The 144,179-nt window shown below is 39.4% G+C and overlaps 2 protein-coding genes across 5 annotated transcripts in view; both read right to left on the bottom strand.

The window, feature by feature from the left end:
• ARHGAP15 (Rho GTPase activating protein 15) overlaps positions 1–69,604 on the bottom strand; it is a 320,905-nt gene extending 251,301 nt beyond the window's left edge. Inside the window, exons 1-7 of one of the 2 annotated variants that reach the window (XM_056495920.1) lie at positions 69,520–69,604; positions 69,299–69,359; positions 53,459–53,638; positions 23,643–23,717; positions 20,466–20,527; positions 19,033–19,120; positions 12,945–13,034 (exon numbers count right to left, since the gene is read on the bottom strand). In XM_056495920.1, coding sequence (XP_056351895.1) covers positions 12,945–13,034; positions 19,033–19,120; positions 20,466–20,527; positions 23,643–23,717; positions 53,459–53,638; positions 69,299–69,322 — 519 coding nt within the window. In that variant the 5' untranslated portion in view covers positions 69,323–69,359; positions 69,520–69,604. Of the gene's footprint in view, positions 1–12,944; positions 13,035–19,032; positions 19,121–20,465; positions 20,528–23,642; positions 23,718–53,458; positions 53,639–69,298; positions 69,409–69,519 lie in introns of those variants that run through there. The other variant, XM_056495919.1, reaches the window with a different exon arrangement.
• Positions 69,605–83,159: 13,555 nt separating this feature from the next.
• On the bottom strand, positions 83,160–141,023 carry KYNU (kynureninase). Of its 3 annotated transcripts, XM_056496232.1 has the most exons (13): positions 135,810–135,999; positions 130,493–130,613; positions 123,733–123,815; positions 118,056–118,117; positions 116,872–116,943; positions 115,323–115,397; positions 113,858–114,004; positions 107,633–107,731; positions 106,825–106,898; positions 90,017–90,069; positions 88,473–88,558; positions 84,692–84,922; positions 83,160–83,485 (listed from the first exon to the last, which is right to left on the bottom strand). In XM_056496232.1, exons 1-13 carry the CDS (start codon positions 135,976–135,978, stop codon positions 83,333–83,335), a joined length of 1,425 nt encoding a protein of 474 aa, XP_056352207.1. In that variant the 5' UTR covers positions 135,979–135,999; the 3' UTR covers positions 83,160–83,332. The 3 variants fall into 3 exon arrangements, with proteins under 3 accessions (XP_056352207.1, XP_056352208.1, XP_056352209.1); XM_056496233.1 differs by lacking the exon at positions 130,493–130,613 and having other exon boundaries at positions 135,810–135,969; XM_056496234.1 differs by lacking the exons at positions 83,160–83,485; positions 84,692–84,922; positions 88,473–88,558; positions 90,017–90,069 and adding an exon at positions 141,005–141,023 and having other exon boundaries at positions 106,821–106,898.
• Between the last annotated feature and the right edge of the window lie 3,156 nt (positions 141,024–144,179).

Genomic DNA, 144,179 nt, shown 5'->3' with positions numbered 1-144,179 from the left:
TGAAATGCCAGGAGATGGAGGGAATAATTGATCCTAAACAAAAAATAATGACAATAAATTGCGCACTCCTCGCTGCGCGTAATGTTTTCTCCTTTCCCCCATTTGTGGCGCTTTGACCCTTTGTTCGGATCCTTTACCTTGCTGCATCGAAGTTATTATGGAATATTTGAAAAAATTGGCTTGCCTTCCTTTGATCTCTACTATTGGATTACATTCTTCCTACTCCCTGCACAGTTCTTCACTCCCACATTCATTTTCCCCATTTCTTTGTTTACATTCAATTTTACCATATTTCTTCACACTTTTCTACATGGGTAAAGCCTATGTTATGTTCCAACACACATTACTCTCTCTCTTTCCTTGCTTTGCACTTTTTAGCTGATCATGTAGAATATTTGTTTCCAGTATGACAACAAAAAAATCCAAACAAAACAAAACACACACCAAAAAAAAAAAAAAAAAAGAAAAAAAAGAAAAAGGAGAAAAATGTATGCAATGGTGAAAACACGTTCCTTTTCACTCCAACTGCAGCCCTAGCTGAATTGTGCTGCCATTGTTTTCCAACAGAACTTGCATTTCCAAACTTGGGAATTCCCATCAGTCTGTCTGACAGAATTTTCCTGTTTTTTCTCAGAAGGTGTGCATTTTTCAAATGCCAGTAACATACCATTACAGAATTTCCCAGGAGTAACAGCTTGGTTTGAGGGACTCTTATTACAAAGCCTTACTTCCAAAAAAGTCATTTGAAACAGAAGAATCAAAACTGACTATTTACATTCTATAAATCAAAACAAAACTACAACCAATGCATTTCAAAATATTGCTATAATTATTTTCTACACGCTGATAAATTGCTGGACATACTTTCCTGAGTGCTGGTTGGCAATTCCTCGAGCACTAAACACAATGTTTATTTACTTTTAGATTGTGAATATAATTATTAAAAGTGTGATTCCAAATCATTAAAAAAAAATAATATACAGGGAAGGAAAAAAAAAAAAAGACAACAAATCAAACACAAGGGGGGGGGTGCATATTTGAGGTGTATTACAGTGTTTTTACACTTCTGTCTGCTACACTTCATGGAAGGGTCTATTCCCAGGGTGGAACTGGTTAAATCAATCCCATGGGATGGAGGAGCCCAGCCCATCAGGGGCAGAGCCAAGCCAGGTGACAAAGTTGGGAGTCACAGCAATGGCCACTGTGACAGTTTGGGGGTGTAGGAAAAGCTGCAAAGCTCAGGAAATATCTCTCAACAATCCTAACTCCATTCCCTGAAATATACTGAAAAGGCAAAGCTGTAAAAATGTATTCACCCCACTTTTTTCAGCATGGAAAACAATGTGTCATACCCCCCCCCCCCCAAAAAGGGATTATTTTCTGAATAAATTTTATTTTTTCTTTATGATCTTATGACAGTAAAAGTCAGAGGGTATTAAAAGCTGAAGAGTCCTAACACAGTGTTCCAAGTGTGGAGAAAGAGAGTTCTTATCTCAGACTCCTACATTCACACCCAAAATTTCCTTTTGTGGCCTCTCAAAGAGGCTTGGGCTGTGCCAGCCAGGAACCACCTCACTCAGCCCTACCAACTCATAAAGAAGGAAGGAAATAAATAGAATCATGATACTATTTACACCTGCACAGATGTGTACCAACGAACCCCAGGGTAAATCAGAAGAGTTTGGGTGAAATTAGTGTATGAACATCAGTGGAGGAAGTCTTGTGACCCTCAGTCAAAATCCAACATGCACAGTCAGCCCCACAGAGAGGTATGGATGGACTGGGAATGGACTTGGCCACCATAAATAAATGAGAAGTAAAAAACCCCAGTCAATCCACTGAATATTGATTTCAGTACTGCAGGCTGAGGCATTGAAATAAATAGATATTTGTCCTTTCAATCTCTTGCTCTGTGGCCCCTGCTTTTGTTTTCTCCTTTTAACTTTATCACACATTATCAATTTTTCTGAATTAATTCAAGGCATTTCTGGCAGCACATGATTAAAAATTATCCGTTTATAATTGTTTTTCAGTGGCAGTAATGGTTGGAACTCAAGTCTGCTTAAGAGCTGGGCATGGGTGGTAACAGGTTATTTCAACAGTTCAGGGTAAAAATGGGACCATTCACTTAACTCTGCAGTATCAGTGCAATTCATCTCAGTCCATAACAGATGACATGTTCAATAGAATATGTAAAGTATGCCTCCACCTAGTGATGACTATGTACAAATAATAGAAAATAATAATAATTATTCTATTACTTAAGAGAATCACAGTAATTGGCTCTCATTTTCCCAAATTAAAATGTGCTCTCATGCAAATATTCACGTATACAAATGCACACTTTGCCTCCAGAAAAATTAGTTTAAAGCTCAATCTGTGACAATTTACCTGCAAACTCTGACTTGAGGGAGGCTAAATATATTCTAGGTTTTAAGTATATTAAAATTTCAAATAACAATGTATTTGTAGCAATCATGACTATTATGAGGACAAAAAAAAAAAAGGGTGGTGACTGAACTGCTGTGGATTTTAAGTGTTAAAGTTATCTGATAATTTAAGTTGGATAGACTATTTCTAAACTAAATGGTAAACAAACCACATCCTCTCCTTGCAACTTTGTTTGCCAATGAAAATGTTTGCTAAACTTCTTGGATCACTGTGTTTTACAGATGCAATTGCAGATGCAGTGGCTGAAATTCCCAGGAATTTATTTACCCCAAATCAGAGCAGATGTTATGAAAGGAAAAACAAAAAATAAAAATAAGTCAATAAAAAAAAGATGAAACCAACAAAAAAACCCAATAAAACCTCCTAACAGTAAAAAACCTCAACATTCTAGAATTCATGAAATCCAGCCCTTGAACTTAATCTCAAATTTTTAACAACTCTCATAATCCACATAAAAATAGTCTCTAACTGGGATCAACTGGAGGCGCATCCTCAAAGTCAATAAAATTGAGGAGGAGGTTTGAAAAGTCAGGGTCCCTGGTGGAAAACGTTCTTGTGGGTTTTCCTTTCATCTGGGAACTACCTTAAATGGCTTCTCATGCTGTCTGGTCTGGCATTACCATTTCAAAAAGCCTCCCCATCCCATTAGTGGTCCATGAATCACAGTTTAGGAATTCCTGCTCTGCTGAAAACCAGAGGTGTAGCTTCTAAAAGAGAGGGCAGGTCACTGCCTGCAGTTCTCCCCTCGAATTTAAATTGCCTCCCATTGTCCATATAACACCTCCAAGCATCCAAAAAACATCCTGTCCACAAAGAAATCACTCCTACGCAAAAAAATGTGAATCCTAAACTTCTCCTCTGGCATCCCTCTGCACACAAATTCAGAGAGAGGACAGCCAAGGCTCCCCATGCCCAGCCAATTCCAAATATCTGCCTCAGTCATTAAAGAGAAACACAAAAAAATGGAGTCAAGTGGCTTCGCCAAGATTTTAAAAAATGTAGTGGCTGAATACAGAAATACCAGCACCAAACATGTAAACAAGTCAGATTTGATTATCTCTGAGTGAGTTCATTTAGGATTCGTTTTTTTTCTCTCTCTCTCTCTCTTTTTTTTCCCCCACCAAGAGTTTGATAAATTAAGGGATTGTTTGGGCATCTATCGAGATACTTTTTTTTTGTTCATATTAGTTAACATTAAGTTAAAAAAGAAACATGAAAAATCACAATGCTCTCAAATTAATTTAACTGTTTTCAGTTAGGAGAAGCACTAAATCTTAAAATACTAAATAATCAGGAAATTCTGCCTTCTTTTTTTTTCCTTACATTTTTCTTTCAGCTGTTGATTTCCAGACCTAAGAAAATACCATTTTCTCCAGGCCATGACTGCCAAAACACAGCACCAAGAGCCACACTCACATCAGAGGTGCTTTATCAAGTTCACCCTGCTGACTATCTCTAGCCATAATTCTAATTACATGCTTTATCTTGAACCAGCTCTCCTTGTGAAGCTATTTACATTTTCCCTATCAGCTGATCAGAAGATAATCACCACTTCAAAACATAAATTTACTACCTAAGGAATAATTTAAAGAACACAGGTCTATGGGAATATTATTTAAAAAATAAATATTAGTTGATTCAGAAACCAGTTAAATAAAATATAATTGCAGGATAGTTTGGGTAGGAAGGGAATGGTCATCTGTTCCAAACCCCTGCCCTAGGCAGGGACATCTTCCTCCAGACCAGTTAATAGTCTGAATTACTCAACCAGGCATCAATTTTGGCTGAATGATGATTTAAAAATGCCCAGTGTCACCACGGTGGGTGCAGAATGCCCTGTGGGATGAGAAAGGGAAAGCACTGGTGGCACTGGGCAGATCTAGCTGTCTCCACTGCCAACATCCCTGCCTGCATCCCTGCTCACATCCACTGCCCGCATCCCTGTCTGCATCCCTGCCCACTTTTCTGATCACATCCACTGCCCGATGCCCTGTCTGCATCTCTGCATCCCTGCCCGCATCCCTGCTCACATCCACTGCCCGCATCCCTGCCCGTATCCACTGCCCGCATCCCTGCCCGTATCCACTGTCCCCATCCCTGCCCGCATCCCTGCTCACATCCACTGCCCGCATCCACTGCCCGCATCCCTGCCCACATCCCTGCTCGCATCCACTGCCCGCATCCCTGCCCGCATCCCTGCCCGCATCCCTGCCCACATCCCTGCTCGCATCCACTGCCCGCATCCCTGCCCGCATCCCTGCCCGCATCCCTGCCCGCATCCCTGCCCACATCCCTGCTCACATCCACTGCCCGCATCCTCTGTCCGCTTCCCTGCTCGCATCCCTGCCCGCATCCACTGCCCGCATCCCTGCTCACATCCACTGTCCCTGCCGCATCCACTGCCCGCATCCACTGCCCGCATCCCTGCCCGTATCCACTGCCCGCATCCCTGCCCGTATCCACTGTCCCCATCCCTGCCCGTATCCACTGCCCGCATCCCTGCCCGTATCCACTGCCCGCATCCCTGCCCGTATCCACTGTCCCCATCCCTGCCCGTATCCACTGCCCGCATCCCTGCCCGTATCCACTGCCCGCATCTCTGCCTGCATCCCTGCCCGCATCCACTGCCCGCATCCCTGCCCGCATCCACTGCCCGCATCCACTGCCCGCATCCCTGCCCGCATCCACTGCCCGCATCCCTGCTCACATCCACTGCCCGCATCCCTGCCCTGCATCCCTGCATCTACTGCTCACATCCACTGCCCGCATCCCTGCCCGCATCCACTGTCCCCATCCCTGCCCGCCCGTGCGCTGCCCACGAGATGGCAGCAATATGTTAATGAATAATGCAGCAGAGGCTGCAGCCCATTTCGCATGCGGGAGCTGCAAAGCGCCGCTCGCTCCTTCAGCTGCAAAACAAAATAACATCGCTCGAGCCCCCCTCCTCCCCTCCCCGACTGCACAGCCCTCCGTGAATTCGGCCAAAAAAACAACGGGAAAAATAAGCTGCTCCTCTGTCACGCTGCCCGGGCTGCTTTCTCATGTGGGGCCGGCGTTTTCCAAGGCACAAGGTGCTTCCTCTGCTCTCAGATTTGTCCAGGTCCTTGTGCTCAGCCGTGCTTCTGTCCCTGACAAAATTATGTCACACGCACATTAAGCATTAACTGCTGCTATGTTTTATTTCTGCGGAACAGAAAATGCCTGTGGCTTGAAATAAATATTTTCTTTTCTGATGGACAAATAACATCTGCACTTGTGAAAGCTGCAAGCGTGGCTGTCACAGGCTAAGTGGTTCAGATAATTTCTTGAGAAGCACATGTGTATGAGCACACACAGACACTCGTACCTATCACAGGCACTCACGTATCAGCACTTGGATTTGTCAAAAGATGGACTCTTAAAAAGCACAGAGAGCTATTATAATAATCACTTTCAGCAGGCAGACTTCTACATAAACATAATGTCAGACTGGGGGAATACAGATTGTTGACTTTTTAAAATCAGCCTGGTCTCATGGAAAATTCAGGCTTGCTTTTCAACTGGATTTTGGAGTTGTCCAAAATTTAGGGAGACCCCAGGCCATGGTCTGCAGTGGGTACCACACAGAGGTGATGGGCAGTGCCACAGACAGCAGCACCACTGCACCCTGCTCAGGGCAGCTTCTGCTTCAGCCAGGCTTTCAAGTCATTCCAAGACCTCCATGGGTTGTTGAAGTTACACTTCTCAAGAGATTTTTTTCTCCTGATTTTTTTTTTTTTAGGACAATAATTGTGCAGAAAGGAAAAAAAAAAAAAAAAACCTGCCTAGGTAAGATCATATTTAGCTACAAATCAACCAAAGCTTTCTTGAGAAATTTGAATCTTATAACAAAATATTGCTTATCAGGAGTGTACCTCACTATTGCTGGAAAGTAACAGCTTTTTCACATAATAAAAAAAGTGGAAATTAGTATTTCAATATAATAATAATAATAACAGCAACAACAAAATACGAATGTTCTGATTCTGTAGCCACAAAATACACAAGGCCTTTCTGACTTAACTGAGGGGTTTGTGTTACCGCAAAGCAAATTCAGAAACCACAGCAAGTGAGAGAAACAGATTAACTACAACTTTGTTGCAGCTCTAACTTAATCCTTTTTATGAATAAAGTTGCTGTTCCTTGAAATCCTTGAAATTCCATTATGGAGGTTAAATTGATGAGAAGTTCCTTGAATTTCTATTACAAATGTTGAAGACTCAGATTCCCAAACTTTTTTAAATGCACACTCCTGTCAGTCAAATGCCCTCCTGTTGATTGCTTGTCTATTTCCAAATTGATTATAGCTTGAATATTGAAATAGCAAAACATTGAAATATTTTTGTATATCTTACAGAAAAGCTTTTTTTTTTCATTTTTGTTAAGGTTTCCAATACAAATGAAATCAAAGTTCTCACCGTTTGTATTTCCTGACCTTGTGTAAAGCTCTGCTTGTATCACAGTGGTAATGACATCTGTCCCTCTTTCTGTCACTTTTTTGGGGAGGAAACTGGCTTTATCACCTGGTATTCCTTAGAACATGAATCACATCAGGAGTTTCTGTGTCCATGATTACTGAGCAATCTGAATTCCAGTTCATTTTCCATATCTTCTCTTGGGGCTAACGTGAGGAGCATCAGATTGAAGAGCAAGATACTGGTGAGAGAAGATCAAAGCTTGACCATTTCTCACCCAACACTTCTGAAACAAGGGTAGAACTGCATAGCCCAGACTGCTCCAGTTACCAGGCTCTTGCTCATTCTCAATTAATTAAGGATCTTTTCCTTTCTCACCTGATTTTTCTGCTTGTTTTGCTCTTTACCAACCAGGGACACCTCAGCACCTCTTTGGGTCCCAAGAGCAGCTACTGTCAACACAGGTGAAGTGGTTACTGTTAAATCTGTCTTTCTCATACACAAAATAAATTAAATAACAAAAAATGAAATTACCAAGGAGCACTAAAGGTCTGTCTTCCTCATCACCTTAAAGTATTATATTAATTACTTTAGAAGCCAAAGTGATTTCTAAATTATATAAGGTTTAAAATGCATATTGTGTGCAATTTTCTACTTCCTGCAAAACTTTCTTCACAATCAAGGCTGGTTTTCCTCTTTCACTATTTACTGTCACTCTTACTTTTCTGTTTGATCACCAAAAATACATTAAATCTCATGTGGTATTCAGAAAAAAAAGAAATTAATAAAAAGACAAGTGAATGCATGAAAAAAATACATTAATGGATTTTGCTGGATTTAGGTTACAACAGAAAATAGTAGATATATTGAGAAGTCAGAAGATTACTGGCATTCATTGATTAGGTTTTACTGAATATTTTGGCATGAGCTTTGCCAGTAAGGTCATTAACAAGCCAGTTAGAAGAGAGAACTAGAACCACAGAACTAGAGGCTGTTCCACATTGTTGTGTTCAAGATCTCCCACCTACAACAATAAAAAGAGTATTTATGTAAAATCACAGAATGGTTTGGATTGGAAGGGACCTTAACTGGTCTCATTCCATGGTCAGGGCACCTTGCATCCAAGCCCCATCCAATCTGGCCTTGGACACTTCCAAGGATCCAGGGGCAGCCACAGCTTCAAAGGGAAGAATTCTTTCCCAGTATCCCATCCATCCTTGCCCTCTGGCAGTGGGAAACAATTTCCCTTTGTCCTGGAACTTCAGGTGCACAAACTGGGGATCCCACCTCCCTCAAACTGCTGACCATGCTGACCACACTTCTTTTGAAGATGAATGTAATTTCTTGCTTTTCTGGTTTTTTTGGGGTTTTGTTTTTTGTTTTTTTAAAACTAATTATAAATTTTTTATTTAAAGAATCTCTTTCTGACACCACTTAATGACTGTGTGACATGGCCAAATCTTTTAATTAGACAATAACATATTCAGATCTCTGGGATAGAAATTAAACCCCAGCCATAGCAGTGAGGTCCAGAAGTGGACAAAACACTGTTTTAACCTCACAAGAGGTCCATCAAATGCACAGCAGATTCAAAGCCAGCAAAGGGTCCTGCACAACTCATGGGAGCTGAAAGCAAGAGCCCTCTCAGGCTCAGGAAATGGGACTAACTCTGGGATAGGTTTTGGGTGGGAACACACTCCAGGGGCTGATAAGGACCACCACATGACTTCAAGGTGGCTTTTTGAGATTTCCCTCCTCTGTGCAGCATTTTTATTTAAAAACACATAATGAAACCCAAATACCAATCTCAACCCAAGCCCCTCCACATTGCACTCTCAGTGATTCCTCTAGAGAGATCGTGGAAACAAAAATGATCCCTCCCATGGCAAAAAGCATTGACTTAAACCATTCCTGGGAGGCATCCAGATACTATCCTGATCCTATAATATGTAGAACAAAATAGCTTATCATTCAGATTACATGCCTGGACAAAGCTGGAGAGCTTCAAGGACAAGGGAGTTACCCAGGATCAGGGCCATAAATGTTATTATATATGAAACAGCTGCAAGATAAATTCTTGCACATAGGTGCAGTTGTACTTTCAGCTGTCTCACTGTTGGAATACTGCAGGTCTTATACAGCTTTCTCTATTTGTAAAACACACTTACACTTCTTAGTTGTGTAGGATTGAGTAACCCCTTACAGCTGCAGTGCACCGAAACAAAAACGGTATCACACCACATCTGTGGCAACAGCCCAGCCATAGAACTCCAGAAATTCCTCATATGAAACCTTCCTAAAAGTGAACTTGGGGAATAGGGTAAAATTATGACTAAGGAAACCAAAAAATGCCTGTTAGTCAAATGAATAGTGCTATTAAGAGAACAAAGCAGCTTCATCAATTCCTAAATATGTTGCTCACGACCTTTTTTTGTACTTTTCACCTCTCTCCTATTTTTCCTTTTCTTTTTTGAATTATCTGAGAGGAATCTCCCAAAACCTCTTCAAGGAAATAGTGTACAACCACAGGACTTTGTGCTAATGAACCCCCAGAATTAAAACTCCAGAGTACATCTCAAGATGTCAAGAGTACATCTTCCATGGAGTCTGGGCTGAATTTCAAATGAAAAGGCTGCTTGACTTAGAGTAGAGGTTGAGTAAAACAGGGGAAAGAATAAGATCCAGTTGAAAAGTTTACTAGAAGCAGGAAATATGGAATATTGGAAAAAAAAATCTGCAAATTATCCTAGTTGCTGGTGTATCAACAGCTATATCATACTGACTGAAAGGCAGCCCATTAAGTTATTTTCTTTTTTGATAACTCACATCAAAAGACACCTACCCAATATCAAACTAAGCCAAAAAAAGGCAAGAGGAGAACAACAAAGTGACACAGGCACTGTTTCTGTTCCAGTTGCTGACTGACAACACTGCCATCCCTTAACATGGTTTTATTTAGTTATTACAACCATCTCTCTGTAAATGACACTTAGGATTATTTAAGATTATGTTGTAATCCTTTTAATCCTCAGTGCTTTAAATTTCAGGCTAAACACCAAAGAGCAAACTAGCACTTAGCAGAAATATTTAAAGCATGTGATTTGAACATAAATCTTCTTTTATTCAGCACTCCTCCGATGAAGACCTAGTGCATCACATCACTCAGCCAGCAAGAACAATCAGCACCGTGTCTCACTGCAGGCTGCTACCTTTCCCCACATCATGGGAAGCTGTTTCTAACCAGGTCTTTTCCTTGGTGCCAGCTACATCATCAATAAAATAAATGGAAGGAAATCAGGAGGTTATATTCTATGAGATGTGCATATTTTCAGTTACTATTAAGGAAAAGTTGAGGGGGGGGAAAAAAACCCCACATAATGTGTTCATCAAGAACAGAAATAGATTGCATGCACAAATTGGATAGTGTGAGACAGATCAGACTTATCCTGTTAAAAAGGGAGTAGCTCAATTAAAATGAGAGGAGTAACACTGCTGAAAACATCATGATCAAGACCAGAAACCCAAATCTTCCTGCCTGAATATCATTTACTTGCAGTTTCCTCTTTTTTTTTTCTCACTGCATCGATCATGTTTCCAATTAGTTTTTCTTTATGATACTCCTATGCTCCATCTCCTTGCTGCTATCCATTAACTGTCATCTGCTTAGACTTTAAATCCAAGATTTCCTTCTTTTTCTTCAACCCAAAATTTCAATAGTAATTTTCCATTTATGATCTATAATTCATGAACTCAAATTGAGCACCCTGGCTAAATCAAACTCAAAATTCTGCACCTACTCCTAATACAACACATTAGCACGAAGCAACCACTGCTCTGTTTGAATGAGAAAAGAAGGTTTTATTAGAAAGTAATGAAACAAAATGCCAACTATATTTTGATGGGCTTTGAAGATATAATTACACTTATTTCTATCATTTCAGAGTTAAGCAACTAATGTATTTAATCAAATAGCAATGCAATGCATCTATATTTAGGTTGCAAAAATAAAAAAATAGCATTAAAGAAAGCTGCCCATGTTGTTTTCATTTGAGCAAACCTATGTATAAGTAGATACACACTATCAATTTTATTCCCACCCACGAGGAATAAGTAGATCAGAAGAAGTGTTTCCTGAAATATTCAGTTTCCAGGTACAAACTGACCTCTCCCTTTCGAACTCGCCTTGGATTCCCTCCAGACTATCTCACAAATCTTCGCTCCCTCTCCAGTCCCCTTCCCACTCTATCTGCTCATGTAGCACCAGTCTCGTTCAAGTCCCTTCCTTCCCCAAAATGTCACCACTACTGGTGCCAAAGCCTTCTCCTCTTTCGCTCTTACCATCTGGCACAGTCTTCTTGTAGCTCTCTGTCTAAACAATGCTCCATCCCTTTTCAAAATGTGTCTTAACATATGTCCTTCCTCCCATGCTTTTACTTCTTAATGTCTCTCCCACTCACTTATTGGCTTGATGAATACACATTTTAATGGGTTCAAACAGTAGTGCATGAGTTTCCTTTCTCACATTATTCTGATTCAGTGGAGTTACACCTCACACGAACAGAAGTGAGAAGAAAATGCATTGCAGAGCCTTCATACCACCAGTTTGGGAAATCAATAACAGAGCTTCGTTTGTCTTTACTTTGGAAATGTATTAGCTGCAATGAATCACCGCTCCAAAACGCATTTCCAAGCAGGAATTTTGCTTACTGCAAAGTGAGAAATAAACCCTAGAAGCTCAGAAGACCTGTCAGTGTGCTCAGGGGGTTGCAGGAGTGAAGGCTAAGGTTATACTTAATCACATTCCAAGTGAAAAAGCTGAAGATTGACAGCAAAACCAAAATATTTATTCTAAAAATACCTAGGAAATGACAAAGCCCCAAGTGTTGTCTCAAGACAACCTGAAAGATGTGGGGGGTATACAAGCATAAGTCTCGCTGTCTTGGAAAAAAGGAATATTTCTAAATATTGCATGTGCTTTAGAAAGATGTCTAGAAAAATAAACCTTGAAAAAGCCTCTGTAACACCCAGTTGACCCAAAGAGATTTCTTTTTAAGAAGCCACGTACAGGCCCTTAGGGGTTTTTTTAATGTGTAGTGGGTTTTTTTTCTTCCACCCCAGACCCAGACACAGTTGGTTCCTCCAGCATGTTTCACTGGTCATGATGCCAAAGGACTCTCTGGTAAACTAACAGGATCCTGACCCTGACACGTTCCCTTCTGCCTTTCTCCCCCTTTATTGCTTGTATTGTTAAACATTTTAAATGCTAGAACTCTGGGAAACAACTCAGCTCATAGAGAATAATATTTTGATGTGGCTTGATGCAACATTTAGTGAAACAGACAAAAACAACAAATCCTTTCTACTGATATTCATGGGAGCTGGATTACGTCCAAAACCTGAAGATGTTGCAATAAACTATTTTAGCCCCTAGATCCTGGAATGTTAACCTTGCAGTAATGCTTTTCCCCTCCTTTCATCTTCTTGGGCCTTGATCCTCCCTTTCAATTCAATGGGATTTGGATGAAGGAATTAAATAATATTATTTTCCATCAATGAAGAATAGTCCTGTGAGAAATACATGTCCTTCTCTGCTGGCCCTGACAGAGGCAAGCTTTTAAAATGCTCCCCTCCCCTCACAGAAGTGAACCTGGGTCATCACCGTCTGAGGACCCTGAGCAGCAATAAAAATAAACAGAGTAACCGCACTGCGCTGGAGCCGTGCTTGTATAAGCAGTTTGAAGAAGTTGTGTTTATGGAAGTCCTCTAGGTCAAGATTCTAGGCCTGAACCCAAAGCAATTACCTACTAAGTTTTAAAAACAAATTGAATATAGAGCATTAATCAATAAATCAACAGGTTCTCAAATGTTTAGGAGACTCAGTCATCAGAAATCCTTCTCTTAGAAAAATAGTAAACCGATGCTGGATAAAGTGTTGCGCTCCTTTACTGGTAAGAAAAGTGCTGTATTAAATTAGGCTCTAGTTATTAAAACCAAGGAAATAAAACTTACCTCTTCACAGAGTTCAGACTCAAGTGAGCAGTGGAATGCTTTGCCTCTTACCTGAAAGACATTCTTTCTGCTGGATTTCTCTGAGGTCCACTCAATGCGAGCACCACACAAATCCACACACTCAGGTTTATATCCTGGTTTCTGAAGAGGAAAATAAAAAAAAAAAAAAACAACAACATGAATATGGTCTGACTTTTCACAAATGGGGACAGTTATCAGATAAAACAAGAATAGATCAAGTTAAAGTGACAGGTTGTTGAAGCACAGCTGCTGATACTACTGAAAAGAGCACATTATATACCCTGGTATGTATTGTTAAATAACCACTCTTGGGGTGTCTTAGATCTGAAATAAGGTTCTTATATTAGAACATAATTTTAAAAACAATTAAATGCTTTAAAAACCAGTCTAGTGTAACACATAGTAGATCAAAACACAAATGCAGACACAAGGACCAGCTATTTTCAGTGCTTGCTTTGCCAAACCTCTTGAAGAGTTATTGAGTTTAAAGGAAAAAAAATTGTGGGTTTTCCAAATGCAAATTTAAACTGATGCAACTGTAAAGGACAGAAATGAGACAAGAACATACATCGTATCTCTAAGACAAGCTATCTCCTTTCTCCAAACAAATTATCATTTCTTGCTCCTAAAAAAAGAAGGAAAGTCTCCGGGGGCATGTGTGACACCCAGAAAGAGCTCAGCACAAGGGCTGATACTTCTCAGTGTCAGTCCCCGCATCCTGGAGTGGCACAGCCCTGCCTCCCCTGCTCCTCCATATGGATGCAAGGAATTCAAAGAGCAGATTTGTTTGCCTGTATCATTTACGTTGCTGAGAGTTGGTGTAAAGCTCAATAATCCTCATTTGCCATCGAAGCTCCTTCTCCAGGGACTCTGCCTGTGCAGCAGTTCTGGCAAAGCCCATGTAGTTCAGAGTAGGCTTTGTAGATTGGGTTGCTGCACATCCTACTCAATAGTAAAAACACTACTGTTAACAGTAAACTCCATTTTTGGGAAGGAGATGGAGTGTATCCACATAATTTAATTCATCAGCTTGATACAACTATTTTCTCTGTTGCTCTTAAGCCATAGTCACCCTAAAAATGTCATTAATGATACAGAAAACAGACTTTATATAGAGTTAAGAGCATCCAGTCCAGCATCAGCCACAGATTGAGCTTTCCAAAAACTGCTCACTGAATTTCTCTGATGTTGTTATTAAAGGCTAAATTATGTGTGTTCTCCAGGATGCCTTTGAGATGGGAGGAAAAGAACCCATTTAGGTTAAAAGAAGCAAAAAGATCCTGGTCAAGTGATTTGCAGGCGTAGTCTCTGGAAGTTTTCAGTACTGGGATTGTAATTATCTTCTCCATTTGCCAAACCATAAAACCACGATGGTTAAGCTTCACTAAAACTGACAGTCCTGTGTGCCTTTGTTCCTTTTTTTTTTATTAGTATTATTAATTTTTTTAATAGGAGAAATATACTCTTCAAAACAGAAGGATGTTCTTGTGGTTAAACCACTGGAAGAAAAGAGCTTGGATTTCTTTTTCCCCACCTCTGCCTCAAATTTCCTGCCTGGCCTCTGACAAGAGCTTAGTCTTTCCAATTTTTTAATAACAGATCAAAACTGTAGCATCGAGACTTGATTTTGCAAAAATGTTTTGAAATTTAGCCAGCTAATATTTGTGTGGCAAAAATTAAGAAGCTGGAAAAACTGAAGCACCGATATATCAATGCAAACAAATATTCAAATTGTGCAGGAAATTCATTAGATCTAAATATTCCAATACTTTTATAAATAGGGCTATAAGGCTCAGCTCATCTCCAGGATTCCATGCAATGCCCAGATCTGCACCACACAGGCAGCTCTGCAACTCATCAGGAGCACACAACACAGGCTTCTCAAAGTGGGTAATCTTCTTTTCTTTGGGAAAAAAAAAAAAAAATTACCCACATGGATAGATTGAGTCTGAAAATACTTTAACAAAGAAGGGCAGCTTTATTCCACCAGACGAAAACGTTGAGAAATTTTGGAAACACATGGTGAGATTAAAAGAAGAGATTAACATGTAGACAAAGAAACAAAAATAGGTTTTTGATAGTGAACATTACTGAGCTACAGAATATTTTCCTCAGGAAAACTGTCATGGAATGCTGAAGGGAGAAAAAACAATGAGAAGCCTAAAGAGGTGTTGCAGGAAGATAGAAAAGTCAACTCAGTACTATCTCTAATTTCTATTATTGTATAAAAACATATACAACAGCAGAACCTGGACTGTTCTGTGCACCCAGTAAACACTCAGAAAATTTTGTGCTGTTGCAAATATTGAATTAAGCAGAAGAAAAGTGCAAGCATCTGCATCTCCCTCTCCAGAAAGGATGGGATGCAGGCTTGTGGTGTGGGAAAGATGAACAGGCCTCTGCTATGGGCAATAATTATTTGAGTCAGTCTCTTTCTCTGGGGGAAATAAACATGAATTAAGCAACCTGGTGTAGTGGAAGGTCTCCATCCCCATGGCAGGGGAGCAGAAAGAAATGATCTTTAAGGTCTCTTCCAACCAAACCATTCTGTGATTCTATGAAAACTTATCCTTTGGAGAATTTATCAGTTCTCACCACAGTGTGTCTGTGGACTCACGGTATGGCATAAAATGTGAAGCTTCTGATGAAAATTCCATGCCAAATCATTCAGATCCATTGAGCCTGAATCTGCCCATCACTTCTGCTGCACACCCAGGGAGCACCCACTGAAATCCACCAGAACTCCAGGAAATCTACAGGGAAATTCACTTTGGCCTAAACATTTCCCTGCTGCAGAGCAGGGTTATGCAACACCCAGAGACACTGGGAGAGAGCAAGTTAAGGTGACTGGGGAGCCCGAGCTCTCCACGTCCTTGCTCTGTGCTCTGCAGTCAGAGCAATTATGTTATATCAATGTTGTTGCAGGGGGTTATGCTGTAAATTGATACAAGTGTCTGCTAAGATGAAATCTTCCTAAACATGAATATGGATTTCAGCAGCATTTTCACTCACTAAATTACTTTGCAGATGGGCTAATAACCTGAGGTTAAAATAACCTCTGTTGAATAAACTATCTGAGGGAATAAACTGACTACATTTTCTTGGTCACAAAGACCAACTGATGATGGAATTAAATGCTGGTAAGGAAGGATGGAGCTATAATTCATTTAGATCAAAATGTCTATAATTTAAAATAAAGAGCTAGTAAAATAAGAATAGTTAAACAAAAAATTAAAAAAAAAAAAGAAAAAAAAAGAAGTGTATTGAAGCCAGGACCACAAAAGATCAGGGCAGCAGCAAAAGCTAATTTAGCTACATGGGATGCAAACTTGCATTTTCAGTAGTATTGGTAAACAATCTCATTTTCTGAATCTCTCCTCTGTGTGCTTTAATTGCTGTGCTCTATTACTTCCAATAACTCCAGATTTTGTCACCAACTTCACCAGAAAGCAAAGCCATGGACCCCAATCCTCTCCATGCAAAGCAACAGCAGTTTTCACTGTGAATCCTGCACCTACAGCCATACACAGGAGCAGCAAAACTTCCTTTTAGATATTGCCAGATCTTTGATTAAAACATTACTAAAGACTTAGAAAATACAATTTTAGATCACCTCTAAATGCTACTGGGCCCCATTATCATGAAAAGAGGTGTGATTAGAGGTGCTGTCATTTTCCTCTCTCCTGCTGCCTTTGTTTTGTGAAATATCATTCCTCTTTTAATGATGCTGTCTTAGTCTAAATTTTTGCTCCAAGTACAGTATTTAATAATTAATAATTAATGAATTAATATCTTTGGAATACAAAGGAACATTAATCTTTTTGTTAAGTCACATCATTTTCTTGCTAACAATAAAACTGCTTTGTTATAATTCATATTATCATGAATGAACATAGCTTCTCTTACATTATTTAATTAATGGCTGAGTTTCCCCTTTTCCAAAGTAAACTAAAACCAGAAAAATAAAATAAAATCCGTAAACAAATGGCTTCTAATGAATCTTTTTTGTATTAGTCCCTTTCCACTATCACAATTATATCTGGTTAAGTGGTTTACAAAGGAAATAAGCGCTGAATTTACTTTATCAGATGAGATAAGCACAGCAGTTTAGCGTTTTCTGATGTGCAAAATTTGGGTTTAGGAAATTGGTTTATAAGATTTGAGCACTGACAGCTCATTGTTTTCAAGCTTTAACCAGTTTGTTTATTTACTGTTACATTTAAGTTTTATGCAACAGACAGAAAATGTAACTTTAACAGATTTTTCTCACCTAGTGAACATTGAGTTCACAGCCCCAATGTTCAAATCTAGCCTGGAAAAAAACAAAAAAGAGAGCAACAATTTTTTTTCCTCTCCCCAGAATGAAGAAAATACAGGTTCAATATGTCTGTGTTCTTCCTAACACAGGAGGCAGGAGATTTTATCTCACTGATAAAATGAGCACTGGTGATGACTGAGGCTCCAGGGAAAGGGACTGACCTCTCAGAAGGTCCCGTTTCATAACACACCATCACTTTTTTAGTTAAACAGTTTGAGATCTGGGCCAAAGCCCCATTCTCCAGGCAGGTCTAGTTTAGTATCCAAATCCCTAAAGAGCTCATGGGGATTTGAACCATGTTGAGGAGCCTCAGAGCTCCTCCTGTGCTTGAATTTCCACCAGTTCATTTATCTCCTGGAATTTGGGTGAGGGCTCACAAAGAGGGGGAAGAGGTGGCAGGTAGAGGTGTAAGACACTTTATAAATTATAAGAATAGTTCTAATAAGTTCACCTGAGATATTTTTCTTTTTCCTAATAATAAAAAGCCAACTTTAAGGAAAACAGGTGATTCTGAAAAAAATAATAATTCTAGCTTTTCTCTTTTCATGGCTGCAGAAAAGTTGCATTTTCCAGCTGGACTAGCACAAACACAAGTAGAAAGTGCCAGATTTCATCCTTTATTTATTTTTTTATTGTTTCCTATCTTAGTTCTGGGGTTTCTTTTTTTATACAAATCTCACCTTCTTTCAAAAAATGTAAGGCATGAAAAGGTGCTCTTCAAGGCTGATTTTATGACAGGTGGCATTGATAAATCAAGGATTTATAGAAGAATGGTTTGCATCACCTGCCACAGGAAAAATAACTTATTGTTTGTGACTCCTGCCAAAGAGAGCACCTTTGTGGCCACCCATCAAGCCAATGAGATTTGGCAGGTTAGATCAGGCCTTGAGAACCTTTCACAACAGGGCTTTGTCAAACCCATCCCTTCTCTGCCCACAGTGTCACAGAGCCACCAAATTTCCCTTTTGCTGCCCACGCTGAGGCTGGGCAGTGCCACTACCACTGTCACATCTCCCAGGATGAAAATCAGTGGCCTTTCCTTGGGGCACAATAAAAAGGTACTGCAAATTTCACTTTGTAGTAACTACAGGCTACAGAAATTGCATTAGCTGCATTAGATGGAGTCATAGAAATATTCAGGAAGGTTAGTGGGATATGGTGGATGTCACATTTATACTGTGATAAAAAATCACTTTGCTAACTTATAATGTTTTCTGCTTTGGTAACACCCTATATTAAGGTGCCACTTATAAATAATTTATTATTATTTATTAATGTATAAGCCACTTTATAGGATGGTAGATAACAACTTAAATTCATGTATTAAAGATGCACATGCATGGTTTAATACAATTTACGCCTCACAATATCCTTTGCAACAGATTCTCATCGCATCATCTGTTCAGCATTTATTACTAATGCATTTTATAACATACTTTATAGTACGTTATTTGAGGAAGTAGCTGCATTTAGTGATCATTTTCATAAATAAGAATAAAGCATTTATAAGTGGCACCTTAATTTAAAGTGTTACCTTCACATTACTGGGTAGTCACTCACCATTTGTCTCACTTTGCAATTACTCTCGAAATGCACCTCTTAATAAAGGACATGCTGTGTCCTATTTCTTCACATACACTACATCTGATTAAGAGTTTATCAAGGCATTTTTCCTTCAGCTGCTCTCAAACCTTTGAAGTTGCCAGCTCAGTCTAAATTTGTCCTCTGTAAACATCAAACTTTTTATATTGAAATAATAGTTGCCAGGAGACTGAGGATATTAGATAGTTGATTGCCTACCAGGTTGGCCAGTGCTGCCTGCTTGGATTCTTTGTAGAATTCCATTTTCCGAGCAGTAAGAACAATCCAGGACGTGGACCAGTTTTTCCTTACAAAGAAAATTAAAATTAAAAAAAAAAAAAAAAAAAAAAAAAAAAAAAAAAAAAAAAAAGGAAAAATCTGTGAGGCATTCAAGCAGGACGTAAAAGATATTTCATTTATAGACTTGGCTTTTAATTATTAAAACATGATATATATTAATATATATTCATGTCAGAAACAAAAATGGTCTAAAATCAACATTGTCAACAAACTTCCATCAACATTGATGGAGCTGCACCATCCTACTTATACCCAAAATGGAACTTATCAAAGCTTGAAGGGCTTCTTTCTCCTCATTCACATTTTGAAGCCCCTTTGTGTTTCTTTTTTTTGCCGTGTTGTCAAATGAAAACAGTGGGATTATTCACACATGCTCAAAGTTCACATGTAGAGGACTCTGAAATAGCTGGTGCCCTTCTGGTACCTAATACTTAAAATAAAACTGAGAAGGATCTGACTATACAGAGCTCAGAAACAGGTCTATTTTGAAAGGTCCAAAATGCTTTCTCCTTTCCCTAAATTAAAAGTTTACAGGAATGCAAGGAAGATAAGAACAATATCTGAGCGAGGTTTGGGTAACCATTAAACATCAGGAGCTCATGGTACAGCCCTAGAGAACTGACAAACTGCTGGGGCTAGGGAGAAGTAAAAACACACATAGACATGTGAAAGAATGCCCCCTGATACAGAGAAACATAATATTAAATTCAGATGAAAATGCTATTATATATGTTACCTATAACAGGTTTCAAACCTCTACATAGTCATAAACCTGATCTGATAAAAAGCTATTTATTAGATCAACAGCTCAAGATTGACTTTTGAATTTAGGGGTCATAACATGTGATATTTACAGAAGCACTCCTAAATCCACTGTTCATCTGCTTCACATGGTGAATATGAATTGTCTGTTGGTAAGCACCACTTCAGGTCTTCATTATTTTTCTCTATTTTTTCTTTCCATTTAACAGAGGTATTGTAAGTGCACTAAGGTGTAAGTGGTCAAGCATGCTATGTACAGATTTAAACAAACTTTCCTGTGAGTTGGATAGGCTGGATGAATATGGATTACCAAGGAATTCAATGGTAATATATCTTGGAGTACATCTTAAATCCAGTACCAAATTTTTATCAAATGACCCCAGTGATAGAGAGAATGGGGCATCCACAGCTTCTCTGGAAGGGTCTCACCTCCCTCACAGGAAAGAATTTCTTCCTAATATCTGATCTGACCCTGCTGTCTGCCAGTTTGAAGCCATTTCCCCTTTTCCTGTCATTCCAAGCCATTGTTCAAAGTCCCTCTCCAGCTCTCTTGGAATCTCTTTAGGCTCTGTCACACTCCCATGTTATACCTTAATTTCTTGCCACCATCTGCTATTTTTGCTTTTAGAAGATATCCTTCCTTCTCCACTACCTGCAAGAAAAAAAGAAGGTCATAACCATATTATTTATTCAGCTGAGTAAACCCACTTAATACATGTGTAGGAGTCTGCATCCAGCTTCTCTAGTGTGGGGCACTTTACCACTAATTCTTGGTTTAATCACCTATTTTTTTCTGATATATTCCATTCTTTTGAATATTTGCAAACAACACTTAAAGTTAACTACTACACTCAAAATTAACCACAATAAAAACCCAATAAAGTTTTATTTTGCTTAATTTTATTCTATTTATTTAGAAGAATATTATTTTGATGCAGGCAAAATTTCTAGCTACGAGCAAAAGAGAATTTTTAATGAATTGCAAGTAAATTATTATGTTAAAATAGAATTTTATATATTGAGTTTCATTACTAGCTGTGAGGGACACACCACAATGAGGGCTCTATATGAGGCTGTAACACTTGATTGCAGGGATTTTTGGTGTATCAGAAGCAAGGCCTAGGCTTGCTGTTTTATTTTCTTTTCTATTTGTGCTCCTTCACCTCTCTGAGCACCTTCCTTTAGCCAGACCCCCTTGTAGACCCTTGGTTCTCTGATCAGCTGAAATATCCCATTGTACAGCTGGGATAGGGGATATTTTTTGTATATAAAAGTTTATATTAAAAAGCTAAAAACCAAACAAAGCAAGATGAGTGGTTTTCAGCCAAACCAAACAACCTCCCATCTCATCAGGTCTCATTAACTAAGGATGTCTCAATTGTGTCAATAATGAGAAAAAGAAACAAAATTGTGATTAAGAGTGAGTCTGGTTTTGCTTTCAAACACTACTGAGCCAGTGCCTGACTTGGATATTAGAAACTCCACGTGGTCTTTGTAGTAAATTGCATCACAAGGCAATTTCATAACAATTTCAATAGAATTTTGCTGTCTGCAAAGCCATTAAATAGCAATAAAACATGCTTTAACAGGCAATATAAGGATTTTTAAATCAAACACGTCTGTTATCTTGATTGTACAAAATAGCATTATTTTAACAGAGTAGTATGTTTGATTTTGTCTGTGGCTGATATCAACATGTGATGACATAAATACTGTGTTCATACCTATGGAAAGGCCTGCAGGTCCATGGACAGTGATTTAGGTGACATTCTCAAGCAGGTACATGAGGATCAGCTGTGCTTCCTCTGTAATTTGTACTTATCTCATGTAAATTCCTGTCATGCATATCATTACCACAGAAAGCCCAGAGAGAAAGAGTGCATGGATTATCATGTAGAGTTATGTCACTATTTATCTAGTGATGGATGGCTGAACTAGCAGAGCTAAAATAAGGTTTAATCCCCATCTCCACCTACTTTTTGGTTTTTTTCCCCCTTACTTAATATTTTTCTTCCTCTTCTAACACTTCGTTTTTGTAGCATAAAACTTCTGGTAGTTGGCCAGGCCCAGAGATGCCAAACAACATATGAGAGAAGTTATTCTTTTTAATATTTCTATCCATCTGGAAACAGAAACTGGGAGGAGCATTGGCTAATCATTGCTTCTCTGAATCAAGCTCAAAAATCTCACGTTTTCAAAGTTTAGCAACCATTTTCCCAAATTGCTATCTTAACCAATCCAGAACTAAAGGAAAATATTATTTTTTAACATCAGATCTGGATCACCTTTGTTGTCAATCTTGGGGAGTTAAGAATTGGATGTGATTCCAAATGGAAATGTTGCTGCTCAATCATATTGTCCTTATAATTGTATTCAGCTAGGATATCAAATCTACTAACAAATATTGGGTATATAAAATATCCTTACTTAAATTACATAGCTCAAATCCACCATTTGCTGTAAATTAAATGACTCAAAACTGAACAGTAAAAAACTACAAGAGCTGCAGTTAATATGAGCATTCTCAGTGCTAAGAAAACTCCTTTCACATATATTGCTTTAATTGAATTAGTACAGGTGCTGTCCTTAAATAAAATTAGCATGGCCTCCTCTAATTGTTAATGTGCAGTTTTGTCTGTAATTAATATAAAGGGCATACATGGAATTATGCAAAAACTACCACAAATTAAATATATATATATATCTAGGATGACTCCAGTATTTTTATAATTTCTGTTTAGGGTGCTGCATTCCTCTTGTCTAACATCTGCTAATATCTCCTTTTCTGTGCTACTTCTCTTCCAACAAAACACTTCTAGGACAGCTCACGATCAACTTGTAATACTTCTGCACATGGATGATATTGGGCTGAAAAGAATTCCAAATATATCCTAATGATACATTCTGTTTCTGTCTCAATAAATATCATCATCTGTTGTTAAGCTGCTGCCCTTCCTGCACCTTTTCAACATGTGGAAGGTTGAGAAAATGACCCAAAATACCCTGAAGAATTAACACAAAAATAGGGAAATGGAATTATTTTGTGGAGTTTGTGCTGATTTGTTTTTTAAATTGCTTTCAGAAGAACAGTAAAGATGAGATTATGTAGTGTTAATATTTGAATTTCTAAATATATATATATTTTTTTAAAAGGGTCTCATTTTTATGATCTAATATTGTTAGAAACTATAAGGAAACATAATTACCACTGTGTCACATACAGGTTTTATAATTTTCTTGAATAGAATTCAAACCTTCTGAACGTACCTAATCCTGAAAAATTTGTGTAAGTAACAATACTGCTGATACCAACCTTTCTTTAATGAATCTGTATTTGCATATTCATTTTATTTTAGCAGAAAAACATCTGTTTCTCATTCCCCCTAGATTCTTCTAATGTCAAGAATTTATTGTTTTTAATTTCATTATAATACTTCTTATACAAATTAATACTAATATTAAAAACACCTTAATAAGGGCAAAGAGAGGACAAAGACTTCATCACATTCCTCTATACCAAATATTAACACAGATGAAACCTCAGTCAAGCACAACAAAATTAACAGCAAAGTCAAGATGTAGAAGTGACTTTATACCTTCCAAAATTATTCTTTTTATTGATTAATCAAAGTCCCTCACATCCTTTAACATCTTGAGGTATCCAAATCCTCATGAATTCATTCTTTAGCAAAGCAAGTGCAGTATTTTTGTTATAAACTTTTAAAATGCCCACAGTGATTTATCAGTTCTGTAGAGCAATTTCTTACCGTGGGGTCCTGGGTACTGATGTTGTCTGTAAATGTCAAGTTGTGTTGGGAAAGATTTCTTCTGTGACGATTTATCTGAAAAAAAAAAAAAGAAGAAATATTTGCATTCAGAGAGGATTCAAATACATGCAGGTAAAGATGGACCAACAAATTTAATTACAGGGCACACACAGCATGACCTGGGTGGAGGTTTGAGGTTTCTTTCTGGTATTCCTCTGAGCCCTGGGTATTTAAAATGTACAGCTGATATACTCTGGTATAAAACTCTTATAAATGTGTTTCTTTGTGATGTCACATTGGCAAAGTTACCTAAAAATTAATCAGCTGTTAATAATAACCTAAATTGTGGGTTTTTTTCCTCATTATGAATCTCAAAAATGGTTTAACTGGTTAGGTGCTCTTAAACCCATTATGACAAATAGGAAAACTGTTGATTGTAACCTCAAGACCACAAAAAGTAAGTCAATGTGGAAACCAGAAAACAACTGGGCAAAAATACACAAAAATCCAGCAAGTTTAAACTGCTTTAAAGGCTATTTCTAAAGTCTCCATGACTGAAAGGTTTCAGCAATACTGGACTTTGACTTCAAAATTGCTCCCAAATACTGAGTCCTTGATTTTCTTCAATTCTCCCTTTAATTTGAGGAAGACAATGTAATCAACTGTGACTTAATTCTGAAAAATTATTGCTTTATACCAGAAACTATTAAAACGAAATAAAGTTACTGCACAAATCAAGCATTTGGCAGAGCTCAATAGCATTTTACTTCCTTAAAAATCTGCAACAAAGAACAGATCACTCAAAAGTGTGTGCAAGTGTGTGTGTATATATGTATATATATATGAAACTTTTACTGTTTAAATTCAGTATCAATAAAAAAATAATTACGAGCTGAGGTCCTGTAAAATTCAGTGATTATTTCCTCTTTTAGCTGAAGCCACAAAGCAAACATCAAAATACAGTCTCAAATAGTTTCCACTGTATTCATCGTAATGCATTCTCTTTTCCCCTATTAAGAGAGAGTTAACCAAAAGTCATAATGTATTCTGTTTATATTCAAGTGTCTGAATATAGAAAATGTTCTTAATTAATCCAGAGGGCCACGCTCAAAAAACAGTTAAACATATTATGATCCCATATTTTTTCTCCACACATTGCTTTCATGTTTATTTGTAAGCACTAAGGTTTTTAAGCCTTGAAATCTATATCCTAGATATTGCTCTACTCTCCTAGTCAGAGCTAATGAGCTTAATGAATTACCAGTTCTAAATTTAATACAAACATTTCAAAGAAAGAGATAAAACATTCTTCACAATTCAAAAGTTTCTCTGACCTATTTATGAAGAATATCACTTAACAATTTCATTAAGGGTGAGTAACAGCTGGTGACATGGCTGTGTCCTAAAGTGTTTTTCTCTCTTAATATTCTGCATCTTAAGCAATCGAGCTTTCATAAGAAATACTTTAGTTAGTGGCAGTCCCTCCTTTGGGGAGAAAAAAAATGTCAGACCACATTTTCTGTATTTTGCAATCTCGTTTTCAAGAGTGTCATGTTCCTGTTTTATTAGCATGGAGGGTAAACAAGAATGATTTGCTGATGCTATTGAGAGAACTTCTAAGATTACAGTCTTTCTATTTAGATTTTGGATGGAGCTTAATATTAATGCAGGCAGAGACATGTATATAAATTCAAAATAAATTAATTCAATTTATCTTTTTCTTTATCTTTACTGTTAGACAACTCTGAAGGTTCTACAGTGCCTGAGACATATAGCTAAACTATTCAGGTCTAGATCACAGGGATTCTTTCTTACCCAGATCCCCCCACATTCTAATTATTCCTTAACATACAACAGAGCGCATTGCTCGGCGATGACTTCTCAAACATATTCTTCACTCATCCAAATTAAATAACAAGGCACACCACCACTCCACAGCTGCTTTGACATTCAGCTGCTCTCTCTAGGAGCCCCACGTGGCTGTGGGGGCCCTGTGTGCAATTTGTGGAGCGTGGAGCACCGAGCAGAGCTCTCGGCCGCTCTTGGTTCAGCAATCAGAGCATCCGCAAAGCAAACGCTGGCGTTTGATACTTGCTGAAAATGAATTCATCCAGAGCCATAAATCCATCCACAGCAGGATGAAAAAATGAGTTAAAAGTCCTATTTTCTGTAGGCCTAGCAAATTATTGCATTAGTAGTGTAGTGTAATTAAAAGACACTGTTTGAGATTTCCAAGAAGTATGAAATAATTAAGGAAAATAAAATTCCAAGTGTGGATGATACTATGTCCTTTAAGAAACCTCTTTGTGTATGCAAATAAATGTTAGGGAAAACTGCATGAAGGCAAGGGAAAGAATAAACCTCTTACACAATTATTTAATTGATATTTTTGCTAAAAAGGTGTTTCTTTTGGTAGCCACCAATGTACAATCTCATGCAAAGAAAGTCCTGAAGCTCCAAAGTCTTAACCTAGTTACAGAAAAACAACGAAAATCCACAACTATGAAGACAAGATCCAGCTCTTCTGGAAAAACCCCCCAAATATTTGGCTCACAAGTGGAATTAATAGAAACTTCAATAAAGTTCTACTGATTTCTACCAGCCTTTTGGTTTAGAAATAGAAATTTAAAGAAAATAATCAAAACAACTTGTAAAAATACCAACCCAGTAGCATCAGAGGAAATATATTCTTTTAGACTGATTTGATAAAATTCCAGCAGGGCTGATAGAAATTTGGTCTTAAATATTTTTTGCAAAGACCATTGAATGAGTTAGTTACATTACTTTCCTTAAGAAAAATCCAGTTGAAAGTTAACATGTTCTCAGCAGAACCTGGGTGGCAGAAGTCAAGATAGCCATGTTTCAATATACTCACAAATTTCAGTGAAGTACCAAAATATTCAAAGGGATGTGTAAGCTCTGTTATTTTCATTCTTTCATTCAGCTTTTAATAGATAGAACATAAAGGAGAGGGGTTGAGATTTTTTTTCCCCCATAACAGCATTTGATTACCCCAATAAACTCAAGAAAAACCTAAATAATATCTGTCACAAGTCCTCTACCTCACCTCCCAGGGTATGATGAAAGGCAGAGGTTTACAGGAGAAGATTGTGAGATCCCTTTTTGGGAAAGGCAGCTTATCAGCAGTTTTCTGATTTGATGAACATTCTTCAGTCAGCAACAATGTCACCTGCAGCACTAAAAATCCACTCTGCGAGCGCTTGCAAGTCTGTGGGCAAGTCTGGTTTTGTTAAATTCAGCCTGGGCTGCCCCCCCCTTCCCTTAGCTAAAGGGGATCCATCTCTGACCAGAGTTATTTCAGCATCTAAGCACTAATCCGTCATCATCCTTCCCACAAAGGCAAAGCCTCCATTCTGTGTGCCTGGTACCCCGGTGTGAAGGGACAACCATCTGACAACTGCTGTTTTAGCAGGGAGGTAAAACACAGGAACCTGATGTTTCATTTAATTTCTCTCTGTGCTCCCATTTGTTCTTTGAATTCTCCCTCTTTTTCTGGGGATTCATCATGGCTAAGTCAGCACTACTCTCATCACACAGTGTGGCATTGATTAAAAAGAAACTTGGAGGATCCATTTGTTTTTTATTTCCCATTACAGGCATATTTCTAACCTAATTCATCTCGTCAAAGAGAAGCAGCACACTTCTTTTTGATTTCAACCTAACCTAACAAAACCAACCAGCATTACTCGAAATGCTGCTCCAGTGCAAAGTACAGACAATTAATTATTTCCTGAAATGTCATTCTGAATTCACTTGTATCCCTGAGTAATTAAGATAATTGTATGACCTTTCTACGTGGCTTTCAAGATTGTCAAGTAAGTGATTCACCACAGATTATTTATCCACAAACACCACCTACAAGTAGCCTGGGAAAACCATGGTTTTCTCAAACAAGCAGCACCTGGTCCAGCAGAACTCTGCTTTGGATGGGAAACCCTAAGCTGGCATCTACCTGCTGTTTTCTCCATCATTCACAGTATTGCTCTGCCAAGGAGAAGGTTCTCATGGAGGGTTTGATAGATTTCTACCAAAACCCTTTCATGCTGTTCATGGTTTGACCTTTCCTTTCAGGGCTCTAACTATTGTTTTGTTTCATCCTGCCGACACTGCAATCATGTATGTGGAGATTCCTTTATAAATAACCAGAAAAAGAGAGAAATCTCCTACTGTTGAGCCCTACTAGTGCCTGATGCTCTGCTCTGGACCCAATCCAGCAAAGCACTCTGCAGTGGGCTTAAGTGTTTTTCTGGATGAGGGCCAGAACACTCCATTCTTTACAGGATCGAACTTACTGGTGGCAGCTTGAAAGTTTTGCAGTAAAAGTACAAACGAATCACATAAACTTTTGTGGAAACCATTCCCTCAACAGAGAAGGAGGGGTGACACCTGATTTAATGATGTCTGTGGTCATTTCGTTCCCAGTCACTCCTAAACTGCAATGACAGCTCATAATCACTTAGATAAAGAAACTTAACAACAATGTATTGTAGCGTTTCTTAATGGCCACGTCCCTTGAAAGATACCTATGCAACAGCAATGGCAAGGAGAATCCTGTAACATTTCACTCACTGCCATGCTCAAAGTGACTTGATCTCAAGATCCAGTCTTGGGCAGTATGGTAAGTCCATCGTTATCTACAGAAATTATTTGGAAACAGCTGAGCTATGATACAATTCCATGTCAGCTGTGAAAGGCACTGAGAAAATCCGACAGGCCTCCCCACTCAGAGATGCCCCTTTGTCATTTTCAAGGGCATTTCATGACATGAAAATTGGGAGAACCTTCAAAGTGACAGAGGGCAGGGTTAGATTATAGGTCAGGAAGAAATCTTTCCCTCGCCCAAGGGTGGTGGCCCTGGCACATGGTGCCCAGAGAAGCTGTGGCTGCCCCATCTCTGGAAGTGTCCAAGGCAAGCTTGGACAGGGCTTGGAGCACCCTGGGCTAGTGGAAGGTGTCCCTGCCCATGGCAGGGGGTGGCACTGGATGGCATACAAAGTAGCTTCCAAGCCACACACTGTTCTATTACTCTATTCAATTATAATTCATTTCAGCAGATAAGGAATTTATGTCCATTATCAAGGAATAGAGGATGTCAACAAACAGCATGAACTCTCCCATTCCTCCCCTTCATTGCTGCAGATGCTCCCAGTGCATTCAAGCTGTGCCATCACTCAGTAGAAGACTCCTTCCAGCCCTGGGGAAAGCTCCATGTCCCAGTGGGCTCCCTGCCCACAGCCACTGGCACTCTTGCCTTGCCCTGGAGCTCTCCTGACACCATCCTCCTGAGGATTACATTAGAACCACATGGTTTATGTTTGCTTTTTCCCCTTCCTTGTCTCAAAGTGGTTTCTTCAGGAAAAAGGCAGTGAGACTAAAGGCAGTATAATATGACATTAGGTTTCTCTGCTTTTTTTGTAAGGCTTACAGGAGAGAGAAGCACAAACTGCAGTTTCATTCCTGCCCCCACCAGCCCAGATTTTCTCCTCACCCTCCATCCCCAGGCTCCTGAAAACTCATTACGGCGCAGGTGACCGAGCACTTTGCTCAGGAATAAGAACTTGCATGGATGGAGCTTTTGTGCACTGGCTATAGACCAGATAATCTCTCCATGCATCATTTAATAAGAAAACCACTTCACAGTCCTCACAGGCCTGTGTTACATATGACATACTCTCAGCAGAACCTGCAGCCTGAAATCGGCGGGGGGAAGAGAGAAAGCAGCGAGCAGGATTGTGCTGCCTTCGCCCTGCGTGCCTCCCTTTGAGCACACTGCCCTCTACACTCAGCTCACATCTCCAGGGCCTCTGAAAATAATGATAATGGTTTTGCTTCCCTTGACCTCTTGCTCCCTTATAAATCAGAATCCTATAGACCTTTCCCACAGTGCGAGGGTCCTCCTTTGTATCCGAGCCTGTGAAGGTGGGTATTTTTTATCAAGGCAATATAACCACGTGGGCGTGCTGCTCCCTGGCTTCAGGACTTGCTGTAGACGAGCACTGTGGTGCCTCTGCTGGGGGAGTACCTCCATTTATCTTCATTCATGAAAGAAGAGCAAAATAATTACTCAGATCCTAGTTTAAATTTCAGCCCAGTGTTAAGATGAGCTCATTCTCTGTGATCAGAGAATCATTAATCACAAGTTTGATTACAAAGCATAGCCTGTTTGAAACTTTATTGCCTTCTTTCCCCAAATTATTGGAGGGGTGTTCTAAATATGGGGTATAGAGTTTGGGATAATATTTTTAGTCCAAGAATTAACCTTCACTGGCCCTTTTCTCCATTAATGGCTTGCTGTTTCCCAGGAGCAGATTTTTCCCTAGAGTGGGAGCCCTTTTGTTCCTCTCTAGTCGCTCAAATGGCCTTTGAAATTTGTCCAATTGATCCTTGCTTTGAGGGAGTCCCAGCTGATGTAGTTGGCTTCGTTTTTAGCATTTTCAGGAGCAGGAGAAGTGCCAAAAGCCCATGTAGAAGAAGAGGCAGCTACAAAAGGTTCTTACCACCCATATGTGTTCAAGAAATCCTAGGGCTGCTCTAAATTTGACTGTGGGTCACCAGGATTTGTGTACCTGGGGATCCAACTATCACAAAGGAACCAACAGCTGTGCTGCCTCTAATCTGCAGGATTTCCTACTGGAAATCAAACTGGAACCCAGTCTCTAAGCTTCAATATGCTTTAATTGTATTACATACAATCCTCATTGATTCCAGGAAAGAACATTAAAAGTGGGACTTTTTACATATTTCTATTTGCCTTTTCTGTTACAGCTTGTAATGTGCAACAAAATGAAGCAATGTACATACTGTGACAGCATTCATCCAGCCATACATAAAAAGGTACATTATGAAACCTAATGTATTGATAAGTTTCCCATTCTGATCTTTATATTCATCACACAGTCATTACTTCTGGTTCACTGTGATATTTGAATATATTTGTCTAAACTATTTCAGGTGATTTGGTAAAATTACAGATGAGTAGTGCAGCAATGGTGGAGGAAATATGGAATAAATACAGCAGGAATAAAAATGCAATAACAATCAGAGCTTCACTGTTCTTTGCCTCCAACATCTACATCTGCAAAACTGCTCTTTGATGTTATGGCTATAAAAGGTAAAAATAAAAGTTAATACAGACATAGAGTAATGATATATTATCTTTTCATGTCTCCTTTGGATCTTGGAAAAATAAAGACAATAAATATGAGAACTCAGCTGTGACAGCAAACTGTGTCAGCAACTCTGACCTGAAATTGCACCCCAGAACTGTAGTCTCAGGGTAAAAGGGAAGCAAAAAAATATCATTAAAACTTACTAAGTAAATGTGCAAATAACATGTACAAGAATTGCCTTTACAAAATCACATCCAGCACATAAACTACAATCAAAATGCTCTCAAAAGCTCTCTCCTGAAAGGACTGTCTTACAGAAAAGCATAATTAACATTGATGTCACACTCCTGCAAGTCATCCGTTGCTGTTTGCCATATAAATACCCTTGTAGAAAATAATATTAATATTCCTAGACAAATGCTCAGTCCTCTCCAGTGGACCCCCCATTAGCACATTGCTTTATCCTGCCTACCTAATTCCTTCTTTCAGATTTAAACAAGCCAAAAACTCACCTTATGCTACTGCAGAAGCAATTTTTATTTTTGAAGGTTAATCCAACTCAGCAGGATTTAGGGATGGCACTTTTGCTTGGTCGTAGGCATGTTGGCTCAGGCCAGACAGCTGTTTGGACATTCTCCACTGGGAATCTTGCCCTCAACACCCACAGTTGATGCACATACATGGTCTACTGGCTGCCTACTTCCATGCCCATCTGTTCAGATGGCATGGTGCCCACTCACAAGTTCGCTGGATCCTTGCCCTTAGTGTGTAGATGCCAGGCAATGATGGGCTTAGATGGGCAGCCTGCAAAATACTGAAAGTGATCATTTTTTTCCTGTAGGAAGTCCTTCCTCTGCAATAGCACTGAAGCATGGGCACCACATGCTACCCTACACTTAATAACACCTGTGGACATAGATGTGCCAGGAATGGAAAGGGAGGGAGGGAATGTGCTTGGGGGGGAAACACATGGAATGATACAAAAAATTTGCAAGGATTCCTGTGTAAGAATAGATTCTCCATTGTCCATGGCACCCAGGTTAACTGGGATCAAAGAAAGTGGCTCAAGCATCAGAGCAGCACAGCCATGGCCACGTTGGCCTGAGCACTGCCTTGTTTACCCTGATTCCCACTTCTGATACCCAACTTCCCTAAAAAATGCCTTGGGTACTGCACACCACTCGGTAGCCAAAGTGTATAAAAATCAAAACCAAATCGTACCAAAACCAGTGTGAACTAAACCCAGACCTGTCTAAACTTCAACACACATTACATACACACCATACAATACAAAAAATTCCATGGGAAGCCATGGTATCAGTAAAGGTAGATAGGAAATCAGTCATTTTAACAAAGGTCCATTTTAAATTGTGCCATTGCCCTTTGAATCAATAACTGAGAAAACTCTACTTTGTAACAAGATATTATTTCAGATAATTTTGCAGATAAGAGAAGTTTCTCTTTTTTTTTCCAAGTCCAAAAATCAACCTTATTGCAGCTATATTAGGACAGAGCAGCAATTTAAAATTAAAATATAATTTTCTTTCCTAGTTCAATTAACAGTAAATCAACATACGGCAATAATTTTATTGCTTGAAATAAGCTACCTTAAAAAATTAATAGCTTCTTAAGTATTCAAAAAAGATATATTTTATTTACATTGTTAGTGAAATTATTTGAACTTTGTGCCTATAAATCCCAAGGTATTTCCACAGGCCATCAATTCTTTAGTTATTCTTAATATATTGTGTGGGAGTCAATAGAAAAGTCACAGAGATTCTGCTCTTTGATTAGATGAACTAAACTTTTAGAAGAAGAAGGGAAGGGGAAATCAAAGAGAGCTCAAGCAGAGATTATTTCCATTGTAGTCTTTCAGGAATCCTCCTTCCTACCAACACCATGGTGAACAAACTGTCAGTCTTACAAACATGTATGGAAAATTAAGAGAGTTGCAAATACCCATGAAACATTTTGATAAAATTATTCCAGCAAGTGCTTTTTTCACTTTTTTCCTTCCCCTTCCCCTCGCTGAGCGCACCCCAACAATTCTCCAACAATTTTGGGCGTGTGCGAGCAGGCTGGAAAGAGAGATAAATCTGCAAGGCTGGATCTGCAGCCTGGCTCGGGGCTGCCATGGAGTCAGCAGTGTGCTGTGCTTGGAGGCACATTTAAGCTGTGTCTAACTTAGTGTTTACTCTGGGGTGACTGGATTTGAGCACGCTGTCCCTACCCCAGAGAATTCTTTGCTGTGCGGAGACATCAGTCTTGTCTTTGAGCATGCTCCACCGAATCACTCATGTGTGGCTGCTTGATCTGTTTGGGTCTGGACATATTGTCAAATCCTTGTGTCCAAGTTTCATGGGAGCAGTGCCGAAAAAGTCCTGGCTCCAGAATGAAATTAGATTTATACAGAACACAAGCCAAAATAGTCGCTATGAACATCCGGTGACAAAAATCAAAGAATCGGAATAAAAAGTGGTTTGCTCTGGCTCTCGAGCTTAGTTCAACTACTTTAATCTGAAGGGAAAAGAAACCTCCAAGACCACCTCCTTTCTAGCTTTTAGGCTGTGGATTCCAGGCAAAGCAGAGGTGAAACACTGGCTTTTACAATGGAAAATCCTTTGTTTTCCTCAGCGCAGAAATTTTCACAAAGAACCTTTTTGTGTGATTGAAAGGAGTATCTTCTAACACAGGTCACGGCTGACAACCCCATAGCTAAATCTTATTAAAAACTGTTCAGAGACCAAAATTAGAGACTGTAATACAGAACCACTTGGATACCTGTCAGATTGATAATATCTAGATGACCATCTAACTTGCCACCTGCTCTCCCTTCCCTTTGCACTAATAACCTGAATAAGCTTGTGAATACTTTCCCCCCAGTCCTGTTGGCTCATATTAGTCTTTCATACCATCAAGACCTGCAATCTCTTTAAAAAGTCAGTTTTGCTTATTAGCATTGTTCAGAGGACTAAATTACAGATGCAGCACAAGAAAGAACGAAGCAAAGTTTTCAAACAGATTTTCCCAGGTGCCATTATAAACATTAACATGAAAGAAAGAGTAATCAAGATAATAACTGATCTACTTCAAGTAGCTTTTTAAGCAAATGGGCAATTTTGCAAAGGTCAATTAGCAGGACGACTCCTTCCTATTAGATTTGACACCATGATATTCAGCTAGGAAAAGAATGAAAATATTTGAAAGCCTAACTTTTCTTCCCTCTTCCTTGGAGATTTCTCAGTTTTATGTTTAATCACAACCTTGCAGCAAACCAGGTAAGACAGCAGTGATTGCGAGTGCTGCTACCCAGCTTAGGGATTCTCCACTTACAATTTGCCTTCATTTCACACAAAATTAATATCCTAGCATTTTTACCACAACCTGCTGACACAGTAAAACTGTGATGATGTAAAGGTTAGGGCTTGGTTGGGGGTTTTTCAAATACCAAAGCTAGTTCTTCAAATTTGTATCAGGCTACAGGAGCCTTGATGAGATTCTTTGTCATACACATTAAAAAAAAAAAAAAAAAAAAAAAAAAAAGTGCAAGCTGGGTCTTGGCAAAATTAGAACTACAATTGCAAAACACTATTCTTCCTATTGCTTAAGTGCTATTTCATTATTTGCCCTTCAGAGACATAGAAACATTTCAAAAAAAATCAACTCCACAAGTTGGGCCGTGTCCTGAAGAGAACACTGAGGACAGGGAATATTCCTGACCCAAGCACACTGGACCTCCTGGTATTACTCCTGTGGCATCACACAGACAGCAAACCACACAATGCTAACACAGCAGATCAAGAAAGGAAGAAATGGAATTGTCCTGTTTGAGACCTCTGAAGCGTCTAGACAGACTGAAAATTGCCCCCAATTTGATTTTCCTAATTCTGTTCTGATAGAAAAAAGTCACCTATTCTTCAAAACATTAAAAAAAAACCTCATAGCAATAAAAAGATCATCCACTGCCATTCAAAATGTGGTCAGTGTATAAAGGCAGCACTTACTCCAGAGAAGTAATTTACTTTTATTAAAAACCCCAAAATTATTCATCTATATAATTCATTAAAATATCCAAACAATCAACTAGCAACTCAAGAAAACAAATGAATCAAACATTGCTAGAATCTTTGGTGGCACACAATAACTTGTGTTTAGGACTTTAACTGCATATTTCAGTGTATTTATCCTGTTGTACATACATAAATACCACACTCTCAGCAAAGTCACAAATATACATTATGCAATGTAGGGAAAAAGGTTTTGATTTATAACTTTTGTGCTTGGTTTCTTCCTCTTTCACCCCCAGTTCAATAAAGGCTTTCAAATAGCACCTGCCACTGGATCACTTTGCTTCTCTACCCCATGACATGGATGAGGAATCAAGATGGAACCATTTATGAAAATGCTTATATAAATATTTTATCTAAACTATGCTGGCCTTAGCATATGCTGGATATGTCTGTCTGATATCTCCCTGGAAGGGACACATTTCTTGTTTGAAGCCATGAAAACATCATGAATTTACCAATTCTCTTGGTAGTTTCCCACTAGTCTTTTGCAAAATGTCCTGTAATTCTCATTTCATTTTGGGGGGGTTCCAAGTTCCTGACATTTTGCCTTGCATACCCCTTTCCCACTACATTAACTCTTTGGTGCCCAGTGTTGTCCCATAATGTAGGAAAGAGGGAAATATAATTTGCCTCTCAATTTCTGCCAATAATTTAAATATGCTGAGGTCTGTAGATCCTTCACTGTCAAGAGAATTTTCCTAATCTCTTATTTTTTGCTTTTACCTCTTCCTTGCATAACCTTCATTATTTTAGAATCACTATTCTGACTTTCTGCTAATCACTGTCACTGGCAGACAGGAGCATTTGCCATCTCCCTGCTTCACTGTCACTCACAATGGTCAGCTCAAACTTCTTGACCCCAAAACACCCGCAAAAGCTACATTTTACAGCAAAATCCCAGAACACAGTTCCTAATTCTGTCTGCAGCACTGCCTGTTTCCATATATACATACATTTGGATAAATTAAAATGCACTTTCAACCATTAAGCCATCCAGATCACTCTCCACAAGTGCCTTTACCCAGACCTATTTGCTAGTCCATCAATCTTTGCTTTATTTTCAAATGTTGTTAAAACTGTTCTATTTACTTCTGTATCATGGATAAAAAGAGTGATTAGTGTCAAGCTTAATACTAGTCCCTGGAGAACAACTCTAAAAATTCACCCAGTTGATGATGATTCCCCAGGGACTACTTTCCAAAACGTGTAAATTAATCAGTTCTTAATCCATTTAATGTGTGCTTCACTGATACAGCACATAACCAATATTTAATCAGAATGTCACATACTATTAAGTCGAATGACTTAAAAACTTCCACTGCACTTCACAACTATGGCTCCTTTCCCAATCAGACTTGCATAAAAAATAATCCATTTGGTTGCTTTTTTTAAAATTTGTTGTTTGTTCACTTATGATGATTGACATCAATGATATTTCTATTTTTTAAATTAAACCCTGGAACACTTTTCCATTAACTGACCAAATACTCTTATTAGATAATTGTAAAATTTTCCAAGTCATGCCATTTTTCCTTTCTGAATACTGGAATAACGATTGCCCCTCTTTTTAAATTTTGTAATTTCCATAACAAATAAATATTTACAGTTTAAATGAACAGTCATGGACCACCTCAGAAAAGTAAAAGTAAAGTAAAGTTCTAGTAAGACATTTATTTAGGTTTCCTAAAATTTTGCCAGATATTGCTAATTTCTTTTGAAGTTAACATTCAACATCCTTTTAGTCATTAATATGACAGAAAGTTCATCATCAGTTTCTCATAATCAAGCCATGTGATTTTAGGAAAACACAAAAAAAGCCACAAACACAAAACCCCACAAATATTCATTATTCTGTAATTTTCTGCATCACTGTTATAGACCTCATCATCTTAGCAGTGAGCCTGTAACAGCACAGAATTAAGCTCTTAGAAATAGAGATAAAACAAGTTTATTGAAATTATTCCTGTGCACAGAGTTTAGAACTTAAAGAATTTGGAAACCTTCAGGACACAGGGAATGCACCAGTTTTCTCCAGCACTGCAGGGCTTGCAGGATTCTCCTCAGGGTACAATACCTGGGGTGAAGTTGGTTGTAGGGAAAGTTTTATACACATTTTATGATTTGGCTGCTTTTCATTGTGTAAAGGACCTTAGCCTGTAACAAGTGCCATTCCAAAAACCAGTCAATTAGCCAAAACAGCCTTTCTAGTTGGTCACTGGCTAGAGTCAGTGACTGTAGATTTATAAACTGCTGAATGCACAGTACACCTTAGAGATAGTTTTGCTCTATCTGGACTCCACAGCTTCCAGGTGCTAAAATAATGAAGTTGATTTTGCAGTACCCTGCACTTATACAATCACTTGTTTATCTGTGAGGAAAGTCACCAAATCAAAAATGGGATATTTTCCCCCATTTATACAGGTGCACATGCAACCAGGAAGGCAGAGGCAGTCTGGTGTACTGTGACATGCTGATTTTTTTAAACACCTTGCAGTTTTAAGCATGTGTGTGTGTTACAGTGGAGCATAAGGGAAGATAAACCCACCTAAATTATAAATCCTTCAGTCACTTATTACACATTGCCATAGAAATGAATTTGCAAACTATTTTCCATGTGTCTCTAAAAGTATCAAAATTCATCTTAAAATGTTCTACTGTTGATATACAAGGGGCCATTTGCTTCCCAGCTCAAATATCCAAAATGCTGTTAATGGAGTCTGACCTAAATAAATCCTAGTCCAGATTTGAAGATCATCAGATCCATTACACAAAGCCATTCAGGCACAGATAGAGTGGTGGTTGCAAATGTTCAGATAAATTAGCATAAAGGCACATGTATCTCTAATAGGTTAATAAGTACAACCAGTGGGAAGTGAAAATGGTTGTTTGTGTATAGACTACTGTGAGAGTTCATCATTTATGGGGGGAAAGCACACAGAAACGTGTGACAGTGATTCTTCCTCCCCCCTAAACCTCATTATTTTAATAACTACTGAAAGATTAGGAGGTAGCCAAACAGTGTAGGTGGAATTTTCTTGAAATGGCTTGGATCTGCTTTGCAAGTGCTATTTCTGCAAGCCTAACACCCCCTGTTTTGTAGGTCACACGGATATCCACAGACTGTGCGGACACTGAAGGCGCTTGTCCTTCAGCCTTCTGCCTCACCACATGATTGAGCAGCCATATACCTTACAACCATACACCCTGTCGAGTGTTATTCTCTTACATATCACAATTTACCTCGCTTCCTCCACTCAAACATGCAACCAAGCTGAGCAACAAGCTGCTTCAGCTGCCATGTCATTTCAGTTTTTACACATCTTCTCTTTTTATGTGCGCTCTACATCTCCGTGATGTCTCATCTCCCCGTTCCACTGCCATAGGCTACAAGTCAGGAACAAAGCTCAGGCTCAATGTCAAACAGAGTGAAAATGGGAAAATATCATAGAAGAGAAAATTAATGGGCACAAACACAGCTCTGAAACTTCCATCCTTGTGGGCTTTGCAACTTTCCATCATTTCTTGGCAAAATATGAAGGAGAAGGGAGTAATAGCATTTCTACAGAAAATGCCTCTAAAAAGGTATTTAGCTAAGGAAAATACAAGTCTGAAATTTCAAAGTGGAAGAGTTGTGCTCGCCTATTAAAAAGTAAATAATCTGGTAAATGTGCAATCAGCCCCTTTAATTTGAAAAATTAATTTATTTCCACTCTCAACCATTTTCCTGCTGTCCCTCTTTCCTTACTGAGTTTCATGTTTCCAAAAATGCCTCAGCAATAAATAGTCCCAAGTGTGACACACAGGAACAGACCCTGAGGCTGGAATCATGGCTCCTCTGCATGAACTGAGGTCTTGCTCTCACTTCAAGCAGTGAAGTTTCAAGGTGAAACACACATGAAATCTCTCTTGTCAACAGGTTTGCTAGTTATGTCTTTAAAACAAAAATGCTCCCTTTCAACTTTTCTCACTGATTTTTTTTTTCTGTAATAAAAATTTTGGGTTTCAGGGAAATTATGATGCTTGCAACCCACATCATAAAAAATCAAAATTAACCACACAACCCCCAAAACCAAGTTCTTTAAAAATGGTTGTTCCTACCCACACAGACATAGCCAGCAAATTCCATTTTACGGAATCAAGATCTTGGATATCATTAGACATTTGGTGACTATGAAATCTAATTCATGGTCTAAGACTTTTTAAAAATAGAGATTGTATTCAACTGCAAAAAAAAAAAAAAAGTCCCAGGGCACAATAATGCAAGGGGAAAACAGGATGCTTCAGTTTTATTCTTAAATTGTAGAATTATCTTGCTCTAGAAAATATACTCTTAGTCAAAAACCTGTATGGTGCCCAAATGAGCTACTTTTTAAAAAATAGCACTTTTCTTTTTGTCAATGGCCAAAATCAAACACAAGCATAAATACTAGTATGTCAAATATTAACATTGGTATTTATTTGGATTCAGGTACTTGATTTATCAGCTAAATTTATTCAAGAGGTAACACCATACTTCATGTAACCCCACTCTGTATTGCGTGCAAACCTTACCTGAATACATTATGTGCAAGCTTAATAAACCTTTTCACTTTTCAATTTCAGTCCTTCATCTTTTCACTGTTTGAAACATATAATTTATTTTTGGTACTGACATGCTATAACTGAGCTTACTGCAAATTGTCTACATACTTTTTAATATCTTTCAGATAAGCAAACCAGAGTCTAAATATAAAATGTCTTTTTTTTTTTTTTTTTTTTTTTTTTTTTTTTTTTTTTTTTGAGTGGGGGGTGAATTCATTCATGATGCATTTTCAGTCTGTTTATTAAGTAATCATATCTGGGTACAAGTGTCAACACAATTTACGTTTTGAATAATGTGAAGCAGATAACCTCAAATAACAAGTAATTAGAGTCATTTTCCTATTAAGCAGTTTCCCTAATTGTTTTTGAAACCTGGAACTAAAATTGTAATAAATATTAAGCGGCCAAAACATGTCCCTGCATTAGTTTAATCCAGGTTCTTCCAATGGAGCCTGGGAAAAAAAGCAGCACAAATAAGGGCTGACTCCTCATGAGATATTGAGAGAAGTGGGAAATATTTTGTAGCTGTGGACTCTTCTGTTGTTATATTATTCTGTTTCCTTTCCCTCTCTCTTTTCACCCTCATGATTTCATATATGAACTTTTAACATATGGAATATTTGACTTAATCATTACTGTGGATTGACTAGAGCTCATCAGGGAAAAGCCATCCCCCAGTGAACACAGAGGGTGTGATCTCAGATGAACTACATTTTATACTAATACAAATTAATTTGATCCCTTACACTCTATCTTGTCAGCACACCATGCCTCTCTTTATGAAAAATAATAAATATCAACCTGTTTTTCAACACAAATAGAATAATTTGTGTGTTTGCTGCTGGTCTTCAAAAGAAAAATGTCCTTTACTTGAATATCAGTCTTTAAACAGATACCTGCCATATCTTAAGTACAATAAATGATCTAAGGGAATATAAAAAATTTCACATGTATTTCTCTGCTCACATTGCATGGTCTCATGAAAAACACCTAGGTTGCACTCTGTCTGCCACATCCAAAAATGGGGGAAAATAATTTTCTAGCTGAAAACAGGGAAAGATCCAGCAGCTGCTCCTCACCCTAAGCCAAAACAAACAAGTGAACTAAAAACTAACAGAAAATCTATACAAAAATCCCAGGAAAAAAAAAAAATTGAGAAGGAAAAGAGCAAGTGCAATAAAATGGGGCTGCCTCATTCCTGGACATGTCCAAGACCAGGCTGGATGGAGCTCTGAGCAACTTGGTCTGGTGGAAGGTGTCCCAGGAGATGGATGAGCTGTATGGTCCCTTCAACACAAACCATTCCCTGGTTTTAGGATTCTATTCTCTTCACCAACAAACTCCAGCCCAAGCCAGAGCCTCCTGTCCTGCTGTTACATTTATCAAAATTTCAGCTGCTAGAGATGCCCTTTTCACCCGAAGGTGAGGGGAGAGATGGAATTCTTACAGGCCATGAAGGAACCAAGGTACCTGAGCCTACTCAAAAAGGCTCTTGGTGCAATTCTAACAAGACTTCACCCTCCACCCCAAAAACACTTGGCTGTTGGCTTTATGTCTACAGGAAATTTTGCCAGCCCTGGAAGAGTACAAGACTTCTATTTACTCAATTTTTTTACAGAATTTCAATGAAGCAGTAAATCAAAACCAGACTCCTCAAAATAAAAATTAAAAACCCTAAGAAGGCAGCCTGAGAAATTCCAGGAAAAACTGGCAGCTGCAGAAGGACATGATCTGTCCAGAAGGAATACAAACATTTAAATAACTTGCTGGAAATTAGACTTTGTGAAAAATACCATTGATTCCTTTCAAGTCATTTTATTAAAAGGTCTATTAATGCTTGGCTTGCACTTTGTGGCCATGAGAGATGTTGGAGCAAAGAGCTATCAAAGGTGGCTATCAAAGTTGGGTTTTTTCCATTTAACTTTCCCTAACTATTAAGCTGCTCATTTTGTGGAGACAATCATTAGTGTCTTTAATGTGAAACAAAGCTTCTGGATAAGAGCTGCTAGCTGAAGATCAATATGAAAGATATCATTTCAGTTACAGCTTTAATAACTGTAACAATAGGGAGCCTGGCATTGCAGGCTTTATGCATTAATGTAATTTAGAATCTACCAGGTACAAATCTTATCAAACATTAGCAGTGGTTGCATTGGGATTTTCTAGGTAAGAAAACTGTGTGATAAATGGGAAGTATTTGAAAGGTAAACTTTCATGTAATCAGGCTCATCTGCCATAAAAAACATGAAAGAATTTACACGAAGAAAGGGAAATAAATAAACCAAAAAAAGATTCTGGGCAAAGGATGGACATTTTTAAGGAGATATGCCATGGGCTCAGAGTGCTCTGGGATGTCTCTCTTGCTTATACCAACACAAATATGACCCACAAAACTGGAGGATTGGGAATTTCAGCCAAATTCATTGCAACTAAAGATTTACTGCAATCCACCACACATTTAAAAAAAACAAACCTACCTGGATGTGCAATCAGCTAAACCGCAAAACTGATGAGGAGCTTTTCCCCTGGCTGCCACAGCCCAGGAGCACAACCCTTCCTCCAGCCAACAGCTCCATCCAACAAATTTACCCCTCCCACCCAATTTCTTCCCACCCAACTGTCTCCAAATCGCTCTGCTCCCTACTTGCTCCATGCTTTTCACAATGGGCCCAATTGCCCCAGCCTTTCCCAGGTTTTTGAGATTTGTGTGGTGGCATCAACCTTAGTCTTCTGCAGCACTTTATCTACAACCATGCTATTTCTTTTCCCAGCTCTTTAGTTTCTTGATTAAAATAAAATTATAAAAACAAAATACAAAACTCTCCCCACCTTCAAAGTGGGAAAGAAAACCAGGCCTGAAAATATTAAATCACAAATTTTGGATCTTCCCTGCAAAGTTGTACTTAAAACCTGATGCAACCAATTGGCAGTTCTTTAAACAATTTGTTTAACACGTGTCCAAATGTCTTCAGGTTTTAGTGCTTACAGGTGGCTACTTTAGATTTACACTTTAATTTTGAGAAAGATCTAAACTGGGAACACTGAATTTTCAGTTTATCATTTGCTGATAAAAAATGGAAAGCTCAAAGTTAAACTAGCCAACTACTGGAAAGAGTTGGCACCTGGCATTTTAATTTTTAAACATTGGGGGGTTTTGTGTAATGAGGTTATAAAGTAAGAGTCTGACTTCAGGACCACAATCAAGAAGAATGAGCTCTTAAGGATGACAGAATCACTGATGGGAAGCTCAGTTGGTCCAAAATCCAGGTTTGGTCCAAATAAACAACAAAAGTTTGGATGCTTGTCTGGGTTTTTTACCTGCCTTGGGGCTAGAGATGTCATGAGAACAGATTCTCTCATCACAGCTGCAGCACTTCCAGTCCTGGCCACAGATGAAGGATCCAGGAGAACAATCTTTCTTACAGAGCCCTGGGGCAGGGGAGGGAAGTAAGGGAAAATAGGATGGGGATTTCACAGTCTTTCAAATTTGATTCCAAAACTGGGGGAAGATTCAGAGATTAGAAAGGAAAGCACATTTTTTACTCTACTTGGGTTTTGGCTGTAGTCTTCAATGCCACTTTTTACTGCAACTGGCAGAGTATGTGGCAGCTCAGACAGTCAATAATCACAAAAAACAAGGTGTAACTGCTTCTAAAGTTTAGGCATATCCAGTACTGTCCTAAAATATAACATAACTTAGTTGCTTTGGTTTGTGACATGTAAGCAAAACAATTAATTTTTAAAATTTTTTTTAATGGGCTGTATATTGAGAAATGCAGCTCCTTCTTCCTCTCAAGGTGTTTGGTTCTGGGCCCTTTGAAGGGGGAGGTTTCAATCCAGCTGTGCCATGGCTGTGTCTCTATGTAGGCACACCTTTAAATACAAAATCATGGATGATAAAGACCTCTTTCCATTAAGGCTATGAATCTCACCAAACAGGAAATCAAACAGAAAATAAAATATTACCATGTTAGCTTGACAGGATCAGATCCTGGGGAAAAAAAAATAGAAAAGTTTGATTTCATAAGAAATTTGATCTGATGTAGGGCAGGAGAATGCTGCTCTCAACTATTTGTCTAAGAATAGGCACACTGCCTAACAAGGACACTCTTGTCTGTTTTAAAACCCCTTCTCAGTGCATTAAACAACATTTATTAAGCATGTGCATACACAGTGCAATAGCACATGTATTTAGGGCATGCACAAAATAATTTGATCCCCATTTAATCTCATTGGCACTGCAAATATCTCACTGCAGTAATAAAACAAACAAAAAAGAAAACCCTGGTTCTTTACCTCTCCTGTCATGTTGCATTGGGTCACTCGGTGCCACATGATGTGATATCATGTAGCTCAATGCAAGGAGACACATGTCCCTTCTCATTGGAAATTTAAAGAAATGGAGCTTACTTTTCCCCTGTGGGAAGCTATGCAGGTCAGGTGCCCAAGACTAGCTATGGGAAGTTTGATATAATCTCAGTTTCAGTACCTACATATTTCAAATCTGACGGCATTTTTGAAAGGAAATGTGTTAGATGCCACAATTCAGCTGTAAGAGAGTATTTAATAAAGATAGCGTAAAAGGAATATAATTCCACAGCTTATGTTCCCTGTCACGGTGTGCACTGACACAGATTTCCAGAGAGAATCCTTTAAACAACACTTTTTAAGCATACTTTTTGAAATATACAGTCTAGAACACAAAAACCCTCAGAGAAACCTAATGCCACTGAAAGCACAGGAGTATAGAATCAAGGGAAGAGAACTGATTAATGATGAAGCCAAAATAAGGCTTTTTTTGGAGGAAAAAATAGTGAAACAGTTAAGCACAGAGCATATAGATAAGGAAAATGTACAGGACCTGGGGCCAAGTTCTCCTCTCAGTTACACTAGCATAATTGTGGAATAATTCTGTTTTAATTAATAGAGTTAATATGATGAGAATGGAATTATCTACATAAAGAGCATGATTGAAACATAAGAGTTGAACCAGCTTTGAGGCAGCTTCTTTAATGTGTGGAAAATAAATATATTTTCCCCAGTCCCACTTTACAGGTAGAGAAACAGAAAAAAAGGACTAAAAAATCCCTTTGGCAGGCAAAAGTCCAGGCTGGGACCAGAGAAACATGACAAATTCCAGTCCAGCTCCTTCTCTACTTGGTTGCAATAAATAAATACAACTGAAGGCTATCTTGGAAGCCAAGTGAAATTTTGTATATAAAATTATCTTGCTAACATCATGGCATGTTGTTAGCTCATTCCTGAATCAAAAAGATGTGACTTTGGTGTATTGGTCTGTTTAGCACCATGATGGCAACTTCAGTGTCATTAACATGTCAGTATATTTGCATGGCACTTCTTACAGGATAAAACAGTCAAAAAATTAGAAGACTGAGGAGTAAAATCAGCAGAGATTTTATGAAATAAATTTTTCCTACTGGCCAATAAAAACCCCAAAGATGTAAGGTATGGACTCTGAAATTATGATAATAAAAAAGCACATGTATCATTGCAATTTTAATCAGATGTTAAGGTAGAGAAAATAATATTATTTGGAGGGTTCTGGTTGGTTCAGACTTATGTCTGAGTTTTCTTAGTCTGCTGCATTGCCTTACCAGGACAGCTCAAAGGCTACACTCTGCAGTTTGGGGCAAGCAAGTTTTGAGCTACAAAACTCCTGATTCAACTCCATGATGGTTCTTTGGATTTAAGCAATATAAGATGAAGGAGAGAAGCATTTGGAGTTCCTAGTGTTCTCCTAATTTCACCATTTTCACACATTTCTGATAGAAAGAATGAAGAGCGTTGTCTCTTACTCCTTTTTCCTGCTGAGTTCCTGTTGGTTCCACAGCCCCAGTCCCCAGTTATCAGTGAGAAATGACAACCTCAGTCTGTGCCTGCACTCTGCTCTTAAACAAGCCATCACATTTTATATGATGTGGGCAAAAATTGGTACTAGCATGAATTTCCACTGCTCTTCTAGAGAGGATGATAAAATCAATAATTTCTAATTAAGAAACTCCTATTTACACCTCATCTTTCCCTGTGTTCTGTGAAGAACTACCAACACTACCTTAGAAGATATTTTTTGAGTGTTTTTCTATCTACTTTTCTATCAATGTCTCAGTGTTAACAAATGAGAGTGAGAACTCTGGGCAAATATTTTAAAGGGTGAGTTCAGGGTTCCCAGTCCTGCCCCAAGCTCTCTCAAGGTCCTGCCCTGAGTAGTGACACCCCAAAGCCCCAGACCCTTGAGAAGAGCCAGCACTGCCATCTCATGCCTCCACAGCTCCTGCCAGCATCAGACACTAAAAGAGCAGCTAAGAGATTAAAAGTAAATATGGAACAAAAGAAGTCAAGCATGGGGTTTTGGTGGGAAATTAAATAATATTTTCATAACCAGGTTTTCATTTTTTGCTTCTCAAGACATACATTACAAAAGAGAGAATTGTCTTGTCTGTAAAGAAAAAAAAAAAACTCTCTAATTTTTTTACCCTTTTTCAGATGCCCTATCAGCTTAAAAAATATTTTTGTGTGTTTCTACACCACGCTTTCTATGAAACTCAAAGGGATTCATAGACTTTGAGGAATGCATTGATCTTCTCATAAACCACCCAAACTCTATTAATGATAAAGCAAATGTTTCAATTTTTTCACTAGATGTTAGGAAAACAACGGGGGGAGGTATTCACAGAGAGGAGGCAAAACTTTCCAACTGTGATTCAGTTAGGAGATATTTTAATATTGAACATCCCTTCAAAAAATTCCACTTTCAAGCGGCGGATGATGGGAACGCCAAACTTTTAGAGCCAACTGCTCCTCCAGCTAGCATCTCCCTAATTTTTAAAGGGGGAAAAAAAGAAAGGGGGAGGAAAAGGGGGGGAGTATAGCGTTTGTGAGGGGCGGTGGGTCGGTGGGATCAGCTGCTCCAGCTGCGATCCCTGGTGCTGCTCTGCCCCCTGGTGCTGCCGCGGCCGCAGAGCAGCGCCCGCTGAGCATCCCCGCTGCCGCTTCTCGCTTCTCCGCCAAGTTCAAGGTCAGTGCCTAGCTATTTTCAGCTCATCTCTTCTTGATCCATGCAGAGAAATGACAAGGTAACGTGATTTGGGGTCAGCTGTATTACAGGAACCGTTACATAAACGGAGAAAGTGGAAATCAATCCCGGCTGACAGTGTCTTCGGGATAATCAGCGCTCACTCCATGCCGCTGTCAGCTCCCCTGCATCAAACACCATGTTACTTCTGTCACATATCCTTAACAAAACCAGAGTCTCACTTTTGGCAAAGTAAATAAATATTTCACTCGGGCTCGCGTTTAATTCATTGTTTAGAGAACTTTAACACTTTGGACTCGCAAAGAGTCTCCATTTGGAGGAGAAAAGACAGCTTACCCTGTCAGGTCCATTACTGCCTGCAAAGGGCGCTGGCAAAGATACAGTCGACTCTTATGAAACACCCCATTCCTCATATTTTGTGCTTGATTTCTTTAAGCAGACGATTGTCCTCCAAATCTCCGTCACCGAGCCGACCTCGTCTTCCCAAAGTGCTTCACCTAACCCAGGGTCCCCCTGGCCCCAGCCGCATCACAGCTCTTCCCCTAACGTTCTAGGACACCTTCCCTCAATTTGTCTGATTATTATTACTTCATCTGAACCATTTCCTCCCCTGAGCAGACATCTTCCCTAACGCGGAATTATGAACATATCATTTCACAAGATGCGCCGCGTTAGCCGCGTCTCGGTGACAGCACATGGTGCTGTTGGTGCAGGGGGAGAGCAGCGATTCCATCCCACCCACCTTGTGCTCCCATGGAACTGCCAAGCCCGCCGAAGGACGATTTGCCATAATATTAGTTGTCAGTAAATTCAAAGAACGGAACTCCTGAAGCTATAAAATGGATTAGAAGCAATTTAAAAAAGAATTAACAAACTAGAGTAAGAGTATACTGTCAACAAACAAATGCTTCATCATAGCACTGTAATTTGGAATTTTAATTACCCCTCTGCTTTTGTAACAAAACAATGTCTGAACTGGCAGCCATTTGAATCTCTCACAGGTCATTGAGCATTCTAGTTAATTACTCTATGAATAGCCTGTTTTTCTCCCCTCTGGAAACACGTTTCTAATGGCAGTCAAGGTCTGACAAATGTGTCATCTACATAATTAGCTAGGAAGCAACACAAAACATTAAACATGCTTTGTGCCGACAACTATCAAAACATTTCATTTGTTGTCAATTATTCATTACTTTGTAGGTTCTGAAGGGGTTGTTATTATGAAAATAAGTCCAGATGCTAACAAGGTTAGAGTTTTTTATTCAAATTAGTAATCAGAGGACTAACTTTAAAAAATGTGTCTTGTGTACGTTTATGGCAGCGTTCAATCAGCACTAAATTATAAACGAATTTAGCTAAGTTCAAGTGAAAATAGCCATGGCAGAGCACATACACTAATTTGTGGAGTTGCAGCTCTCTTTGAAGTTTTAGGATCTAAGCTGAAGTAGCAAACTTTCAGAACCTTTGGCAAGACTAATTTGTGCTTGGTAAATAGAGTAAAGATTTTCACAGCGTGAGATAATGTAAGATTGAAAAAAAAAAAAAAGGAAAAAAAATGGAGGTTTTTGAACCTTTTTTCTACTCTTCTGTCACACAGAGTAAAAGTCAAAATCAGCAATTCTGACTCATATAATATGTTGTCTGAACTTCGGTTTGGCTTAACAAGGAAGCCAAACCAGTTACATTCACCACTCCCTTAATAGAGCTGAAATGAATTTATCCTTGCTTTCAAGAATAGGTGCTGGTTATTTCCTTTTCCTGTGATCTCATTATGATGCTGCCTGTCAAGCTACACAGCTGAAATGGTACAAACTGTGGGGAGGAGAAAGAAATGAAGAACAATAAAATTAACTTCTTCCTTTTTAGCCAGGATTATTTCAGCTGAAGTGCTATGATGTAAATTTGCAATATAGAATATCTTCTAATAGGGCATATTTAAGAAAATAGAAATGATAAAAACATTATTCACAGAAGCAAAAGGCATGTTTGGAGCCTGAAAACACACCTGCACACAAAATATTGGTCCTGTAAAAGGGCTGGGAGGCAAACCTGAGAAAAATCACTTACTGGAGATAAGATGAGCCCCAAAATAGGCTCATGCATTAATATTCTACTTTCAGCCTTTAAGTCAGAGGACTTTGTGGCATGGACAAAACACATGAGCACAGAGGGGCACATCTGGGGCCTCTGCCCTGGGGCCAGAGCAGCTCCACAGGTAGGGAGCAAGGGACACAAGCACTGAAATGGGTGAAAAACCAGAGCCAAGGGTTGAAGGAGACAGTCCGTGAGCACAACACTCAGCAGAGAGCACATCTGCATTTTCAAAGCACAAAACCAGAATACAGTAAGGGGACATATGACACACTTCATTTCTCATTCTCCTGCCCTGGAAAGGAAAATGACTAATGTTACTAAACAGATTTGTTTTCTTTCGGCGATATTCTTGTTCAAGAAGTGAAACTGGGCTGTGTTTGTGGATCCTGAAAATACTTGGAGCAAACAAGGTATAAGCTTGCATTTATTAACAATTCCCACCCTTGTCATGGGAAGCTCATATATTTTTCTTTATCTGTCCCAGTGCTATTACATGATTTGTGTACACCTTGAAGGGAGCACAGCATTTTTCTTTTATAGAGACAAACGTGGCAGCATATGCAACAGACCAGTGTGTGATGATAAAATTTGCAGAGAATAAAGCCTGGGCAGTCACTATTATATCACAGTAAAGAGAATATTTTTCAAAACTACTTCAGGAGAAGGTTTTCTGCTTTTAGAAATATTTTGTAAAGATTTGCTTTCTCCTTCAAGAAAAAAAGTAAACTGGGGGAAGAAAAAAAAAGAGCTATCCTCAAAAACTTTCCCTAAATAAACTACACCATAAAAGAAGCTCTGATGATCTCGCAGAGATTGAAATAATCCCTTTTTGAGCTAAAACTACCCATAGCAATAAAATAGAAAATACTTTAAAAGAGGGCTGGAGCCTGTCTTGTAATTAACATTAAACAGATAACATATTTACGAGGAAGTCAAAATATTTTGGAAGCCGATAATCCTGTAAGCCTTAACATGGTATAAAAACAACAAATAAATGCAAAGTGTTACTGTTACACATGCCTGCCTGATCAATGGTTTTCACATATTGATCTATAAATGGAGTTGACAGTCTGTGTTGGCTGCACATTTTCCAAGCAGCTCTATTTTTGTACAAAACCAATACGGGCAATTACCTTTGTTTGAGATGCCAAGTCTTATCAATTCAATGTGATTTAGTGTCATTTTAATTAAATATCAGGATCTACTTCAGGACAATCTATACAAACAAAGCCTCAAACTTGACTATAAGCTTGATTTGAAGTAAACATGTACAAGCCCTGCAATTTCAAAATATGGCTCAAAAACTCTGCTAAACAGAAGGTTTATATTTTTAGCAAATTTATTTCTGTCTTTTTGGCTAGCCATAACTTTGGCAAGTGTTCTATGATCACAGGAGTAAGAAACAAAAGAAGATTGCTTCCCATTTCTCTGATAATGTATTAGGGAGATAAATAAACCTACCAGTTTGTTTAACCTAATCAGAGAAAGCTCTAATACATTAACATTTTGGAATGTTTATATAGGTTCTAATTCTTAATATAGACTCCAATAAAAAAGACATTTCATTGTTTGAAGTTGTTCTGAATGAAGCAAAATGCACTTCCCTGGGGTTTAACAGATGAAAATAGCAAATATTCATTTACATTGCTAGTTCAGATGCTACCATTAAGCACAGAAAGAGCCCTCACTTGCCACAGTCTATGTCCAGCTTCATGATTTGTGCTCTTCAGACTCTACATTAATATCAATTTCAACCCTTGCACAAAGCTCAGGCATTTCCATTTAAATAAATAACATAAACCCCCAATAATCTCTGCCGTGTTTAGTTCTTGCCTCCCACATTTGCATCTGCAGCCCTACAAAATGCACACGTGCATATGGCCCTACTGATGTATGATGCACATCCTTCCCTGGCACACCACAGAAAATAATCTGTTCACCTTCAAAAGTATAGCCCCAGGTGTGTTTACAAGCACCACAGCAAATGCTTCAAAATACAGCAAATTCCTCAGAGAAAATTAGGCATTTTTCTCCTCTATAAATCACCACTCATCTTTCTACCTTTGTGCCTGCTTTTCGCCCTTTGCTGTCCAGAGTGGGCATTTCCTCTTTCCAAATAAGTTTTAGAAATCTGTGTTTCTATTGATTGTTCAAAACGTGCCAGAGGCTGATTGCCTTAATCCACTAAAGTCAGTAGGTTTTGCATAAGTTGAGTAAAAAGGTTTTGACCCATTTATTAATAGAACAGAGTATATTGCACACACCACACATGGACAGCAAAAGGGTAGTATGGAATCCTTTATTCAGCTGCTTCTAGTTTTTAAAAAAAAGAATCTCTCCAATAATAGGACAAAAATACTCAGTCAATGTAAAATAGAAAATAAACATAATCAATGGGTGCCTCATGGATTATATCCATCATCTAAACAGAGGCAGACCGTGAAAACAGAAAATTTCCAAGTAGAAAGATGAGGATAAATCCTTTTTCTCTTCAAGCACTAAATAATTAGCTTTGATTAATATTCTGGTAATATGTGTCTTTTAGCAAGGATCTGTGTGCCCTTAAATGCAAAAGTGAAGACTGTGTAGAAAAGTGCAATGAGATGAGTGTCTTGATTTTTTTAAAAAATTATTAAATTTATATACATATATATGCACATAGGTACACATATATGTATGTATCAGTTGGACCCTTCTTTGTTAAGACACTTGGGAGGATAGAAGAAACTCCCCTGCATTACTTTCCCCCAAATCCTTCACGAGTCACATGCCCAGATATGTCAGCACACGGCTGATACACACAATTGGTATTTCACTGCTCCTTTAGCTCCCTGCATTTAAAGCCCACAGTTGAAAGCATTTGGATCCTTAGGAATTTTGCTTTTACTTTGGGCGTTAGCAAACAACTTTAAGAGGCTTATTTAAGTAAATACGCCCAAACACTTTCAGCCTGTCAATATCTAGTCAGAAAATTCTGCATGGCAAAAAAGAGATGAAAAGAATTGAAACAGAAAGGAAATTAGTAGCATGGCAAGCTTTCAATCTATTATGTCGGAGCCAAGTTTGCTTGGTAAAATGACATATACTGGGTAAAATTCTGCTTTTATGTAATTAGCTACTAAACAAATGCAACACAAAGCAACTTTCCAGCTCCCAGCCAATGAACATATATAGCACCTGGTGTGGTTGTTGGGATATGGCAGTGAATATTTATGTCTAATTTAACTTTTTAGAGCCCTTGCTCTGTAACAGTCCAGCATACTATCCCCCAAACTAAAGTTATGTAACAAGGTAATATCAACAATGAGAAACTGCATGATAAAATCCTGCCCAAAAGTGAAAAATGCTAATTTTGTCTCATTTAGCAGCTGGATACAGAAATGCTCATTAGTTTTAAGAGGGTTAATCCTTTTAACTTTTGCATATTGATATGCCAATTATGCCTAATTGTACAAGAGGCATCAGTCAAGGTAATAGTGCATAAACACATGAAAGTTATTAAGTACATCCCAACATGTAATAAAGTAGGTGTTAATTGGTAGCTGAGTTCTGCAGGCTATTGAGGTGGATAATTCATTGAGAGATGGATCACTTGTAATTTCTCTACATAATTCCTTTTGCAGTCTCATGCTGTGATGTTTTCATGCTTGTCAAAAACAACTGCAGCCTAGTGCCTTTTGTTAAACACAGCCAATAAAATGTTAGGCACCATTAAATATACTTAACTTTTAAACTTTTTCAAAGGTACAGTTCTTCCTGGTGTTACATTACAGTATTCCCAGTAAATTATTATAAGCAGTGTTCCAAGTTTTGGTGGAGGAACACTGCAAGTCAGATAAAAGGGGGAAACATATGCAGTGTGTCTGAGGCAAATAATAAAATTTAAGTAAGTGGCAAATGAGTATCTTATCAGCTGCTAAGATCTAAACAGATTTTTCACTCTAGAATAACATATTTCTAAGTCTAAATTTTGAGGTTTAATTTTTAGTAAAAAGGAAAGGGAATACTGAAGATCTGGTGGCTTTCCTCCATTTAATAACTTTGTCAAAAGGCTGAATATTTCATAGGAATCCATTACACCAACAGCAAAAAAATAATGGTTGGCATGGTTGTGAGAAGTGGCTGAGATCTGGGATTCTGTCCCCAGCTAACAGAGTTTTCCCCCTCATTTGCATTCTCTGAGAACAAAATGGATCTGGAGTCCAAAAAGTGGCTAACATTGCATAAATAATTTTGTAACATCATATGGCCCCAGCTGCAAGTTGCCACCATTATGGAAGAAAATTAACCAGGGGAGACTCATACCAATCAGTTTGTTTAGTAGCTCACAAGGAGTACAGGGGCAGGGATGCAACTGGCAGTAGAGTTCATCACTAACTATTTAATTTAAATTAAAAATGCTAATGGTTAAAAAAATAACTCTTTTGACTCTGTTAACTGTTCAAATAATAGCATAAGTTCAGTGTCTGATAGCTGTAAAATTAATTCAGTCTTACATTAAAACTTATTTTTGTTAAAAAGTTGTTCTTCATTTTCAAAGTTTGAAATTTCCATTTATTTTCTTCTGTCTTTTGAGAAACTGTGATATGTGTTTGAAACTGGAAGTGCTATTCTCTACTTTCTTAAGCCTTACTGTTACAACTGAGAGTTGAAATGCTGAGTAGATGTTATGATCATGGCCACCAAAGACAAATTCTGTATTTCAAGAAGGAAAATCCCAATTCTAGGCATTCCAATGCCTAGAGATACTCTTAAAAATGTATTAGTGATTTTAAATCCCTCTTTTCTAAGGATGATATTAGAACCAGTGTCTTAGCACGCATAAAATAATTCTGTAGATTTTAGAAAACTGGAAGACTCAGAAAATATTAGGAGTGTTTTACTTACGGGCTCGGCGACTTTCACATTCTCAGAGAGAATCATAGATTTGCTTTGGCTCAGCCTGTCGTGGTGAGTGTTGGAATTTTTGATCCTCATTTGAACAGCCCCCGTGCTGTGGTGGGAAGGATTAGGCTTTTCAGAGGCTGTATCAGAAGTTGAAGACCTTTCCATAGTGGCTGGGTTGACCTGGAGAATGTAAAATAAGAGCATTAATCTAGGGACTCCTCATACAAAAACCTGTCAGTGCCAGGTCTGTGTCACTGCAGTCAGGAGAAGAAGCTGAGTTATCTTGCTGGCAAGATCTTGATCATCTTTGAGCACCAGGATAACTATCAGCTGTGTCAGCCTGTAGTTTTGTTATTGTCCTTATCACTCTCCCATCCAAACTGCCTTGGAAGAGTTAGTTTATGTAAAAGATTATCCTTATCTCAAAAGCCATTCTCCTCCATGGTGTAATCTCCCTGCAAGCCTCTGCCACATCCAGCTGGCAGCCACTCCACTTTGTCTTTGGCCCTGCTCACAGGACACATTTTAAATCTTGCAAAGGGAAAGGACATGCTGTGAAGCCAATTAACATATCTTACCTCCACAGTCCCACACGGCGAGCTGCAACTGCATCTCAGGGCCACGCTGCAGCCCTGCTAGTGTCCTAGAGCCAAACCTGGAGCTGATAAAATAGCCCTTAATTTCCACAATTCTACCAGCAGGGGATGAGATTTTTGTTTCTCAGTCCATTTTAAAAATCTGAGATTGAGAAATGCTGAGCTCTCAAGCCCCCCTGGATGGGGGGTGGACTAGAGTGATCACAGTGCTGCTGTTCAAGATCCCATTTTGGTGTTAGAACAACTCAACAAACTCCCTTCTAGCTATTCAAAGTCCCAAAACATTTTTTGTACACAAATGTTGTTTTCTATTTCCTGTAGAAAACACCAAGACAGTAATGTACAACACTTGCTTGTTTTCCTCCCCCCTTGCTCACCCTCGTACTACTACATGTAGCTCGTGGGTGCAGTAATCTGAGAGTCACAAGAAAACTGGCTCTTTATATTGCTGTGTAACCACATGAGAAAATGTGTAAGGAAGAGATACTACACAAGCTGAAATAGCTGGTTTCCCAACTATGGAGCCAGGGAAATGGAAATCCATTTAAGTGCAGTTATAGTATAAACTGTTGAAAAATCAGCGTTTTCCAAGCGGGTTGGAGAGCACAGCTATTTCTAGAAACATCCCCACAACTTCTGAAGGCTCTGAAGGATTAAATTCCCTGATTTCAAGAAAGCCCATTACTATGAAGGCATCAGAGCAGAGAACACATCGTCCTGGTGTGAAGGTGGGAGAGAGAGCTGGGGAGGAGCACAGCCTGTGCAGGTGGGAGGACACAGCTCCCACAGCTTCAGCCTCTCTTGCTACTGACAAAGCTATTCCTCACAGGTAATTGCCCTAAATGTAGAGGATGATAATGACAGGTCAAGCAGTCACAATGGCTGAGGGTGGACAAGACCTTGGTAGGTCATCTGGTCAAGCAGGACACCTAGAAGTGGCTGCCCCAGACCATGTCCATAAGGCTTTTCACAGAACCACAGATTATTTTGGGGATTGTAAGGGACCTTAAAGACCACATATTTCCAACCCCCCTGGCATGGGCTGGGACCTTCAGGGAATTTATATTCATTCATGACAGCACTCTCCACAAGAGAAAGAAGTGCTTTTATATTAGCACATTACTCACTCAGCATGAGTGCCATGATAGAAACACTGAATTTAATCATAACAAAAACAAAGTTTGTGCCCATTGGCTGTTTCCTGCATTGACTCAGTTATTCAAGGATCCTCCCAGTTGAACCTCAGGTTATAGAATTTAGGTTAAAGCTGTTTCTTGTTACTTAGGAGCATGCCTGCCTATGACTGCTACAGAGCTGGTGTACTGCACTTGAGAAAACTCTTTCCATGGATCTTTGGTGGGCAGCACTGTGTGTTCTCTCTCCCCAAGACACTTCTCACCACCCTTCAGAGCAGTCAGCACCCAAATCCATGTCACAGGGACACTTTGCCATTTTGGCAGTGAGGACTGCAGCAGCTCCAAGCAGGAAATTATTTTTTTCCTCCTCCTAAACTTGGAGAGTCAAATCATTTTGTATTTCATGTTGGTATCAAATCAAAATTGCTTCTCAACAGATTTTCAGTAGGCTCCAGGCTGGAGAGAGGATCAGACTCGAGAGACGAGAGCAGCACTGGCTCTGTCACAGATCCAATGTTTGGCTGGAGCACATCACTCAGATTTTCTTCTGAAATCTCCCACCTATAAAACTCTGACATATCCCTTCTCAGAAGCATTATGAGTTTTAATTAGGTAGTCTCTGTCTGGTGTTGTCAGTACACGACGTGCCATGAAAAAGTTTAATAATGTGACAAAGTCATGCCCTGGATCACAAGCAGGAGCACAGTCAGTAAATGGAAAGGCTGCAAAGTCTTCTGAAACTTTTGATTCTAGTCTCATTGAACCTGGTTAATTTTCCTGAAAATTTGAACTAATTTGCATACATCAGAGTATTACAAGAAGGCTTTCCAGGATACTAAAATTACAGGAACTACTATAAAAGAAAACAACAACAAAACCCAAATTGGAACATTTCCACCATCAAATTTGTCTTGGTGTAAAACATAGTGAGGTCCTGCAGAATATGAAGGAGGTCTGGCATATTATGGAAAGAAGGTACAAAAGTTGTGCCCTTAGGATTTTCAGGTAGGAATCCCTTGCTGTCCAGGCTCCATGCAGACTCCTACATGCCAGTAGATGGCACCCTGAATATGAGCTCCACAAATGCTACAGCATGACATTTGCATTTGCAAGGAGCATTTGGTAATCCTCACACTCTGTCCTGCCTCTATTGTTTGTTTGCTTTTTTTTTTTTTTTTTTGTTTTGCTTTGTTTTGTTTTGTTTTGTTTTTTGTTTTTAATAACAGAGGTGAAGACCATCAGGAAACAGATAAAATACTGTCAGAAAACATAAAAAGGATCCTATCTTCTGCATTTATGAGTTGGTGCTTCCAAATTGCTATTAGAAGCATCAGGGCCAAGTTTGGGCAGGATTTGCAGGGGAATTTGTTTCTCTTCCTTTGGAAGGCAGAGCTGCCAAGCCCCGTGCAACTGCTTGTGTGGCACTCCATGTCCATTATATAATTAGCTAATTTGCCTTTTGGCAAACAGTTAGCATCTGGATATAAATTTTAGTTTTGAAGCCTGCTATGGTTGATTTGCTAGAGAAAGGCATTAAACCAAGACAGAATTTCACCTCCTCTCCACCCTGTTGTTTAGAGTGTTCCTGGAGTAAAGGCGCAGGACAACTTTGAGACATTAACCTAAGAGAAGGGAAACAAGGGAACACACTCAAAATTCCTCTTGGGAATATCTGTTTTTGGGGCACTGTGGAACAGAAGGGGCAGGGGAAAAGAGTGAGGAATGGTCAGGGGCAAGAAAAATCCTTGACATGAGGATGGATGGGTGATGCAGGAAGAGAAAACGGATTCATAGAGTGGGGAAAAGAGATTACAGTAGGTATGAAGAAGGAGAGAGGGTAAATCACTTACTTATGGGGCAAAAAACACCACTGAGCTGAAGGAACAAAATCACCCTTTTTAGCTGTGGCAGCAAAACCAATTCAGTCCTACACAACAGTCAGTTTCAGAGATACTTCAGGAGGTCAAAAGCCTTCTTGGAAGGAAGAAGTGCTTCATCCTTTAATAAAATTTGCAGCCTCAGTGGGTCAACTCTTGCAGTGACTTTTCCCACAAATGATCCATGTGTTTGGAATGATCCAGGAGGATGGAAATCTGCTCCAGCAAGTAGCATAGCAACCTTGTAGTGAAGCAGATTGAGTTAAGCCAGAGCTCAGGCACCAACTACAGGGGGGAGCTGGCTGATAAACATTCAAGTGGCATTTGACAGTTCCTAAAGAGCCTAAAACCCCAGTTTCTAAATGTACAGCTGGCTTTCAAACACATGGTGTTGAAATAATGAGTGTTGTAGAGGTGAAAAGCAGAAAGGTTACTGCAAATCCATAGGCACAGCAAAGCCATCCCAGTTCTGAGAATCTGGCCCAGGTTTAGAGAACTGCACAGCAAATGGTGAAGATCAGATCTACTCCTTCTCCACAAAGTGTTGAGAATTGCCAAAACTATTCACCAGAAGATTTTCTGTAATGTTTCATTTAAAAATAGAGCTTTCACAGAATCATGACGTTTGATAACAGTGAAAATATGTCAATTATTTTTGTTTGATGAGGAAAGATTATCTTCTACCCTTTTGAAAAGAGAAAGGAGATGACAAAAGAAACAAAACAAAAGCAAACCCTTCTGTTGCTATTTAGAGTTTTTATCAAAAAAGCAAAAATAGGCTTTTTAGCTTTTGGAAAAAATGAAGATAGTGAATTGCTGTTATCCCTACCATTCTTAAATCTTTTGTAGTTGAACTATGGTTTCTGCCTCAGAATGACAGTCTAGAAGTATTGCCCTCCTACAGCATGTCATGGACCTGGAATGATTTCATATTGAATTTATCAGTATTTTAAGTAACCCTATAATGAGTGGATTGATTGGTATTAGCCAAGGACTTTATTTCCTGAGTTTTGGTGCAGTACTGGTAAAGTCAGTATACAGATTTTCTACAAAGCAGAGAATTAACTCTTCAAGAAACAAGAAGATAGCAGTATTTCCAAATTTTAACCTGAGTTATGCCTACATTTCCTACAGCTACATAGAGTAGAAGACAAAATGCAAATGATAATTCATCAGCATCTTGTACCAGAGAAGCTGTGTCTGCCTCATCCCTGGAAGTGTCCAAGGCCAGGTTGGATGGGGCTTGGAGCAACCTGGAATAGTGGAAGGTGTCCCTGCCCATGGCAGGGGTTGGAACAAGATGAGCTTTGAAGTCCCTTCCAACACACACATTCTAGGTTTCTGTGATTAAACAGCTGTAACATGCGCTTTTCTCAAAAAAAAAAAAAAAAAAAAAAAAAAAAAAAAAAAAAGGAAAAAAGGAAAAAAAAAAGCCTAATTAATATAATTTCTCAAATTTGTTATTCAGGATTACGACTTGAAAATAATTTTCAATATTTCTAAATAAGCTTTTAATTTCTCCCACATTTTCTCCTTATGACTTGCACTGCTGTCAAGTCAGAAGCATCATGAACGGAAATTCTCAACACAGCAGAGTGCAAACACTGCAAAATTGAAGAGCATCTTGTTGCATTGACTAATTTAAGTATTTTGCTCAAGAACACACAGTACTTGAAGAGCATCCACAAAAGCTCATACAACAATATCACACAAGGATAAAAATCAGCACCATCACACCAGACCTGTGAGCCTGCAAAACCATAAAAATGGAAGCAGAAGTTTCAGTTAACAACTGAAAAAACCAAGAGAATGCCAGACACGTGGTGAGTTGGAGCACTCCTGTTAAGGAGAACATGTCACTGTGCCTGTGAAAGTGTTTATCACCTAAATCAACATACCTATGTAAATATTGCTGCTGTTAGGTTTTGCCCTTGGCCTGTGCTACGTGGATATCTCTGCCAAGGCACAGCTCGGGGCAGCAAGTGCTTAAACACACACAGTGATGAAAAATAAAGGTGCACAACTGAAAAAAACTACATGTAAAGAAAGAGGATAAACAGTAAATTGCTCCATAGTTTGCTTGTTCTTTTTAATTATTCCTATTTGTCCTTTATTTTATTTCAGCTATCCCCACTGTGATGCTCCCAGAGCTGACACATCCCTTGTGCCCAGGGCAGGGACACAAACAGGAGAGGCTGCTGAGGGGTACAGTGTCCTGGGCTGGTGACCAGGAGTGTCCTGAAGCCAGTTTATCTGAGTGCTGGAAAACAGAGAAATCCATTGGACTGAAAATACAAAGCAGATATAACCTTCCTATGACTTTAAATTTGAAAAAAAAAAGTAAAAATCAGGTACTTAGGAAGTATTATTTATCATTAATCTCAACCATCACTCCTACCTTTAATCAAAGTAGATCAGGAGTGACACAGCATCACCACTGCCCAGTTTTCTACCCCACTTTTGTCTGTTTATATCAGATAAACAATAAACCAGAATTTAGTGCTGGGTTCAGCCTTCTGTAAAATGTTCAATATCCTAAACTCATCACCCAAAACTGCAATCTCATCTCTAAGTTGATGCACTCTAAATCCTACAAAACCATGTTCATCAGCATTAATTATGACACCCTCTTTTAATTTTTAACCTGTTGCAGCCATATTAGACTTTTGGTGCTCTCTCAGAACAGAAAACACACAGAATAAGGATCATGGAGGTTCTCTAAAGGCTGGTTTGTAATTACTCTCTTCTAGTCCAGTACTTGTGGATTTTCTGCAAATAAAAACAAAAATGGCCCTCTCCAATTTTTAAGTACAGTTACCCATCTCTGCTGTGGTCAAAGAGAAGAGCAAATAATCTTTTATGCTTTGTTTGGAGCTGTATCTCACTGGCCAGAATTTCTCTATTACCATGTTTGGCATAAACTGCCTGAGCCATTATTCACAATTTTTTATGCTCTGAGGTATATCATCCAATATCTGTGAAGGACACACCTAAAGGCAAATTTCTAAACACAGCTTGACCCAAATCATAGAATCAGAGAATAATTGAGCTTGGAAAATACCTCTAACATCATCCATTGACGGGTCTATCACTAAACCATGTCCCCAAAACATCACATCTACATGTTTTTGAACACTTTTGGGTACTGTGATTCCATTACTCTCCACTCTAGGCAGCCTGTTCCAATGCTTGATCCCTCTTTCAGTGAAGGAATTTTCCCTAAAATCCAATATAAACCTCCCCTGACACAACTGAAGCCATTTCCTCTTGTCCTATCACTTAGCAGACCTCCTAGGTAGTAACTCAATACAAGAGTAAAGCATTAAACAAGTCTTCAGGCTGAAACACCTGTTATCTGTAATATTTTAACCTGATCCTTGATATGATGACAATTCCAACCTCTTTGGTTTATTCTCCTATATTAAGAGAGGGCAATATTTTACAACAACACTTGGTTAGCAGCTACATAATTCTCACAACAGAAGTCTCACTTTCTAGCAAGTGGCAGCAAAATATCTTATCCAAATATATTCAGTGGAAATATTATTAATCTTTACAAATTTTTGCTTGATTTGTCTCTGGGATTGGATGAAGTGAAACATGAAAAGAGAAAATTTATGTGCCTCACCTGGACTGGCAATGGTTATCAATGAGGATTTAAAAGTGGCCTAAAGTCCATCTTTTGTGCTATTTTAGAATTTCATAGAAGATGAAAATCCCTAAGTCTGTTCTGTACTATACATACATAAACTCTTAAAAAGAGCAGGACAGATGACAAAGGAAAACAAGGAAAATCTGCTTGGTCTTTATAGGGACTTGCTCCCTCTGCAAAATGCTTTCCTATCTGGTTGGAAATGTTCTGAGAATTAGAAAGAGAGGAGAATGGGAGAGTTATTCCAAAGTTTTGTGAACACAACGACAAACTATTCACATCCATATTTTAGGACTCCAGATTCAGAAACCCTAATCATGTAATGCTCCATAATCTGCTATCTGAAGGTCTTCCCTGCACAAATAAAACTTGCTTGGAAATATCTCTGGGATATTATTGAAAACAACAAAAACACAAATAAAAGGGTAAAAGAAAGTGATTTCATATGGTCATGCCTCCTCTTGCATCACTAGTTTTTTAATTATGTTACATAGGAAGGTCTCAGAAATTGAAGCAATTGTTTCAAAAGTTCTTCTGCCTCAATATATGATTTGGTATAGCATAATGGAGTCTATTTTCAACATTCCCATGTCAACTCAATATCTCAGCTTCCAGTGGAACTTGAAGCTGAAAGTATCCTCTATCCTTTGTGTACAGTTTGGCCTGCACATGTTCTGGGAACAGTTGTCCATAGTAGAAATTCAGTTGAATATGTAAAAGAACATGCCTGAGGGGGAAAAAATGCTACTTCTAGGTCTTTCTGCTGGCAGCACCTTTCATTTCTTTCTGGATTGCTTCTGATCCACAACACCTGCCTCTATTTTCCTTGCTGTGCAAGCCAAACTACAATCCTTCTGATGGAGAATATTGGTTATATAGAGACAATATTAAAAGACAATCTGTATCATCCTATACACACTAAATATGACCTAATAAGTGCTAGAGAAGAATGCTTAGTTATCCCTGACCTGTCATACTCATAAGAAGAAGAAAATTTCCTTCTGCCTCCTTCCTTTTTACTAAAGGTTTACTTGCTGCAGATAAGTACAGAGTAGAGCCATGGCTTTCCAAATACCTCAAGACTGACTGGTCTAAACTCACTTGACACCTGCACCTGATGCTTGCTTCATGGTAACTTTTTAGTTTGAAGCTGTCTGATTTGGAATTTAAAAAAAAAATCCAATGTTTTCTCTAGGAAGATCACATAAGAATCACAAATTTTCCCCGGTGCTTGAAAGAAATCTGTTCCTATAGCCTAAATGTTCAGAAAAGTGTTGTTACTTTTAATGTTGCCAGATCTGAAGTGATGAGATACTATGGGAAAGGTTATTCTTGCAGTATTTACAGATACAAGCAGAAGCAGAAGTGACAGAAATTTCAAAGTAAGGCTGCTTGAAATACTTCCAGCTCAATTTTGCAGAACTTCTCCTCACAGAGATTTGGATATTCATCCAAGCTTTCCGTGCTTACCTGAACTAGACATGTGGTGATGGTAATTTTGGAACAGCCCAAACTCTCTGGAGAAGTAGAAGAGTTTGTACCCCAAGACAAACTGATGTATTAGAAAAATATTTTTTAAACACCTGAAAGCTTGCTGCAAATAGCCAAAGAAACAAACTTCCTGTCAGTTCTGAATTCCAGAGCTTTGCCACCAGAAATTTTGGGCTTAATTGGACAGGGACAGGACTGTCACCAGGGCTGCTTGGGTAGGGTGTGGCAGCCCTTTTTGTGCCCTCCCCACAGCTCCACTGGATCATTCATTGGGAGGAAACATTTCACATTCATCACTGAGTCAAACTACACACAAGTTTGATCTCACTCTCAATCAGTTGGGCACTACTGAACACGTGGAGCAGTTGTAAGTCACACCTCACTTTGCCCTCCAGTCCTTCCTGCAGCAGCACCATCCCCTTCACCAGCAAAAATGACTTCTTGAGTTCTGTAAAGCCTTTGGTGAAATAGCAACAGTGGTTTTAACCTCTTAGAGTATCTCAGAGCTCCTCAGCTTAGTAGTTTCAATGCACATTTGCTGTGTCTTAATCTTTCTTGCAGTTCCATATCCCCATCATCCCACAGAAGACATCTGTCAAACTGAGATACTGAGATTATTGAATACCAAAGGCTTTAAATCTTCTCAGACTCTAAAAATAAATTAAAGAACAAAGTGAATTTATGATAAACTTATTTCTCTTTTTATTTTAAACTTACATTAACCTTTCTTTTTTCTTTTTTCTTTTTTCTTTTATTTTCTTTTTTTTTTTTCTTTTTTTTTTCTTTTTTTCTGGCCCTGTCTGCCTCAGTAGCTCTACAAAGAGGAGGCTTGTGCTTTATCCAGAGATGCCCTCCTTCCCTCCCTCCCTCCCACTCCCCCGGATGATGTTTGACTTCCCGTGCTGTGCACATGAAACAGTCCCTCCCACCCTGCCTCCATCTCCCACCATCTATATCTGCAGCAGTTTCTGTGCTGTGATCCTGCAGCTGTTCCCTTACTTCTTCTCACTGCTCCCACTTCCCATCTGAGGGAGGAAAAAATCCTCCAGACACTTTTAATCTGTTCCCACACTCCATCTCCACTTTCCTTTGCAGAGCTCCTGGTGCTGCACTTCCAAGAGATGCAGCAGAGACGGCACCTACAGTTTCAGGAGAAAACTTTGAAGCTGTAGCAGGAACCAGAAGGGGAAATTCTTTGTGGTTTGCTTTGAGCAAGCCCCTCTTCTGCATTTCATGGGGCCCCCAGTTTGCTTTCTCCACCAGCCCCTGCTGCCCCACCAGGCTGCTCCCCAGTACCACAAAGAGGAGACAAAGGCTCTTGTTCTGTGTGATAACATCTGATATCAATCACATCGTGCAGCTGAGATGTCTGCACAGGGGAAATACCAAGGCTGCTGTGCTGACAAAAAAGTTAATCTCATAGACTCATATAATGGTTTGTGTTGCAAAGGACCTTAAATATCATCTATTTCCAACTCCCCTGACATGATTGCTTTGATGACATGAGTAGTTTGAGCATAGTCTCAGTTAATTCATTTTTTTTAATTTTTTTTTTTTTCTGCAAATGAAATTCTTTAGCGAGGGACCAGAAACCTTTATCTCTCTAAGGTGGTTCAGGGTGATGCCAGGAAACCTTGAACACATTTTCTGCAGGCCAGGAGGCCACAGCCACCTGTGTGCCACCACAGATGTGCTACACACAGCCAGAGCCACTGGCACCAGGAGCACAGCAGAGCCAGAGCCTGCGAGCACCAGCACTCACAGTGAGACAGTCACAGCCATCCACCTGCCCCCAGCACTGCTCAGGGCTAAAAAACCTAATAACTATCACATTTTCCACTGGGTTTATGAGGTAGTGTCCTCAAATCCCTTTTTGGATGAAATAGCTGCACTCAGCTCAAATGAAACCCTGCAGTTCTATTGCACCTGAATTAAAATGTCATTAGACTACATCATTTGTTCCCCAAATACCTGAATCTTGGTGCAGGGTACAACTCTTATAAGAAATATCTTCATTTAACTTCTTCTTTTATTCTATGCAATTTTTACTCCACATCTTAATAGATTCCCTCTTTTCAGCTACCCCCAATCTAAGTAATGTTTTACAAAAGACACAAACTTCAGAAGAAAATTAAAGCTAGAAAGGGAGTTTACAAATTCAAACTCTGTGCAGTAATTCTGAATGTCTCAGGTGTGACTGCATCCTATTCAGGCAAGAGCTAGTTCTGGACTATCCAAAGGAAATTCAAGAATGGGTTGAGGACACCATTTCCTCCAAACTTCTTCTAAAACTTGAGGCACTCCTTGCCTTTTCCAGGGTTTAGGATTAATGAAGGAGGAGGAACTGACATGTTTTCACTTGGGCTGTTTCTGCTTTCTTTGGCACTCCAAGAGCAGATGGATTAATGGTGGATGGATTAATGCTAAATGGGTTAATCCTAAATCTAAAAATCGTCACAAGAATTTGATTACTCATTACTATACTTTGTTGGGTGTTTTTTTTTTTCCTAATAAATTAAACAAGAATGCAATGTACTGCTGCTAATGGAAACATTAATCTCTCTGGATCAAACCTCAGCACTGCTCAGCCCAACACAAATGGCAGCATGTGCCAGAGCTCTGAGAGATGGCAGTTCTGAGGTGACAGCCTCCCAGGTGTACAATACTGATTAATTCACAGCAAAAGTATTTGCTAGAAATGCATTTTTGAGAGAGCCCAGAGAGGCTTCTGCTGGTGTCCCTGGTGTGGCCATCTGGCCTGCTGTGATGTGTGTGTGGGTCTGGCTCTCAGCAGGGACACCTGAAGGCTGAGAGCTCCTGACAGAGCCACCAGCCGTGCAGGAGACAGAACTCTGAGACACAGCTCCAGACCTTCAGCTGCTGTCACAAAATATCTCTGTCATTTCCTTCCTCACCCCAAAAGGAAGAGAATTTGTAACATCCTGAGTAGCAAATAAACAAGTTCAGGTGCCAAGGGCTGTGTCCTGCCCAACAGCACTTTCAGTAACTGGTACCTGATTCAGCACCAAATACAGCAGTGGTTTTGCTCAGGGTGTGGCAGAAAAAGAAATCCAAAACAAAGAACAAGACCATATTTCACACGTCTCTTCTGCTCTAAGCCATGTTCACTTCTGTTTTCCCTTCCTCCTTATCTCCCCTTCCCCTCTTGTGTTGCAGGTGCACTGAAAAGTGATGGATGTTTTACAAAAGGAATCCTAAGTCCCTTTAAGTTCATCTGTTGAAGGACTGTGCCTGCTTAATGTGTCAGGCACAAGGGTTGGAGAAATGTGCATCAAAACCACGGTAGAAACCCACAATAACCAGTTTAACTGCAAGTGAATGATTTAATATCTGCCAGTCTTGAATGGCAGGAAGAGTTATATGGATCTTAAACAACCTACCACCAATCATAGCACCATCAAACTCAGTTAAGTTATTGAAGAAATGCTCCAGTAAATATCTGAGCACTCCCTGAGTTAATACAACTTGCACATACACACAGTAGCTTAGCAGGTAATTTGGAGAATACAAATATTTAAACCTCTGTTACCTTTCCTACTTAATTCTCAAAACATTTATTTCTCATAAGTAAGCTGAGTGAAAGTATAGACAAATTAAGAGAAAAAAGTAAAAGATTTTAAGCACAGATGAATTTTGGTTCCTGGTTTCTGCAAACAGCAACTTATTTTACATGTTCCAGATGTCAACATTTCCAGATTACTTCAGTATGAACCAATAATACCCTGAAAATCTTCTCCAGCATGGCCTGGCTGCTTCCACTGACAGCTCTTGCATGGGCTAGATTTGCCCCATTGTCAGTTTGCAACATCTAAACATCTGTGCTCAGAAAATTATTTCCCAATCTTCTTAATGAAAATCCAAATGCTTTCCTTTTGCTCCTGTCTCAGCCAGCCTGGAAGTTTACAACCCGGGGAGCTTCAAGTTGTGACAAAGATGATGCAAGACTGTGACAAGAAGTCTCACTCTTGAAGTAAAAAATAGCTCTGCATTGAGGAAGTCCCAGTGTAAATGAGGAGCTAGCAGTGCTTGTTTTGTAGTGAGTCTCCAAAACAACCTTTTTATAGTATTTCTCAAAACAGGGAAGGCTGACAGAGGCATGCTGAGTGCGTGAAGGCACGATCTTAACATCCAGAACAGCAAGGAAACAACCATCTCTGTCCTTCAGGGCTGGTAAGAGAGTGAAATTCAGATTCTCTGAGACCACTGGTTGAACCCACCTAAAGGGAAGGTTTCAGAGCAGGTAACACCAAAACCTCCTCACCTAGCCCAGGTTCCCAAATGCTGAAGGCACCAAGGCATTGAGCCCCTGACCCTCAGAGACCATGACAGCAATTTGATGGTGACAAAAGCTGTTGGAAGCCACCCCAGAATGGAAGAGGAACAGGTGGGAAAATCTGCTGCAGTGCTCTGAATGGCACTTGAATTATCATGGAAAATCTGGGCTGAAATTGTATCCAATCTACTTTCTTCAAGACTAATAATACTACCAAAAAAACAAAATCATCTGCATATCACAGGTATCTACCAGCACCACTTTCTGCCTTTGTAGCACTGAGAAACAGGTTTCATGAATCCATATGGAACTTTAGGAGGTAAATGGAATGTAGAGACTTTGGGTGGAGCTCAGGTGATGCTTTGTTTTGTTTTTAAAAGAGATCAGCAGAAATAGCACCAATGGAGGATTAAATTCTGTACAACTGCCATGTTTCAGGTCAAAAGTTAGGAACATACTTAAGTACTGACAGACTTCAACAACAAGAGATGTTTGTTAGTCACATGCAGGCTTTAACAGCTCATTAAATGGCAAACAACTCACACTGATTGATTTGACACAGCACAGAGGTATCTAACAAAAAAAAAAAATTCAAGAAAAATAGTCAAGTACCAGAATTGCACATAGTGAACATCAACAAATCCATAAGACTCTGCCTATAATCCACTCTCCTCAATGGGATTCAGTAAAACACACCATAATAGAGCAGTTACCAGGACTCAAAGTCTGTAGCAGAGACCCAAGCTGGACTGGAGATCACAAAGGGAAATCCATCACTTGGTAGGATGCTGCTTTTTAAACCCTGTCCTAAAGCTCATTGCTGCAAGGAAATAATAATTTCTGGGACCAGAAACAGACAGAGAAATCCAAACCAGAGCTGTTTGAATTCTCCAGCAACCATTTTGGAGGTTGTGGAGTTTTGCCACCTAAACACCAGGAGAAAAATTCAAATATGCCTGTGTCACCATTTTAGTTTCTGTTTCCTGTTTCACTCCAGGTAGGGAGGATACAGACCCCTGGTGACAGGGACTACCAAGAGTGTCATGCACTCAAGCTTGGTTGAAAGATGATGGAGCATCTCTTCCAAACAAGGATATCTTTGTGTCAAAGCAAAAAGAAGCTTCTACAACAAATGCTGTTAAAAAAAGCAATTTTTTTTGCTTTTTTTTTTGCAATTCAATAATAGTGTATAGCAGGAGCTTTAAAATACAGAGTGCTTCTGCTGTTCACTCTATTTGGAAAAGAAAATGAACAAATGTACATCACAGATGTAATTGGATGGAGAGGTAAACTGAACAAGACATGCTGCTTTAAAATGAATTTGCTTTGGACACAAAAGGGTAAGTTGCAGAGAAAGGGAGAAAATAAAGACATAAAACTCTGAGAATTCAAACTACTTCACCAAATCTCACAGCTCTTTGGAAAATGCATTTTAAATTACTCTAAGACTACAGCAGAAACATAAAAATCACGACAAACACAGCCCAGGAAGAGAACATGTTCTTTTTATACAATTTCCCTGTCTGTGCTGATTTGTGTATGCAGGCAGGACAGCTTTTTTTTTCTCCAAAAAGTACAGAAAATACGAAATGTAATCTTACAACATTACACTAAAATCTGTCTCCAATTAGTATGCACAATTCCAAAATGAGCTCTGAGCCACGTGTGATATCTTTCAACTCTGACCTGTATTTCCAAAAGAAACCCAAGTTGCCTGTGATGAGAAGGCAATCAGTTACAAACAGGAGCACAAGCCACAAAGTTTGCAGCAAGCTACATGTTACTGCAATAAAAAATCTTCAGCATAACACAAGCCTTTCTAATTCTGGCTCTCCTTTATGTGTCCCATAATCAAAGTGCTTTATTGTGTTATTTGAGCATCTTCCTGAATTACTATTTCTTTGCAAAGCTCTGCAGGCCAGAAAGTTGTTTGCCCACTGACAGCAATGCAAAGATGTCTTTGCAGAGGGAAAACTTTGAGGTTTTTGAGGTGGGGGCTGAGGACATACAGCCCTTTTCTGGCAAGCTGTGAAGAAGAGGATGAATTAGCCTGGGTTTAAACAGCCCATGCAGGAAACACAGCCATGACCTCTCCACTGAACAGCTCCACGAGGATCACCATTAACTGCCCACAGAGAAACCCAGGATATTTTATGTGAAATGTCTTTATGCCCCATGTTCTTTTCCTGCCAGTACAACTGATGAATAATAGAATGGTATCAAACTTCTTGATATCCAGTAGGGCAAAAAATCCCTCTATCAATATCTTCAGACTCCAGAAATACCAAAACAACTAAACACCTACCCTTAGCACTGACTTTTACAGAATCTATGGCTACTAAACACATCCCTCATGGTCACCAGCACAGGAGCCAGTTAATCAAACAGTGCTAAACTGCACTCAGGAAGGACAAATGCTGGGAAAAGTGATCTAATCTCATTTCCCAGCCAGTGCCACAAACTTTTGTACATTTTTGGGGAGAGATGGTTAGTTCTAACTGAGATATGAGAAGGGATTAGTAGTTTGTGGTACTAGACAGGTCAGGCAAAGTTGCTTCTTGCACAGAATGCAACAGATTTGCTAAATTCCAAGCACTCATTTAAAACATCACTTCACATCTGTATCCTCTACACTTTTCTCATCAAATTCACAGAGGCCTTTAGAAATAAAGCAATTGTGCAATTGAACCAGCCCGATTTGAATGCCTACAAAATGCTCATAGCTTTGATTATTTTTAAAATTTTCAGCAACAGGTTTCCCAAACTGCTCTGAGATGGATCAGAGGCTCCTTACCTGCAGCCTCAGGGACGTTGTCATCTCATCTCAAGCCGCCATCGACGAGCAGCAGTTACAACTGTTTCAAAAGAACGGAAAAGATCACGGTCACATGTCTAGAGACAGCATCTGAGTAAGTCCCACAGCTCGTACAGAGCAAAAGAAAGCAGGGAAAAAAGTAAAATAAAACCACTTCCTGCAAGAGCAGAAGTGAACCATCTCACCAATGAGCGACTTACATCTAGAGGTTGGTGCAAAATTCTTCTGGACTGGAGAAAAAAGTCAGATTTTTAAAGTATGAAAGCAGCTTTGTGGAAATTGCAGCAAACAGGGAAGGTTGGCTTCTGCAGAAGGTAAAGATGAGGTTTAAAAGGAAATGCTGAAAGGAATTATGATTCTAAACCTTAAGACAACTTCCCTTTTCTTACCTTCAATGAAACCCTTTGAGTACTGAAATAAATAGCTTGCAACAAATCTGCTTTGCTATTTTGAAAGATAGCTTTAGTAAGCAGGACACTTACTGCACTGTTATTTAGATTAATAAAGTAGCAAGTTCTGGACAATGAGAGAATTTGCTACTAAAAAAACCACCAGTAGTAATTTGTGCTATTGCCTGGTAGAGGTCAGACAGGCAAACACTTCTATTTCTTTGAATTTTTGCTTTAAGACTTCTCCCTGGAGCAGCCCTTGGAGAAGCAGGGGCACACACAGCTGTGCCCTGCGTCACCTCCTGCAGCATCCCTCGCCACCATGGTCCCTCCAGGCAGGGGAACCCAGAGAAACACCAGAGTCAGGCACAGCCTGGGCCCTTGGGGCTCTGGAACAGCCCCTTCCTCGTAAATGCCTTCATCAGCATCTCCCATGTGGTTTTGTTTGGTTTTTTTTTCTTTCAGCAAGGAACACCAATGTCTTTCTGGTTTTTCTAGGTCAGCTTACAAGCTGGAGCAGTGGGGATTTCCGTGCAGGGCAGGGCTGTGGTGCTGTGGGGACAATCACAATGCTGGTCAGGCTGAAGAGCTCTCTGGTGATGCCTTGGCAGAAAAAGGGGATTTTTTTTGTTGTCTCCTACAAAAAAAATCAAACAGCTGCCGTATGACCTGATAAAATCACAGCTGTCCTGATATTTAGGGTTTTGTCCCAACAGTGAGGTAAAATGAGCCCTCTTGACAGGTGGAGCTCAAGAAGCTCTGTCCCATCTGTACAGAGGTCCAGCAACAAAGTCATTGGGTGCCCTAAAGAAGGATCCCACAGAACAACCCATGGTTGTAATAGAGGGAATTAGAGATAATGGAGAGAGCAAAACTATCCTAATTGAGATAGGGAATGAGGGGGAGGCCTGCAAGGGGATTGTGATGCATTTTACAAAGCTGCAAAGAAAAACTGATTTGCAGGCAGGTCATTTCCTATTGCAGCAAGAACAAAGATGCAAGAAAGTTCCTGTAGAGAGGAGCTTTAGTCCATCATGCACTTACTGAAGCAGTGGGGAAGCAAAACCTTCAGAAAGAAACTCTCCAAGTCCAGCAATAAAACAGGGGAAGGGATAGCAGAGCTCTTAGGCTACAGAGTGACTCTATTATTATTATTATTATTTTTTTATAACTTCTACAAGATCCATTTCATGGCCAAAGATCCAATTATGCCAAAGGCCACACAAAGTTAGAACCAAGACTCTCCTTGTTTCCCAAATGTTTCCCATGTGTGCAGAACAGCACAACAGCTGCTCTTCACTGTTCTGAACTAGTTTCCTTGTAGGCCCTGCATGTCAGGGATGTATTTCGAAGTTGGACTTTTGAATTAAAAAAGTGAATGATGTCTATGAATTGTGATAGGGGGTATCTCCCAGGTTTGAGGAGGTAAGAGAACAATACAGTAATTTTCTGTAAACTAATCATTTCTAGTGTTTCTGCAGCAGCACTAATTAGCTGCCAACTCTTTCAAAAGCAGTGCATATGCCAGCTAGTTTTGTCACATGAAATAAATTTTAATTGAAAAATCTATTGTAGCTGTGTGGATCTCAAGATTTTCCTCAAATAAAATCACTGGAAGCATTTTTACAGTCACAAAATATTTGTGAGCAGTGTGGACAACAAAACTTAACTACTGAAATATGAAAAGCCGTCATCAAAGCCATAAAATACTGCAGCAGAAGTTGTCTGTGTTACCTGGTCCAAACCCTAGATGACTGGGGACATGACATTTTTCATGGAAACATCTTTCACTGCACACCTAACATTTCACTCGAGCTGCAGACTGCATCTGAGCTCCTTCACATCCATTTGACAGTATGTCAGCAGTGACAAAATTCTATAAAAGGATGGCAGCTTTGCATACAGCTCAAACTTATGCAGCACAAGCTTCCTGTGTGATCTCTGAAAGGCTGAAAATACTTTAGATGTGAAGAAAAAAAAAAAAAAAAAAGAAAAAGAAAAAAAAAAGTCCCATTTAACAAAATCTAAGCACTCATTTAATCTAAGTAAAACTCAGCAGGAAACAGAAGCTGCATAGACACTACCTGGAGCAGATTGCTGTGCAATAGGTTGGCCCTTGTTTGCTGTGCAAGTTAAAGATGGAGCATCATTGGAGGCGCTGATTTCTTGTCCCTGTTTTAGACTGATGGCGTCACTGCCTGCGAGATGTGTCACCAAGCTGGGGAACATCCAGATTGCCTCACCTCATACCTCAGAGAGTTAAAGCTAAAAAAACAGTCTTAAAAAATCACTGTTGACTGAAGGTGCTGAATGCCCAGCAAATGTTAGCAACTCAGTTATAATAAATTCAAGAGGTATCATATGCTTCCTTAGGTGCATAAACAACTATTCTGAGACTTAAACTGGACCAGCAGTCCCCTGAGGGGGAAAGAAAGCTTGACATTTTTTGTTGTTTTTGCCTAGTTCAGCCTTTACTCCCTGTTGTGATGACTGGCAGGCAGCCTGGTGTCTGGCTTGTAGAGCAGACACCCAGTAGCAAAACTAATTCAGTGGCTAAATCAAGCCATAACAGACAATACAAACCTGACAGCACACAGGCACAGGCCTGGAAGGACAATTGTGTATCCAATGCCTTGGTGCAGAAGAAAATAATGTTTTAATAATATAAATGGCTAAAGTGCCAAAACTTTGCAATTCACTGGGAAAAACCCTAGGAAACCAGAAAACTATGTGATGATCATGGAATCATGGAATTTGGTTTGGTTTGGAAGGGCCCTTAAAGATCATTGTGTTCCAGCCTCTTGCCATGGGCAGGGACACCTTCCACTAAACCAGATTGCTCCGAGCCCCACCCAGTCTGGCCTTGGACAGTGAAAAAGTAATGAATTACTTCCCACATTCTTCACCAGAGAAAAGGCATTTTTATCCTTTCAGAACATTTCAAAAGGAGAAAAAACTTTTTTTTTTCCAGTAATTCATATTCTTGCTCATAGCAATCATTTGCTCAGAATGCTGATGTCCACTCAGCAGCCTTTTTTTTTTTTTTTTTTTTTTTTTTTTTTTTTTTTTTTTTTTTTTTGCTACAAGGGCTTTGAATATTTTATCCCAGCAAAAATGTTTCTGGAAGCACATTCTCATGTGTCAAGAAGGCCATGCTTGTGGCCATGTAACAGCTCCAACAGCTCTAATGTCACCTGCTTGGGCTATAAATGCTCATTATGCAGGGGCCTGAATGTAAATGTCAATGTAAATATACAGTAATGGCTAAATTCACACAACCCTCTCAACCACAACGTGCATTATAAACATTCTGGTACCATCTTCCAAAACCTTTCACTCTCAGCTGACTTCTCCCCCAAGCAATCCATTTTACTTACCACACTCTTCAAAGTGTAAGAGACATTTTAACAAAATGGTCACAGGTGGTAGGAAATAGATCTTTAGAGATTCTCCAGCACGTTAATGCAGGCTGTATGGAAGGAACATATGTGCTGTGACTTGAGGTCTAAAACCCAGAACATTCACATTTTAGGAGAAAAATGATCTTGCATTAAATCACTTAATAGCTGAGCCACTGAAGTTTTGCAATAGACATACTGTAGAAAGCAGCAGAGAAGTTTAGGATAAAACTCTCTGAATATTCCTAATAAAGTTCATTTTTCCTTAAAATGAGGTTTGGATTTAGAAATATTCATAGCTAAGAAAATAGCATATATTTTTTGGTTTAATCTCATAATGTTTCAGGCTTAGTTACTGCTATATTTCATTGTTAAAGAAAAAAAAATAGGACACTAAAGTTAACAAAAACTACTGGGTAAGAAAGTTCTATAAAAATCCAAACTAGACTTTTTCTCCCTCTTTCCCAGGTGTTTTTAGAGATCTTGCCCTTTATTTTAAAAGCCAGCCTTGCCTAGGGCTATATTTAATAACTTAGAAAAGCCACTCCAATCCATTGTATAGCCATACTGTACTAAAAAAAGAGACAAAACCCCAGCATATGTTGATGCATTATGTAAAGACTTTCCTTGACAGGATTTAGTTACATGCAAGCTTGAAATGCAGTGTAAATGTATTTTCTGGAGTGCTAAAAGTACTACAATACCAAACTGCCAAAAAGGTGGTTTTACATCACACAATAAGAAACCTTAAAAGAAAAGAGTTGTGCTTTCTGGGAGACAATATCTTGATCTATGAGCCTGTGATCAAGTCAGAGCTACAAAAACAGTCAATGTTTTCAGGGTGAAGGAAGAGTCTGGAAGGAATATGTCAGTCCTTAGCACAAAAATGATGTTCAGCCAGTGTTGCTTCTACCTCTGTTAAAAGAGTTTCAGCTACTTGGTGAATAGTTTCTAGTGGAGAAAGTCACAAATCCTGTAAAATCCCATGATTAGGATGAACAGAGAGGAAAGATAAGATCATCTGAGATATTTTCTCCTTTGAGGAAAAAGTCTCATTTCTACAGTACCAAAGTCCCTATTCACAATAAATAAATAAACATAAGCAAGCAGACAAAGAAGCTATTAACAGAAAACAATGTGTCCCCATCAAATCTAGTGGAAATAGGAATGGCTGAAGTCTTTTCTTGTCTCTTCCTAATAGAAGCTTTATCTGAGTGGCAGCTCTGCTCTCACCCTGCTCCCTCCCATGCTGCCATCCCAGAGTACATCAGAACTGTCCAGGCACTGGTGCCAGAAAAAAAGAAGGCAACAAATGCAAGGGAGGGTCAGTTGCAGGATGTCAAACTCCTCTGCAGACAGATGAATGTCCTCTGTTGTGTCCAGAAGCTTTCAGGGGAGACTGTGCTGCTTGGAATGGACTGGGAAACATCAAATAAATCAGTTTATCAAAGACTTGAAGCAGTTAGTTGAATTAATTAATTCTGTATGTCAGTTCCAATCCCTTCCTGTGATTTTATTTGCTCATGTAATACACAGAGACCTCTAGTTTGTGTGAATGGCTCTACCCCTTTGCCCTTTTCCCCATTTCCCTCCTCCTGGCAGGCAATTTTTGTCTTCTCATAGGATCTGGAAGATGGCAGGAAATCAGCTTATTGATGAATGGGGGTAACCAGATCTGAGGAAGAAAAAAAAAAAAAAAAAAAGACAGTAAGAAGGGCATCTTCAGTGCAACTTGTAGCATCAGGCTGAGTATTAGATTTGTTTGGCTGTTTGCATTTCTTGGAAGGCTTAGTCACAGCAGCCAGCTACAGAAAACAAGAATGTCCTCACTCAGAGCACTTCAGCATGTCCATAGAAACACAAAGAATTTCAGCTTGCTCCAGGCAGACCAAAATAGAAAACCGATAGCCCTCATTCTATAGCTCTTGAGCTTGTTCCAGTTTCTCAGTTCCCTTTAATTCTATAGTCTGTGGTCTCTGAAGTCTGAGACTTCCTTTTCCCTTGTTTCTCAAGGCCAAGCTGTCCTCTTTGCTCTGGTCCATGCCTGTAATACTGCTTTATTGGGCCCCTTTTCATTTTATTAATCTGCCAAGACTAACAGAGACTCTCCTAAAGCAGGCACAAGCACTGCCATACCCCAATTCTGCAGTTACCTCCGTAGGTTTTCATGGAAAAATCACCTTCAGGCTAGAGCAGAAGGAGCCTAGAGCCATGTTTTACATCTCCACTCTTGCATGATGTGTGTGGGGGGTGTTCAGCAAAATTATTGCAATGCTAATTTCTTCCCAGCCAGATTTGGACCTCCTGAGCTGTGTGAAATGCTCATCCAGATCCATTATTTCCGTAAGTCCAGGCAAGCCCTGCGACAGGACAAAGTGTATCATCAGCAGTTCCAAAGAATAGTGATATTTAGAGCTAGGTAATAATTTTAGGAGTATTTAGGATGTAGGAAAGAGTGAGAGAAGGAGTCTCTGCTGCAGCCTCTTGGTTTTTATAAAGGCTTAATTAATTACAAACCCTTCAGCCCACCTCCCCACCTGTGCTATCAATTCACCTTTATTTCAAGCTCCAGTTGCTGCGACCCTCCTAATTCTTCTGAGGAAAAAAACATTAAACATTAGGCCTGTTGGGAAACATACTCTCCAAGAGGCTTTTTAATCCTGGTTTATTCTCCCCTTGTAACAGGGTCTGTGAAACCAACTTGCATTCATTACTCATTTCTTCACAGAGCCAAGAGTTCTTTTTGATAACCTTTAACAGCGACAGTCGATGGAGGCACCAGCCCCTCTCCCCTTGTGCATAAGCTTGCAAATCTAAAATAGGGACTTAATGAAAAGAAATTTAAATATTATAACTCCACAGTATATGTCATTATGATATATTGAACGCAAAGCAGCTGTTCCTGACAGATTTGGCATATAACAGGGGTAAAGTAATTTTACACAAATCATTATGTTCATTATATTAAATTAATAGATTAAAATTAGTCAGTGATGTTTTGTAAGACCATCTTACCCACAGAGCCCTTTATCCTTAAATTCTAAGAGGTTTTCTTTTTTTTGTTTCTCCTCAATATTCTCTGCAGAGAGGACATAAATGCCCTGATCACTTGGAGCATAAGCCCCTAAATTCATGGCTGTTGAGCCTTTTCCAATATAAGCATCTGAAGAAAAGGTACTTAAGGGAAATAGAAAATGACATCATTTTTTTTCCTGATCTTTTGAAGAATTTTTTTTTTTTTTCCCATCCTACAGGAACAGATTCTGGACTAATTTTTCCTACCAAAGGCTTTAAAGTCTAAAATTCATCAAACATCTTGTCCTCAGAGACAATGTCATCCAAGTTCAAAGGATCTATAGCCCAGCAAAGCTGATGTCTTATTTCAGAGCTAACGCCTTTGTTTTCATGGAATGTTTGATTTCATCAAATTAAACCACTTCTCACACTTCCCATAAATGTGAAAAAAAAAATTAAAGACAGAACCAAACCTTTTGATTCTCTGGAGAGAAGCACACATATACATACCCAGAGATGTACAAGTATATCATATACATTAATTTGATATGTTTTTCTAATATTTTTTTCAGGATGGACTTATTATATATATCATCAGGTTTTTCATATGCTTTTGAAGAGACTTTGAATTGAAAATAGTCGCCTTCCAAGACATTTGTTTTAATGATCATCATTATAATTAAGAGCATGCTTTTCATAACTAAATATAAAAAGAATTTTTTTCAAGTCAAGTCTGGGTCTGATTACTGATGGAGCAATTTCATGATCTTTTGTTGAGAAGCATTTCAATATTCATTCAGAAAAATGTCAGGAGATCAGACTTCAACATAGAACTTTGGTGATTCATACTTCTTCTGGTATTTTATCACTTCAGCTTTAATATCCAGTTAAAGAGAGAAAGTTTGAATAAAATAAGAATACTAATGAAAATCAAGCAGTCATATGCTACATCGTCTTCCACAGAATTTAAGATATTCCAAAAATTGACACATAAATTTATCCTTCATCCATATCTGATGCAGAGCAATGTAGAATTTTTCATTTAGTACTTAAATTTGAAAAGTTGAGAGTAACTTCTTTTCAAAATTCAGCGTATTTGTCACTGCTGTATTAATGTAGAAGAAATTTATCTTTTCTAATCCAAGTTCTTTCAAAATCAAATAAAACTTAAATGTTATAATGAGGTTTATAAATTCATTAAATTAATCTGGCACTGTACTATATTGAAATGAGAAGTCAAACAAAAATCAGGGAAATAGTTTAGTGCTGGACTTGGCAGCATCAGGTCTAAAGTTGGACTCAGTGACCTCAAAGTTTTTTCCAACATAAATGATTCTATAGTAAGTGGGATTTTCACATCAGTTTAAAACTAAGAAAAAAATCTCACACTTTAAGGGTCAATTAAGAGAACTCAGAAGCAGGTGAATCTGTTCTTTCACTCACAATTCCTCTAAATGAGACCTTCACCTTTTATCTCTTTAGTTAGGAGCAGTATAGAGAAGTCCAGAAGAGACCTTAAAGAGAAGATCCAGAGATTCATAGGTTACCCAGTTGTGAGGTGCTTTCAACATAAGAAAGGAAGAATTGGCAGCATCTGTTGCCTCGTGGCCACAATGGTTTAAATCAGATATCACACAAAACAACATCTGAGCCTTTTGCACAAATTTTCAGCTAAGATGCTAAAACTGCTTCCATGTCTTGTCTGAAAGAATGAATATTTATGAATATTGCCTTTCACCTCCCAGGTGAAAATTAAAATAACACACTCAAAAAGAAACAGGGTGTTGTATGCTTGGCACACCTCAGTGAATAAAATAGAAAATATAGAAACAGAAAATACAGACAAAAAAATTAGAATCTCGGTTGAGATTCATTAATAACATTTAGAAATTAATAACATTTAGAAACTCCCAGTTCTTAATGCCTTGTGCTCAGGTGTCAATGGGAACTTTGCAGATATCCTTTTCCAATTCCCTTTGGAACAGCCAGGCTCCACCGCAGGCTTTCAAAACTGAAGCACCAGGAGCATCCTTGGAGTAGCAAAGTTGCAGGTTGAACTCAAGAGGTTGGATTTGGCCCCTGCTGCCAAAATTATGCGACAACCCCCACCCCACTACACTCAGGGCATATCTTCACATTCATACCTTGTACAGGATGATACAACTGCCACTCACTTTTATTTCAGACGAAGGGGTCTTGGTGCTGTTTGCCCCCATGCTCATTTCAGAAGCCTGCATAAATCTTCCCCCACGTGGGAATCATTTTGAACATATTGAATAATGATTTTTCTATGTCTCTGCCACTTTGATGTAGCCTCCGAGGAGAAAGAACTATCCTGGATAGACCACTTGGTCATGTTTTAACAATTTGAGGATCTCTTCAAAATTCTTCAATAAAATGTAAGGTAAAAGAAGACTAGAATTAAGTTCAGTTGATGAGGCCCCATCCCCCTGAAATTATAATGTAGCAACTTTTTGAACTTAGTTTAAATTCACAATTCGTTTCTAATTTTAAAGCTATATTTTATCATTTGATTAATTGCTTAAAACTGTACACAAAGATAAAGGGAACTTTGAAATTCATACCTTGGAGTATTAACATGTACTCAGGACTAGATGTAAAATGTCAGAGAGAAAAAAGATCTAATGAACTCTTTATTGGTGAAATACAGTATTGCAGCTGCCCAGAATTTTAAAAGGTTTGTAGCCAGCTCCAAAGCCAAATAACTTCAGAAGTTTACTTACAGCAGGACTCTCATTCAGCATTTCCAATCTCTTCTTCCAGGGTTCTTTTAACATTAATAAAATGTCCAGAGAAAAAATAATAAAAAGAAAAAAAGTGCAACCACAGAAGAATTTTTCTGTCTAGAAAATTACACTACCATAAGTTTTCCTTTTCCCTGATGTCTTCTCTGCCATAATAATGGTTTCAGGATTTAAATCCTTTGCTGCTATTGTGACTTCAAAGCCTTAAAACTGCAATTGAATGAAACAGTTCATCTGTCATTATTCAAATATGAAGCAATTATGATGAAATAAAGATAGAATTCCATTGAGAAATACCCCAATCAATTCTCACTTATATTTAACTAGAAACATAAAACGATGCTTAGAAGAGTAAGTTTAGGTAATAAAAACTCAGGATATAAAAAGTATGAATTACTGATCTATAACTTACTCATTTCTGAATAAGCTGTCTAAATATATTTCACAAATATTGACAAAAGTTTAAGCTTACGATGCAAAACTGTCTCTCAGCTGGTCTCAGAGAGTGAGCAGCTTTTCAGAAATATATTTGCACCAGCTTGAGCGCCCAGAGGTTCAGATGGGAACCTGCAGAGGTTTTTGGGGGGTCTCTGGGTAGGCCAGCTCCCTCTGAAGTGTTTCATAGGTGAGTATAGGAAATAACACCCACCTCAGCCATGTCTTCCCTATAACAGTGAACATGGCAGTGCTGGGTGAGTGGTTGGACTCGATCTTGGAGGTCTTTTATAACCTCAGCAATTCTGTGACTCAGGGAAAGGAATTAAAATAAAATATTGATGTGGCTGCATTGATCTCAGCCCCTCTGTGGATTCTGCCCAAAATGTTTCTTTTCACCTCTGTGAACCCAACCAAAGCCCATCCCTACCCCAGGGGCTGGAATTTCACAGGGAATTCCCACCTGTACCCAGTGCTGTTTGGGAATACCTAACATAGGTTAAAAAGTTAATTATCATGTTTTAGTATCTTCCAATCTTTCTTGTAACTTTCTTGCTTAATCTTAATCTTGCTTAACCAATGTATAATAATTTGCTGGTAAAATGAAATCAAGGTGGATTCTGTCATTGTCAGACAAGGACATTTTGGGGTGTAAGCTTTTCAGATGAGCCACATCCTTCCCAGCTCCAGTAATGCCACAAGTTCAGATGAAAACATTACTGTGTTGTGCTTTTTTCTTCACTCAGAGTATATTGCTCTTTTGGAAGACAAAGGCATCCTTTGCTGCTTGTGAAGGAAGACTTTGCTTTGTCTTTGGTATTCCTGTGGCAAAACAGGGTTAAAAAAGCACAGATGGATCCTATAGTATCTTTTCCTTATATTTTCAGCAGTTGCAGTGAGCTTAGGAGTTCTGCACATTTTTAAATTTTGTTGTGCTGAAAAAGATCACACACAACCAGTGATCTGCAAACTCACATTTGCCTTCATTTTGTAGGCATTTTCTCACTTTACCTGGGTATCAATTTTCTGTCATCTACAGATCCTCATGTCCTGCAGTTCAACTTGAAAAATGTAATTTCTTCAGACAATCCAAGAATGAAATGTTATCACAATCAGAAAGCAGTGGTACTTAGTACTGAATTTTAAATCAGAGATGTAACTAGCAAGAAGAATTTGGAGTATATATAATTAATTATTTCACACATAATTATTCCTGATATTACTCTAACTGTGATAACATAAAGCATTTGAAAAAGCAGACTGTAATATTCCTTTTTTTTCTTTCCACAGAAGCTCTTTCCCTTGATATTCTTTTGCTAAATAATATGTAAAATACTGACACCTAATGTTAACTTCCAGTATTATTCATTTTGCAAAACTTTTACTTCAAGTAGGGAAAGACCATGCAAAACTGCTGCTTATGCTACAATTTTGTTTCAGTGAAATGAGTAAACTGCAATATAGGCTTCCCTCACTTTTTGGAATTACTTTTCTGAATTTATATATATATATATATACCTATGAATTCAAGGTGCTTTCAGTTTTATCATCACAGGTCACAGGTAAAAAAAGAAATAGTACATCAAAACAGTTGAAATAAGTGAGTTTTGATGCACTGAGCATTATCTAATTCATCAAATGGTACACAAATACATATTTGTAAAGTCAATATTTGTATCTGTAGCCTGAAATAATACTAAGAGACAAAATATTAAAATATTATTAATCTGTTAGTCTTCGAAACCTGAACTGCATATACTTAGTACTTTACCTACTAAGTGGTTCACTTTCCTCAGAGACTCTAAAAATTATTTTCAAAATGTGTGAATTAAAATCAGATCTCAAACTTCTCAAAAATCACTGTTTATCTCCCCGTAACTGCAAAGGCAGCTTGTTCAAACCTGAGGCCTAGATGCTATTTAGAAAGAAATTTTGGGATTCATACTCCTCTAGGATTTAAACGGATATCAAAATAAGATATTTTATATTATTATCTACACCCATATCTGAATTTATATGAAGCTTGCCTAACTTTGTAGGGAAGACATAAGGGTCAGCTGGCACTACAAAGGCACTGACACTGAGTTAAATCCCTTTCCAACACTGTGAACCTGCACATTTCTATATTCAGTGCTTTTTGCATCAACTGTCACTTTATGGAAAATGATCCTTTCCTAAGATCCTGTCACTTGACAGACAAAGAACTGCAGGTGCAAGGATAAAAATAAACCCACAAAAATACAGATACCTGGTCTGCAAGAAACTATCCAGTCTCTCTGAACTGAGGAGATGACGTCAGTGTAATCAAAACCTCTTGAGTGAGACAGAGATTTCCAACTGATTAAGACTCCTGTGCTATTCTTTATAACAATATTCTGGTTAAAGAAGCTCTTCTTTCTCATCACAAGTGATAAAAATACCTGTATTTTCAGTTATTTCAGCTTGCCCCTGCACATTACAACCAATAAAACACGTATTACTGCAGCAAGAGTTTTAGCACTACACACCTTTGGGGAATTTTAGAGAGCAGGTAGGTGCTGTGAGGGCCCTTAGGTTTCCTTGTGAAGCAAGAGGTGCTCGAAGGGTGTGAAAGTTTCAACCAGCAGAAAAAACTGTAAACAAAACTAGAGAAGATCTCATTCTCCCCAAAATCCTTCCTCACTCTTGAAGTGGAATAAAAAGTGTCATAGAATCAGAGGACTTTGGGTTGGAACAGACCTTTTAAAGGGTCCCCCTGCCATGGCAGGGACACCCAGAGCAGGTTGCTCAGAGTCCCATCCAACCTGGCCTTGAATGTTTCCAGGGATGCATCCACCACCTCTCTGCACCTTCAGCACCTTCACTGTAAAAACTGCTTTCTTATATCTAACCTAAATCCAGTTTAAAACCATCCCCCCTTGTTCTATCACATCAGCTTGTCCCTGTCTTTATTGTAGGCTCCCTTCACATATTCAAAGCACTACTGGATGCAATTTTCTAAGTGTTTCATACCAAAAATGAGACACATTGAACATCATCAGAGAGGAAGTTTCAGCTGATTCTTGGAAAACGCTGCATGAATAGCTACAGACTTTAGGGCTTAATTGCCAATTATGCCAAGGTGTTATTTATGCCTTGAAACAACTTTGGATAGAGTTGCTGAAATGTAAGCAGTTTTTCTAGGTTGCTCTTGCCTGCCTGGTGCAAATCTCTGTAAAAATTCGGGCCACACGGTGAGTTAACAATGAGATATTTTGCTGCTGCTTAAAGAGCTCAGGGTTCATTTTGCCTAATCCAAACTAAGCCTCACTAAAGCTGCAGGGAGTGCTCATCCAGCCCTTCATGCTGCCTTACACGGGTCCACAACTCTTCTCAGCTTTCTCCAGCTCCTCCTCTCCAACAGGACTACCTAGAAAGATAAAATGTTTTGTTTTGGCCAACTTCATCACACCAAAGAAGGTATCTGCAATGTAATTTCATTCTTCAATTAAAACGTTCATTAAACCAGAATTTCAAAATATTGGGCCCTTTGAAAAACTTAAGTGTGCAGCAGTCAGGAGTTTTGAGACAACTAATTGTTCAACTTTTACTTTTCAAATATACACTGTACTTTAAATAGAATTACTAAATTAAAAATGTAAATTGGACTGTATCTTTTAACAGTTGGTGATTTGTCTATTTTCCACATTTTATTATGCATGATTTTTATAATAAAGAAGGGATTTTTTTCATCCCTGTTCTAGTTGATAGCAATTCTTCCATGCTTCTCAAGGCTAATGTAATAAAACTACATAAAATGTTTAAGAAGAGCCCCATTAAAATATACAAAGCATACTAATTCATGAAGTCAAAGTCAAAGCAGAGTGGAAATATGAGCTTTAATAAAACTATGTCTGTTGTAAATAACTATTCAAGCACAGTCATTTTTTTGCAAATTGCATGGGATATAGCTCGGTCTACTCGAAGCAAAGTATCACTCAGCAGGATAAATGCATCTTAGTCAGAAATAGATTAAAAGGTACAGCTGAGCCATCAATAAGAACCAGATAGCACAGTATTATTTGCTGTTTGTTTTGAAGATGTAATTGCAGATCCCAGGATTTCAATAAATCTGTGCACATCATGGAAAGAATTGTAGAGAGGAACTGGGGCAACGCGAAGAGCGTCTGGTTCTCGCATGTCACACTGCAAAACAGAGAGGGAACACTCAGTAAATTCAGCTCACTTCATGTTTATCTGTCAGGCTATATTTCTAAATGCCACAACTTGTCTTCAAGGAATAATGACTGGCCTGACAAGGAAGTATGTGTAAAACCTTTGGGATCCTCAAGGAGCTACAGGAAGGAGCATAATGGGGAAAAATTTAGCGATAGCTTTGCCTAAAAAAAAAGTGATGCAAAGCTCAGGATGGGCAAGACTTTAGCAGTGCCATTGAGGGCATCAAACCAGCTATGTAGCCCCAAAATTCACCTTAGTGCCAATAGCAACCCAGAGTTGAAGAGGCACAGAGGTGACGAAAAGAAAAATGCACAAAAACCCCCATTCCAGTATGTGAATGTCTTGCTCTAAAGGTACAAGTAATGGCACAGGCATTGCAGTTTTTTTCTTCCCCTCACTGTGATTTTGAACATCTTCCTGAATATAATAATCTCTTATATTTGAAAAATATCACTGCATTGCAAAGACAAGCCAACAGCACGAGGCCCCGTGCCCTGCTAAAAGCAGGAGTTCCTGGAATTCTCTGGCAGCACCAAAGCAGCAGCATATGTAACCTGAAAGAGGTGCCCTTTGGGGAGACAAGTGACCAGCAGAAATAAAACTGATATCTCATTTAAATGGCATTATGATATCAGTCTTACCTCCCGGCACTTCTAAATCACCCAATGTATGGCCCTAAATTTCACTTTTATTTTTTTGGAGCAGTGCTGGATGGTAACTGTGTCATTACAAGGAAGTGCTGCTCAGTGGCTTCTTTTTCTGAGTGCTAAAACACATCTCTAAGGAAATGGCAGCTTTTCCATTGCTCCATCTCAATACCTCACAAAGCTTTTGGCCATTTGTAGATCAAGAAGGGGACTGATGGATTTTCAGAGTTCCTTGTCATATAAATCTGTAGCTATGCCTTCCATCCTAATGCATCCATGATACAGCTCTAACCTCAGCAGTGACTCCAGAACTACTGAAAATAAATCAATAGTGAAAGGGAAATACAGAGTCTAACAAATAATTTATAAAATAACTCTATGTATTTGATTGCTTGCACAAGCAAAAATTGAAATTGTGAGAAATTTCATCAATCCAGTGGATTTTTGCCTTATATGGGATTACATTTGAATAAAAGCAAATTAAGGGTGTGTTACTTGTTAAGAAGATGAAGTTTGATTTACTTACAGCTACTCCTCTCTTCTCCAGCTCTTTAAACACAGATTTGATTGGAAGGGAAAATGACAGAGTGAGCTGGCATCCTCTCTCCTCAATCTGAGATGGTGTGATTATTCTCACAAAGGGCTTCTCTGGATTTGCTTTATCTTCACTGTAGTAATGCTTTATCAGGTATTCCAGGTAACCAGTGAGTAGAATGGATTTTCTCCTCAATGCTTGTATTGTAGTCTGACTAAAAACCTGTGATGATTTGAAAACATTAGAATGAGAATGTGTTACTGTAGAAAATTAAAAGGAAATAAAGATTTCTCTATACATTATCACGGGAATCAAGTAGTAATACCAGAGAGACATTTTACATAAACATGGCAGGATTGGGATTTTAAAAACCAGGATAATTTTATGCTTTAGATAATGACAGATATTTGTGCCTATTGTTTAAATATTTCATACACGTCTGTGTCTGCAGAAATAACTTGCACACAAAGCCAGTTTGCTAAGAGAGCATTCCTCTGCATGTCTAAAGAGGATCCATAAATCCTGAATAGGTGCAGCAGTGCTGTATGAAAATCAAAATCACGTGAAAGCTTTCCCTTGTATGTACCTTTAGTACACTCCTTCTCACTCTCTACACCTCCTGGAAGGAGGATATAGCCAGCTGGGGTTTGCTCTTCTCTCCCAGCTGATAGGAAAAGAGGAAGAATTTCTCAACTCGAAGGGTGGTCAAGCATTGAACAGGCTGTCCATGTCAGGAGTCACTGTCCCTGGGATGTTCAAAACCATGTAGGTGTGGCTCTTGAGGACATGGTTTAGTGGTGGGCCTGGCAATGATCTCAGAGGTCTTTTCCAAACTCAGTGATTCTACTGACAAAATCCAAGGGCCAAGACTGAAACATCATGACTGGTGCAGAAATTCTTGTCTGTGAAAGCACAAAATGTGTACCAACACTGACTTTACAGCTTTAAGTCCTGTACTTAAAGGTTCTCTCTCTCTAGTCCATGTGAAGAAAAAAAAAGAACACTCATTGAATTATTTTCAATAGCTCTGTGCACTTGCACAGCTACAAGAACTGGTGAGTTTTAGACACAAAATATAATGAGACATGCAAAAATGACTGCTTGAAAATGGCAGTGCTGTTTGGCCACACAAACAAGATCAATGTGGTAGAGGAGTTTGGGAGCAGAAGGTGAGACAGCTTCTGCTTTTGCTCTGGAAAGGCTCCATTACAGGGAATGATGGAAATGCAACCCCAGAAATAATTTATCCCCGCCTTCTTCAAACCCTTCCTTTCCTTCTTCCCATGGAATTAGCTTCAGGGGAAAATTACAAGATGCAGACATGCAAGTGTCCAACAGCCACTTCAAATCACATCCTGGCACATCAATGCTCGTGGACAGTTCACTCTCCACTGACTGCAGCTGCAAATCAGAGGTAAAGCAGTGCCCTGGGTGAAAATCCATGATCTCCACTCTCATGATATCACTGTTCCACACTAGAGAAGTAACAATTTTAAGATTAGTTATATCATAACCTGGAAAAGCATAGAGAGGTACCTGAGAAGTCCTACTAAAAACACAACAAAGTCTGGTTTCCAGCAGCATCTGGAAATCATTGTTTTGTAGAACATCCCAAGTCTCACTTCCTGATGCTATCACAGCCACTAGATGCTGCACAAAGCCAAGAACCCCTGCATTTGTGTTGTGTGAAATGAAATGTGGATGCTGTAAAACAGACTTTGCAAGGGAATAAATGACAGGGACCTGAACCACTAGCAGTCAACAAAAATCTAGAGGTGCTTCCCTGTCCACCCAGGCACCCAGAGCAGACACAGGACTGCTCAGTGCATTATTAGAGGGAAAACAGAGACCTGCCTCCTATTCCACCAGTATTTGCAGGAGTATGAGGAATGGATCTCCTTAGGCTGCATGCAAAAATCTGCTTTCACAGGCTTTGTGCAAGGAATATTTGGTCTCCTGGGTGAAATTTTTTGAAAAAGGTCTTTAAAATGTGTCTGTAGAGCGCTCCCCTTTTTTCCATAAAAGGCAGCAGCTAGTGCCATAACAGTCACTTTAAGCATTATTGAGGAATAACATCCATTAACACTTGCAGTTTGCATTGTTTCCATTGGAAACACTGCCTTCTGCTTAATGTGTCCCAGTGAAGGTGGCATGCAATTTCACTAGCCATCTCTTGCCAGACATGAAAACTATTTTGTTTCCCACTGTATTAGAGCAATTAGCACTGGGAAATCCTGGCTGTGCCAAAAGGTAATGTGGGCAGGGAAAGGGGAGGCGATGGAAACTGCTCAGCCCTCATTGTTCCAGGCTCCCTGCAGTGGGCTAAATGACACCAGCCCACACAAACCCGAGCACTGACAATCTGGGTCATGGCACAATAGCTTTCAGCTTATCTCGAAGGTCACATAAAGTTTAAAACAATATATTGGATGTCTAAGGACTAAAAAAATAAATTGTCAGGCGGAACAAGAGGCATGGCTGTGCCCTTTGCAGTCCTTCAGCGTTGCATGTAAAATGGAGAGATCACAACTGGCAATTTTCTGACTTTGTTTGCTTAAGATGCTGTTTTTTCAGTAAATACAGAAGAGGGATGTGGACACTGCTCTTTGTTCCAGCATCAGCTCAGCCATTCCACTAGCCTTAACAGAATGCTAACCAGAAATAAATTTCTGCTGTTTATGCTGGTGGCAAAGCCTTGCTACCCAAGGTTGCCTTGAAAACCAGCTTAAGGATGATTTTACAGTAGAATATATTGTATATAGCAGGTAAATCTAAGTAACACCACCTTTTTGAGCCACAAAGACTGAGAGTCCTGATTTCAGGGGAGAACCATCCTTAAGAGAAATGCTGGGACATCTTGATATGAAACACAGGTGTTTAGGGAGCAGCTCCACGCCCTCAGACAGGGAGGGGCTGTGCTCTCCAAAGCAGATCAGAGGCTTTCAGCACATAGATCACACCTTCAGAGGAGGAATTAGCTCTGTATGGCAGGACTGCCCTTCCCACAGCCACAGTGCCGGTTATTCATATAGAGATAGGTCAGAGATGGGGCTCTGCTCCTTTGACCAGCAGAACACTCATAATTCTATGAAAGAAAATACAGTTTGGAGCTGTGCCACACTCACGAATTCCACTTTTAGGAAACATTTGCAGATAGTTTCTGTCGCTTCTGCTTGTAATCAAAGACAGAACAGGTTCCCTGAGCCACTGGATCAGTTGATCCAGAATACCCAGAACACCTGATTTTCTTTCATGAAGGATATAAGTCTGATTTGCTGGTGGAATATATAAAGCAGCAGTTCTGAATGCAGCTTTTCAGACTTACATGATTCCTTTGTAGGAAGATGCTGAACATAATCCTTCCCATGAGTAGCAACGGTTGGACTTGATGATCTCAGAGATCTCTTCAAACTTTAATTATTCTATGATTTTGAGCCCTGAATATTTCTATGAGATAAAGGTGCTATTTGTACTGAGCTCCTAAAAGCAGGGACAAACACATTGCTAGAGTTCAGGTTTGGGGGAGCAAACCTCAAATACTCTGGGTCCAACTTGGGGTCCTTCAGCAGAGTGAGAGACATGGGGAGATGAGCATATTTGTTAATGGCCTTGGTCTCTCAGGGCTGTGGGGTTGTTTGCTTTTCATTACTTCTCCCCTTCAATTTTCAAATATTTCACATTTTTCTTTAAGGGAGACAGCAATAATACACGTAACATTCATTAAACATTTTTATACTCTTAAATTCAAGCTCAAAGTAAAGCAATTACTTACCTCTAAACTGGCATGCAGAGCACAGACCAGTAAAATTGGAGGATTTGATAACCGGAATCCATTAATTCCTTCTCTGAGTTGTAATTCTGGAAAATGAATAACTTATATTAGTGTTTTTGATTTCTTCATTTTAATGGATTGGACCTTATCTTGAAGTCTGTCCTCACACAGTAAAATATTTCCCTAATGTGGCCCGTAGGAATCGGTCATTAAAAGGAAATAGTAATCTATTCCCAGCTAATACTTTCAACTTCGAGAGAAGCCCAATTTTATCCAGCAGAAGACCTCATTAGCAGCTTCATGGGAACCAGAGAACTGCAATTAATTTGTTTAAATGGTGTGTGTTAAAACCACCTTTACACTTGAATCTCTTTTAAGGCTGGCACGAGGCAGAGAAATTCCAAGTCAGCAGAGGCACGTTCACGCGGAGCAAGGAATCGCGTTCCTTAACTTTATCGAGCTGACGAGACACAGGGGAGGCTGCATATGCAGCTAAGTGTAGCTTCAGGCCATGGAGAGGAGTTGCCTAGACTTTGGGCTGTGAAATTTCACAAAATCTACTTAATAAATCTACAAAAGCCTCGCTGTACGTTCGGTGTCACCGTTCATATTTCACGGTCAGGCACCAGAGCAGGAGGAAGCGGCGGAGGAAACGCTTTTCACGCACAGCAGACTGGCTAATTTTATAATGTCCAACTTCTCCCCTGCAAACTGCTCATGGAAATGAATAAACAACGTTGTTCTTCTTCTAGCAGTATTTCAAGGCAATTTGTGTCTCCTGCTGGCTTTCCATAGTGCCACTCTCTTGCATTTGGTCTGAAAACAAAGAGCAGACTGAGGCTATTAGAGAGGTGCTCTCCAGCCAAAGCCACATCAACAGGCACTGCCACAGAAAATTAAAAATATATTAAAAACAAAACAACCAATCAAATCAAAAAGCTCCTTTCTCATCCTGATCCCTCTGGATATTTTCTCTGCCATAGTTTAAACTGGGGCTGAACAATCTAGCTGTCAGATTTGGACAGGAGTCTTCATTTTGTATTGGGACAATAAACACTTCATTATTTCAGAGAAGGTTTGTCTTATAGGAAATTTGAAGATGCCGAAACATTAGTTGGATTTCATGACTTATGTCAGGTTGCCTTACCTTTATTTGTATAATTTCTCATTAATTCCAGTGGAACTAATCCTGAAGAAAGATATTACCCCAGTGACTGATAGCAGATCCTTGCTCCTCAGAGAATTTAATTCACTGAGAAACTTTGAAAGTTTCATCCATATTCTATATCTGCATTTTGAAGGTATTTCAGCAAAATATCTAGGAGCAGACAGTCAGACCTTTATACCCCCACACAGATTTATTCCAACATTTACCTTTTTAACTCCACTGCCTCAAATATTAAGGATGAGTTTAGCCTAACACCTTGAACATAAATGAGGAAATGTAAAATTCTATCCTTTCTTTCCCAAACTGCTACAAAAGTGAATCTGTTTATATATAAATAAATCAAATAAGGTAAAATTGAGAGTGTGTAAGTACATACTGTTTTCCATGAGGAATCGTGTTTTGAAGTCATGGCCCCACCAGCCGATTAGCCTAAAATTGTTTTAAGAAACTAAATTAATAAAAAAATTGATGTATTTTAATTTAACTTTGAGTATTAAGAATTATATGATATTAAGCAATATATACATTTGAAATAATACATTTTATTTCTTACAATGACATAAAATGCAATAAATTCTATAAAGAGTTAGCACTAAAAACTTAACATTACCATTTGAGAGTTTCTCTTTTACTGCAAATGATAAAACACATCACACCTTTCAATTAACTATTGATTTCAACAATATCCATTTTCTCTGAATTCATTTCACAAAACAAAAAATAGTACAGAAGTATTTCCACTGTTTGGTTCCAAGACATTAAATTCAAACTATTCTCCCCCTGCTCTTAAACTTGGCTTAATGAATATTGAAAGCTAAAAGGAGCTATAAAATCTGACTTAGTTGCACCAAGAAAAGGACTTTTTGGTGCACAAGCAGCAGACAAGAAGACCTTGGAAAGAGGATTGTGTGGGCATTGCCTTGTCCTTACTGTGAGCCCAGTGTAAATGCTGCATACATTTATATTTTCCTGAACTAAATTTATTCTTCAAAAAACCTTCTTTAAAATAAAACCCAAACCAATTTAGTGTAATATCTTTTTAAGATAATCTCCAGAAAAAAAAAACTTAAACAATCAAACAAAACTCATACAATTATTAAAAAAAAAATATGCCTGTCATTAAAAGGACACTAAATTATTAACTCATATTTAATGGAAAATATGTTTGAGGGCAGTTTTCTAAAGCAGCTGTATGCACTGGATCACCTACTGCCAGGGCACTGTAGATAGAACCAATATTGCAAAATCAGGGAGTTTTTCCTCACCTCCTTTGGCTTCTCCACCTCTTAATTCAGTGATATCAGTGACTAATAATGCCAGTCCTACTTGAGATTCTCCTGTATCAATGTTTTTACAATATCAAGAAGTCACCATCACAGATTCTTTCCTGAACTTCTCAGCTCTGCAGGACTGGACATATTGGACACCATTTCTGCCAAGGCTTTGCTCAGTCTTCCCTATGCCAGATAACAAAATTTTAGCAGTGAAGCCTGGCAGAACTTAAAGTGATAAAAAAAATCTATATGTTAAGGCCACAGTAGGTAAGCCTTCCTGGAAGCAAATAGGGAAAAGAAAGTCATGGCCCCTCCATAAAGAAGCATTTTGTAGTTTGCCTAAAAGATCTGAGCTCTGCAGAATTAAGATCACATTTGAGTTAGAAACTTGTTATATGAATACTGCAAAGTGTAAAATAAAGTAGTTCATATTTCTGTATAACAACACAGGTTTTATGTTTACTTCTGTGTGCTGCATCTAAACAGAGAGTCTACAGAAAAGGCACTTTTTTTCTTTATTGCTGCATGATGTTTTTATTATTCTGAGACCCATGAAAATTAATAGTGCAATATACATCCATTTTAAATGAGATATTACATTGCCAAAATGAGTACACCCCAAATAAAGTACAACAGAGCCTCTGCCCGAGTGACTCCGTTACTGATGCCTCGAATCATAAAAGATATTTCAGTTATTTTACAGGAACTCTATAATATATAGACAACACTGCACTGTAAACCCTGAATATTGCATGTTCCTGCAACAATCTATTGATATCAATGGCACACATTCTCTATGAATTTCAAAAGTTTTAAGCAGAAAACAAGTCAACAGGAAATAAAACATCTGGACTAATAATCCATGAGAAGGAGGAGACACTGTTCCACTTGGACCACACCCAGAAAGCAAAGACAAAACACAGATCAATCAGACTATTACCCAGATCAGGGCTGATGAAAAGTTCTCTGGTTGCACTTTGAATGCTCAAAACTCGCTAATTCTGAAGTTGGCTTCCACCCAGAGCTCAGCTGCAGCACCACGGAGGCAACTTGGAAAGTGAAATTTCAAAACTTTTCCAAAATGACAGAATGAAGGATTTTTTTTTTTAAAGACAGTTTTAGCTGTCTTGCCCTTTCCTACCATAATCTGACAATTTGCTTTTCCTCTTTTTTATTTTTTCTCTTTTGGCTGTTCTGGAGCTTCAGAGGTGTCAGTGCAGGATGTGCACTTTGAGGCAGCTCTGGTCCTACACTCTCATTGATCTAATGGTCCATATGGATGTCACGTTATTTGACATTTAAGTTGACAGGCTTCAAAGTGTGGAAATTAACAAAATCTTCACAAATTACAGCGATTTGCTGTTTACAATTTTCTGTGAAAATTTTGAAATGAAGGTTGCCACCGCTATGCCAAAATTCAACCTGTTGTGATGGGAGAGATCTAAGGTGTTAAACCCCAAACATAACGCTTTATAAATGCTCACTAAAAATAATAGGCAATAAAACTGCACATTAACTTACTGCAGTAAAATTTCTTATTAAAGAGTTGTTACTCTGCATGCAAAGTGAGCATTTTGAACTGCAGCCGCCATTTCAACTGTGCCTGCCTCAAAAACAAAGGCACCAAGATCTAAAGAGATTCTCAATTCCAATCCATAACTTTTGGCAAAATACATAAAGTGAAAGGCTCTGAAAAAACCTTATATATGATGTTCTTGTGATTAAAAACATCTTAAATATGTTAGCAAGTTATGTGTTTCCCATGGTAGATAAAACCCATTGTGGGAAGTGTGTTAAAAATCAGTGTCTAAGGAGATAAAGGTCTAATTTAGCAAATGTTCCTCTATAAATTAAAAAATGCAAATTTATCCAAACTGAGACCTTGTGTTAAAACATCACTAATCAAAATTCTTATCTCAGTGATGGATAGGTTTTGGTTGCAGCATTCTGCTGCCAGTCCCAGGTACCCCCAGCAGCCTCTTAAGGCTGCTCAGCAGAGATGCACCTGGAGCACCTCCACAGAGAGCATCTCTCCATCCTGGAGCAAAAGCATCTTTGGTATCCATTGAGAAATCATGCCAAAAATGAGAGTAAATTAGTGCCAAACTAGCTGTGTCTTTTTCTGCAAGGTGAGCATGTTCTTAATCCCACTTCTGTTAGAAAATACTTTTTAAAAGAGATTGTTCCATTCTACTCCTCAAATAAAACCATTGCCATCATAGAATGGTTTGGGTTGGAAGACACCTTGAAGAGCATCACTTTCCACCCTGCCATGGGCAGGGACACCTTCCACTGGACCAAGTTGCATCCAACCTTGTCTATGTCCTCACATTTTGACAACACTGAGACATTCCCAGGGAATTCTGCCGCTTTCAGTCTTTGCACTGAATTTTTACACGTGCACATAAAATTTAAAGCAAACTATTATTAGCTCAGTTTCATGAAACAAGCAAGAATATAATTAAATATTGCTTATTTAGGTTTTTTTAATCTTTTTTTTTCCCCTCCAAAACGTACTCTTGTTTTGCAAATCAATGAACAAAGGTTTGCTGGGCTGGAAAACGACTGCAGAAAGGAACAGTATCCTCTTATTTAGTCATACTCTCTTTAAGGACATTTACACCAGGGAACAATCCCTTCAATAAGCATTTTTATTTAGCTCATTTTCCTCCTTCATATCTGTCTGCATTAGACTGAAGCACTGGTTATTCATAACTTGAGTCATCTCGTTTGTAGTTGCATTAATGATGCAGGAGTGCAGGATATAATGATCGTGATGTATGTGCAGTGTAAACATCAAAGAAGATCCAGTTAAAGAACACAGAAAAATACAGAAAAATTCCTTTGACCTTTGCTTCAGCATTACAGATGATCATGCTACTCATTTATAATTTACAGCCTGGAGCAACATGGGTCTCATTTCCCTTCTAAGCAAGAAAAAGAGACAGAAACTCTTGAGTAGTGATACAGAAAACAGGGAAATACCATTAATGTGGCCCAGCTTTTACAGTCCAGGGCAATGTGTTGGAAGTATCCTGTCATTATGTTGTGTGAGATAATAATTTCCCATCCAGGGAAAGGCAAGTTGAAAAGCTGCTGGAATACAGTGTGAAATTTGTAATACTTGATTTTACATCTTTCAGCTTCCCTGGGCATGGAGCAGTTTGTCTCCTCTCCCTTATCAGGTCACAAAGCGAGCTGGAAATTTCATAGTCATTATTTAGATTATATTAGGAGCATATACCAGCAAAGCATGTTATGTTTATGAAAGGATGGATTAAGCCAAATCATAAACAGGCACTTTGGGGCCAGGCTGTGTCCACAAAGGAGCTGATGTAACTGCTGGGTGGCAGCTAAGCTCTTCATTCACACATCACTTTAATTTTGCAAAAGCATCCAGGTGTTGGCAAAGATTTGTTTGATTTTTATATGCTGCTGTTCCAGCCATGAGAAAGAATCAGATCTGAGGAGTTAATGAGACCTATCACTGCTCCCAAAGTTCATTACACAGAGCCAGGCACATCTTATGCCATGTCTGCAAAGTCACCTTGTGCAGGGAAAAGAATGAAAGGGCCAAAAGTAATCACTAAGTTCAGTTTCTTGCTGTCCTATATGTCCATGGCACAACTGGCTTGTTGAAGAGCACATCCATGTCTCAAGACAGCCTAAAGACCTAAGATGGGCAAACAACAGGCACAAGTGCAGTGTGACACAAGTTGAGAGGAAAGAGGTTAATTGTGTTTTAAATATCACTCTCTTAGCAGGAAATGTGTGACAAAAGCACCCATGAGGTCTTAGAAATTAAACTGCAACAGGACATAGAAAGTCTGCAGGCTGGAGCCAGCCTGGAGCTAGGAACAATCCACATCTGACCATGTTTGACCATTCTCCTTCTGCCTAGGAGAGCATGGTGGTTCACATCCAAAGCCCAACATTCATATTTCAAATTCCAGGATAAAAAAAGAACAAACCAGACCATACCAAACAAACAAAAAAAAAAAACCAAAAAAAAAACAAAAAACAAACAAACAAAACAAAACAAAACAACCAACCAACCAAAAAAAAAAAAAAAAACCAAACAAACCCCAAACAACAAATGGTACAATCAGCTCCTGTAACCTATAAACATGTCTATACATGCCTTACATTCATATGTGAATCTCCAGCTCAAGTGAAATTTTAATTTCATATTTTGAGGTACTTTCTTCCAGTTTCCTGGGCTCCTTGTAATGCAACACAAGAAAGAAATGTACCCAGGATTCAGGTCCTCAGCAGGAACATCTCCTAATGCTGCTGCACTCAGTCAAAGGTCAATCCCAGAAACTCACAGAAACAGTTCTCTCATATCTACCTTACTCTGACCCAGATCTACAACCAGCTCTGCACAACCTCTGAGCACAGACCTGGTCCCCAGGCTCAACAGCTGGGCTCAACCCTTTGCATTCTACTCTGCATTAATTTTATTGCAGCTTTCTAATTGCATTTTTGTATGTTTTAATTTAATTTCTATGGCATTAATTTTATTGCAAGCACATAAGCATGATTGTGTTTCTTTGAATTCAATGCCAAAACTCAGAATAAATAGAATGACACACACACACCAACTAAGAAAACAGAAAAACCTGCTCGTTGCTTTGCATGGCATATTTTTGGCTCACTGGCTGGAGTTTGAGGAGTTTCAATTTTCTTTGCTATCACAGACTTGTCTGATCATTGATGAGTCATTTGGTCTCTCCATGCCTCAAGCCCTCATCTCTAGGAGTTCTGCTCAGGACTGCCTTAACTCTGCAGTGAGGGATGAGAATATATTTGTAAAAATGTGCTCACATATTTAGCAATGAGGACCATGTAAGGATGAAGAGGTAGATTTATTTGGAGCATTTTATACAGGATTATTTTTTAATACGCAGACAAGGAAAGGGTATGTGGAGGTAAAGCTGAGGTCACTTGGCTTTTTCTCCTCCTGTCAGCCTTTCCCCAAATTATTACCTCACCCTCAAAAGTTGTTGCCAGTGTTAGGTTTCTGTCCTTTTCAGAATCTAAGATTTTTCTTGATCTAGATCACTTAACTGGCATTTCTGATAAGGTTACAAAAAATTTTAAAAAATCAATATTTCTATTGCTTAATTCCACATGGTATTTTACAGCTATGCTGAAACAAAGCAAACCCAAATGGATGGACAATGTTATCCCACTCCACCCCACCCTCTCCATACTGAGCACCCCAGCAGGGTCCTGCTCCTACCCAGAGCTTCCCTGCTGACAGCTCACTGAAAGGGAGAAAAGACATTTCAAATGATGTTTGAAATGATGAGGGGTCTGTTTAATCGAAACAAAGAATAATGGAAAAGCAACTCCCAGTTTCACCACTGAAGTCAAGAATTCAAGGATTTTAACCCCCTTGTGTAGGTGAAATTCTTCCCATACTGAGAAGCTGTCAGCTAAGGAGTAGCCCCACAGTAAATATCTATAAGGGCTGGGATTTGCACGGGGGATTAAGGGAGTTATAGCAGCTACCCCTCTTCGACTTCAGCAATATTTCGAACCTAACTCTCACAGTCTCCTTCAGAAAACCTTGCCAAGATTGCCAGAAGCTATATTTAAAGACCTTTTTTTTTTCTCCCTTATATCTTTTTAGCTATCCTTTATCCCAAATGGTAAGCTTGGACTTGTTTCATTATTCTTTTCTGTGCAGTGCCTGTTAATTTTAAGTAGGATCTGTTGTTAGGATTTGAAAAGCTTTTGAAGCCCAGGTAATTATTAGCCTCAGCCTTCTTTAGTTTAGGACTTGCACACACTCTGCTGCTTTCCTTACCCTTTTCAACTCATTACAAATGTTTCCTAATTATTAAGCATATGTGACTTGTGAGAGGCGCCATATATTATTAATGGGCCAGTCTCTTAGAACTCAGTAGAAAAAAAATCAAAACTCCTTATGAAAAGTTGCTACTGTGAAAGTAGTAACTTTTCATATTTAATATCAATGAGGCTTTACTTTGTCAAAGGACCAAAGTAATGTGATTGTATTAGAGGCTAATAGCATGACATTTTTCTTCTGTTAAGAGGCTTGCATTTTCAGTACCATCTAAAGGGAGACAATTTTTCTCCTCTATTTTGAGGCTTGTCTTGGTTAAAAAATAGCTAAACTCACTTTCTGCCTAGCAGCAAGTTTTAACAGCAAAAACCCAAATCCTGAAATGCAATCTCATAATTTAAACAATGACACTTGACTATGCAATTGCAATGCATGGAATTAAGAAACTTCTAGATTTGAGTAATCACCCTCTTTCCAAAAGTAGCTGGGCAGCTCTCAGCTCCCTGAGCTTTGCTATTCTTTGAGGTGGGTGATTTAACAAAACTGTTGCCACAATTAGAGAGGCTCTTGGGTGAAAAACCTGGGCTGTTTGGTCAGTGGAGTACAAGGTGATTTGCAGCTCGTGGCTACTTGAAGACAGAGGGTGCACACACTCTTCCTGGATTGATTTTTACCTTGTTAGTCTGTTAGGCTCGACACAAGTGGGAATACACCAATTTCAACACGTCCATCCATATCACCCCTCCAGGTCAAAACAAAAGGAGATTGAGTTCACTTCTGCAGCAGGAAACAAGTTGCTGTGGCCAGGGCATGGGGAAGAGGAATGGCTGCAATGCTGCCAATCCAATCAGGGCCCCTTGGAGCCTCACAGAGCTCTCCACCAAACCTCTGAGGCGCTTGCGAGAAGGGACAATAATTTCATTCGCCATAATCAGGCAAAAGAAAGGTATGGTCCAACAGCAGACAAAATGGGAGCCTAAATTAAATCCCAAGAGAAGATTTCACAAAAAACAAACCCCCTAAGGCTAATGAAGTTGAATTAAAAACTGTTAAATCAGCTTACGAACAACTATTATCACAAAGTGCTCATATAACACTTTCACTGGCCAAATATCAGATATATGAAAAGGGGGAATACAGCCAACAGTATGTTCACACATTTAGTAAGGGGAAATTGAATATTCTGCCTAACACCAGAAATTAAAAATCAAGCAGGGAGCCAATTTACTCATAGAGATATTAATAAAGTTCTCAGTGATTTTTATAAAGTACAGAGTATCTCTCAATTATTTTATGGTGTTAGAAAGAAAAAAAAGCACGTTATATTCTTTAAGAATTCCATAATTTTTTTTCTAGGCTGTTTCAAATAGATTAAATTAAGTGAAAAAAACATGTGAAAGCAACAAATCCTCCTAGAGCTGCTTTTAAATGTGAGTTCTGACTTAAAGGAGACTTGGATAGTTTTGATTACTATGATGCATTTACTGCACTATACAGTCTCTGCAATCCCTTGAATAAATCTTTCAGGGGAGGATATCTAGATAGATTTCTAAATAATAAATGCATCTGACTGAAATATAATATAAAATTTTTAAGATCTGGGGAGTTGCGCTTCCTTGGGTCTTTGTTGTTTCTGAAAAGAGTAATCACAATATTAATGCAAGACCTTTCTCATACCAGAATCCTTATTAGCTAAAATGTAAGTTATCACCTCTGCTCTTTGCCTGAAACAAGAAACAATCCACATTAGATGAGATATTTTTCTTTTATGGCAGTGGCTAGAACTAATTGAATTCACAGTTTCAGGTGCCAGCAAATTTACCACAGCATCCAGTAGTTGTGTTACAAAACATTTACTAAGTGATACGGAAGGAGGAAAACTCAGATGAAGTCTTTTCAGCTGAAGTCTAAGACATGAAATAATTAAGGGAGAACAGAAATGGGCATCTTTCAGAGTTGTTTTAGGAGTTTATCTTCAAAAATATTAAATTTCATCCACCACGAGAAAACAAGAAAAAAGTGACACAGGGGCCTTTCTTTATTGGGCTGCAGTTGCCTGAATTTTCAGTAGCACATAAACTAACAATCTTATGGGGTCTAAAATAGATTTGACATGAGGTCCAAAGTAAGTATGCCATGTTTGACATGAGGTCCAGCTCCAGTTGCAGGAGCTCCAGTCTCTTCTTACTGCAGAAGCAGGTGAGAAGCATCAAATAAAGACACTCATTCTCCTGTCAGAAAATAACTGTACCTGCAACTCTGACCTTCAACACACACTGACAAAATCTCCTTGCACTAGCTCACAATGGGTTGCTCGAAAGTCATCTCAGAAAACTGTCAGTGAGAACAGGGATGCTGAAAAACTAGATTTCAGTAGGAAACTATTAAATTTTTGCTCAATAATCTGTACACAGCTAAAGAAAGAAAGAAATAATTCTTCATGTGGAGCAACTGTTTTTCATGGCATGGGACAGAAAGAACCTAACATTTTCCCAAAACAGTTGCACTGGTATGATTAGATCAGTGAATTGATATCATGCTGACTGAGAAATTAGGGAAAGAAAAAGGAAAGGGAAGATTCTGTGTTTCTCCCAGCATCTCTCTAGAAACCCCTCTTCAGACACTTAAGTAAGCTCTCTACAGCAGGAACTGCCCTGCAGTCTCCACACAGTGGAAGGCAGCAAGAGGCAGCTGCCAGCAAGCACTGAAAATTACTCCAGTGAAAAATGAGGAGTAGTCACTGTGACAGCAAAAATTTACCAGCAGCGACAAAGAGGTGTGAAAGTAAGTATTTCACAAATGGAAAGTGAGAGGAAGGATGGCTTACAGAGAGTGGGCAAGAACAGACAATATATGTCATGAAGGCCTCCAGGAAGCTCCTGATTCAAAGACATGTGGAGATAGGTAAGAAATAAAAGACAGCAAGCTGTGGATGTCTTTTGCTGGACTTCAAGATAAAATAGATTTGATTAAGGGAGACAAAAGAAAAAGAAAAATATAAAGGTTTCTGACCTGGTGAGACCTCACCTTAGTTGAAAAGAAGTTTTAACCAGGAGAAAGAGAGAGTATGTGAACTAGAAACTCCATGAACAGGTGGAAACAGGCACAAGTGATAAACCAAACAAAAAAAAAGAAAACCTTTCATAATCCCCCCATGCACAAATCCAGAATGCCAATTTAGCAAAAAGTAGCAGGACAGAATTATTTCCTTAACCTGAGAAATGACCTTTTAATGACCTTTGAAAATGCTTCTGGTTTGAGTTGGGTGCTGGCTGAGACATGAATCACAACACGAGCTCTATGTGCGACCCCAGAGCTGCAGATAAAGCCAGGGAGGTGTTCAGCCAGGTCAGGACACAAATAGTTCTGGGAAACATCCCAGGCACAAAACTCCATCTGAACCCACAGCTGACAATTACAGGAGCAGACTCCAGGGGACATAAATGGGGAGAAAACTGGTGGCTATTAATGACACAAAAGCATAAAGGCTCTTGTTGGTGCTTTCAGCTTAGAGCAATTTCAAGCCATACCATGACCTCAAAGCACATTCTATAAGGAGAAATTAGACACAATTCCCCACTGTGGTCTAATGAACCTATATAAAAGCATGAGCAAATCTCATTTTTAAAGGGCATGTGCAGACTATAGGTTTAACTAAGAATCTTTGGAGGAATGCTTCATAGAAAGTTCCAAAATTTCTGAAGTAGAAAAAGTGAAAAATGATGAAACACTGAAAGTGAGTCAACATCTAGAAGGAAATCCCAGATGCAAAATTGCATTAGTTCCAGCACATTTGTGCACAGAGGTAAGCGAGCTCCTAGTGGAAACAGCAGAAGATTTACTAGAGGTTTTTTCATTAAAAATACACTCTTCTCTTCCTAATATAGTGGGGTTCTGTGAGGTGGCTGCAGAAACACACAGATTAATGGATAAGAATAAGAGTAGAAATAACACTTCTTTTTGTGACTTATTAAAAAAAGCAGGCAAAGAAGTATTGCTTTCCATTTTCTTAGAGGTACTGGCACTCACCAGTACTAGTGTTGAATTCCTGTAAATTCATTCAGTGGGAAGGAAGCTTGCTGCTTTGTCTTATCAAGACACAGCAAACTGCTTTCAAAACTACCTGCCTGGAAGTGGAGAACTGAGGCACAGAGAGCAGGCAGCTAACAACACATGGCCTTTGAAGTGCCAGGGAAAATCACAGCAACCATCCAGACTCCAAGGAGAGCCCCAGGATCCCTTCCTTGCTAGTTAACAGGATGTAAGAGTCGTCCCAGGCTACGCTCACCTTTCCATCAGGCTAAGCCAGTTGGCTCTTTTCATGTGTTGGAGCAGTTGTGTTTTACACCATCTGATGAGAAAGGCAAGACAGGAAAGCAAATGTGGAAGGAACAGAGCCACCTGCCTCTCATTCCTGAGGCTGGGAGTGGGACAGGACCATGGCACAGCATAAGGGATGTCCCTTCAGCATGATCCAGGAGGAGAAGTGCATTGGAGTGCACTCAGGGAATGAGAGCAGCATGTTTCTTCCACACTCCAATTATCCCATAGGGGTGCTGAGTTCACACACAGCACCTTTAGATCACCTTAAAATCCAACCAGGGCAAGGATGACAAAACAAAGGGGAAGACCTTCAGGAAGGAAAGAACAAGAAGGATATTCATCATGAGAAAAGAGGTGAGATTGCTTGAAGATACAGCTTAATTACAAGGAAGGATTTGAAGGAAAAGAGAGAGAAAATGCTTGACAGAGAACAAGGAGACAATCATGGGAGCCACATAAAAGAAGCCAAAGAAATAAGAATGGGAATAGATGATGTGAGTGCACATTAACCTCTCTCATTTTTTTTCCCAGAGACTCACTCCAAAGTTAAAAAATGCTCTTGGATATTTGCCATGCAGTTGGTGAATCTGAGAACACACCCCTGCAGGCCCATCATGGCTCTAGATTGGCCTAATAAATCACTTGTCCCAAGACAATGCAATTAAGCCTAATTAGCCAATAGCTTTATTCCTAAACAGTCTCTTCCCAAGGGAGGTTTTAACTTTTGGTTTCTAAATTAGCTCAAGGAGCTAAATTGCTCTCATCTCCTTGGCAAAGCAACAGTTCATTTCTACCTTAGCACAGGATACTCCATGCACTCAGGGGACATGTGCTCACTGCACGAGTAGTTTATTTACATTAGCCCACAGTCTCAGTCCAGTAGCACCATGAGAGCCCTTCTGGAAGCATGTTCACTGCCATCTGTCACCAGTGACTTTCCCACCTGGCTGCACTCAGCACAGCTTCCCTACAGTCTCCTGCTTCTCCAGATCCTCTCCTTGACCAGGACAAGGAGCTCTGTTCTGATAAAGCTTCCAGTAGTGCTGAGATACTCAGAGGGGACAAATTCAAGGCATCTGTGAGAAATGGACCACCTTAGCCTATTATATCAGTAAAGTTTGAGTAGAAGACTCAGTCTGAGTAAAGAAATTCTTCCCTGTGAGGATGGGGAGGCCCTGGCACAGGGTGCCCAAAGAAGCTGTGGCTGCTCCATGCCTGGAAGTGTCCCAGACCACTTTGGACAGAGCTTGGAGCAACCTGGGATGGTGGAAGGAGTCCCTACCCATGGCAGGGGGTGGAATGAGATGGGCTTTAAGGACCCTCCCAACCAAAATATTCTACAATCTCATGATTCCTAGAAGCATTATAACAAGATCAGAATTAGTTCTTTCCAGTAAAGTAGATATAAAACAACCTTCCAAATCCTTTTATGACTGTCCTTTGCTTCCAACTCACGTTCCTCCAAAGTTACATTATTTTCAGCAGTTTTACAGAAGATTCAGCTGTTTATTTTGGGGATTATGTGACTCTAACTCAAAAAAAGACTAATGTGATATCTCCCAATAAATCAAGGAAATGAGCAAAGAAAAACTCAGCAGGAACTTCAGTCTTAGAAGGTGTACAGTAACCTCTTGCAAAACAGTTTCTGGAGAAAGAAAGTTTGCACTGGACCAGGATGGGGATCCAGAGCAACTGGGAAAAAATGAGAGGGGAAAGTATAAGGAGCTGGAGTAGCATATTTCTGTTTATCTGACACCAGGGTTAGAGCTCACATACCAAAAAAGCTGTGCAGGTCTCTATAAAGAAGTAGCAGGAAGCTATTTGTGCTCTGGCATTTTCATTGGCATCAAAATATCAAAAGGGGAAGTGGTGTGAGAAAAAGGGCTGATATCTCACCTTGTCTGTGAAGAAATTGGCTGAAGATGCCTTCTGTTCCTCAAAGCTAATATGGAATCATTATCTTTTTGCTTCTTGCTCTGTTAAACTTTTTTTTTATCCTGTGGTAAAAGCCAACACATTCTTTGGACATCAGCTGCTTCCTGCACATGCAGCATTTCTTCACAGAAACTTTTCCCTTTTAAACACTACCTGCTGCTATTGTGGGCTAAAGTCTTGATAAATCCCTTCATTATAAATACTGCACAGTTTTCATTTAATCCTCTGCCAGGGTTTATCTATTATTTTCCTGGCTGCTTTACATACATTTATTTCCCTTTCATCTGTTTAAATTGTGCCTTACTTTTACTTAGTTTACTGTCTCAGGGCTCTGCAAGTTTGTCTCCTCCTGTCTCTTTCACCACCTGGCAGCAGAGCTGAGCCTGTTGTTCATCTACACCTGCAAACACCCTGCTGGGAACACCTGACTCAAGCATCTTCTCCCCCAGATGCTCACAAATATTCACATTCCATTACAGCTAAATTACTTGGTAATTCAAGTTATCCTTTTTATAAATGGAGAATTATGGAGGGAGAAAAAAATTTCAAAAATCAAAATGGGGATTCTTCTTAAACAGCTCAAACAGCTAGACAAGCAAAATTTCAGTATTAATAGGTCACTTCAGTTCTCTCTCTGTGTTGGAAACCTCCCTTCTGCAAACACATGGAAACCTGGTGGCACAGGCTCAGCCTGCATTGACCCAATGGTTTCAGTAGTATTTCATAGCTCTGCTCTCTCCAGGTCCTTTTCTTTTTTTCTTTTTTTCTTTTTTTCTTTTTTTCTTTTTGTTTAATTTGAAACCTTCACATAAAGAAATCACTCTCACACAATTAGCCAGGAATATATTGCATTGTGATATATAGAGCAGGTATTAAAAAAGCTATTTGAGTATTAAGAGAGACTTCAAAGGAGGTGAGATCATGGGAGAATGGGGATAGATCAGACCCATATATGTCAGATTGATTCACTTTTACTGCTCTAAGGAGAAAGATGGGGGCTAGCAAAGGACTACCCCACATGCTTGGGTAAAGATGTTAATTGGGCTGGTTACAACATGTCACTTCTAGACCCATGGCCCCTGCAGTGAATCAGAGAGCCATCCCAAGCTAAGCCAAGGTGTTTGCAGGACTGCAGGATGGTGTTTGCAATGACACAAAACACCAGCAGGACATAGGAGACTGTGTCACCCTCAGCCTCCATCTCATCTGAAGATCAAGCCCTGCCCTCAGGCATAAATCCTTTCCAAAATACTCAATTACCAGCTTTATAACTCTTGTGGAAAACTTGCACTCCCATGAAGAAGAGTGGGACTGGTTTGCCTTTTGTCTGCTGGGACATGCCCAGATATTACTGATTTACATCAGGTTTGGGTTGTGGAGGTTTACAGTAAGGCAGCCCCAAAGCAGAAAACAGCTCTGGCATGGCCTCATGTAGTGATGGTAAGGCTATTAAATACTTTAAACAACTCTTTCTCAAGTTGCATTTTAAAAGAAAGCAGCAAATAAATGTTTTGTTGTTGGAAGGAGCAGCTGAAGAGGAATCCAGTTTCTTAAACTGGGCACAAAAAGAAGCATACTCACAAAATTAAGAGAAGTTAAATCAAAATACCTAAATGTCTTTGGTGATGTGCAGCAGCTGGGTTTGGGGGATTCAAAAACGAAATTTTGGATTGAACTGTTTTATTTTCAGTAAGTCCTTTTTGTCCCAGCCTCAGACAGTAAAAGACAAATGTTCTGCCTCTCTGAATTACAGTCAGAACATACATTTTCCCATTAAGACACAATAGATTATTTCCATATAAAAATAACTACCTAGTCGATAACTTGCAGGAAATATGAAGGATGAGATAAATTAGAAAAATTTATAAAGATGGGTAAAAAGTGACTCACCCAAAACCAGCCGTGAGTTAGTATTTCAGACAGCTCAAAAGGCAAAAAGCTGTCAGCTGGATTGGAATGTAATTCCCTGCTTATGTGTGGGCTGAGGTGCAAAGAACAAGTGGCTGGTGCCTGTTCGTGCCTGAAGTCGTGTGGCCACTGGGTGTCATCCTTGATTCAGATGACAGGCAGAGCCTCTGCAGCTGCAGCCTGCAACTTCCCGAGCAGTTAAATTCCACTCTGTTTGATTGTACAACACACAGCAAATTGCTCTGCATTTAAATCAGCTATACAATTGAATACTTTGACATAGACAAATTCTCCTTTGTCTCAGTGCCTTATTTGGAGACCTGAAATGGCTGGTTGATGCAGGAAAGAAAGAAAAGTAGTGCAACCTGGGCATAGGGACTACAAACAATTTTATGAGTGATTATCAAATCTCAGGAAATATTAAATAACTCTGATTAAATAATGCAGAGAGTCGGGGCAGGAAGTTTGGAATCATATCCTTAAATTGTCCCCAGGCTGGAAAAGCTTATTCCATATAGGTAATTTCATTAAAGATATTCAGTACCCAGATTCAGTACACAAATTAATGGCTATGTATGAAGGAGCTGGTTCAGGAAAAACTAATCTTATCTCTTACCTACAATACCATTCTAGTACCCTCAGAAAAGTTCCAAAATGTCATCAAGGGGGAAAAAAGACTGAAAGACTGATATTTTATTCATTCCACCTATAGCTATTCTGTAATTTTTCACATTTTTTCACTGTTCAGCATCTTCCCAGCTCCCCACAACCAGGATCTAGGGGAGCCACACAACCAGGTGTGGCCTTGGGAGCAATGCCTGCACCTGGCAGAGGGGAGGAGGAATAAACCTTTCCATAAGAAACATCCAGACATCCAGTATATTTTGCCCGTGTTCACATATAAGGTTGGAATCAGTTCACAACAGGTCATATGTCATCCTAATGAGTTTTCTGTTATGGGTGACTGAGAAGAACTTATCAGCGTTATTTTGTTATCTCCTGGGAGTCTAGACAGTCTGAAACCAGCACATAGTGCAGCAAAGCTGCTTATTACAATATTATTTGTCTCCAAAACCTAATTAAGTTTGTGTTCTTCAAGCTAAAATAAAAGGAAGTGCCAGCAGTTTTTCCAAGCATTACAGCCAAAAATGTTTACATTTGTCAGTGCATTAAAAATATTTATCCCACTGTTCTTAATAGACATAGATATAGCCATAAAATGCTTAAATAACAGGTATTTTTGTTAATGCAGCTAACCTCAGCTGATAGCTCAGCTTTCCATGGATTATACAGTCTTTCAGAACAGATCTCCATGTAATACTTCCTAGCTTTACCACTGGATACAATTTTAATGAAAACATGCCACTACTAAAGAGCTATTAGGCACAGAGTAGAAACTGTCTTTGATTTTGTTCACCAACCAAAGACTTCAATGATTATTTAAAATCCATTTTTAAAGGAAGATGTTAAATATTCTCTTTATATTAAGCAGCCTCATAGACATGATTTAGGATGCTTGTTTTTAATATTATCAACACTCTCTTTTATGGTTCTATTTAGTTAAGAACTGATATGCTTAAAGGAGGAAATGCATTTTAGATATGAGCATGTGCATTAGTAATTTCAATATTTACTAAAGTTAGTGTAAAACAGCCCATCTGAAGTAACAAAGTCAGATAACCAAATTGTCTAAATGTTTACTACCCTTTCCATTGAAGCAATAAACCAGTAACAAATATCAGCTCAATGGGTTTTTCTTGAAACAGGAATTTTCTTCTGCTTCTATATGCATAGATGCACATGCCCATGTTCTATGGCTAGGAATCAACAGAATTTCACTTTCAGATCTCAGTTCAAAGGGACAGTTCTTTCCCATTTAAACTTCATAGCACTTTTTACTTGGGAATTTATTAGTAGAAAAATACTTACGCTGGTTTAATACTCTTGGAATGCTTTTCATGAATGTAGGCACCAGCAAGGCCACCAGCTCCAGAATTTAAATACTGCAAAGAATAAATCAACATGTACATTTGTGCTCATTATCTGTAAAGCATCACTTCCCTCACCCTGACCTATAAAACAAACCAATTTTAACATTTCTAGTGGTTTCTAGATGGAGATCTTAGCATTTGTCACAAAGTACTGATGGAGGTAAAAGCAGATATATTTTTTAAGATTAGTTTTAAAAGCATCTCTCTTGGCTTACATATGGTACTTGAAGTCTAACAGGCCAGAAGATTGAAGTACATCTGAAACAGCTCAATATATCTTTGCTATATATATATTATATATAGCAAAGTCATCAAACAATTCATCTGACTATGTCTGTCGAGTTTTAATCTCACTAGGAGTCAAAGGAACTAAAGATACCTTGATCTGTGATATGAAATTATTAAAGTTTAGACAAGAATATTCTCTTATTTAGGGACCACTTGATAAAATATTATAGCTGTGAGACCTTGGTGTGCTCCCACGTCCACAGGGCAGATGTTTAACCACCACCAGTATCCCTCTCACATCCACAAGACCTTGTAGGTCACTGCCACTATTACTTTTTGGAGCCACTCATAACAAAGGCACAATTAAAGTCAGTGTCCATCTCTCTGTTGTGAATTTAAAGATTCAGCCAAGTCTTGCTCAGCAGCTCAGGTGCAGCTCTCATTCACCTGACGTGTTTGCTGACCCATGACATAAGTGACATTATGGAAAACAGTCTCTAACAATGAATCTGTTTTACCTTGTAAGAGCACCAGCAGGCAAAATCCACTCCCCAGTCATGCAAATGAAGCTCTACGTTCCCAACAGCGTGAGCCAGGTCGAATCCGACAAGGCATCCCTGCAGGAAAGAGATGATTACTAGGTTACTTATTAAGATAATAATCACTGTGAAATTATCTTGAAAAGAACTCCTTCAGAGCTTAACTTGCTCTCAGTATGTGCAGGCTACCTAGAGACTTTTTACTGAAGCAGAGAGTGATAGGATAAGTGGGAATGAATTTAAACTCAAAGAGGAGAGATTTAGGTTAGATGTTAGGAAGAAATATTTTTCTGTGAGGGTGGTGAGACACTGACACAAGTCACTCAGAGAAAGTGCGGCTGCTCCATTGCTGGAAGTGTCCAAGATCAGATTGGGTGGGGCTTGGAGCAACCTGGGATAGTGGAAGGTGTGCCTGACCATGGCAGGGGGGTAGAACAAGACAATCCTTAAGGTCCCTTTCAACCCAAACCCTTCTATGATTAATCTGTCCTGTCCCCTCTCTTCTGAGTCATTATAAGAAATAAGTTTTCTACACCACAGATACATGTAGAAATCACCAATTGTTCTGTGATTTTTCTTCAAGGATGCTTGCATAGGATTTATACTGCTGAGGATTTGATTGTGCAGTGAAGTGGAATCACTTGAAACAAGTATTGAGAACAAATGTATAAATATAAACACTTGTGTGGCACAACAAACCCCAGGCAGGGACAGTAACAGTCATAATGATGCCAGTTATCCATGAACAACTACATTCTGATATAAATTCATGCTCAAGGTGTCCCTGGTATTTAAACACGGAGGACCTTGCTCTTTGGGAATCCAAATGGATGAGACAGCAGCTTATGCAATGCCTTGATCTTCAAGAACTTGCCCTTAAAAAGAAAGATTCTGTAATTTCTCCGTGAAAAGTCTTATATTTGCCATAACCACAATTTGCACAGGACACTGAGAAAAAGGTGGAGGGGAACCCAACATCTAAGGACGAGAGACTTCTAGATCTAAAAGTCAGTGTTTTACTCACGAAATAACCACTGGATGGCAGCATTTTTAAACTAAAAAGTTATTCTAAGCTTTGCTATTTATTTAAGAGCACAGAAATAAAACTGCTTTTTGTGCTTGGACTACAAATTGAATGCTATTTTACATTTTGCTTTTAAAACACAAACAGCTTGCTTGCAAGCAGCAGGGTAGGAATAAGAGTGAGAGCACAGGCTTCAGAAAAATCAACGTCCAATAATAAAACAAAGGGGTTTTTTTAAGAATCTCCTGCTGTTTCTTGCATGGAGGGAATCTTAGCTAAATTATTTAAGCGGTACTTTGGTATATTTAATCTTCTGTATAAACTAGATAACAATTTGTATGGAGCAGCATTTTAAGAAGATGTGACACGTTAATTCTAATGGAGACGTTTGTGAAGTTATCAGCTGGAAAAGTCGCTCCAAAACGATGGGAAGAAAACTCACAGCCATAGCCTTTGCATGGTCTAAATGTTGGAACTAGAGTCCCAGTAAATAGCCATGGTGGCTTGATTTCACAGGGACACAGAGAACTGAGTTAAGACAAATCAACTGAAATGGTGAAGCTAAAGCAGACAGGCAGGGGCACACTGAATTCCGATGGGAACGCTCTCATTCAGGGATAAAGCAGCTTTGGATCACAGCTACAGCACACTAAAGCCAATTGCCAGTGAATGAGTAGGTTCTTGTAGGGTTTTAAGGCATTAACTTCAAAATTTCAGTTGACTGGATCTAAACCTTAACAGGTACATACATCCCACACAAACTTTTGGAAGCAATTCTATGACAGATTCACTGGAAAGCAGGAATAACACAATGAGAGTCTTGCAGAATGTGTGTGTCTGGCTGTACAGTAACAAAACTGAAACAAATTTAAAAAAAGAAGTTGTTCATAAAGAAAAAGCATGTAAGAAATTAAATTCTATAAATCATGTGCCAAAACCAGTTGTCCTTTCCCTGTCAGTACATCGCATACTGCATAAAAAAGTATGTTCAACCACACAATATCACATTATGAAAATACAGTAGTTGGGAGGCAGGAGGAGACCCCTTGGGACAGTGGCAGGTTGGAAACCCTCACAGTAATCAAGCTCCATAACCACATCCACACAATGTTTGATATGGACAAACTTTTTGGGCACTGACAATGGCTGCAAAAGATCAGCTTGAACCCACAGTAAGCTCAGAGCCCACAAAAAAGAAGGTCATTGACATAACACCCACAGATCATCCTCCTGCACTCCCTTAGCTGCTGCCCAGCACTCTGACATTGGTTGGCAGACCCTACTGGGCACTGTTCAGCAGTACTGAGGCACAGCCTGGGAATTCGGGTTCGGTGCTGGCAGGGCTCCCGCATCGTCTCAGAAACGCCCACCCGCACCAGTTTGTTCGAGTCGTCATCTGCAAGATGGGTTGTGCTGGTTCGCTTTCCCAGGGAGGTGTCTGGCACTTGAGTCACACAAACAGCAAATGTTTAGCCACACAGATTGCATGGAAGAAGTAAAACAAACTGAAGCAGCTCTCCCTGCACAAGCCACGCAGAACCAGGACTGCGTGGGAACGGCGCTTCCCCAGAGTGGGGGGGAAGCTGAGCTCTCCATCTGCTCCGGGCAAAGGACAGGACATGTGCTCTCCCCTGCCTCTCCCGTTTTATTCTGACATCTAAAAGTCATTTCTGCAAAGTGTCTGGGTAGCTGCTGATAACCAGCAGGTAACAACTCAGCATGGACAATGACATTTGGAGAGAGGGAGAGAAATGACAGCTTCACGCCAGCAAAGCTGGGACATTTAGAAAGAGAGACAGGAAAAGAAATGAAGATGAAGGATCTTAAAGCTCTTCCTACTGGGACTCAAGAGATTAAAATATTTTACATAACGATATGGAGTCAGTGGAAAGTACAATGTAACTTATGAAATGAAAATTGTGTTTGAAAGGTAGAGTCTCCTAAAAGTCAGCCATTTCTTCACTTGTAGAAGAATAAAACAACTCAGCCTCCTCCATCCTCTAGAGCAAGCTTGAAAGTATGATACAAGGAAAACTGTTACATCCTCCTCAGCCTGCTGATGAGTCTCTTGCACAATACGTAGTAATTTCGATTTATCTGAGAGACCTTAGATGGAAAAATAGCCTGAGGTAATTTTTCAAGCTTAATTTAGTTCATTTAATATTTAATGACTTAATGAAGCTGTCTATGTGCAGAGCTTTCACTCTGGGAGGAATCTTAATGTACGCAGAGAACTTAGGAAATTGGCTTAAAAAATGTAAAAGGAAATCAGTAACTTAATTCATAAATGATTGACCTCAAGAATCCTAGGACATTTTCCAGGCCTCCAGAGCTCACAGCTCAAATCTCTAGCCAAGCCCTGATAGGGCACAACACTGTGGGACTTGATTTCAATTGTACATTAAAAGAATTATTAAGACCATCTGTGTATGACTTTTCTCTCTGACATACTGGCTGACAAGTGATTTTTTTTTTTCCCTCTCTCCTTCTCAAATGACATTTTCACCTTGTATTTTCCTCTTCTGACTCGTTTGCTTGTCAGATCTCCCCAACCTATTTTCTGTTCAGGAGTGCAGGGTCATTCACCACCACCCTTCATCCCTGGGAAGGACAACGTTGCATTTTTGCTACAAACATGACTTTTCAGTCTTATCTGCTTTTAAAAGGACTTTCAGCCTATCTGTAACAATATCTTGACTAGAAGACAATGCTGGATTCATCAGGTGCAGAAGCTCTTGAAGGAGATATGGGCTGTAAGTGCAATTAAACCCATAGAAACATTTTGTTTTCCTCCAACCCAACAGAGCTCCTAACTCGGGCTCTTGCCTGGGAAAAGAGGAGAGGAACCAATTCATCTGAAAACCCCACACTCCAGGCATTTTGATAACCAGAAGCCCTGAGTCCAAGATAAGCAGCAGGCAGCAGAAATGCTTCTTACCAACAGAAACTCTTCATGAATCAACGATTTTGTGGCTGTTCAAGTAAATATTTGTCATCCGCAGATGTTGAAGTGCGGTGTAACAGTTTGTTGCATGGAGGGGTTGTATAAACATATAAACATCACTTAACCCCAGGGCAGAATCTGTAAGGACATTGAGCTGAGTGTATCTGACAGGAGGGAAATAAAAACACGGCTGGCTCATGCTTTTCAAGCCTTAAGGGTACTCAAACAGTTCTTCAGGTTGAATTAATTTTGCTTTTTCAGTATACTAATGACATTTTAGTCCATGAATCTACCTGGATCTCAATCCAGCACACTCGAAGCACAAAGATACTAGAAATTCAATTTGCTGGTTTTTTTTTTTTTTTTTTCTCTCTTGAAAAACCTGTGGAAGAAGAACTTCATGTCTACATTATGTCGTTTCTAACAGGCATTCAGATGGAAGCAGGCCTTTGACATCTACCTGCCCCTGCTGGAATGCTGAATTGCTGTCACAAATTGCTTTCCTCTTCAGGAACATGATACAGTCTCTGGGTAAAGTGTGTGGTGTTTTTTGCGTGCATCCCTGTGGAAGCCCATAGCCCTGAGTTAATATTATTATTATTTGCACTGCCTTGCAGAAATTTCAGTCTTTCTCCACCAAGTCCTGGTTATCACCTCAGATTTTATAAACATCAAATCCATTTCCACTCCACAACACCACTTTGGGGCAGTTTAGAGCTATCAATGAATCTGCATCTCTTCCACATATCCAAGTCTGCAGCCCACAGTCCAGAAAGCATCTTTGGAGAGGTGGTAAAGCAATAGGTTTTTTTCTAGGTTGTTCATCTTTATGGAAAGGAAGAAAAATTTCTCTCTCTCTTTCTCAGACACCTTTCAGACACATCACAGAGCAGCTTTCTGGGAAGCAGCACTGAAGACATGTAGGTGTTGGCAGCTGAAGGAAAGCTCTGCTGCCACCAGGAGAGAGAAGAGCAGTGGGTGGCATCATCCTGCTAATGACCTGTCTTCCCTTTCTAACATTCCAGCACTGTGGAGCTGTGATTTTTTGTGGTCAGAAAATGCTGGCAGACACTCCAGGAAACCAAAACCAGTGTTGCTTTTGGAGCTCCTACATAAACCCACTTCCCCTGCAGCTGACTCCCCACATTCCTTTTCACCCTGCTTTTCTACATCCATGTCAGAAGTTGGTTTTGTTTTGCACTGTTTTTAACACTGGGTTTTAACAGCAGGTGCTGCTCTGTGAGAACATTCCCTTTTTATATCCCAGGGGCCCTGCACCAGCTCTCACACCTGCTCTGCTCTCCCAGGGGGACTTTACCATCACTTGCCATCAGCATAACTTATGCCCTGACGTCCAGAAAAATTCCACTGCCAAACCTACAGCTACAGAAGATGTATAGTGTGCTGTGAGGCAGGAACCTCTCCAGGGAGTTAAACCATTAAATATAAAGAGTTAGCTGGTTTGCCAAAAACCCAGTGATATTAAATGAGTTTACCCTTCAGTGGTTTAATCTTGTATGAGATAAGGTGCATCCAGTAAAAGGCTGCCACCATGGAAAGTCTGGTGACCTCCTGTTGATAAGACAACTTAATTAAAAACTATTTTTTCCTGGCAGTTGAGATGGTTAAAGAGTCATGTCCACAGAACACACTGCCTGCAAGCTCTGAAGGCTGAGTCATCACTATGGCACACTCATCCTGTGATGTTGATGTGCTCCACATTGTGCCTGTCTCTGGAAAACTCATCAGTGGAGTCTGAGCACTGCTGGCTCCGTGGGGAGCTCACCTCCCTGCTCAAGGGGGGCAAAATCTGCCATTGCACGGCTACAGGAAAGGAGCAAAATCATGAAAGTCTGTCGAGAAAGCTCAGAAATCTTACACAGACTAACTTTCAAAGACAGGTTAGAGCTGTGGCTGCCTCCTCCTCCTCCTTCACTGAGGCTCTTGGTATTCTACCCTTCGAGAAAAGCCATGTCAAAGTTAATAGTCATGAATTACCTTTTCCAAATAGTTTAACATTCATCTGACTGAAAGATTGCTCCCACAGGGCTATTTCTTCATGCAGCACACAATCCCCAAAGGGTCTGGGCACAAAGTGCTTTTACATTTTACCAGAGACCTACAAATTTCTGTGTTTTGTTCCACAAAAAAACCCAGAACAACTGACATTAAAATGCTTCACAGAGAAAGCTGATCTAAAATTGGTATGAAAAGGACACATCTGGAGCAGTCCTACCTTTTTTTGGCCAGTCTTTGTTATTCTAGGGATGTCAAACAACTGTCCTGTGTAGTACTGCACCCCACAGAACAGAATGACAGCAATGGAGTCCCCTTCCTTCTCAATTACTGCCAGGATATCTTCAGTCCTCAAGGTCTCCTCCCCCTAAAACAAAGTTAAAGCACACATTTTACATCAGCTCTGGCAGTAATGACATTGTCATTCCTTATTTCACAATCCATATTTTACCTTGATCCAGGCTGCTTCCATAAGGAGATCAAAAGCAAACCCTTATCTTGGAAATGATATACAAATGTAGTGCTATGAAGTAGCCTATGAACAAGTAACCTCAAAAAAAGTAATCACTAGCAAGTGAATCTTGGAGGTGCCTGTTATAAAAAGTCTATTCACTTCATACTCTAACATGCTTCATACTCTTTAATATTTCTGACAGTTTTAATTTACAGAATTTAAAAATTCAAAAATTCTTGGTACAGACAGAATATCTAATGATTTTTAAGTGACATCTGAAATTTGTGACACCCACAAGATTTGAAAGTTGTCTATCAGTTTCACTCTGTACTTTTCTGATAAACTTGGTATCCCACAGGAAGCTATTATAAACCTGCCATATTCATATTTCAAAAACAATGTCTCACATCATCAAAAGTACAAAAATCCCCAAACCTGTGGTCATTAAATATAGAAGAATTCCAGCCACAAGAAAAAAAAATCAACCTCATTTTTGATTCTTTACAGGAAAATTACTGCCCCATCCTCCTCCTGTCTTCCTAGCAAGGGATCTTGTAAAACATACCACCACCTAGGGATCAATTAGGCAGTGAAAACCTAGAATTAAATTAGACTTGTTACTGAAAAAAGCTTGGGCAAGATGGTTGAATTGCAAGGGACTGTTATTATCTCAACAATCTCTGCAAATCTATCAAGCGTTCAGGAGTGGACTCTTTACTCACAAGATGACTCAGATTTCAGAAGCAAAAGGTCACCCTTGGTTTATAGTTAGGTGACAAAGTTCTTAATGCTGCAGAAGTGAAGCGAGGCAGCCTTTCAAATTAATCTGAATTGCATATTACCCAGAGCAGACCTTTCCCTCAGCCCGTGCTGATGCAGACACAGTGGTGCTCGTGTTATGGCAATCTCTTACCTCAGGACATTCAAAGGACACTGGGCATTCTCAATGAGTTACTATATTTTGCAGGTGACTCAGGATGCTGCCAGTTTTTTTGGAAACAGGAAAATAGGGAAAATCGATGTTTTTGTTGTTCTTGTTCTTCCAGAAAATCTAGCTATTGAATCAGCAGTTATAAAATGGGGTTTAAAGTAAAAAATATATGCTGAAACACGTCTTTTTATGATTGACAAATTTTATCTATATTATAATAAATACAGATTACAAATTTTACAGTAGAATATTTGACAATATATGCCTGCAGCAAACAGAAGTGGCAGATTCCTCACCAACCTGCCGTGGATGCAGCAGGAGCATGCTTTTCTCCACATCCAGCCCATGCAGTCGGAGCTGGGACTCCACAGCATACTGGAAGAGAATTTCATGCAGACAACATTAACACAAATGCAAGCTAAACAATGACAAGGGAAAAAAGGACAAGCACATTAGAACTTGAGGAAGGTGTTCAGATGCCTTGCCTTTCACTATAAGTAATGCTTGAAAGCATAATCCAACTCTGCTGAGAAATTCACAGATTGCCTTTGGACTGAAAAAGATCTGAATTTAATTCTTGAGAGAGACTGCAAGGACAAAGTCAAAGCCTGCATCCCACAGGATAAATCCATGGAGCAGAATGAGGGTGGGGATGGGGCCCTGAGCAGCATGATCAGGGGGTGTCATCCCTGCCCATGGCAGGGGGGTGGGAACACAATGATCTTGAAGTCCTTTCCAACCTAAACCATCCCATGGTTCTGTGATGTGATGTGATGGATGCTCTCCACCAGAGGCCAGAAAGCCAAGCCTGCAGGGGTAACAGCCAAAGAGAACTGAGCATCCCTTCTCCAGGAGCCCTGGGTACCCACACACCCTGCTGCCAATACAAACAAGGTTTGGCCAGCACACACATCCTACCCTGTGACATTCTCACCTCTTCTATTTCCAGCACAGCAGGAGGAAAATAAGAACTTTAAACTCTCAAGCTATTTGAAAAATCCTATCTGACGATTTTATTGATAAATAATGGTCCTGGAGGTCAAATAACAATAATCAAATAACAGTATAAAAGAGTCTAAAATTTCATGAAGTGACAGCAGTTGCAGAGATTATGACTGAAGTGCCATAGAAATTTAAGAGAATGGAGTGTAAATGTACAAGTGCACGTGGAACAAATGTGGGATTAATCTGAACATTACTTAGAATAAAAGCAATTTGAGGTGTACAGATCTGTGCCAGCATCTTCATTACAAATAAACCTGTTAGTAGCTCGAGTCACTTTTATTGCACCTTAGAGATCAAATTTGTTATCAATTTCCAGGACTTTACAGTGCTGATGATAAAGCATCAGTGGCCCACAAACCCAAAGATTAATTTGCTCAAAGCTCTGATGCACAGGCTATTGTCTCTTATTTTATAGCAGACAAATTATGTTTGAACTAGTAATCTAAAGTGCTAAGAACAAACATTTCCATCTCTGTCTGGGGATATATAAGTGTTAATGTTGTGAGTTTGTATTGATTTGGTTTCATAAAGTAAAACAGCAACAAGAATTAATAAAACATTTACAACTTTAGTTGATTTAGGCCAGTAGTTTGCTCAATGTCTTTAAAATGACTAATAAATCAATGCACTCATTCAATCTTTTCCTCATGCAACACTTCTTACTTGAACAAAAGGAATAAAGCTACGATCTGTAAAATATGCTAAGCTCAAAAAAATCTGACATATTCTTTTATTGTAATGTTACTTGGACAAGATGAGCTAATAAATATTCAAATCATACTACTGATATTCTTAGGAAAAATATGATTAATAATACAAATATGGTGAAATATTAATTTCTTACATGGTCAGATGGAAAGGCTCTTGCTTCTAGAAGAATTTTATAGCGTCTTGAAGTAGGCTTAAAGAAAGATAGCTGTTAAGGAAGAAAAAGAAAGAAATATTGAAATTTATCTAAGCAGAGATGAGAAAGATGCTCCCAGCACATAACTTAATAAAGACTTTCAGGCTACAGACAATCCCCAGAAATTACAAATATTTCTTTGTCCATATAAGATTCATCAAAGTAGGAAAGTGTTATAATACTGTATTTCACATATCCATACCAAAGGCCACCAAAACCCAGCTGTGAAAACTTGCACTTACAGGAATCAATGGCAAAGCTTTGACTGCAGCCAGGGAAGCTGGGATTTCACCCAGCTCAGTCCAGCAACCAAAAGGAGCAGCTGGAAAGCAGCAGGCAGTGAAAAAGAATTAAGATTTATATCTTTGCCCTAAAACTTTAGTTATGGAATCATCCCTTCTTCCAAAACAAGGCTGACTAAAGACCTGATCTCACAACTATAGCTGGGTGGTCTTTTCTTCTCAGCTCCTGGCAAGGAGCAGATCCAAGTGATAAACCTTGTGAGAATCACACAAATCAAAGCTTCTCATCTAAGATCACTCAGTTGAACCAAATCTTTGGAAATAGTGGAAAGCCAATTTATGCAGCCACAGGGACACCTGAGCATAAATGAAACAATTTATGGTCACTATGGTATGCAAATCAAAATGCTTTAGCCCATTTTAGTACATATAAAATAGCATAATTCTAAGTGTAATCTCTTGTATGCAGCTGCATTTTAAGCTTGACTGATACTACAGCTTTGTCTTGCTCACAGTTGAGCTCCTGTTTCCTTATCTTTGAAATTTGGTGTGGAATTGAAATTTGAGAAGTTACTTGCAAATGTTTCTTAAGTAATACTATTTCCTCTGGCAAATGACATACAACCCATGTGAGAACAGCTCAAACTTCCTCTACAGTGTCCTTGAAAATATTTCTCTGTCCAACTTTCCTGCTTAGTCTTGAATCAGGCCAGATCTTGCACATTCATTATTCAAGACACAACTCCCAAGGCTTAAAAACTTAATCTGTCACCCAGTGCTGTCTCTGTGAGGTCCTCAGAAAACACTTTGTTTACACACATACACAAAGAAAGGAGAAAAATCTTGTCAACACAAGATCAAATATACATTATAAAGACATACCATCAGAAGGTGCAAGTTAACAGTCAGCCCATTCATTAAGGCTATTTCTTGTCTTTTGGCCCCTGAAATAATAAAAAGATAAAAAAGTTTGAAAAATGGTTGGAGTTTTTCTTTAAAATTTCAGAGACATTTAGAACAGTGGTGAGAAAGCAAAAGCATGAATTCAGTCAATGTCTCTCCAAAGCCTTGAAAGGAAACAAACGTTTGAGGTGTCATCAGAGAGAAATAAAAAGATTTCTTGTCTGACTCTCTACACTGCACTGGCAGGAAAATATTTTTTTTTTCAGGTCAGACACAGCAAGCAAAAAAAGAAAAAAAAAACAAAAAAAAGCCAACAAAATCTTCCCATTTCCCAGCAAAGCACCAGTGGATTTATTATCTTGAATACCTCAGACAAGTGAGGTCACAAAGACTATATGTAAAGCAAGACTTGAAGACTTATTTTTGTCAGAAGTTCATATGTAACCCAAGTGAGAAAACATACTGAGCTAATCATCTAAGTGGTTACTGTAATGTCAAGATAAATCTCATCCCTAATTAAAAAATGAAATAAGCAAAATTGACCTGTTGGTTATAACAGACCATTATTAATGTAGCAGCTTCACGGGAAGCCATACCCACATTGCTCCAAGGAGGATAATAACAGCTGCCTTTGGACTACAGCTAATCACAGGCAGAGCTAATTAGTAACAACTAATTGTTGTAAACAAGTATTTAGAAACAAATTCTCCTGCATTTGTCAAGCCCTGGTGAAAGGTTTTAGGCAGGACAGAGAATTGTGTATTGGGCAGGATGGCACCAAGATTTGGAGAAAATCAATTCCTGTTTCCTTCTGGTATGTTTGGTGTCTGTTGTTAAAAAGCAGAAATTCATCCTTGAGACAAATCTATATCTTGAGAGTCTTTTTCAGATGGGAGATGTGCTCGTGAACCTTGTTCTGATCCTCACTCAGCCACAGATTCACCAAATGTGGAGAGAGGTTGCAGAGAGGGGAGGGATGAAAAGAAGGGTAAGCAAGCAGGAAAGGCAACAGCCACTTTGGAATCAATAAAGAGGAAGGAAAATATGATTTGGAGTTATAAAAGGGAAAGGGGAGCTACAAGAAAAGGAAAGTTGAATCCTGAATTTCTGCCTTGGGGGACACCTGACACACTGTCAGTGTATCCTAAACAGTCTAATTCACAGAGTGAGTATTTTGTCATCATATGAAAAAAGATGTAACCATGGGTTGAACCCAATACAGGCAAATTTAGCCAAAGAACTTGGAAGTCTATTATAATTAACCCATACATTCCTCCCAAGCAGGCCTTGGCTTCTGCCAGCACAGGCAAAGCTGAGCACCATTCTCATTGAGGTGTTCAAGGACATTCCCAAGTATTGCTGAAATCTCCAGGTTTTGGATAGAAGGATTTGGAGAACGTGTCAGTGGCTGGGAATGATCAGTCCAGGGGATGAGCAACAACAAAGAGGAGATGTCATGAATAAGGTCCCTCCTCCTTCAGACACCAGGAACATTGTCAAATTTGTGGAAAGAAATACATGAAGGATTAATTCTTCATAAAGAAAAACAAGCTTTTTTCTTCACTTAAACTCCTCTCCTTTGCTTTCTTTTCTTCCCTCTGATAGCTTTGGATCTGCAGGCTCCATGCTGCTGGAAGAGGTCACCTTGGGGTTGTTCTATAGCAGATCCAGGAGACAGCTAGAGAGAGTGATTGCAGCTCGAAACAGTATTATTTGCAGTCTTAATATTTCTATGGAGCTCTTGAGGCTGAAAAAAGGGACAGGATCAAGAAATGATATTGTTCTTATTTGTCCCTCTGTTCCTTTTGTGAAATCTGTGGCTTTCACAGAAAATTCTGCACGAGCAATCCTCTGCCTGCTGTACTGATACCATATAAAACAAATGGTTAATCCGTAGATCACTTCTAGCTGCATGCTAGCATCCCAAATTAAATATGACACTACATTTGTCATGTAAGTCTTGGTCTTCCGTAAATTATATATTTATTAAAAGCCTTCCATTATTGAATTTCATGCCCACAAAACAAACCCCATCCATGTCATTGGAAAACTGTTATCCTTTATAACCTGCACTGCATTTCAGAAAACAACCTTTCCATGATCCAATTAACCTATTACAATATTCAAAGACCCAGCACACGGGAGACAAAATTATGTTTGCCTTCCTTATTTCCTAACTTTATACCATATCTCCAGGACAGGCTAAAACCTGTATGTTCTGCATGATAAATCTCCTCTTTAATAAAAGGAAGCAGCGTTTGCAAAGTACAACTTCAGAGACAATTATGATTGCGTTAGGCAGACACTGCCATCCTTCTCCTCTCTGACTGCTGGGGAGGTCTGATTCTCAGTGGAGTAAGTCAAAAGCATTTGTAAAATGATTGGAAATAAGGCTAAGGGCCCCAATTTCAAAAACATTTTGGTTATTTCAAATAATTCTTATCACTCAAAGTCACTCCAAATCTGCTCAGCGTTCAGTCTTCCCTCAACAGAGACCTGCCCGAGCACATCGTACAGCAGCAGCCACACAGTTAATCTTGTTCCATCAGAAGGTGATCCTGCCAAGGTTGTAATGTTTTAATAAAGTCTGGTAGGAGAAGCAGAGATTGCCTTCACTGCGTTCTGCCACTTGGTGTGAGCACAGAAAAAAAGCTTTGGCCTCCACTGACCTTGACTCTCCATTTCACAAGGTATTTACTACTGTAACTTTCATTGAACAAGAAAATGTGACTGCATTTAATAAGCAAGGTGTTCGTGCTCTATAAACCATTAAGCAGACAAAGGTGTTTTACAGTCTTTGGTCCATTCCTGAATAATCTCACCAAAGAGTTTTACTTGCTACCACTGCTTAGGGTGAGAAATGACAATTCTTCTCTTCCATAACACATTCAATACTGAATAGAAAACACAGTAAAATTCTGTTATTGTTTTTACATTAAAGTCAATAAGAAAGTAAACTCAGAATTCATTCAGCTACGTACTCATACACAATCAATATTATTTTTTGCTGGAAAATGGTACTTAAGCATAAATTGTGAGGGTTGGAACTTTAAGACCTCTTCCAACCCAAATAATTTCATGAATCTGTGGAATACCACATTGAAAAGAACATTTTAACATAGCATTTTTTCCCCTCTATTTATCATTTTAGTCTCTTCATTATTGCCCACAGTATTAAAAACTGGAATTTACTATGATACATCCATTATTTGAGAAATATTAATTCATCTGCATTCTAAGAATCGAGTGATTCTTAACCTGTGTTCTGATAAAAAGCCATGAGGGTATTTTCTAAACAAAATCTTCCACATAGATTTGAGGGCCAGATGTGAGCCTATACAACATTTTACAATTTAATCAAAAAAAGCCCCAAAAATTCTGGAGAACAGAATCCAAACCATGCCTTCTATCTTTGAGGGAAACAACAGGAAACACTTCCCAGGAAATAATTCTAAAAACCAAAAACTGGGTTAGTGTTAGGGTGACTTCAGTCATAATTTTTATTGAAAATTTTAGAATATTTGTTTACCATGAAGAAAATTATAATGAGTTCATTGGGGTTAAGCCATGGTGATGTAAAAGCACATGTAAAGTATCACATGGAGGTTGGTAAATAAAAGTAAGGAGATGGATGGGCAATTAGATGAAATTTAAGCAAAGCTCTCATTTCCATCTCCTTACACCTACAATGCACCATGCAGTTAAATTAATATTAAAATAGAAACTTAGTTGGCAGCCTCTACATGACAGATGGTTAAGGGTGAAAGGGTCCCAGCCTCATTCTCTGCTTTTTGCATTGACTCTTAACCTACAGCTGGGGCCAGAGGGACCCTGGCAGTGGCAGCAGGTCAGGGCTCAGCCTGGCATGGGGCTCCACATTCTGCAAACAAAGCAGAGGCAAACAGTCACAGAAGGTGATGCACAGAAAGATGATAACTCAGAAGCTTCCAGCTGTCCTTTGGGGAATCTTGGCTCTCTCTCTCTCCTGGTTACATGAAGACCACCAGTGGTCTTACCTTGATTACTAATTTGGGTGCCTGGGAATATGACATGAGAAATTCTTGTCTGCCTGCAAGGTTTCCAATTGAAAATTCCAAGGCACCTTTCCCCAGCTGTCCACACCTTCCTAGTTGAACCCTACCAGAACAAGAATATCCACAGGCCAAGGGAGATGGGTCATACCAGAGAAAGCCCTAAATCAGCTGTGTTCAGCATTTCAACACCCTCCATTCCTTTATATTTCCACATTTTTATGTCCTATGATGTTTAACAGAGGAGGATGCTGTGCTTGCCCTTGAATGTAATGAAAGCAAGACAAGTAACTTCTTAACCTCCTGAGCAACATCAGGTACAATAGTAGCAATTTTAAAAATCAGAACCTCCAATCTGCATTTTGGAATTTTTATTTCATTCTGAATGGGATTTTTCAATATAGCCCAGTGATGCCCAGCATAGCCACACTCATATTTATATTCTCAATGTTTCTATCATGGATAGACTAACTATAACAATAATTTATTGCATTTGTTCTGCTCCAATAATAACACCCACTATTTTAGCTATTTGGAAAGTTCATAAAGAATTCAGAGAGGGATTTTATTTATAAGTTTATAAATAAACTTGCCATGCAACATTCTTTAATGTCTCTGCTCCCAATTGTTCCAACCCCATTTGCTTTTCTTGAAGGAGAAAGACCATAATTTTCTCATTGAACACTTGTCTGCAGTTGGAGGAGAAATTACGATACAATATCTAGAATACAGTAGGTCAACATAAGGGTAATATTTTTCCTTAGTGATGGCACAAATGAATGCCTGATAATTCAGTTCTGACAGTCACTACTGAGAGTTGTCTTCAATACCTGCATTGAAATATGGGCCAGATCTCCCCAAAATCTACTAACCTAGCCTTGACAGCAGCTGGGAGGGTTGGGGAGAAAAAGACCCTGCCAAGATAACGTCTCTTCCCCTTTCAGAGACAGTTCTGAAGGAAATCCCAGTGAAAGATTATTTCAGCAACTACACAGAGCAAACAGTGAGAGAGGAAATTTGCATTCCCACTCAGCTGACTGCTTTCATGGCAAATTCACCAGGAGGAGTCTCCAGGGCTCCTCAGTCTCTGGAATAAGCAGAAGCACTCCTGCCAAAGTCCTGCAGCACGGGGGACAGCAGGGTAATGGGAACTCATCAATAGCACGTCCTGCCCCAATTATCTGCTCCATTGGCATAAGCAGCTCTCAAATATGAGTCTGGATTTTCCCTAAAAGAGGAAAAGCAGAAAATGTCTAGATAGAAATCATTTATCAAAGGGGAAAGTTCATCATTTTACTTCTGGAAGAGTGACTGAGATTCTGTAATACCAAGTGCTCTTTAAAAGGGCTTCAAGTGTTAGTCCAAGTGGTTTATGATGCTCCAAGAAACCCTCTGCTGCAATTAGTTCCATGATATGCACATGGTCATACATTATCACATACATTCATCCCCTAAATCACTCGCAGCCTTAAAATAAAATGTTAGTCCATGCACAAGAAAACCTACTTTCAAACATAAGAATAAAAGGAACTAAATTCTGCCTGCAGAGATTCAGGATTTGGAGTCTTAAAAGAAAGCAAATTTGTTTTTATTTCTGGAGGTTTTCCCCTGCATGTCACACCTACCAACCAGCTCAGCCATCGGGTCCAGGATGCACTCATCTGCCAAAGCCCACGGGCGCTTGCCATTGAAATGGCCATGGACACCTCTGAAAGGGAAAGGAAAAATGATGAACATGTGTGCTATTCTATTTTGATCAGCCCTAAGAATAATATCTGATTTGGAGATTTCACATTTGGAGGATGGATGAGGAGGATGAGACTTGCCTAAACTGAGCACAACACTTTTCTCATACCATTAAACCTCAGAGCAAAGGCAATTTATTGGTTTATGACAGGATTTCAGTTCCTTGAAAATTGTTTATTTTGGCCCACAAAATTCCTCTATAAATTCCTCAAAATTAATGATGATAGCTTTGTGAAAAAGCTCCCCTGGTAGTGGCTGCATGAGGTCAGGAAAGCTGGGACAGGGCATCCCAGTGTGGGATGGCACCTGCTAACCCAGGCTCACAGAACTGCACAGACAGCAGAGACCACCCCACAAACTTCCCCAGCCTGCATTTCTGTCTGGGCATTAGATGGTGCAGAGGATGATAGACTTAAATACTGCCTTTCTCCCAGACAGGAATATTTCTTGTCAGAAACAATTTCCATCCTCCTGCATCTCCTGTCTGAGCTCACCCTTCTGCATAAACCAGAGGGGACTTCATGCAGGGGCTGGTGATTCCCTGCATCAACAGAGCTGATTGCTAATTTTTATTGCTTCTCTTCTCCCTGAAAGATTGTTCTAGATCTCAGTGTGCACAAAGGTTTTTGGGTTTACAAAGGCTATTTAAAAACTTTATATTGCAAACTATTCCTGGCTGCAGGGGATCATACGGTCACCTTAAACCCCAGTGTGCTGCTACTCTGAAGTAGCAGATATATAAATTCAGTTCTAGATTGAGTGCTCTGAACTAAATTTTCCTTCAATTATGATAGAGAAGAAAACTTCTAAGGTAGCTACTGTGCATATATAAATAAAAAGTTGCCTAGTTTCTTAAACATGCAGGGTGTAGAGTACAGATTTAAATGCAAATGGAGGCAGATTGAGAAAAGTAATAATGGTGCTAATCCAGGGAAACATTGCTCTGGGCTCCCATCTCACACTGGATGATTTTCATATTTGCTGAGCACCACAGGGTACTTGTGGAGTTGGAAACACCAGGCTGCATGAGGCTGAGTATAAAGCTGTTTCAAAATAAGGACAAAGCCAGTAGGAATCCAGGGAGAGCAAAAGACGCCCTAAAAGCTTTGATGTAAGGAAAAAAAGGAAAAAAAAAAAAAAAAAAAAAAAGTAATAAACCTTTTAAAGAAGAACTGGCCCACAAAGTTCACTCAAAATCACAGGAGTACAGCTGGCAGATTAAGACATGAGAGTGGAGGGTGCATGAGACATTACCCCATCCTCAGGGCTATTTAAAAGATTGGTTTTCCCTATCCACATCATACTTCCCTTCTCAGGTAGAGTTTCATTCAGTTTCCCACAAAAATTACCTGGGTGTTTTACAGTCAGACCCTTTTTGATTGACTTGGATCTAATCCACACCTCCTAGGGATACTTTCAAAAAAAGAACTACAATCCTAAAGAATAGGGAGGGTGCTGCTTTTAAAAAACACAGTTGTATTAACCATTTCAAGCCTCTCATCCTTGCAAAACAACATTTAATTTTGGGCTAGATTAGGTCAGCAGCTGAAGGAGTGCACAGGTACAACTGAACCATCTCTTACAGATAAAATAACATCCCCGTGCTCAACAAGTCCAGTCCCACACAGACAAGGAGGACCCTGCTCCTCAGTTTGGATAAGGTCCTGGTACAGCAGCTGACTGCTCTCCTCCATTTTAGAGCTGCTCTCTGATGAGCCCTCGACAGCAGAGAGAGCAGGCAGTGTGAAATAACCCTCATTTACAAGAGCATTTCATAGATGAAGAATAAAGGCAGTGGGTGGGGAGGAGAGAAAATGCTGTGAGGGGCAGGATTAGTGTTCAAATTGCCTCCCTTCTCTCAGCCCACAATGCAGCTGCATTCCCTGAAGACAGGGGTATATGTTTCACAAACAGCAAGACATTTATTGGTAATTTCCTGTCTTATTCTTAACTGTAATATAGCGATCAAGGGACTTTAGGATAATACAGACTGTTAAAATAAAACCCCCAAAGATTTTCAGTGGCTCCCAGCCTGAGGGAATCTGTATTTCTGAAAGAGGATAGCAAACATAATAAGATGGGAAAAATAAGTCCTAACTACCTATGGGATTCTCTTTCATTAGCTTTCCCTGATTTTATAGCCATTAGTGTCATCCTAATGGGAATTTACTAATGAAAGTTCTCTCTATCAGCACACAGGACTCTCAAAATTTCAGAATAAATTTCCAAGTTACCATGAAAACAGTTCTGAGATTTTGATCATGAGAATGTTTTACTTTGAGAGGAAAACATGGACATTTAACCATATTGAAAGAAGGGAGAGGCATCATTTATTATTATTCTTATTATTATTATTATTATGGCACAGCTTACAGCTTGCCTCCCTCTTGATGGCCAATATAAATGCCAAGAGACAAAAATTATTGCCTCTAAAATTGTAGTTAAAAGCATATTCTTGGACCTTTTTTTCATTTTAATCACATGAAACTCTGTAGACTTTGCTGATGGCACAATACATCCTATTACACTTAGGTTGTAAAATTCTATGCTCTGCCTCAGAGAATTTATATCTCTGTATATTATGCCACCCCTCTCTCAGCTCTGGTAGGCAGTGGGGGTAACAATCTTTAAGGACACAAGTGCACTGCTCCTGGCATTCCCCTCATACATGGAGAGCCTACATCCCTTTTTTCCCCTACTGCACCCTAGGTAGCAAAAAAGATTTAAATTGAGGCATGCAAATTAATGAATACAAAACTTCACCCATCAAATCAGAGAGCATCAGACAAACAGATATTTCTTCAACTTCTATGAGAGTTTCTCATTGTGCAAATTAATTTTTGGTCGGTTACCATTTTATTTTCATTTTGGCAGGAAATCACAATGCCACGTTTTATTCGCTGAGGTCTGGTTGATTTAAAGCTTTCTAGGGGAGCTAGAAACACATTTTCTGAGATGATCCCAGGGTTTCAAAGGCAGTGAGAAAAAGAATTTAAATTAATTGCCATCTTCAGGAATCTTCTGTGCTCATCCAAATCTTGTTCAAGTGCAAATTTCCTTCTTGCTCCTTTGCCAAAAATGATGCAAGGTATTTAATGAGCCAGTACAGACTCTTAAGTTGGACCATGGTTTCAAGCAAAGAAAGAACTAAAAAAAAGGAAGACATATCAAAAGAAAAAGAGCTGCATGGACCAGCAAATTACAGACACAACTAAAATCCCAGGGCATTAAAACAGGCATTTGCAGCTCTATCATACAACCTGCTGCAAGGCAGAGTGCTCAGAGGAGTCCTGAGGATGGCAGGAGAGGTGGGGCTGTCAAAGAGGGCTTGGCCAAGCTGCTCTCCTGTGTTCAGGGTTCTCATATCTTGCAGGATTAGTTCAGCACACGGAACCAAAGACACCTTCTGACTTGCTGAAAATAGTATTTGCTACTTTACATTGTAAAGCCTTCCTCAAACTAGGAGGTTGTTAATTGTACATCCATGTCAGCCTCTTGCCAGATGGCTTGAATGCTTACAAGTGTATATCTATATATAGAGACATATATATATGTTTTATTTCTAGCCTCAATTTATTAATTCCCTGTTTATATTTACTGTGCCAACATACTTTTCACATAAGTGGTTTCTTCCCTCCTCTACTTTGATACATTCACAGAGAACAATATTCTTTTCCTTTCAGTCTTAATTTTGCTCAACAGCTCCAGTCCTCAAGACCTGTGTGCAGCAGGTTCCCCACTCCCCAGTCACCCTGCCAGCCCTTCACATGAGCACAACTGGCTGCAGCAGGCTCCCTTCTGTTCTAATTGTTCCACTTTAATGAGTTACTCAGACGAGAGAGACATTGCCTGCTGCAGTGAGTATGCTCACACACAGCAATGATTCTATAAAATATTTTAATTACTTAATCGGTTCTGGCAGAGCAAAGGGGAAAACAAGGCACTGCAAAGCACCTCCTGGCCTTCCTCCAACCAAAAAAGTCCCTTGAAGTTTGGACTTTTAAAACACTGGGTTATTGGCTAGTCTAGGCTAAACATGAGGGAACAACACTTCATCCGTTTTCACCCCTCATTCAATAAATCTTGGATTTAGCTGAAATCATAACTGAAACATGAAGCCTCAGAGGCTGCTTTTAAATCCATACTAAGAATGCCAGTGGCTTGGATTTGTAATCTTGCTACATTAGCATAAGAAACAGAAGAATGAGGGATATGGAGAGGAAGAACACAAAATCAGAGAAGGTATGTGGGAGGCAGATGTGGGATGAGATCTGTAAGCCCCCAGTTAAAGTGGAGGTGGGGGAAAGGAACTGAGCACTAAGAGGAAACACAACAAGAAAGAGGCTTTCCCATGCTTTTCTCTCCCACTGTTTGCATAATGAGTTTCCACCACCACTTGGAGATAAAGCTACAGCTTCCCTGCCCTTGACCAGCACTTGGTAATCTTCCTTTTCACTCTTGCCATTAACTACAAGCAGTGAAAGCCATTTAAATGGACTCACAGCTCTTTGAGATGGGTCCCAAGACACAACAAACAGAAAATGCAATAAACCAATTTATAAGAAAGCCAGAATCTATACTATTGCTGACTTGATGGATGTGCCTAATTTGCATGCCATTTCTTAGATTCTTGCTACTTATTTGTCTAAACCAGAACCACTACACCCCACACTCCTGACACAACAGCCACTGTTCCCAGTTCACTGTTCCTTCAGCTGGGAACTGCTACCACCTTAGACTGGGTTTTGCTAAGCTGTCCTTGGTGGCTGGAATAAAAGTACTCATTTCTGTACCTTCAGCCACCTATTCCTTTGCATGCCATTCACCACCTTCTCTAATCATACACAGTTCTCAAAATTAGCTTGCTCATACCCTGGATGTCTCAGTTGCTTTAGGTTCAGGAATTTATTGTTTCTTTGTTGATCTTAATTTGAGGGGTTTTGCTTAGTTTTTTTTTTTTTTTTCGTTTTGTTTTGGTTTTGGTTTTAAACTTTCTGATTTATTCTGGGTAAAGCTTTTGAGGCCAAGCTGTGTTTTTGTCAAACAGCCTTTCTAGTTTTGCTCCCTCTCTTGCAGTGGCTTGAAATCAATGTTCAGTCATATTTCCCCCCTAGATACAGTTCCTGAAGGCACTTTTGATCTGAAGGAACACACTGCCTACCTTTTTCTTCCAGGTTTTTACAGTCACTGAGGAAAAACTCATCCTTCACTGCAGCAAAGACAAACACAAGAATAGAAGTGAGGCAGTGAAAAGATATGGTGGAGGAGCTGAAATACATTTGCAGTCCCAGTGCATCACTCTAAGAATGTTATCTGACTTCTGCCTTTTGAAGGAGCTCAGCTGTTTCCCTGATAAAGTGGGATAACAGCACAGAAATGGACGGGGTTGCAATTTTTTCAAATGACTGGAGAAACTGCACTGTTGTGCTGACTGAAAAACCAGAAGGAATGAGCTCTTCCCAAAGTTCCACTCATTCCCACTCATTCTCAGCCTTCTCACCTATAAGAATACAGGTGAAAAATAGGAATCAATAAACCATATTGATGAGCTCCCAGCATTCATACATTTACAAGTGGAAGAGCAGCTACAGATTTCTCACATTTGCATCTCAACCGTTCCTGCTGAAACAAGGCTGCCCACTTAGCAGAATTCATTTTTCCTCTTCTGCCTCTCCATATTTCCTCTGCTCTCTCACCATGAAATCACATCTGTTCCACTCATATCCCGCACCCTATAAAAGAGTTCATCTCTCACTCAGCTCACTCACTCATCTGGATGTTATTTTCCTTTCCCACCTTCAGTTCCCTGTTTTTTACTCATCATTTTCCTTACTCATCCCTGCTCCAGCTGCTCAGGCAGGTGCTGGAGATCTCAAAGCACAGATTCTTAATGGAAACTGAACATAATGTTAAAAAACCTAAATAAAGAGCAAAAAAAAGCTTTTTCTTTCCCCTATGTATATTAAAAAGTTCTCCATTTGTTATGATGACAATGCTCCTTTCCTGCAATGTGTCCTTTTATCCTGTCTCTTTTACATCAGGTTGATTCAGCAAAGCTTGCTGAAATTCACACTCAGCTCCTTGATGAGATGATACTGAGAAGACAGGAATGTTTCTTTCTAAATAAAATGAACTTGTCAGGCAGAGACCTGGTTTAAGAGGAGCCAAAAACCTGCCAGCATGGGCAGCAGCATCACCTGCATTCGGTGCTGTTTCAAGGAGAGCTGCTTGTTGTGAGACCTGCAGGGTGAATCACACACTGTTAAAAACATTAATTAGAAAATCACAGGGCCTGGAGCCCCACCACATTCATCAGCAAGCAGCAGCAACCAAATAGGTTTGTGTGCCTTGTAGGAACACTGTTTATAAACACTGCTGGGTGGGGAGGGTTGAACTGCACAGGTCCTCCAGGTGAGCCAGGCAGAGCCCCACACACAGCACAGGCTATCAGCTGAAAGGGTCTGTGTGCCTGTTTTACTGCTCCTCCCTTTATAAGAAACATAAACAGCACGAGGGAAACACTGAGCATGTCTCACTCCTGGGCTGCAGTACTTTTAACACACTATTCTGCTGCTCCAAGGAAGATCCCAAGATAAAGTATTCCTCTGAAGCACAGGTCAGCATCTGCAGGGTACTCACGTCCGAGCCCACTTGTCCAGTTCTTCATCCAGGTAAGTTCTAACTTTCCTGGGCTGGAGCCCAAGAGAATTCCCAATGAAGTACACACAGCTCTCCTCTCCATTCACCAGGGCCAGGTCAGCTGTGGAGGGAAAGCAGAGGAACAAAATGCTCATGGGATTGAGCACAGGTGGCTCAGAAGGTGTGCACAACCCCCAGACACACCCACACGTGTGCCACCCCCAGAGCTCTGTCCCTCCCCTGGCACATCACAGTCCCCACAGACATGTCACATCCTGACCTCTCTCCCAGAACATCACTCAGGTAACCCTGAAAAGGATCTAAGGAGGACAGCAGGCAACTTGCAAGAAATTATTCACCTTTTCCTCCTACAGTTTTAGGAGCTGATGCGAGTTCAGGCACCACTAAATCTCCAGCTCCCAGGGGCTGTGTGAGAAGCAGCCACTGGCACCCATTTTATCAGGTCTGTAACCAACAGTGAGTAAACAGGGAGCATTTTCCTAATCAGGCTATCCACTTTTCTTCCACCACCAATATATACCTACTGAGTCATGAAGCTACTGGAATCATGCATTTAATAGAAGTTAGGACTAGGTAAATCTGTGTCTTTCATGTAAGTTGTCCCTGCACTATTAAATCTCTATTTAGAAAAATATAATTGTTGAGGAGAGTGTTTTAAGGCAGTCTCAAAAGTTCTTGTCTTGTCAGCAAATACTGTGGGCTGCACTTCATGTCATTGTCTGAGGAGGAGGAGGAAATCTATGTTGACAAATCCTTTCAATGATTAGGAGAAAAGCAAGTCGGTAGAAATTTATAAATAATAGCTCTAGAGAGGTTCTGAACAATCTAATTACCCTGTGTCATCATTTATCAATCCAAACACAGCCTTCTTCTGTTTTTTCTCATGTTAGAGATTCTTGGAGGGACAAGTGATTGTGACCTTCTAGAAGTGGTAATTTGCATTTGTCTCTACCTATACTTACAGTACCCATAAAAGCTAATATCACATATAATTTTGGTGAACATAATTGATATCACTCAGAATAAAGATCAAATGAATGAGCGTGTTAAGACACATGCTAAAAATTAACCATAAGATTGCAATTCAGTCTGTGGAAATTTTGTAAAGCCTATAGAAAAACAGCCTGGAAAAGGTTTCCTACTACCTTTTGCACTAACAGTTAGCAATTTCACTGAACCTCCCCAGAAACAAATTTTTCAGGAGTACAGACAACTTGGGTAATTTCTTAATTAAAGTTTTAGAGGGTTTTAAAAAGCATAAGTCAGAGAGCAATCTCAGCCTAATCTGTTTTGCAGATATTATGTCTGTTTTTCATCTCCATTGTAATATGAATGAAAACAGAGAGGCATAAATATCATCCATGCCCCCAAATTGATTCTATTAACAGTTCTTTTCCTACCAAGAAACACAATAACACTGTCCCACTGGGATTAGAGAGAAGGATCCTTGCTCAAGAATTTGGAGCTCGATCTCACTAATACTCACCAAGCAGAAAACAGGAGAGGAATTATAAGCAAGTTTTTCTTACACTACAGTCTTTTCTAAATAAAAGCACTGCTTGTTCACTGTTGGAGAGATAGGGCAGTGCTTTTTTGATAAAGTGTATTTTAACACGTTTCTGTCTGTCCCACCTGTTCCTTTGGATATTCTTTTCTTGATGTGTTATCAACTCTAAATCTGGATGAACTTCTTTTCCTTTTGACAAAAAGCTTCCCCCTCTCTGACATCACTAAAAGACTCATTTTGGACCATTACTGCTTGTTTTTTTTCACCATCTTTGTAATTCCTCCTGATCAGCACCTCCTCATGCTTCAACAACTCCACATTCACTGTGTAAAAGTAATACTTTTTTTTTTCCCCAGAGCCTAGCACTTGTCTTTCCCTAAATTACATTTATTTCTTATAGTATTGGCCCTTTTTATTTCTGGAGCAGCTGTGGTTGATTTGAAATATATATTGAAATATTCTAACAGGAAATAAACACAATTGAGGAAATAAAGGCAAAAAATAATTATTGAAATGTGTTCTTAGAGCTGCCTGGATCAAAAAAATACATTTACATTAAGATTAATTAAATATATATATATATTCACACATCTACTGAGATTCTTGAAAACTGGTCAAATCTAATCACATACACTATTTTGCATACTAATTATACCCATTCATCTACATTAAATATGCACTTCTATACCTTTTAAACCTAAAAGGAAAAGCAAGTTTATTGTCACAAATATTCAGTCCAAACAAAAGGGGAAAATGTAATGGATTTATTAACCAGAAAGGAAGGACTAAATGTGCTTATACTCATCTGATTAGTAATGCTTATAGGTATTACTCACTTATACTCTGTTCCTAGCTGAAAGATAAAAGATCTGCTCTTTCACACCTACCTGTACCCCCCACCAGCCCTTCAAAAAAACAAATTTTTATTATTAAGCACTACCTTTAACCATTTCTTCTGGGAAATGCAGCTCAGTGCTTTCACTCTGGGACATCTTTTTACTCCCAAGAAACCCAAATAATGCCTGACTCCTTCACAAGGTGACAAAGCACAAGCCATAGCCCTGCTCAGATGGGTGATTTGGTGCCCAGCTGCAATCCAGGCATCCCTGCCTCCTCCCTGCAGTGCACGGAGAGAGAGTTAGAGACTTTGTTATCAGCTTGGAGAAGGGATCCAACCATTTCCCTAAATCTGCTGTCATCTTTTCCTCATTTGCTCACCTGAGCCTCGTCCCTCATGCTTGCACATAAAGCCTCAGAGATTTGCAGAGAGTTAGGCTGCTGCTGGTTTCCTCTTGATTGATATGGCAAATAAACAGCTCTGGCAGTTTATAACTTGATTACTAAATTAAACTATTATAATGACTTCCTAAATATTTTCCTTTATGTCATCTCACTGTTGTCTCCTATGGATGTTCTCATCTGCTTCTTGTAAGGTTTCATTTTAAAGCCTCATTGTAATGTTTTATGTAAATATATAAAGAATATTTGATGGCTAATATCTGTAATGACATTTATCTTCAGGAATGTGTTATCTGGTATCCGCTCCTGGGTGCAGATAAATGTCATGGCAGATCTGTCTCTATGGTATAGTCACACAATGTAAATATATATATATATATATTTACACCCCTGCTGCTCTTCAGCAGGGAAGCTGTACCTGATGACAGCTGAAGCACAGAAAAGAAGGACAGGGGAAAAAAAGGGGAGGGAAAAACCCCTCAATTTAGGAACACCAGAATGATGAGTTCTCTGTGCTTTTCAACCAGTAATACTTTGTACATTGTTTATCTTCACTAAAACATATCTATCCACAGTCTCAAGACTAAATATTATTGTAACTACAGGGGGAAAACCCCACAGCAGCAGTCTTTGGGTCTAAATATTGTGGTAATAATAATAAAAAATAAAAACAATAATGGATGTTGGAAGGGAAGAAACCAAAACTGTCACATGGGTATGAAAACCTCTACCTACTTCTCAGAAGAGCCTTTAATCTGAAGCTGCTACAACAGTACACTGAAAGGTGACCTTTGATATCCTGGAGACACATTTGACATTCTGCAGTCAAAGATCCAGCTACTCCTGCTTGGGCTGGATTCCAGCAGCACCACTGCCATGGGAACTGTGTTCCAGCATCTTTCCAGCTCTGGTGGCACATCCTGCAGCACCATGAAGGAGCTTTGAGTACAGAATATCCAAATGTCCAAACAAACAGAGGGGGTTTAGGAAACTCTTAAACGACTAGAGTAAAAAAAAAAATGAAAAAGAAAAATTACAGAGGCATGGAAGAAGCACATAGTTAAAATATTTGCATAGTGTCCAGTTGTGTCCAGTCCCGCTCTGAGTAATAGAAACAGCACAACTCAAGGATTTAAATGTGTGGAAAGATAAGCCAATACCACCAGAACATAGAGAACTGAGATTTATCATCCCTGTGTCCCAGGGACAGGAGCAGACTGCATTCCCAACACTCATCACTGCTTAGCAGGAAGATACTGATGACAGACAGTTTCAAAAGATGTCCAGGAATTCAGACTATTGACACCATTTTCTATTGTAGTCCCTTACTGGACACACTTTGGTGAAAGCACCTATAATTTCTCATTTACCATTAGTACTCTTCCTTTCAGAAAATCTGCAGAAAATTCTATCTACATTTATTGGAAAAAAGCAAACAAAAATTGCAGGGGAAATCATATTTTTTCCTTTTATTTTCAATAGATACATTTTGCCAAGGTAGGAAAGGAAGAGAGTGACTACGCCTGCATGAAATAATAATTTCTCCAGTGTCCAGCTTGCAGTGACCAGGGTCTGCAGAGCCAGCACAGCTTTTGCTATCCATGTAACTGAGATGAAAATAAACCAGACAGGACTTGGGAAGCAGGACAAGAGACCAGGACCTTGCTGCCTCTGTAGGTGGCTGCTCCCACCAGGCTTCCCTACATGCCTGGTACTGCAGGTACCAAAAAAAAGTTGGAGCTGGGTTTTAGTTTTGGTGGTCTGGGAGTGCTAACCTGAAGCAAATGCTTCCCTCTCTTGCCACCCCTCCTGCCTCCACACCAAGCCCTCCCCATGCCCAAACACGCCACAGGCTCCTCAAAATAACCTGTGGAACAGGAAAGAAGGAGGAAAATGTCCAGAACAATTTTACATAGCATCACTGAAGTCAGGTGCTACCTATTTTTAGGCTATTCATGAGGAAAATGGAAAATATCTTCAAATAAAAGGGCTTCATTATGAATCATTTGCTCACTTCAATTATTTGTTCTGAGGTACAGTCTTCCATTTGGCCTTAGTGAGAAAATAGCTCCACCACCAGTAATAAGACAAAAATGTTCACAGAATATACATGCTGCCTCTTTCATTAACTAAAATAATTGTAACCAGACAGACAGTACCAAACTGAATCACACCAAGGAAACAACTGCTCTGAACTACCCAAGCCACGCTGCTGTTTTGAGCCATTAGACAAAAAAGCTCCTGCCTGTAATTTTCAATCAGTCACTACATTGTTCAAAGCTGCTGACTGACAGCATAAGCACCACATAAGTACTGTATCCTCACACTTGATTCAGGATGGCAACGAGAACATCGAGCTTTTGGTGCTAGAATAAGCTGATGGATTGATTTAGCAACAGCAGGGACATTCTGTGCTCAGATATGACTACAATTGCTCAATTATCTCATAAGTGACGATGATTTCCAAAGACTTGTGATAAACACATGCAGAAGATGTGGAGCCCAGCCCTTTCCCCCCTCCCTCTCCCTCACAGCAATTATAACCCTCACTTGGAGGCAGATCCTTGATTTTGGGGATATAGAAACATTCCCGAAGATGCTTTAACTCATCCTTTTCATCTAAGTGGAAAGCAAGCTTTTTGTCCGTGGGACTGCATCCGAGCTGCAAGGCAGTTTGTTCCAAAATGCTTGATGGGAGCACAGGAGAAGATGGATCCATTTTCAGGTCATTCAATTTCACCTGAATATCAGAAATTTTCAGAATTAGCTTCTGCAGTTTGCATAGTCACGAGTGGCTGATAAGCAGCCACTAAAGCTGCATCATTCAAGACCCAAACTTACTCGATTTAAAGCTTTTTAAAAGTGAAGTGTCTGAACAGAATGGTGAACCTGATCAAATATTTCCAAGGCAACATATTGCTGTAACCCCCAAAGGCTTTTTTATTTCCCTTCTATAGGTACAAAGCTCTTTCCTTTTTAAACTTTATCAGCCTCTTCTAAGTTCTCCCACCAGACTGACAGCAGCTCCAAATGCTGGAGTGTCACTCTCAGTCTGGAGACGTCAAAGCCAGAGGCAGCATTATTGTTTCTGCAGTCTGAGCTCCTAAGAATAGCAGGTGCACAGATACACTGAAGTTGTTTCCAGGCTGTGCAATGTTCAGCCCCTTTCAGCATTTTTAGTCTCAGAAATTGGAGGGGGTGTTAGTATTTGGCCGTGCTCATGAGCAAGGGCAGAGCAGGCAGGATGCAGGTGTCAGGCAAACAGAGCTTTCAAGATCAGGGCCTTGAATTAATATTTCCTTTCAGCTACACCAAATATTCTGCTGGCTTAGATCTATTTCTCCTGGGAGAAAAGCCCAAGTAAAATCAGAGATATGACAGGCCATGAATTCTAAGAGAATGCCCAAAACTAACTGCAAAATTTACAAGCTCATTGATCTTGATAGGAAAACAGACATGTAACTGTAATGCTCAGACACCATTGTGTTCCAGACAGCACTTGTGCACTTGGCTTTGCAATTGGCAAAGAAGGTTTGCAGCACATACTCTGCACTTCAGGGCAAGACTTCCCTGCTGTGTTTTGTGGCAGCAGGCAGCCCAGTGGCTCAGTGAGGTGCTTGGTGTCTGCCCCAGTTTAGGGAAATGTGTTACACCACACAACCCTCTCCTTTTTAACATCCCCAAGAGTCTTGGTGCAAAGGGATAGGGGATAGGCTCAAGGGAATAGGCTGAAATAGGATAGATTAGCACATAACAAGGAACACAGAGCCACTGGAGAATATGGCTTTTTCTCTTTGTTTGAGAAAGAAAACTCTTTAAGCACATATCTTCCATAAGCTCTCATTTCTTAAAGCCAAAATATCCTACGTATAGCTATCAGAAACAAGCTGAGGATAGAACAACAGATGACTGTTCAGAAGAGCTTTGTCAACACATATGGGAAGGACAACGGTTGGTATTTAAATATAAACCCTCAAACAGCACAGCCTCCTTAGTGCCAATTAACCCAAACCTGTTTATACTCTGGCCAAATGGCCAGCATGATGCTACTTACCTGCTTTAATCTGCTGTCATTTGGTTTATGATGAGAACATAATCTTTTTCCCCTCCAGACACAGTACTTAAACAGTAACATATTTTCCCCTCCCTTCAGCATGCAGAGTTAAAAAAAAAAATTAAAAAATAGCAGCAGAGTTCATTAAAACAACAGTTTTTATTTAGCTAATATTCACCCTCCCCTGGGAATTATTGGAGACATCCTATTTTTATTCTGTCTCCACACAGGTCGTTCACACCTCCTCATAGTTGCCAAATTTATCATTCCCGTTTGTTCACCCTAATCATCCTTTAGGCGCTGAAAAGGAAAATAAAATAGGGGGAAAAAAAATCAGCAACCAATTCTTGGTTTTCAGAGTGCTTTTCCAGGAGGCACAGGGCTACACCCAGACTGGGAGTTGGGTGTGATACTCAAGTGGCAAAACTGACTGGGGTCAACATTCCTCAAGTCCCAAAGAGCTGCCACCCCACTGCAAGCCCTGAAAAAGGTGTGACCAGCTCCTGCACAGCTGAGCAGCAGATCCAAGGCCTCTGTTCCCTGCTGGGATGCCAGTCCCAGATGTGACCTTATTGACTTTCTGCACCTGATTTGGGAGACACCAGGGAGGATGGCTTAGGGACCTTTATTTCCTCCAGATGTTGTGAACCAACAAGAAAAGCAAGTTAAGGTCACAGACACCACGGCCATCACTAATACAGTCACCTCATTACAATCTACACATAAAGTAACTTAAATTTCACTTCTCTAAATTACAGGATTAACTAGTAAAAGAGAGCTTATTTCCAAGCAATACGTGGGTCAGCACTTGGAAAGCAGAACTAGGTTTTGTTTCCAAAGCTTGTTCATTTGATTTACAGCCTCTGCATGGATATCCTGATCCCATTATCAAAGTATGCCCAGCACATACATAATAAAGACAGAGCCCTCTATTTTTAATAATGAGTACTTAATGCAAATTATGTAAAAAACATCCTTAGATGAGGGGTTGAAAATCACGTCTCCCTAACTGTCTCCTTCTAGGTAAAAGAATTGCCAGAGTGCAGTATTTTCTAAAAAATCTCCTTCCCACTCAAGTTAATGCCTGGAATTTTTTTATTTATTTTTTTACTCCCTGCTGACATACCTCCTGAAGATAAGAAGCCTTTTCAGCTCTCTAAACAGATGAATCTTGAGTTAAGAATATTTGTTCAGTGATGCTCAGCCCCCATGGTCCCTAGGAAGTGGACCATGGAGCTTTAGCATTGCCATCACCTCTGCCCTCTTCTGAAAACAGCCCAAGGGGGGCTTGAGAGCCTCCAGCATTCATCTCCTGTGATCAGGAGGACTATTTGATATCATAATCACATTCTTCTCATCCAGCCTGTGGATTTCCTTCTCTACACATGAACACAGCACATTTCCTATTATTTGTCTCACCAGTCACCATTTTTTAGCCAAGACCCTTAATTTTCACAGTGGATTAATGGCCACCATATCCCAGATCATCCACTGACCCACCTGGCAAGCACAGATGGGTTTTGTTCCCATTTGAGGCCTGACCCAAACCTCACTGGAGTCAATAGGTGTCTCTATTACATACAGCAATTTTTAGATCAGCCTTTTTCTTCCCTGTCATTGCTGCATCTGATCAATGACTTACATTTATTGTGATTCTTATTGATACTAGATTTTGACAGCAAATATAATATTAAATACAAAGATCTAGAAGTCAAAAAAGATTAAGTGCTCAGGGGTATCTGATTTCATACAAACATTATGAAATAAAATAAAACTACTAAAATAAAATCAATCAAAACCCTGTTGGGTAATGAAATCCCAGAGATCCAATTCTGAGACCAGCATAAGAAAGTACTTTTGTCCTTTGAGTGGGAATTAGGCTTCATAGAGAGGAATCCCAGAATTGCTTGGGGTTGGCTTTTCCCACCTCCCTTAACTCTGACTGGCATTATTGTATTTTTTTTTTTTTTTATTCACAGAATAGAGTCATGTGCAATTATTTTACAATAATTAATGAGTCATTTGTTCTTTTCTACATGTAGAGAAAAGATATTTGTATAAGAACAGTGCAATTTATCTCCTTTTAACTGAAAACAATATTCAGTAACCTCTTCAAACTAAAAGTCAGACCCATCAGTGGAAAATGCATTTGTCACTTTGATAAACATGATAAACTCTTTATGAGATTTTTTTTATACAACTTAGAGAAAAAAAAAAATAATCTTTTAAGAGAAACAATTTGTCTCCACCACCTGCTCTAAAAAAGGTATTCAGGTGCTTTCATATAATCCCAGAATGGTTTGGGTTGGAAGGGTTTTAAAGACCACTTTGTTCCAACCCCTGCCATGGGCAGAGACACCTTCCACTAGACCAGGATTTCTTCTTTCTTTCCTTGAAACTTTATTACAGTTTTTGACTTTTCAGATGACATGAAGTCAGTATATTTTTACTTTTTTCTTCTTTCTTTGCTCTTTAGCTCTTCCACAGGACTTGCTTGTACAACAACATGATTCAATGTAAAAACTCAACTATGACTGTAGGCAATCTTTCATATTCAAAAAGATCACGTGCAACTTAAATTAAAAAAAAACAGTCATTTTTCCATAATTTACCAGCCCCTATCAAACATTGGCCTCTACTACTTATTTCCCATTTTAAAGCTATGAAAGACAATGGATGAGAATTAGCCAGGCACAAGTGATGTGAATGCCTGGGTGATTATTTCAGTTTTGTCCTTTATGCATAATTTACTGACTAAATAATAAAATTAAAAAAAACCCCTTGAATATTAGCAAGGCATCTTATCAAACCTCCTCAGGAAGGTCCATTAGGCTTAATTATAAGAATGATAATTTGCCCTGGTTTAGATCAGCTTACATCTTTATGGATCTTCCCTCTGTCTTGATGTCTTTGTAAAAAAAAAAAAAAAAATAAAATAAATCCCTTAACCCTCCCCTTAAACCTCTTCTTTAAATATTCCAAGGTGTTACTCACAGTCTTCCTACCCAGCACAGGGCAGACAGGCACACAGTGAATCCCTACTTAGGCTGTATCAGTATGCTCAGGGGGAGAGGGTTTCTCATGGAAATCGCCTGTCCTGCACTTTCTGCCCTCCAATAGCTGCTCTCCAGGTTGCTAAACACAGCTCAGCCCACAGACCTTTGATATGTGGAGGCTGGTGTCCCAATGCACCCTTTGGGGAGGAAAACTGGGGGTGTGCACACGTGTGGGTGGGGAAGTTTGCAGCACAGGTCCAGGCTGTCAAAATACACCCACTGAAAGCACCAATAGCACCGTAATTGAGGCTGGCTCAGAAAACAAACAAAAGAGGAACTCCAGAACCGTGCAGCGTGCAAGGGCTGATTCTCTTCCCATCTTTACACCAAAGAAATTACTTTGCTTGAGCAGGATTTTGCAGAGGGAAGTTTCTAAAACAGCACAGCCCAGAGCAGCATGCAGCCTAGATTACTTCAGGTTAAATACACTTCAGTGAATTTGTTTAAATTACAGAACCAGAGAGAAAGAAAAATCTAAATATTCATAACATCCCCAACAACAGACATGCAGCAGCAACCACCACTGTATAATTAAATAAGTTTTACAGCACAGTGTCACAGCTGCAGCAAGGGAATGTGACAGAGAGGAATTATAATAAACTCAGTTACTTAGAGTAATTTAGGCACTTATTGACCTTCATGTCAAGAAGCACTATGGTGCTAAAAGTAATTTTACATAGAAAACTCATCTTTTTTCCTCTACAGTGAAACCACGTTGTCCTGTGGTCGGCAGCCATTCCTGGGAGGAGGTAATGAAACTCCTGAGCAAATACTCCTTGTTGCATGGAGAAACAGCCACAGTCACGCGCCTGGCTCCCCAGACTCTGACCCCACCAGCCACAATCTCTGAGTTAACCAAAAACCAGGTGCACATGTGATTATTTCTCCTATTATTATCTTTTCCTTTGTCACCACAGCGAAATTTAAAGCTCTGATCAAATTAAGAAGGCACCCCTCTTCCGTATGGGCAAGGGAAAGTAAACATGGTTATAATGAAAGTGGTTTCAAACCAAACTCTTTCACTTTCATGAAGGAGACAATCCATAGCAGAACACCAAGAAGTCAGCAGTGTTTGCAACCACATGGCAGAGGGAGTGGTGGGAATTTACACAGAATGAAGATTTGCCAGGGGGAAAGAGAAGAAGAATTAAAGATAAAATTAGGAAAGAGCAGAGTTGGTATCTCTCTTTGCTCTTTATAAACATTATCTCAAACCATCCACGGGTGTGCTCAATCCCCCCAGTTAAAGCTTTAGTGACACCCATTCCTACACACAGCTGGAACACAGGAATGTGGAACAAGAAAAAAATGTTTCCATCCAGCCTCTGTGAAGTTTCAGAGGAGGGTTAAAAAAAATATTAAAAAACCACAAAAATATATAACGGAACAGTGAGGAGAGATATAGGGGCAGAAGGGTCAGAGTTGTGGACTAAAAATGTAATTCAGAGATACATCTCCATCCTGGAGTTCTGTGTGCCCAGACCCCTGCAGTAATGCTTGTTTATCTGGATTTCCATTTTCAGTAAGTACCAATAGATGTGACACTCTTGAACTGTAACATTTCATCTTCTTTGCTAGAAAAAAGCCCAACAAAACAACCACACACAGAGCACTTAATATTGACCCAAAATAGAGCTGACCTCTATCCATCAGTTCCTGCAGTATCATTGCCCTCTTTTGCACTGTCAAATGACTTTTTCTGGGGCTTCCCACTAACTCAGCTTGTTTACTTCACCAGCAAGACAATGGGACTGATGATCAAGAAACTTTATCCTACCAGGAATCTGGTCTGAGAAAGAAGTAGGAGATTGGGGCACTGCAGCAACTGAAGCAGAAGGGACCCAAAGTCAAACTCAGCCCAAAAGGGTATTTATTTCTTGTTTGGTTGGCCATTTAGGTCAAACCAAGCTGAAACAAAATGCAATTTTTCAATTTGCCTTTGGAAATAAAACTACACAAACAGTGCAGTGAAAATTTTCCCACTGCATTTCCCTTTGAATGAGCATCGTGCATTTTAACCTTGATTGTCGATGGTGACAGGAAAGCAGCTGTGCTGGCAAAGGCCATATGTTTGCAGACTTTTATGAGAATTGGAATATTGACCCCTTCTTCCCAGCTATTCTTTTCAACCCTTCTGCTGGAATAAAAGGAAAATAGAGACAAAATCCTTTGCCCCTAAATTCAAGGCTGAAACATCAGCAAACATTCAGCCTGAATACATTTTCTTTTATTTTTTTTACCTGCAGAACAAGTAAAATGGTCTGGGTTTTTTGTTTGTTTGCTTTTTCTGTGTTGCTGTGAAGCAGCCAGAGCACAGGAGGAGGAGAAGGAGCTGCTGCAAGTTACAGCAAGACCAATGTACAAGGGAGTGAGGCCATAGGAGATGGACAAAGTCCCAGCAGCACAGGTCTGTGTGGCAGGGAGCAGGAAAAGAATGCAGCTCAGCCCTCACCCTCTCAAAGGAGCTGTTAGGAGCATGATGGGGAGGCAGGGACATCTGACAGCCAGTTTAGAGAAGGAAAAAGAAGAATAAAAGCAGCTCTGTGTGTAACTGAGGGCTGTGCGGGGTACGTGGGGCAGAGAAGGATTGAGGGGTGGGCAGGAAAACACATTTCCACACCAGCAGCTTCCTTGCCTCATACCCACTGCCAGCCACATCCTCAGGTGTGCTGATACTGCTTCATCTCAGCCTCCCCTCCCAATTATTTGCTGGCATCTGCCGTCCATCACTGCCCCTCCCAGACTGAGCAGAGACCTCTCGAGCCCCAGCCATGGGAGCCTTGTCCCTTGGCTGGAAGGAACTGTGTGAGCTTTCCCACAGGAGCACCAGTAACAAATTAATCTGACAAAGCATATGCCTTCTTCTGAAGGCCTGTGACAACAACAAATAACCAAGGGCACCCTAAAGCAAACTCAGCCTGTGCCAGATGGGATGCCAGGACACTGGGTCCATCAGGTCATGGAGGCTTGCCTTGGCACTGCTAGCCCTGAGCCTTCTTGCTGTCAAGAGGGTAAAATAATCCAGCAAACAAAGATGGATTCTCTTTAACAGGAAAAGGCAGGTCTTGCCCACAGCCTGGAAGACCCTCAGGCAGGAAAACTGTGATTCTGTGGAAAGGAGCAACAAAGCAGTGATATGTCCAAGCAGCACACACTGCACCTGCAGCACAGAGCTGTGCTCAGGCACAGATGCTTGGAAAAAGCAGAATTGTCTGTATTTACAAGGCAAGCCCCACAGCTATTTTTTAAAGCATGCCATCTGCACCTTGTGATGGCACGATGCATTTCACCTCCGGCTTCACAGCAATCGCTCAGTAAACAACAGCATAAAACCTTTGGTCTCCTCCCTGCTGAGCTTGCTGTAACAACTTTCTTATCACTTTTGTTTTCTCTCCACTCCATCAACACCCCTGCTCTGCCCAAAGCTGCTCTATTACCTCAGGTCACATCTAACCCTCTGTGATGAGGATGCCCTACCTCTGCCCTCACTTAACTGGTTCTCCTCCCTCCCCTCAGACCCCAGCCAGCTGTTTTTCCTTCTGAAGTTATTTGAAGGGAACATGTATATTTGGCCTTTTTGCAGGTGTGGATTGCTCTGACTGTCTGATTTTAACTTTTGGTCTTCTGATTAAGACTGAAAAACCCTGAGTCCATTAAACTTTACTTTATAGAGACTTAACTCTCTATAATGATGATCCAGTGTTTATTTTTTTTATTTATTTATGAAGCAGTCATTAGTAGTTCCTGCTAAATAATTAATTGCCCTTTGAATAGCCAAAATGAGCTCCTGAAACCTTCCTCCTTGTCCGA

Source organism: Oenanthe melanoleuca, chromosome 7 (genome assembly GCF_029582105.1).
Source record: "Oenanthe melanoleuca isolate GR-GAL-2019-014 chromosome 7, OMel1.0, whole genome shotgun sequence".
NCBI classification, from domain to species: Eukaryota; Metazoa; Chordata; class Aves; order Passeriformes; family Muscicapidae; genus Oenanthe; species Oenanthe melanoleuca.
The sequence above is the reverse complement of the archived record's forward strand: the minus strand, read 5'-3'. Positions and strand labels throughout refer to the sequence as shown.

What these genes read in the sequence shown, in the direction of transcription:
- KYNU (XM_056496232.1), bottom strand. Translation starts at nt 135,978, where the DNA reads ATGGATCCATCTTCTCCTGTGCTCCCATCAAGCATTTTGGAACAAACT. An exon ending in AATCAAGGATCTGCCTCCAA is followed by an intron (nt 130,614 to 135,809) that starts GTGAGGGTTATA and finishes TTCCCTCCACAG; the next exon opens with CTGACCTGGCCCTGGTGAAT. An exon ending in TGGAGAAGAGAGGAGTAGCT is followed by an intron (nt 83,486 to 84,691) that starts GTAAGTAAATCA and finishes TCTGTTTTGCAG; the next exon opens with TGTGACATGCGAGAACCAGA.